Genomic DNA, 127,410 nt, shown 5'->3' on the forward strand with positions numbered 1-127,410 from the left:
AGGAGGCTTGAACACCCACCAACGTGGAAGCCCACCAGTCTAGCCAAGAGGAGACGTTAACTAAGTCTCACGACATTTCCTCCATCATGGAGGCCTCTGCTGGCGAGAAACAGACTGGGGCCGAAGAGGCTCTATCGTCTGAGACGCCTTGACTCAGAATATCCACGGCCGTCTCCACTTAAAAGGACCTGGGCGACGTCCTGCGGGCACATAGACCTTCCCTTGGGTTTTGAGGCCCTGGAGCAATTTCGAGGCACTCTGGGTCTTGGGAGCCTCGGCATTGCTGGCCACTACTTTGTCAATGTACTCTTGCCCTAGAACTAGATCTCGGGCCAGAGGGAGAGCTAGGGATGTCTTAGGTTGGGAGGGAGTTTGCATGAATCTCAGCAGGCTCGACCTCCAGGAATCTCCATATGTAGCTGCAGGTTCTGCTATTTCGTGGTGCCTTCTGATCAGGCTAACCACTCTCCTGTAGGCGGAGTCCTCCGTCGGGGAGCCCTCCCCTCCGTCAGCCGAGGTCTCGGCCTGGGGCGGGGGAGCCGGTTTACCGGGCACGCCGACTGGACGCCTAGCCCTTGGGGCCAGGAGCGCCGTCCTGCCGAGGTACTGGACCTCATCTGCGGGCAAGTCCGCACCAGGGGCCCGGGATAATGCAGGCACCGCTTGTTCAGCAGGGACTCTCGCACGCCCTAAGGCTCTAGGTGCTGAGGGCGCGGTTCCCGTGGGCTGACCCAACAGCGGGAACCGTTCCTTCCGACCCGAAGGCCGCACCAGCTGGGCTGGTTCGGCCAGGCTGCCTGACAAGAAGCGCGTTTCCCCCCGCTGGGCGGGGTGAACCGGAGGCCTCGAGGACTTATGCTTTCTCGAGAGGTCTTTCCTTCGAGCCAGGTCGCGAGGGTCAAGGCTGTGCTTGGAGGACGGCAGCCTTGGGGACCGCTCACTGGACCGGCGGTCTGGGGAACGAAGCACCTTCGATTCCCGCGAAGATACGTAGATCCAGGCGCCACCGGGACATACACTTCTCCTATAATTACGGCTCGGGGAGCGGGAGCGCTTTCTGCTATACCGAGAGCGCGACCTCGAGCGGGAACGCTCGCTCCTGGACCGCTCCCTCCGACGGCGGTGTTTCACCCTGACCTCTTCCTCTGACGAGGAATAGACGTCCATTGAGCCCGACGACACTGTGTTCACCGCGTGTCGGCTGGTAGAGGGGACTGCGGGGGATTTCTTCGGGCGTTGAATGCCAGAGGTCGAGGGCTGGAGGAAGTCATCGGGGACTTCCGTGGGGAGGGTTGGGAACGACTCAAAGCATTCCATGCCAGGGAGCCAGGGATCCAGGGTCACATCCATCCTCAGGGGTGACCTACCCGGCGTCTTCGGGAGCCTCCAACCGAAGGCATCGTTACCCGAAGGTCGAACTTTCCTCTGGTTGTCTCCCCCTAAGGACGAACCAGAAGCACAGGCCCACGAGGGCGGCGGTGACACCGAGACCGCGTTACTACCCCACAAGGGGTCATCGGAGGAAGCGAGCCCCCCGAGCACAAGGGCCGACTCTCCGGACGCACTACTGGGTCCTTCACTAGCCCTAGAGGGGCCCGCCATTGGCACTGCACTTACACTGGGCTCCTGGGAAAGGACGCCTTGTTCATCCACAACACTAGACTTACCTCGTCCCCTACTCTGTGTAGGGGATGGCGAAACCGAGGCCCCGTCGGACCGCTCACTGGGTGACGGTATCGGCGAGGAAACACTAATTTTCCTGGGGGAACGTTTCGCTGATTTCCTCTTATTGGTACCGTAGCGTACCCACTGTATATCGCTCCAGTCTACACACTCGGGGCACGTGTCTACTGACGAGCAAACCTTTCCCCTACAGGAGGAACAAAGGGAGTGAGGATCCACTTCGGGCTTGGAGAGGAACGCTCCACACGATTTCCTGGCTCTAGGCCCAGGACAACGGCGAATTTGCTCCATAATGCACACAACGCACGACACAAGCACTAAGGGAATCAATGAAAACACTGGGTAAGCACACGGTTGAAAGGTGAACGCACAGGAACACTTGGGAAAAGCACACTGGAAAACGCAGGAAAAGCACACTGGAAAACGCAAGTTGCCACGCTGGGAACACGTGGGACACTAGAACGCACACAAAGGATCGACAGAGATACGAGAGCGAGGGTGTAAACGCCTCGCGACCAGAGAATTTAAATGAGGAAGGTGACCCAGCCAAGCAGCGACCTACCTTGATCCTACCCTCGGGGCACATTCCTTGATGCCGGGGGTAAGGCTACTTAGAGCACGGAGTGGGGGGGTAACATACGCAAAACTCTGGTCGATGGAGAGGAGATCACCAGTGACTCCTATAGAAAGTAGTTCGAGGTAAGTATTCGTGTTGGAACAAATAAAGATTAAAAGAATATTCAATTTAAACCAGAGTAGTAAATATGTTAAAAAAGTTAAATATCATTAAGAAGAACTGCTTCTGATATCAATTTAAAAATGCCACTAGCATTGTACGACACATCATGTCCAAGGATCTTGGCTAGGATGTAACTACCGGGTATGTATGTTCAAAAATCAAAAATTTTAAGTAATTTTTATTTTTCCTAACATACTTACCGAGAACTACTTTCTTAGGAGTTACTAGTAACCTCCTCTCTACCGACCAGAGTTTTGTGTAGATTACCCCCCACCCCGCTTTCTAAGGAGGCCTACCCCCGGCATTAAGGAATGTGCCCCGAGGGTAGGCTTATCGTAGGTCGATGCCCGGCCGGGTAAGCTTCATCAGTAAGTTCTATTGGATTAGCACAATGCTAGCAAGGGAAGAGAGGCACTAGTGGAAGGAAGGGAGGGCCATTACCCGAAAGTAGTTCTCGGTAAGTATGTTAGGAAAAATAAAAATTACTTCAAATTTTTTATTTGTTCCAACACGAATACTTACCTCGAACTACTTTCTTAGGAGACTTACACTTTAGGAGGCGGGAGTGCTATTCTGACCCCCTGACCCGGGACGTGGAGGCCAAGAGGCCCAGGGATAACGGGACCTACTAGAAAACGGATGTGAGGGTAACTGCACAAGAGTTCACGTTAGTGTCTAAGTACTCACCCTTTGAAAAGCTTCTTCTGAAGTTCCTTCCAGTAGCGTAGTCGTGAAGAATGTGTTAACCAATGGTATCAGTCGGTACTCCCCGAAGAGGCAAGGAAGCAACTGGGTAGGAGGAAGGAAACCGCACTTGTGCCTACCGGTTGCTAGCCTTGATCGCGCCTGGGGCTTTTACCGTTACACCGCTTGGAGGGCGGAGATGACTGTTCCAATGGAGAACCCGTCTAAGGACTTCCTCGAGTAGTCCTTGAGGTAATGGGCAGTAAAGGTTGACTGGTTCGACCAAGTACCTGCTCGCAGGATCTGACCCACTGCCATGTTTTTCTCAAAGGCTAAGGAGGTGCTCAGGCCCCTGATGTCATGAGGTCGGGGGGTGCCTGGCACTGCTATGCCATCTTCCTTGTAGGCTCTGGCAATAACTTGTCTCAACCAGAAGGAAATGGTGTTCTTGGAAACTTGTTTCTTATTAATACCTGTGGATACGAAGAGGCTCTTGATGCCTGGGCGGAGATGAGCTGTTCTTTCCAGGTATTTTCTAATTGTTTGTACAGGGCATAATTTTAAATCTTCTGCATTACCCGTCTTAGGGATGGCAGGAATTGAGAAGCCTTCGAACTTCGGATCCCAGACTGCTGGGTTCTGAGTCTTAGCCACAAAAGAAGTCACGAACTTGAAGGATACTTCTTTCCACCCCTTCGAATGAGAAACGTCGTATGACAGACCATGGATCTCTCCCACTCTCTTAGCGGACGCCAAGGCCAGCAAGAAGACGGCCTTGAGGGTGAGATCTCTGTCCACGATATCCTTCAAAGTTTCAAAGGGGGGACGACACAGCATCTTCAGGACCTTGGCTAAGTCCCACTGGGGTACCCTACTCGCCTGTGGGGGGCAGGACTGCTCGAAACTCTTGAAAAGCATCGCTATGTGTCTCGAGGCCCCCAGGTCGATGCCCTTCAGGAGGAAGACTTGGCCTAAGGCGGCCCAAACTCCTTTTATGGCTGGGATTGACATTCCCACCTTGTCTCTAAGAAACACCAGAAAATCTGCTATGTCTGGGACAGAGGCCTTAAGAGGTTTAATGTGCCTCTCAGAGCACCACTTCGTGAAGGAGGTCCACTTAGCCTGGTAGATCGTGGCTGACGACTTTCTCAGGTATAGAGACATTCTCTTAGCCGTGGAAGAAGAATATCCTTCTTTCTTCAGGAGCCGCTCGATAGTCTCCAGGCGTGAAGACGTAGGGAGAGTGGGTTGTCGTGGAGCCTGAAAATGAGGTTGATGCAGAAGGTCTGACCTGTCGGGCAGAGGCCACGGCGGTTGACTCGTTAGGTCTTTTAGGTCCGCGAACCACTCTCTCTCCGGCCACCAGGGCGCTACCAAAGTCATCATTAGGTTTCGGGCTGCCCTTACTCTGTTTAGCACTTGCCTTATAAACGTGAAAGAGGGAAAAGCGTACACATCTAGATTGTCCCACTTGTGCTGAAAGGCGTCTTCTAAGGCTGCTTTCGGGTCTGGCACAGGAGAGCAATATACGGGGAGTTGGGCGTTGAGTTTTGTTGCAAAGAGGTCCATCACCGGGGAACCCCACCGTTGGATGATGAGCTTGGCTACTTCCGGAAGAAGGGACCATTCTGTCCCTACTATCTGGCCCATTCTGCTGAGGCCGTCGGCCAGAACGTTTTTCTTCCCGGGAATGAACCTTGCTAACAACACCACTTGGTTCTCTACTGCCCAATCTAGAATTTCTATGGTGAGATCGCACAACTCCTTCGATTTCAAGCCTCCTTGTTTCTTTATGTATGCCACTACTGTGGCGTTGTCGCACATCAACGCCACGGTGTTTCCCTTTAGTAGACTCGCGAAGTGTAGGCAAGCCTTCTGGACTGCCTTCAACTCCAGGACATTGATGTAGAGTTCTTTCTCCCCCTCCAACCAGGTCCCTCGTGCTGTTTCGTCGAGGAGATGGGCTCCCCATCCTTGGTTGGAGGCGTCTGTGAACAGTAGTAACTCGGGTGGATCGGTCCCGAAGGGCATCCCCTTGAGTGAGTTCGACCGGCAATGCCACCATTCCAGGGAGGGTTTCGTGTTTGGTAGGACTGGGATTAGAACTTGTTGCGAGTCCAGTTGGCACCAGAGGTTCTTCAGGTTCCATTGTATGGATCTGAGCCTTACCCTCCCTTGGGGAACTAGTTTCTCCAATGAGACCAGGTGACCTATCAGCTTCTGCCAGTCTTTCGCTCTCCTGGGGCGCTCTGACAGGAACGGCTGAATGATATGCATGAGGTTTCTTATCCTGTCCTCCGAAGGGAAGGCTTTTCCCAGAATGGTATCTAATGTCATTCCCAAGTAGTTCATTCTGGTGTATGGGGATAGATTTGACTTCTTCGGGTTGATTACGATGCCCAGATCCTTGCAAAACTGGAGGAGTTTTCTCCCTTGTTCCTCCAAGAGGACCTTTGAGGCGGAAAGAAGCAACCAGTCGTCCAGGTATCTGATGAGGCGAATGCCTCGTTCGTGAGCCCACACTGAGACAGTCGTGAAGACTCTCGTGAACACCTGGGGCGCTGTTGACAGACCGAAGCAAAGGGTCCTGAATTGCAGGATCTGGGGACCCCATTTCACCCGGAGGAACTTTCGACTCGAGGGGTGGACCGGAATTTGGAAGTATGCGTCCTTGAGGTGTATGGTCATCATGTAATCTTTCTCCCCCAAGGACAGCAGGACTGACTTCGGAGTGTCCATTTTGAAGTCCGTCTTCTTGATGAACTTGTTGAGAGCTGACAGATCTATAACCGGTCTCCACCCCCCCCCCCCGTCGCTTTTTCTACCAGGAACAGGCGACTGTAGAAACCTGGCCCTGGGAGAAGTACTTCTTCCATGGCGCCCTTTTCTAACATGGAGGAAACCTCCTCTTGAAGGGCGGTCCTCTTTAACGGGTCTTTGGGAGCTAGCCATTCTGCCCGGCTGGCCAGGATAAGAGGGGGTGGTTCTGTTAAGAACGGAAGTCTGTAGCCCTCCTTTAGTACGGACACTGTCCAAGGCTCTGCTCCCTGAGCCTTCCATGCTTGCCAATGAAGTCTGAGGCATCCCCCAACCCGAGGCTTGGGCGGGGATAGGGGGCCTCCCACTCTATCTTCTGGAGGAGCGGCCTGATCTGCCTCTCCTAGAGGCAGAGTAACCCGACCTGAAAGAGCTTGAAGGCGCTGGAGCTCCCCTGCGGGGAGGCTGAGGCGTTGCGGACCAGGAGGAAGAGGGAGCCTCTCTCCTCGTAGTGCTGGGGGAGGCTTGGGACGTCGCGGCCCTATCCGAGACGGACCTCTTGTAGGGCGGTCTCCTAGAAGGCGTAGGTCTGGGGATGTTAGACTCCTCCTTCTTCGAGACCTTCTCCATGATGGCCTCTAGTTCCTTCAGGGGAAACAAGGACTCTCCCCACAAGGGTAACCTCCGTATGGCTTGCGCTTCCCTGTCTGGTACCTTCCGGGACACCTTCGTCAGTACGGTGTCTCTCTTACGGAGTACCCAGTTAGCCGTCAGAGCGAGCGACTGATAAGTTAAAAACTTAAGGGTTTTACCCCCGGAGGTAATAAGGTCTCTCAGGAGGCCTTGCTGGTCAGGGTCCGCGGGGTCGAACGAGGCTTGTACCCCTACCAAAGTGGAAGCCCACCAGTCCAGCCAAGAGGAGATATTCATTAAATCTCTCGACATTTCCTCCATCATGGAGGCTTCTGCTGGCGAGAAACAGACCGGGGCCGAAGAGGCCCTATTGTCTGAGACGCCCTGACTCAGGATGTCGATGGACGACTCCACCTTACAGGGGCCTGGGCGACGTCCCGCTGGCACATAAACCTTGCCTTGGGTCCTGAGGCCCTGGAGCAATTTCGAGGAACTCTGGGTTTTTGGGGCTTCGGCATTGCTAGCCACCACCTTGTCCACATACTCCTGCCCTAGGACCAGATCTCGGGCTAGAGGAAGCGCTAGAGACGTCTTAGGTTGGGTAGGAGTCTGCATGATTCTCAATAGGCTTGCCCTCCAGTAATCCTCGTCTGTAGCTGTAGGTTCCTTGATTTTGTTGTGCCTTCTGATAAGGCCAACCACCCTCCTATAGGCGGAGTCCTCCGTTGGTGAACCCTCCCCTCCGTCAGCCGAGGTCTCGGCTTGGGGCCGGGGAACTGGGTTACCGGGCACGCCGACTGGACGTCTAGCTCTTGGTGCCAGGGGCGCCGTCCTACCGAGGTACTGTATCTCATCTGTGGGGACGTCGGCACCAGGGGCCTGGGTTAGCGCAGGCATCTCTGGTTCAGCGGGGACTCTCGTCCGCCCTAGGGCTCTGGGTGCCGAGGACGCGGCTCCCGTGGGCTGACCCGACAGCGGGAACCGTTCCTTCCAACTCGAAGGCCGCAGCAGCTGGGCTGGTTCAGCCAGGCCGCCCGACGAGAAGCGCGTTTCCCCCCGCTGGGCGGGGTGAACCGGAGGCTTCGAGGACTTATGCCTTCTTGTAAGGTCCTTCCTGCGAGCTAGGTCGCGAGGGTCAAGGTTGTGTTTAGAGGACGGCATCCTTGGCGAACACTCTCTGGACCGGCGGTCCGGGGAACAAAGCACCTTTGAGTCCCGGGGTACAAAGACCCAGGCGCCATCAGGAGACCTACTCCTCCTATACTTACGCCCTGGGGAGCGGGAGCGCTTGCTACTATACCGGGAGAGCGACCTCGAACGGGAACGCTCGCTCCTGGACCGCTCCCTCCGACGACGGTGTTTTACCCTGACTTCCTCCTCCGACGAGGAATAAACGTCCGACGAACCCAACGACACTGTGCTTATCGCATGTCGGCCGGTAGCGGGGACTGCGGGGGACTTCTTCGGGCGTTGAACGCCAGAGGTCGACGGCTGGAGGAAATCTTCGGGGACTTCCGTGAGGGGGGCCGGGAACGACTCAAAGCATTCCATGCCAGGGAGCCAGGGGTCCAGGGCCACTTCCATCCTTAAGGGTGACCTACCCGGCGTCTTCGGAAGCCTCCAACCGAAGGCATCATTACCCGAAGGTCGTAACTTCTTCTGGTTGTCTCCGCCTAACGAAGATCCAGAAGCACAGGCCCACGAGGGCGGCGAAGATACAGACACCGCGTTACTACCCCACAAGGGGTCATCGGAGGACGCGTGCCCCCCGAGCACAAGGGCCGACTCTCTGGACGCACTACTGGGTTCTTCACTAGCCCTAGAAGGGCCCGCAATCGGCACTGCACTTTCACTAGGCTCCTGGGGAAGGACGCCTTGTTCTTTTTCTATACCAGACTTAACCTCGTCCCCTACTCTGTGTAGGGGACGGCGAAACAGAGGCCCCGTCGGACCGCTCACTGGGTGATGGTAGCGGCGAAGTAACACTAGCTTTCCTGGGGGAACGTTTCGCCGATTTTCTCTTTTTCGTACCGTACCCACTGGATATCGCTCCAGTCTACACACTCTGGGCACGTATCTGCTGACGAACAAACCCTTCCCCTACAGGAGGAGCAGAGGGAGTGAGGATCCACTTCAGGCTTGGAGAGGAACACTCCACACGATTTACCGGCTCTAGGCCCCGGACAACAGCGGATTTGCTCCATAATGCACACAACGCAAGACACAAGCACGAAGGGAATCAATGAAAACACTGGGTAAGCACACGGGTGGAAGGTGAACACACAGGAACACCCGGGAAAAGTACACTGGAAAACACAAGTTACCACGCGGGGAACACGTGGGGCACTAGAACGCACACAAAGGATCGATAGAGAACGAGGGCGACGTGTTCACACGTCGCGACCAGAGAACTTACTGATGAAGCTGACCCGGCCGGGCATCGACCTACGATAAGCCTACCCTCGGGGCACATTCCTTAATGCCGGGGGTAGGCCTCCTTAGAAAGCGGGGTGGGGGGTAATCTACACAAAACTCTGGTCGGTAGAGAGGAGGTTACTAGTAACTCCTAAGAAAGTAGTTTGAGGTAAGTATTCGTGTTGGAACAAATTTATTTTATTAATGAAAATATCATTTATAATAAATGATACCGGCATCAATGACCTTCGATGTCAGGATGCCAGAAAACTTCAAATCAATCAATCAGTCTTCAAGGAAAGCTCAAAACTACCTGTGCATAAGAAAAGTGCAACAAAAAATTTACTATTACTTTTAACAGTAGATCAGAACTTGAGATCTTGACACAAAATTTCTTTAAGAACTATGCAGTGCAATTTCATGATGGGGTGCCCAATTTTTCATCAACCATCTTGGTAGGCCTTGGTCTTACCATACCAGGACAAACATCTGTTGTAATTTAAAATATCTTCCCTATGTCTACCACTTTATTCTCTAAATGGTCAGTGAATGCCTTTAGTATGTATTCTCCCTTGGTGGTGTCATATATAGATTTAAGACTATACGTGGCCAAAACAGCCAAGTGGGGAATACCATTGAAATCCATTCTTTCTTCCAGGGCTACACTGAACACAGGCGTACTTGTTAAAGCAAGCGTTTGCTGCTGAGTTATGTTAGATAGATCGATTGATAGATATAAAGATAAATAGATATGATAATTTAAATTATAATGTAAATTCATTTGCTCTCTCTCAGAAGCATTCTGCGTGCAGTAGGTTGCCGACCCCAGCTCTACAAGAAGGACACAGATAGTGCAGGTCGGTATCCAGCGAAGACAGGAAGGTACCGCAGACAATACCCTCGCGCCCAGGACAGGTTCGCATGAGGGCGATCAGAAGGAGTACAAGCACACCTGAAAAGAGAAAGAAAAGATTCCAAAGTCAATATCAGCCTTTGGAGGAGAGAAAGACGATGGTCGGTCTCTAAAAGGCAAAAGAAAAAAAGTGACATAGCTCACGACTGTGAATGTATATATAGAGGTGGCTGGGTACCCCACTCCAGCCTACCGGTCAAGCGGTTAGGCCAGGTTGCCCCCTCGCACTTAGTCAAATGGTTACCTTCCAGCTTCACTGTAAGGTAATCCACATAAATAACGTTAGGTTTGTTAGTATTGGAACAAGTGTGACTTAAGCCCATCTATGTCATTACTAAGATATGACTGCTCGCTCATTATTTCAGCACTCGGTCTCTATATCACTAACAGCATCCACTATCCTAAATTGAATTGAATATGGGATTTAGGCATTAAGCCAAGCACTGGGGCATCAAAGGCCATTCAGCGCTATATAACTAAAATCATTCAATCATATCTGTACACTCACAACATTTAGTATCATTTTAACCTTTAATACAAATCGTAACACTTTCATACAATAAAATCTAGATGTGAAATAAATAGGGATTAAAAGGGTAAAATAAATAAATAAATTAATAAAATCAATTATAGCTCGTAATATAACCCAATACTTTGTATAAATTTTCTCAAGTTCAGGGTATTACAGTTTTCCCCCAGTATATCTCTTAACGGTTTGTCCTGGAGTAAATGTGTCCTCCTCTGGAGATTAAAAACAGGACAATCGACTAAAATATGTTTAACATCCATTGTCACTTGACAGGTATTACAAAGAGGGGCCTGTCTCCCTTCCCCACTCTTCATTAAATAATTGTGCGTTGCATGTGTATGGCCAATACGCAGCCTAGTTAAAATAATGGTATCCCTTCTACTTGTAGAATTACAAGATGACCATTTATCCACCAATGGGTGGATTTGTTTCAATTTTGTATTGGTGGTCCGTTCAGACCATCGAGCTTGCCACTTATTTTTACAGTAAAGATGAATCTCACTTCTAAGATCTTTGTAAGGAATACTCAAGGGGGATGGATTACTTAGCCCTGAAGCTTCCTTTGCTGCCTTATCTACTTGTTCATTCCCATCCACCCCAACATGGGCAGGGACCCAACAGAAGTGAACACTGATACTCTTCCTAGACTGCAGAAGTACTGACCAGTCCTGCACCTCTTGTACTAGATGATGGCCTGGCATAATTTGTTTTAATGAGAGTAAAACACTATTGGAATCCGTAAAAATTGTATAAAAACTATTTTGGTTGCCATTTTTAAAAATATGTTGGACTGCGAGAATTATTGCGTACAGCTCAGCAGTAAAAATTGAACAAGAGGATGGGAGTTTCCTTCTAATAACAATATCCCCCCACCACAGCTGCACTTCCAACTCCTGCAGCCGATTTGGAGCCATCTGTAAAAACATGTTTCCCATGATGTTGAGCAGCATGATTTAAAAACTCACTTTTCATTACCCTACTAGGTAAGGTATTTTTCCCTCCTGCCGTAAAACATACTTTAACAGGTGGATTACACCAAGGAGGAGACTTGGGATATCCTACCTCTGCTATCTGTGCTGTTAACAAGCCTACTTCTCTAGCATCATTTTTCAGCTGTACTTCCAAAGGCTTAGGCACTCTAGATCTGTTAGGAGCCCGATCTAAAGGCGCCCTAACATATTTACAGTTAGGATTGTTTCTCACAGCAAGGGACCTAGCTAAAAACCTCAAACTCAACTCCTCTCTGCGAATGGAAAGGGGAGGTATGCCAGAATCAACATAGAGACTGTCAATGGGAGATGTTCTGTAAGCACCTGTGCAGATGCGAAGCCCAGCATTGTGAACAATATCAAGTTTTCCAAGTAAAGTCTTTGTAGCTGACCCATATATTTGGCATGCATAGTCTAACTTGCTCAGACACAAAGATGTATAAATTCTAAGCAAAGTTGTTCTATCAGCACCCCAATCAAAATGCGATATCACTTTCAGAATGTTCAGTGACTTCTTAACCCTGATAGATAGGTCATTTATATGGGGACCAAATGTCATTTTCTTGTCGAAAATGACTCCAAGAAACTTGACACTATCCTCATATGGCAAAATACAATCATTTAAGAAAAGGGTGGGGATCTCTTCCCTTTTACGAGTACGAGTAAAGCGAATGGCTTTGGTCTTCTGAGGAGAAAACATGAATCCGCGAGAATTTGCCCATGCGGAAGCAGCATTTATTGCAATTTGAAGATTTTGGCATGCTTGTAGTGCAGATGATCCACTACAATAAATTGCAAAGTCATCGACAAATAGTGATCCTTGTATGCCAGGAGGTATGTGACTAATGAGACTATTAATTGCAACAGCAAACAAGGTCACACTCAATACGCTGCCTTGGGGGACACCTTCTTCTTGCATGTAGGATGAAGATAGTTCTGACCCTACTCTCACTTTAATGGAGCGGTTTGATAAAAATTCTTCAATAAAAGAGAACATATGTCCTCCTATACCCCACGAGGCCAATTGCTTTAAAATACCACCCCTCCAGGTGGTGTCATATGCCTTTTCGAGGTCAAAAAAGACACCCACCACCTGGTTTTGGTTAGAAAAAGCATTTGAAATTTCCCTTGATAACATCAGCAAAGGGTCCAGAGTACTTCGGTTCTTCCTAAAACCAAACTGTCTGTTAGATAAAAGATTTTTTGATTCTAGATACCACACAAGTCTGTTGTTGATCATTCTCTCAAATAGTTTGCATATGCAACTGGTCAAGGATATGGGCCTATAACTAGATGGCAGTTCTGGGTCTTTACCAGACTTGTGGCCTGGAATTACAATTGAAGTATGCCAGGAATCAGGAGATGTATGGGAAGCCCATAGACCATTAAAGGTTTCTAATAAAAATTCCTTGGTATCCACTGGAAGATGTGATATCATTTCATACCGGATGCCATCCTCACCTGGGGCAGTTAAAGAAGAGCTGGAGATAGCATTTTGCATCTCCTCCATACTAAAAGGCAGGTTAAAAGCTTCAGTATTTGAAGAAGCAGGAGGAACAACAGATGTTGATGCTCTAATTTGTTGAAATGCTGGGGAATAGTTGTCAGCACTTGATACATGAGCAAAGTGCTTAGCAAGAACCTCTGCTACATCTTTGGGGTCAGATATATATCTATTATTTTCCCTTAATATTGGTAGAGGCTTAGGGACGAATTTACCTTGAAGTTTTCTAATCTTGTCCCATATTTCCTTTGAAGGAGTTTTGGTATTAATATTAGATATATATTTCTTCCAAGATGCTCTCTTTGCTTTTTTAAAAATTCTTTTTTGTTTGGCACAGGCTCTGAGATATGCTATTCTATCTGCTAAATAGTTTGTCCTCAAGTATCTTCTGAAGCAAGTTCGGGTCACTTTTCTTGCGTTGGCACATTCTTTACTCCACCAAGGAACTACAGAGCGATGAGGTAAACCGCATGTTTTAGGTATAAACTTGCTAGCATTATCATCAATAATATTTTCAAGATGTTGATAGGCATGCACTGGAGATGTAAATTCATCATATTCTTTATCAGTGTGTGAACAGTTTTCATAAGCTGCCCAGTCTGCCTCATCTATCTTCCATTTTGGTGGACACTGAGAAGGAAGATTATGGACATAATTTAACATTATTGGCCAATGGTCACTGCCATGTAGGTGTTCATTTACTGACCAAAGGTAGTCCAATCGAATGGATGAGGAACAGATTGACAAATCAATGGCTGATGTAGAGTTGTGGAATACATCATACCTAGTTGGAGAACCATCATTCATTAGTATTACATCATTGTTGTCGATTAATTCTTCAACAAGATTACCCCATCTATCGCACACATTTCCACCCCATAAAGTATGCTTTGCATTAAAATCACCCATTAAAATAAAAGGGGCAGGAAGCTGATTGATCAAGTCTTGGAGGTCAGAAAGTCTAAGCCTTCTTGGATTACCAGCATGATCTAAGAGGAAAAGTTCTAAGGATGGTTCAATATATAGCGAGCATAAAGTAATTTTTTTCCCGATATGAGTTCTAACTGCACATGCCTGTAGTGGTGTATTGAGTGGGATTGTTTCAAATTTTACAGATTTGTGAATAATAAAACCTGTACCACCTTGAGCTCTTGCAGCTTGCAAAGGAGGGGATCTACAAAAATGATAATTGAGTCCAGGATTAAATGGTTTGTCACTGATCTTGGTTTCCTGTAGGCAAATTACCTTCGTGTCTGAGTCCCTGGTTAAAGTTTTTATTTGCTCAATGCTAATACTTAGACCTCTGCAATTCCACTGGATGATAGACATTATCTTTTGTTATTATTTTTCTTTGTCTCATTTGTCTTTTGGGACTTTTCAGATGAAGCCATGTAAGGCCTGGAGATGGAAGGCTTTACTAGGCCACCACTCTTCTTTTCTTTCTTTCTAGGATCTTTATAAGAGTCAACCTTAGGATCATGAGCAGTAGGGCACTTACCTGACTTAGATGAAGGTGAGGATGATGGGGACCTTTTCCTCTTTGGAAGATCTTGTTTTCCAATCTCCATCAAATCAGGTAGAGATTCTGCCTGAGACAATACATTTAAGGTGGTGGAAGCCACATTGGCTTCCTTGGAGGATTGTGCTAGAACTTCAACAGTTCGAGCACTTAACCCAGAAGGCTGGGCTACTACCTCTAGGGGAGATGCTCCTATCGGTGACAATACTTTTGGTGTGTTGGACACCATATTGACCTCTTTGGAGGTTTGTGCTCTGGCTTTTATAGCCTGAGCACTTGACCCAGATGGCTGGGCTACTACCACTAAGGGAGATGCACCTGACGGGCCAGGTGCTGCCACTGGTCCCCCTGTGGTAGTAAGGGGTAGTGGATTATAATCTTTTGTTGGCATCTTAACCGCGCGAGCAAAATTAAGTTGCCGATTGAGTAAATGCTTTGCATAACCTACACTTATATGTTCAGCATTTGCTTTCAAGATTGCAGCTTCTTCATTCTTGTATTCTCTACATCTTTTATCATTTGGTTTATGATTATCTTTACAGTTTGCACAGGTTGTATCTCTGTTGCATTGGCCATGTTCTAACAAAGAACAGTTAATACAGATCTTCGTATTATTGCAGTACCGGGAAGGGTGACCGTACTTGAAACAATTAAAGCATTGTAAAGGCCTAGGTTTATATTCTCGAACACGTACTCTTTCATTCTCAATAATTATATGATCTGGTATAACAGGGGTTTCAAATGTTAAAACTACCATGCTTGTTTGAGGAATCTTACTTACTTTCCAAACATTAGCAGGGCACATGTCCAGAATTTCTGGTTCTGAGAATTCATATAGATCTTTATCAAAAACTACTCCTTTACCATAGCTGAAGCTCATATGTGGTTTAATATCCTTAATAGGATCAATTTCTGCAATCTTCATGCCACAAAGCATGTGAGCTTGAGTATCTGATTTTGCATTAATCAAAACAGATTGCTTACCGTATCTACTAATATCCTTACTTTTAATTAAACCAACTTTTTTTTGTATAAATTTACTCATCTTATAATAGTTATAATTATCTATCTTTCCAGATGCAATTATCCATGTTGGGGGCTTGGGGGTTCTTACTTCTGGAAGTCTATGCTCTATTTCTTTTTCCATCCATTCTTCTGGTTTATATACCTCTAGGTGTCTTGGTGCTTTATCACATAAAGCCCCAGAAATCAAACAATTGTCAATTTTTATGCTCTCTAAATTTTTATTTGCTTCTAAAGCAATCTCAAAACTTGAAAATGATACCCAAGCTTCCCAAAAGCCTTTACTACCATTAAGCTCCATTAAAATTTCTTTGATTGCTCCAAATCTACAGAAGGCTTCATGAATTATGTCATAGCTACAACCAATTGGTATGTTTTTTAAGTGGAGAATTTTCAGATTTTTTGTTGGATCTGGTAATGAGCCAGAACCAGAGAGTAAAGTATTACGGTTATTACAAGCATCATTTTCCACCAGTGCCGATAAATTGTCTTTAACAACACTGGTCAAAAAAGTATTGTTGGAGGAATCCTTTTTATTGCCGAGGTTGTCAACAGAGCTTTCCCTATTTAAACAAGCAGAAGTCGTCAACGGTGTCTGGGGTTCGCCATTTGATCCAGGGGTACGGGGAATATTAAGTTTACTCATTATTTTTCAGGGGGAGGGAAGGGGTCATAATAACAATGAAAAAAAAAAAACAATGGAAAAAAATATAGTTTAAGGGAGAGAAAAAATTAAGACTGTCTGAAATTCCAAAGAAGACACCGTTAGCCTTTCCTGGAATTAATTTCTCCACCAATGACACCTGTGAAAGCTGCTTACCAAATGTCCACTCCCTACCCTACCACAAAGGGATGGTACCACTATGATTAGAGTGGCTCAAGTGTATGCCAAACCCGCTTGATGGGACTGAGAGCATTTCATGAATACAATCATCCCCACTCTAATCATAGTGGCAGGCAAACCGGACAGAATGCCGAGAGTCCTATCTCTATAAAATCGCCAACCCCTGGAATCCGAAGGCCAAATTTCCTAAGAGATAGTTCCGCGTGCCAGTATGGGAATACTGACACTCTAGGTGTCCAAACATTTTCGGGCAGTTGGCAAGACCACCACAGCTCCCACAATTGATTTTGAAATAAAAACCGATCATGGATACAATGTCCCCTCTAAAAAACCTGGACAGTGAAATGGGTAAAAGAGTTTTGACAGCAAGGTTGGAGACAGCTGATAATTATGAAGGAGGAATAAGCAATAAGAGGTAATAGAAAAAGAATGAGAGAAATTTAGAGTCAAACTGAGGAAAAGAAATTCCCCAGTTCGAGAGCCCTCTTGCCCGTCACAAGCCTTCAGCACGGGAATGATATGCCGTGCTGAAGCCCAATGACTTCATCAAGGCATTCTCTCGTTAAGAGGGCACTATCCTAAACAAAAGAAGAAAACTAAAAAAATATTTTTACTTCTTTAGCATTTTATAGCTCATCATAAACCCTTATAGATACTAACAACCTATTCCACTTGAAGGTTTTCAAGGTAATTGGAATATCCTGAACACTTACGGCTTAAATCACATGGTTTACTCCTACACGACAAATTTTATTTGGGTTGTTACCCTCTTACAAAAGCCTATAAACAGAACATTTAAAATCCTAACAGCAAAATGCCCTAGTTGTTAGCAAATTTTCCATGTTGAAGTAGAGCTGGGTTGTTTGCAGGTAGGAGGATGACAATTATATGGCGATCTTTATTTACCAATGCCATCAGGTGCACGTTCTCGACTTACCAATGCTATCAGCTGCTAGTTTCCTCCTGATAGATGGCACTATGGGACGACAGACAACAATGAAGAGGGGTATATTTTTTGAATTTGGGAAATGGTAGTTTTGATAATGTATCCATTCAAATAATTTAGATTACTGCCCCTGGGAACTACCTAATTTTCAACTAGAGTAAACAGATATTTCATATTTGTAAGACATACTATTAATGAATCCTTCATACGCTTTGACTCAATGGCTAAAATAATTGTCAAGACTACTGTAAAAGATCTTCAGCATTTTTTGAAATTGCATATGGCAGATATTGCTCCTCAACAGTTAACGATAACCTTAGTTGTCATTTTGACCAATCAATCATCTCTGCATAAATATTCCTCAAATCATAGACAGTAGTAAAGGCACACAATAATCACTAAGGTAAATATCAAAATTCTCAAACATGAACACAGCGTTTTCCTTGGACACCACTTCATGAAATACTTAAATAAAGTAATCGCATTAAGAATTATTTTGGAATAAAAGGCAAATGAAAACATACTTCTCTCAGTACTTTAATGGAATATGTGTTCTTGCTCATACGAAAAAAATAGTCTTATGAATGTATATGCTAACTTAAAAATTAATAATAAATTAACTAAATAATGTGAACAATGACATGAAATTGTAAAAACAAAATGAATTTTAATTGTGAATGAAATTCCCCAACAAGCATATACAGTACTGTAGTAGATTATACAAATGTGCTCAACATCTCGCCTTTCTCTCTCTCTCTCGTTCTCAGATGCATCCTCTTCTTAAGGAAGATTTTAATCTAATGTAAATCATGAGATCTGTTGAGGTTCATCATATATAAAAAGGAATTGGTGACACTATAGAACCTCATCACAAATAAAAGTAAAAACCACCACTTACAGAATTTTAATTTTTTACCACACACTCCTATCAGACGTGTAAGAGAAATTAAAGAATTATCATTATGCAAATATACTGTACAATCATAACCATCACAAAAGAAAAACAAAAAAATAATAGAATCAGGTCACTGGTAGTGGAGAGCAAACACTTCTTAACACCACAGCACAACTGCTACTTGTGTATGCTAAGATTTGTTGAATCCTAAAATGAAAACTAGACTCTTATACATCTTCATCCACCGTAGCATAAAAGACACATCTATAATACAATGAAAATAGGGTCCTCATATCTCTGTAGTTTTCAAAACTGTAAAAGTATTTTATTTTTTCTTCTAAACTATACACTCCCCCTTCACCAGTTAAAACTCTCCAATTTGGGGGTTCTTGCTCTTTGCTGCACCAGCTCCCCCTACGACAACACAAAAAAAAAGGGGGGAACTATGAAGTGCTGAGGGGATTAACCTAGTGCTGCCTCTTTGGTTTGGGTTTGCCAGTTACAACATGGCTAGAAAAGGAGGGGTAAAATAAAAGAAAAAGAAAAAAAATAAGAACTGCGGCATCTATTGCACTACTGTGTCAGAAAATGCGAATTGTACTCTTGGCGCCGCACATCGTGCAGGAGAAAGAAGAGAAGGAAAATATTCCAATGAAGAAGAGGGTTTGCCTCTCCCAAAGTTCAAAACAACTCTGTGGTATGTACATTTCTTTGGAAAACTCTCAAAAAATGTTAAATTTTCACATTCCATTTGGTACATACTAGCAAAAAATCAATTTTACAAAATTCCTTTATGAATAATCACTAATATCTTTCTCTCTAACTCAACAAATCTTTATACATAACGTACTCCTTTTTTATGTACTGCAAATGAAATACACTCTTTGTTCACTTTCAAGACGTAAACTAGAAACCAAAAGCGTAAGCTTCCGATTCTTCTTCCTCTTGCTGCTTCATTTTTTCTACTTGGGCCTCTTCTTCGGGGGTAACGTCTAACTTCTCCATATACTTGACAACTTTCTCCGTTGGCTTCAAGCTACGCAGAAGACTCGTCTTTGTGATAAAAAAAAGTAATAATTAAGACATTTCATAATTACCTCAAAAACTTAAAATCAACATTTATTCACCTAAACCCTATAAAGAATCCCTGTTTCCAGTATGCCTTGGGCAGTGTACTGTGGGTATTACTGAAGGTGCTTTACAACATCCCTTTACAGAAAGTCTCCTACTAATGAATGTGTTCAAAAAGCAGGTTCATAACAAGTTCAACATGATTAACTTTGGCATCCAGTTCATTAACCCAATCCCTTACTTTCCATTTAAAATTAGAAAACCAAAATATCTTTCAAGAATTCCCACATATTAAAATTATTTTTAAAATATTTACATTCTTTAGTTCCAGGCAATTTATCCTGAAAAAATAATTCAAGGGAAATTACTTGAACAAAAACCACCTAGACATTTAGCAAACCCCTTCTAACAACCTCAGTGTGGCACTAATGCAATGAATGATAAATCATTCAAGAGTTTATTTTTTCTTTCTTTCAGTAAATCTACGCATTTCAAATTTTTTTTCTTTAAGTAATTCAAATACATACATACATATACCAAGGCACTTCCCCCAATTTTGGGGGGTAGCCAACATCAAACAAATGAAACAGAAAAGGGGACACTCCTGTCTACGTTCCTCCTAGCCTGATAAGGAACTCAACTGAGTTCCGCTGGTACTGCTAGGGGTACCACGCCCACCCTCCCCCGTTATCCACCACAGATGAAGCTTCATAACACTGAATCCCCTACTGCTGCTACCTTCGCGGTCATCCAAGGCACCGGAGGAAGAAGCAGGGCCTACCGGAACTGCGTCACAATCGCTCGCCATTCATTCCTATTTCTAGCAAGCTCTCTTGCCTCTCACATCTATCCTCCTATCACCCAGAGCTTCCTTCACTCCATCCATCTACCCAAACCTTGGCCTTCCTCTTGAAATTCTCCCATCAAATCTTGCATTCATCACCTTCTTTAGCAGACAGCCATTTTCAATTCTCTCAATATGGCCAAACCACCTCAACACATTTCTGTCTCTCCGTCACTTTCATTCCCCAGAACTCCGATCCATACATCACAGTTGGTACAATCACTTTCTCATATAGAACTCTCTTTTCATTCATGCCCAACCCTCTATTTTTTACTACTCCCTTAACTGCCCCCAACACTTTGCATCCTTCATTCACTCTCTGACGTACATCTGCTTCCACTCCACCATTTGCTGCAACAACAGACCCCCAAGTATTTAAACTGATCCACCTCCACAAGTAACTCTCCATTCAACATGACATTCAACCTCGCACCACCTCCCCTTCTCGTACATCTCATAACCTTACTCTTACACACATTAACTCTCAACTTCCTTCTCTCGCACACCCTTCCAAATTCTGTCACTAATCGGCCAAGCTTCTTTTCCGCGTCTGCAACCAGTACAGTATCATCTGCAAACAACAACTGATTTACCTCCCATTCATGGTCATTCTCGTCTACCAGTTTCAATCCTCGTCCAAGCACTCGAGCATTCACCTCTCTCACAGCTCCATCAACATACAAGTTAAACAACCACAGCGACATCACATATCCCTGTCTCAGCCCCACTCTCACCGGAAACCAATCGCTCACTTCATTTCTTATCCTAACACATGCTTTACTACCTTTGTAGAAACTTTTCACTGCTTGCAACAACCTTCCACCAACTCCATATAACCTCATCATATTCCGCATTGCTTCCCTATCAACTCTATCATACGCTTTCTCCAGATCCATAAACGCAACATACACCTCCTTACCTTTTTCTAAATATTTCTCGCATATCTGCCTAACTGTAAAAATCTGATTCATACAACCCCTACCACTTCTAAACCCACCCTGTACTTCTAAGATTGCATTCTCTGTTTTATCCTTAATCCTATTAATCAGTACTCTACCATACACTTTTCCCACCACACTCAAACTAATACCCCTGGAATTACAACACTCATGCACATCCCCCTTACCCTTATACAGTGGTACAATACATGCACAAACTAAATCTACTGTTACCACTGAAAACACAAAACACATATTAAACAATCTCACCAACCATTCAAGTACAGTCCCACCCCCTTCCTTCAACATCTCGGCTCTCACACCATCCATACCAGATGCTTTTCCTACTCTCGTTTCATCTTGTGCTCTCCTCACTTCCTCTCTTGTAATCTCTCTCTCATTCTCATCTCCCATCACCGGCACCTCAACACCTGCAACAGCAATTATATCTGCCTCCCTATTATCCTCAACATTTAGTAAACTTTCAAAATAATCCACCCCCCTTTTCCTTGCCTCCTCTCCTTTTAACAACCTTCCATTTCCATCTTTCACGGTCTCTTCAATTCTTGAACCAGCCTTCCCTACTCTCTTCACTTCTTTCCAAAACTTTCTTCTTATTCTCTTCATATGAATGACCCAATCCCTGACCCCACCTCAGGTCAGCTCCCCTCTTTGCCTCACTTACGTTGCGCTTTACTTCCACATTTTTCTCTCTATATCTTTCATACTTCTCTACACTATTACTCTGCAGCCATTCTTCAAAAGCCCTCTTTTTCTCTTCCACTTTTACCTTCACTCCTTCATTCCACCATTCACTGCCCTCCCTCATGCTGCCTCCAACAAACTTCTTGCCACACACATCACTTACAATCCTAACAAAAATTTTCTTTTAACTTCCACTCCTCCTCTAAATTACCAGTTTCTCTTACTTTCACTTCGTCATATGCCATTTTCAACCTTTCTTGATATTTACTTTTTCTTCAACCCTCACTAGCTCCCTTTTACATCCACCTACTCTATTCCCCCACTCTTTTGCTACAACTAATTTTCCTTCCACCAAAAAATGATCAGACATACCGTTAGTCATACCCCTAAACATGTGCATGTCTTTCAATCTTCCAAACATTCTTTTAGTTAACAACACATAATCCATTAACGCCCTTTCTACCACTCTTCCATTTGCCACTCTTACCCACGTATACTTGTTTTTATCTCTCTCTTTAAAAAAGCTAGAACTTATCACCATCTCTTGCTCAACACACATATCTACCAGTCTCTCACCACACTCATTTTCACCTGTTACACCATACTTCTCAATGACACCTTCTACCTCTCCAGCCCCCACTCATGCATTTAAGTCACCCATGACTACATAATTCCTTCTACCCAGTCCTTCTACACACCTAGTTGATTCATTCCAGAACTTATTCCACTACTTCACTTTTCTCACAACCTGGCCTATACGCACTGACAAAAGCCCAACATTCCCTACCCAACCTAACCCTTACCCACATTAACCTAGTTGATATCTCCTTCCATTCCACTACTTTATCTGTCATCCATTCACTCAGCAATAAAGCCACACCTTCTCTTGCTCTTCCCCTTTCAATCCCAGACACTCTACCAGACATTTTACCAAACATCATTTCACCTTTCCCTTTTATCTTTGTCTTACACAAAGCCTATATATCCATTCTTCTATTCCTAAACATACTTCCAATCTCACATCTTTTACTTTCTATTGTACTACATCCACACACATTCAAACACCCCAAAACTAGAGTGCAGGGAGCAGTCACTCTCCCCCCAGCTCCACCTCTTTGATGTCTCACAGGATTATAATACAGGAGAGGGGGTTCGCAGCCCCTCGTCCCATCCCTTTTAGTCGCCTCTTACTACTATGCAAGTAGAAAAATTAATTACAAATGTGGAAAATTCTAGGTTTTGGACAATTAGTTAGTCTATTTACAGTATTCTATTTACCAAGCCACTTCCCCCAATTTTGGGGTTAGCCAACATACATCAACCAAAGGAACAAAATGGGACCTTTCCTCTCTCCACTCCTCCTATCCTGACAAGAGATTCAGCCGAGTTTTGCTGGTACTGCTAGGGTGCCACAGCCCACCCTCCCCAGTTATCCACCACAGATGAAGTTTCATACGCTAGTAGAAAAATTAATTACAATTATGGAAAACTAGATTTCGGACAATTAAGCTAACCTACAGACAAGTTCTTAAGTTCTACCCTTTTGAAATATACGATACGCAATATTCCGGTTTACTTTAGAATATGCCGATTATCGAAATATAAATTTTTCCAGTGTCAGTTTATGGATTACTGTATTATGATTATTTACTTCTATGTATAATAATTATTACCATGTGTATACAGTAATTATTATTACTATTATATGTCCCTGTATTTTTATCCACATTTAGCACATATGTTGTGTTATGAATACGTAAATGCAAGTATTCATGTTCATAGGAGCATGGGGACTATTATGTAGCATTTATATCATGCTATGAGGCACGCTAGTAATATTGCTTTTATCTGGTGGTACTTCAATCGGTATCTTCCGCAGCCCACCACTGTTCACAGCTCCACCAGTGTATTATGTTTATTTCAATCTGTTCACCTATTATATGGCTTAGGAATTTATGACCGTACTTCAGTGTAAACCGTATTTACTTATTTTTAACTAGAACGAAGAACAGTACAGGTAATTTTGTGGGCTATAAAATCTAAACTATTGCAAATTTCTTAATGAAAGTTTATACATGTATTGGTGAGAGCGTTGCCACAACACAAATCAAGAACTTGGATGTTGTAAGGCATCATCAGTCACAGCACTGGATGTTGCAGTACAGTAGTCACAACATTAACAAAGTTAAAGGTCATCTTGGGTTTCCTGCAGTTGGTAGATCTATTTGTGACAACCTTGCATCACAAATTTACCTTATACTGTTTAGCACAGCTGGTTCAAGGAGCCTGATAGTTACATACAGTGTTACCACTCTTGGGATGACCTGAATGTTTACACCTTTCCCCCATTTGGCCTTGGCAAACATGCACTGGAAAACCTCAAAGCCTACAGAAACACACAAGGATGATTTATGTCCGTTTTGGCTGCATTAAGGTATCAACCAATTATGGTGCACATAGTTCCAGGTCCTATGACAAGGCAGAGACTTAGCAGCAGTGATAAAGATTCCAAAATAAACTGGACATTCGCCTTTGTACGTGGTTATCTAGCATAGTATTATAGTTAGAAATATTTCACAACAAGGCCTTTCAAAGTTGACATAACACAAGCCAATTCTGAAGTTGGTTTAGTGAGAGGGGTGTTAATCTAATGGACTGCATCTTTGTTGACAGAAGTTGCTTGTCTCCAACATCAAATGATACAAATCCAGCCCCTGCAGGTATTCAAAGTTCAGTGGCTTAACTTGGTTTCTCTATTGAAATTGAAGAGCATCATCTTGCACTTAGAGAAGGATCCTCTTGAATTGCTCAGATACCCAGACTGGAATCTCACCCTGTTCCTCTTGTGACTTATGAAGCCTCAATATGAGCCAATTCTAGAAGGTTACTTGTTGGATTCAACACTTATAAGTTCTTCTATAGTATCTGAACCTAGGAAACTTGTCTGAAAGATTTAGACACTGTTTGGAAAGGTCATGAAGACTACAGTTGATTGTCAGCGGGGCTGTTGTTCATAGACATGATATTTTGAGTACAAATACCAGTCTGTACATTTGTTACTTTATTTTCAATTCATCACAAATGGTTGGACTTGTAAGTCCTCTTCAACGCTGATTCATAGCACTTCTAAAAAAAACTTTTTAAATCATTGCCAACTAAATCTCACATTGTCTAATTTTCTTATCTGAAATACTTTTGCCAGTTCAAGTATCTTCCATAATATCCCATGCCTTTTACCTACTACTAGTAGAACCTCAAAAAAGTAAACTATGTGGTACTCAAACTTTACTTCTGGATTTAATTTGAGGACCTTTGAATTCTAAAGGCATAAACACACACTGGAGCCATCAACAATGCAGTCTATATCCTAAATAATTATTCAGGCATATATATAGCTAATTGGGTGTTATGATGAAACAACACTATCTTTTCATAACTAAATATACAAAAACCATCCTAGCCCAAAACAACTTTCCTACATATTTCAAAAAATTAGGAAGATAATTAGCAACTGTACCTATGAAACTTAATACTACAGATGTAAAGTGAAAATAACAATCTAATACATAATTACATAATGAAAGACAATTGCATGATTACTTGACTGATCTAACTCAAAAGGGTAACAAAATTATATACCCTAAACATTTCCCAACATAATTCTATCTTGGGAATATATATCCACTTGGAATTAATTTTATGACAACAGCTCCTGGCCGGGTGGAGGTTCGAACCCCCAACTGTTCGGCTGGAAACCATGCCTACAGTGACTCTACCGACTCCACCCGGCCAGAAGCTGTTACCATAAAATTAATTCCAAGTGGATATATATTCCCAAGATAGAATTCGGTATTAAATGCCATTCGTGGGTGATATTTACATCGATTGAAATCACGTGTGCTTGTGATATATGTTCATTTCCCAACATATAAGTTTTATTACTTTTTTCATCAAATGTTCATTGTAATTCAACACTACATGACGAAAAGAATAAACATGGGAAGACCTACCGTTGCTGTCAGATCCATAAACCTCAAGAATTTCCTAAGAACTGTTACCATCAAGGTAAACTTGGAATCTGGAAGCATTGCCCGGATCTCAGCTTCCCGGTCCTGTAAGAATTTTTAAATATTAGTTAAGGAGAGAGAGAGTGAGATACTGAAAATCAGGACATATAAAGAGGGCATTAACTCAAGGAAACTATTACAAAATTACAGCAACAACTAAGGCAATATATCTACTGTCACTAAATATAATTACCTCGTCATCCATGATACAATAACCGGTAAGCAAGGCAGTGTAAGCTGCTATTAGCGTATCCTCCATATGGTGACCAGCTTTCTGTAACACTGGAAGAAAAATTAAATCACTTACACAAAATTGATCCCACAATAGATAAGATATTCTTCAAGAAATTTTACTGAAGTAATTAATCTCTAGCTTTGTTTTATGGATTACTATATACACTTTACTGTGAACACCCTTAAACAAAACTACATGGAACACAATAGAATAGTAGAACAAATCAAACATTTTCAAAAGCAATCCTGTATTTACTTTTAAGAGCATTTCAATCACAATAAATTATTAATTACATCTAGCTACGGTCTCCTCGAGCTCATCATCCTTCTTCTCATCTTCTTGCTGTTTCTTAGCTAGATCATGATCAATAATTTCGTCCGTGTGCGCTTCCTGCTGGCGTGCGCTTTCCTCGCTGCGGTAAAACAATTCCACCAAAGCCTGCATAGCTCCCTTTCTTTCTCCCTCGGCTGTAAGATAATGGTTGACTTCTCAAAACCCTCTCACTATTCAGATTTAGTTAGCAAATTAAATTTTAACAACCTTACTGAAAGTAATGATAATTCAACACCAAATTGGAATGACAATAACAGAATTTTAGTAAAATTTATTTCTATACTTAACTGATGTTCATATTGCTTCAACTCTAAAAGCTCGGTTTAATTGACATTCACCCGTAATTTTTTTTAAATGTTCCCATTTTCTTTCCCTTCAATAAAAACATGTGCAAGTACATTGAATCTGCAACTGTTGTTCAAAGCTCAAGCTAAGTTAGTTAACAAGGGTATGGGAAATCCAAAAAAAGGACAAGCTGGAGATTGATGCAGTTCCTATTTCGATAAAAATGCTGATACCCGCAACAGACATAACCACAGCCCAAGTACAGTGAGAGAAATTTACCATAACACACAGAATAGTCTGGCGTATTCTTTATACATTTTCCTCTGTCTTCATACACCTGACAACACTGAGATTAACAAACAATTCTTTGCTCAAGGGGTGGACTATTGCATTATAACTCTTCAGTGGCTACTTTCCACTTGGTAAGGGTAGAAGAGACGATTAGATATGGTGAGCAGCTCTTCTAGGAGATGGACACTCCAAAATCAAACCATTGCTCTTCGTTAGTGCTATAACCTCTGTAACATCATGGTTTTCCAGTCTTGGGGTAGAGTTCTCTTGCTTCAGTACACTCGGGCACACTATCTTATTTCTCTTCCTCTTGTTTTTTTTTTTTACTACTATCATCATCATCATAATTATAATCATTTCACCTGAATACTGTATATACACATGCACATATGTCCCTTTGCTAATAATTCACAACTGTATCCATTAACATTTTCCTCAAGAGGGTATTTTAATCATCTAGACCGAGTTTGCTTATGGTACAATAACAGTACAGACTTACGGTAAGATATTTTTACCATACTGAGAGTACAGTAGTTTAGTCGGGTACAAAGTACGGAAAAGCGTCCTGTACTACCAGCCTGCTGGTAACCCTTCTTTTGACTCTGCGTGAGCTGACGAATAGATGCCTAATCTGCGGCCGAGCTCTTTTGAGTGTGTTTAAGATAGCGCTGTGATGCTTTCACAGAACACACTAGCAATTGCTCAGAATCATTAGTTACCTCCCAAAGACTCAAAATCTGGAAGGAACTGATCCTAGGATCTGAAACTGCTAGATTTTGAGTCTTTAGCAACAAACTTGGGGACAAAACTAAATATAACCTGTCCATCTCCTTGAAAGGGCTACAATGTCAGCGAGACCATGTAACTTACTTATCCTGTTTGGCAGAGGCTAAGGCAAGAAGAAAGACTGTTTTCATATGTTCAAAAAGTCTGTATGAGCATAGACAGCTCTACCCAGGAAGAAGAAAATACCCAACCCATTCAGTTTAATGGCAAGGCTCAAGGCCGAGTAATAGCTTTTCACTGCCGAGACAGAGCAGAGTTTTTCTTCCCGGAGGTAAAGTAAAATTTGGCAATTAGGGGTAGAGAGGTACTGAGTGGAGAGGCACCCATTCCACAACATCAATGACAAAAGATCATCCACTTCACCTGGTAGACTGAGGTCAAGGACTTCCTCAGGTATCCAGATACCAGTTTTGTCACTGGTCACACAGTCTCTCTCAACGAGGGGATGCTGGATAACCCCCAAGTGTGAAGATGTGGAGATCACAGAGTCCAATGGTAAATCTGGGCATGGGGTTGGTGTAGGAAATCATGAAAGAGGGGCAGCTCCCTTGGTACCTTTGTCAGTAGCAGTAGAAGTTCCTGGAACCATTCTGCCTGCTGACACAATGGAGCTATTAAGGTCACCAATAGATTGGTTGACAATCTTACTCTGTTGAGGCATAATAGGGGGAACATGCACACGTCTAGATGATTTCATAGGAGTTGGAAAGCGTCTTAGAACGCTGCCTGTAGAACTGGTATTGGCGAGCAGTACATCGGAAGCTTCTGGTCCAGAGACCCCACAAACCGGTCAAACGTTGGCAAACCCTACAAAACTATTATTTTGTTCGCTATCTGAGGATTCAAAGACCACAAGGAACAACCTGAGATATCCTGCTGAATTTGTCTGCCAAGATGTTCTTTTTGCCAGGTATGAACCAGGCTGACTGGGAGATCGCATTACCTTCTGTCCATCACATGACAGCTTGTTGGTAAAATTACCATGAAATAGAACTTCCTTGCTAGTCTAGATACACCCCTACAGTCACATTATCACTTCTCAACACTATCAAGTAACCTGAAAAGAGCTGTTGGAAACATTGAAGAGCAAAGTACAATGCTTTCCATTCCAGGAAGTTTGTGACATTTTCTTCATTGCAATATCAATTCTTCCAATAAAAAATTATCAAAGCATATGATAATTAAATAATATTCAAATCCAATACATAAATATGCTCGACTCGTTACGCATGATTAATTAGTTTCCAAAACCAGCCGAGTATACTAAATTTGCGCATACGAAAAGAATTTTTCCCATAAGAATACATGGTTAGTGAATCTAATGTGGAACTTCAGTTTCCCACTTTTTTCATGACTAAATGAACTGTTTTTTCCCTAAAATGAATAACTTAATTAACCACACATTATTATATCCAATAACCTTGAGTTTCAAAATGAAATTCATACCAACATATAGTGAATTGTGGTAATTCACAGTCACATTGGCACCGAGTCATATTGGTGCAAGCGTGATCTAGCCTACCGTAGATATGTCATTGTAAGTCGATGTAATGTTGACACTATTTACACTTTAACTAAATGCCCTCTGCATTGTTCTGTATAAATAAATAACTCTTGACTGCATCCAATAATAATGCATGTAATATTCACATATCGTATTAAGAAATAAAAAACAATTTTAATCTCTTCCAATGCTTATGTTTTTAAGTTGATCGACACTGTCTTCTTTGCTTTCCAAATCAGCTGATTGAGGCAAACTAACTAAGGATACTTATTTCTTAAATTAAACAATTAACAGGTAATAGCAGCCCATTGGGACACTACTGCTAAGATTTATTGGATCTTTTGATGGGCCAGACAGTACTACATTGGATCCCTCTCTCTGGTTACGCCTCATTTTTCCTTTGCCTACACATACATCATATATAGTATGGCCTAATCTTTCTGCATTCTCCTCTGTTCTCATACACCTGACAACACGAGATTACCAAACAATTCTTCTCTACCAGGGGGTTAACCACTGCACTGTAAATGTACCTAATTTCCTCTTGTTAAGGGTAGAACAGATTTTAGTTATGATCAGCAACTCTTCTAAGAGAAAGCTATTTCAAACTAAAACCATTGTTCTCTAGTCTTGGTTAGTGCCATAGCCTCTGTACCATGGTCTTTCACTGTTTTGTGTTGTTCTCTTGCCTGAGGGTACACTGAAGCACGCTATTCTCTCTTCATTGTTTATGTATGACAGATATATTTTAAAGTTGTTACTGATCATAAGAGATTTTATATTCTTATTCATTACTTTTTATAGCCTATATAGTTTATTTCCTTTCCTCACTGGGCTATTTTCCCTGTTAGAGCCCTGAGGCTTATAACATCCTGCTTTCTCAACTAGGATTGTAGCTTTGCAATTACATCAATAATAATAATTACTTTAACTGTAATTTTTAATTAAGCATACCAATTTAGTTTTATTTGAAATAATTCTCTCATATTTCATTTACTGTTGAGTTTAATTGCATATAAAAGTTAATCAAAGTCTCATCCATAATTTTTAGCCCGGCAGTGCTTGTTTATAAAGCATAGGAAATCATTCATTTTCCTTATTTCCCTAATTTCAGTCTTACATTATATCATGTTTTAACAGAACAATTTCCTAGGTTTTCAAACACAGCTGCATTATCCTCTAAATTAGGCCATTTATATTCAATTACTAAGTTGCATATTCATAAATGCCCATAAATTTTTCTTTTTGTTTCTTCCAGTTTGGACACAGCTTTTACAGATTCCAAACAGAATAGCGGCTATGAACATTGTTGGTTTTCTTACCTCCATCTACAGGTTTTTATATTTGGCGTTATGTTTCCTCGACTCTTTTCTCCATAACGAAAAAGGACAATTATTTACTATCGTACGATGGTTGAAATATAAGCAAAACAGCTGCTATTTGATCCGTGTGTTCATAACAGAACAAATGATTTTTGTTCCGTTGTTATTGTGGCTGTATGTATTTACACCTTGACTAAAATGTAACTACAGTAGGGTCCCGAATTAAGCGTGTTCGAATTACACGATTCCCCTTTTCCGCGATCGCTATTTTTCAAAAATAAATTTTCTGTATCTGCGAGGCTGTTCAAAGTTCGCGAGTCAAGCACTACAAAATGTATCAAATCTATTGTCTTTTTAAGTATATTGGTAGCCCTAAATACGGTGATTTATAATAAATGTTACAAAACAATATCAACATTACATTTCATTAACATAATTTCATAATGAATAGCCTATTTAAGGATAAAATTCCACATCAACAATGAAATCAACTGTTAACTGTGCGAGTCCAGCTGACAAAATGTAAACAGAAATGTGGTTACGTTCTCGGCAATCTTTATCTTTCTCCAACCTTACGATAATTGTAATGGTAGTGTTAATGATGGTATATTAAAGCATTATTTTTGTTTAGTACAATATATTTAAAAGCCTTATTTTTCCCTCTGGGCGTTCAAGGTTTTCACGAGTAGACTGGGTTCGTTTATCGGCAGTGAATAGCCTAAACTTCGGTAACGAGTCGTCAATATTTTGTCATATTTTAAACAGTATACATTTGATTTGCAAACATTGGTTTTGTAGAGTAGACGGTAAAATAAAATCTAGAGAGAGAGAGAGAGAGAGAGAGAGAGAGAGAGAGAGAGAGAGAGAGAGAGAGAGAGATTTGATGGCAGAAATCCCTCTCTCGAGAGAGAGATTTGATGGCAGAAATCCCTCTCTCTCTCTCTCTCTCTAGATTTTATTTTACCGTCTACTCTACAAAACCAATGTTTGCAAATCAAATGTATACTGTTTAAAATATGACAAAATATTGACGACTCGTTACCGAAGTTTAGGCTATTCACTGCCGATAAACGATAACAAACCCTTTAATGCAAACTAACTGTATCCTTTGATATTCCTCTATATTTATCACGAATTCCTTCTATACCTCCTCAGACACTCTTATTTCAAATATCTAAATTATTCTTATCACAACTAACACCATCTAGTCATTTTCATTTCATTATATCTATTATTCCTCTGGATCTTATTCCCTTTCCTTATTCTGTTTATTCGATGGGATTCGTTTTTCCCTTTACCGTCTTTCAGAATCTATTTTTAGCCACTGGCAACCAAATCCCCCCTTCCCCCGTCTCCTACCGTCTCCCCTGCGAGTCCACCCAGCCTATCTCATCACTCCCCCCACCTTCATCCTCCCCTGTTCTAGGTCTGTAACCTTCTGCGTCATAATCTCTCTCTCTCTCTCTCTCTCTCTCTCTCTCTCTCTCTCTCTCTCTCTCTCTCTCTCTCTCTCTCTCTCTCTCGTTATACAATACTTACAAATAGATGAAGAAACCAAAATCGGTTTTCTTGAAGTGTCAATTAAATACAAAACGAAAAAATTATACCGTGTATACATCCATTTCAATCATAGCTTAAAATACGGTAACCGATTTCGTCCGCAAACCACTATTTTTTAGGAAACACCATTCTATTCCAGAAAATTTTTACTCTTTAAATGTCAATTGCGCTATAATAAAACATGTACTTATGTTGTAAAATTTCGGGTGTGTTTTAAAAATCGAGTATTGCTAACTTATTTTTGTTTTACTTTTGGCTGTGATCACATCAGCTGATGTCTAGCTTCCGCGCGAATACAATAACAAAGAATTGTTTACACCATTTCTTAACTTATTCAAACCATCTATACAGTTAATATTACATAAACACCAATGTGTTATAACCTATCATATTTATTGTTTAGTACTTTAAAACCATCCCTCTCCCTCTCTCTCTCTCTCCCTCTCTCTCTCTCTCTCTCTCTCTCTCTCTCTCTCTCTCTCTCTCTCACACATCGAACGTTATAGCGGTAACCTAATTGTTCGGTGACTTTAAAAATAGGCCTAGTACTTTCTTCTTTTACCTTTTTTGCATATGGATCCATAATTGAGGTGGGTACAAGTTGACTTATAACTGAAGTTAGGAAAAGTATTTTGGATATGGAAAGGACAATTATCTTTCGTAACAGTTTAGAATTATCGTAAGTTATCACTCTGTCATTAGCGGCAGTTTGCTATTGTGGATTAAACGCATAAGGAAAAAAAATTTTCCAGCTTTGCTACGAATTTAGGAATTTATATGGATACGGTAAGTAAAATATTTGTAATAACATAATGTTTACTAAGTGTTTGTAATATCATTAGTTATGACTTAGATCGTGTGTGTTTAATGCATTCGTTTGTTTATTATGATCGAAGATGGAGCGTAAACAAATGGAAGGTTTCCGTTTCAGGCGGCATCATAAAGAAAAACATTTCATAAATGGCATTCATTTCATTTATTTGAAAGTTCTAATAAAAAATAATTAGAACATTGGTAATAACAAATTCAACATATAATCTATACTTGGTAAAATTGCTGTCAATTCAAAAACACAGATGTATAAATGCGTCTGTTTCTTCGTTGTGATCAGAGATAAACGTAAACAAAACATTGGTTGTCGTTTTCTATTGTGCTTTTTAGCGTGTTTAGGAAACGCATGATATAAAATCGCCTTTATTTTGATAATTCTGGATTTTCAATCATACATCAAGCTAGTCTATAGAGTGATGGTTTTGCTATTCACCAGTTGTATTATACAATAGATATGACAAACATTAAAATTTGTCTGTATTTTGGGTTGTGTTATAACGGGAAATATATGGTGTTTACACCTATCCTGGTTGTAATTTTAACCATTTTTCAAGTTATTAGAACTTTAAAGTATATTAAATGTTTTATTTATTTACAAGAACAATTTGATATTATAAACAAATACAGTATAGTACAAAGAAAGTATTGGAAATGGGTAGTAAACACATTTGAATAGGCAAATTGCTGGTTGCCATGGCCGCAATGGAATTATTTCTGTTAGTTGTGTGTTTCGAAATTCGCGATTTTCCATTTACACGAGGTCATTAATCGACCAAATTCTCGCATAATTCGGGACCCTACTGTAACTGATACTTTCATCATTCTCTTTTACTCTTTTAACTTATCACTGCGTCGCGCAGGGAGGGGAACGGCGCGAAGGCCAAGCGCAAAGAAGTGTGGGCGGTTTGAAAACATCAAGCTGTGATAGTACTAACCATGAGTAAGCGAAACTTTAAATCAAATATTATACAGATATCTGAACTGCAAATACATTAACTGAAACCAAGATAGAGGGCTGACTGTATATTTCTTAATTGTCATCCAAAGGTGAAAAACAAAGCATTTGAATCTCGGTTGCACGTTTTGATGTTACCTAGATGGCAATTTGGTATGATTTTGCTTGATTTTATGTTTCTGGAAACACACTTCAAATACTACAGACTATCAGCAGTAAAGGACACCCTTTCCCCTCCATTAGTATGTTACTGAGAAGATCAACTGGACATAACTGCGCATACTTTTATTTTATCTTCTCTCTCTCAGGGCTGAGATACACGTTCTTTTCGGTTATATTAAGAAATTGGGGGTCTGGGTGTGTCATTATAGTGGGGTAGCAATTTTTTGCAAGTTTTAACATTTGCTGGAGTCTCTTACCTAACCCCTGTGAATGTAATTACACTAGTGGTTTCCTAAAATAAATATATCATCTATGAAGTTAAAAGTAATGAAAAGGAACATGAAATGGAACATTCAAGTAGGATCACAAAACACTTACATTTAAATATATCATTGTCGTCTGTATCAAGGAAGTCCGGCGCTTTGGTTTTCATTAAGATTACTCTGTTGGTTTTACTGTGCTCCACCAAATTCAAAAGAAGACTACATGCCTGAAATGGAAAAATTTCAACTGTATACAACTGACCAATCTAAATTGTTCAGAATTTCAGTAAAGAAACTCAAATAGCCCTTAACCATTATCAAAAATTGAAAAGAATTCCTGCTAGCAATGACTGTGAAAGATCTGTTCCTTGTAGTAGCACACACATGCAAACTGAACATTTTCTTAAACCAAAGAATTTATTTTTCGTCGTTTAGAAAATTATGAGCTTGAAGCAAAACCTGACAAAAGGCAGAAGGAGGCAAATTCAAATGTGGAACATCCAAGTTGACGGGAGTACTATAACTTATAATAAGAAGGTCCACTTGGGATTAGGTGCGTCTTTTTTTGACATCATTATTGAATTAAGTAATAGATTTAATAGTTGTTGCTGATGGATACCATAGTGAGTTTAGGAATGTGATATCTTGTGTTCCTCAAGGTAGAATACTTGGCCCATTACTTTTCGTACTATATACATACGTGATTTGGCCAAGAAAACAAGCTTGTTGAGTAAGCAGATGCTGCTGCTCTCTTTTGCCTCAATTCCATAGTAGATCTAGGGATGATGAATCCCTTAATATAAAGATCGTTAAAATTAGTGCATGGTGCAAATTATGGGGCATGAGGTTGAACCTTAACCTAACAAAAGTATGATTTCAAGTAGGTCAAGGTCAGTACTGTAGCTCCTCAACCTCCAGATCTCTTCATTGAAAAGTTTCTTTAACTCTAAAAATAAACTCCTTTGAAACTTTAGGTGTGTGATTCTTGATTGCAAATCAACCTAAGGGAACCACATTGTCCGTCTTTTCTTCAACTGCACAAAAAATTGGCTGTCTGTTTTTTCTTCAGATGCACAAAAAAAAGAAGCTTATTGGAAAGGTCTTTCAAGATTTTTGGTGATCAATCTATTTTGATGTAGTATTTTAATTCATTCCTTCTGCTTTGTTTTGAGTATTGATCTGTCTGGTCGTCACCAGCTAAATTTTGTCATGCGGTGTAAAAAATTTCTTATTTCTGTTCTAAATATTAACCTCTGACACCATCATTCAGTTAGTTTTTTATGCCTGTTGTACAAAATTTTTCATAATTCTGACTATCCTTTGCATTTAGATTTTCATAGATTTACTATCCTGTATGTAGTATTATTGCAGGTGCGTTGTTAAAGACTAAAAAATACACAGTATTCTAGAAATTTTATTCCAGTACTTGCAGTGATTACTTTTATGTTGAATAGGCAGACATAAGTTCCTCTTCATTGTTTATGAAGTACTGTATAGACAGATTTATTTCATTGTTGTTACTGATCTAAAGATTTTATATTCATAACTTCTCAAGTAGTTTATTTATTTCCTTTCCTCACTGGGCTGTTTCCCTGTTGGAGCCCTTGGGTTTATAGCATCCTGCTTTTCCAACTAAGGTTGTAGCTTAGCTAGTAATAACAACATGTGCATGTGTTACAGTAATGTTCAGTTTGCTAGTGCGTAAACAACTTACAAAACTTGTAGAATATTGATAAATTTAAAAAATTGGCACCACTCGGTATTATCATCACTATCATAAACTAAGAAAAAAATAGGTACAAAATACCCTCTATAACTACATGATAACTCAACTTTGAGTAAAAGATTTCTCAAGACTGCATCTTAAGAGAATAATTGAGACCAAGAAAAGTACATACTTACCAAGATTATTAGCTCAAATCTGGTATCATGAGCCAGATATCTTGGCATGATGAGCAAACAATACAAGGTGATATTGTAGATCTCCTGATGATGGCCCAAAATCTGGCTACCAAGAGCTGCCAAAGGAGTGAATTCTCAAGGTTATTTGTATTCTAAAAAAAAAAAAAAAAGAAAAGGGAAGAAAAAAAGAGCGAGAGAGAAATATGGTTATAAAGACCTTAGCTGGGCCTCAAGAGGCATCCAGCACTTCCATGTAACATAGGGAAACCCCATGATTTCACTAGGTAGAAGAAAAAAAGCAGGAATGGACGTAAAGAAAAATATTGAACAGTTGTAGACAAAATGGACCACCAACGATCACAAAATAATAACTAACAACACAACCCCCTACAAGGAAGAGAGGTATTCTTTCAAAATATTTGTAAGAGACTTATACTACTGTGCAATTCCATGCTATGAAACTGCCAGCCCTGAAGTCTCTTTTTTCTTCTTCCATGTATAGTAAATCTAACAAAATTATGACTTTTATTTGTTCGATGCCATGAGAAAACCTCAGGCCAGACATGGGTGTAAATTCCTAACTTGCCTAACTTTGCTATGCTGTATCTACATGTTCAACAATTATTTTCAACTTTGTTGACTTAAACCGCACAAGAGAAGGATAATTAAAGAACATAAATTATGGAGATCTGAACTTTTTTTCCTGATAAATCTAAGATGCTTGTGATAAGAAAATTTATCTCATTTATTTTATTAGTCCAATTCTCTTTTAAAGTTTTGTTTTCATTTTGCCAATGCACTAATTTCTATTTTCAGGTCTTTAGTGCTTGAATAATCATTAACTACAGTACAAAAAATCAAGATATGAACTTACCACATGTTCTCACAATATGCGATTAATCAATCAAAGTGAAAAAAGGGAAGTGAAACTTGAATAAACTGAATAACATCGAATCAGAAAGTCAATGAAGTTTCTTAAAATCAAAATTCTCCAAAAAGAAATAATGAGTTTAACAAAAGTAAGTTCATAAGCCAGTCCAATTATATCAATCATTTTTACACAAGCTATAATTGCATTCAAAGCCAAGAGAAGTAAACTTATAAAATTACCAGTACTCCAACCTCATCTCAATTTCTTTGATAAAAAAATCAGCTAATGACCCATTACAGTCATACCAAAAACACCATTCGTGCTGTGCCACTAAATGTTTTCTCAATTTCTGAATGAAAGATTCCACCTAATTTACTTCACTTGATACATCCCTGTAATACAGGCTACACATTCGAGTATTTTTATTGCAAAATATACTTGTCTTCTCATATACAACACAAACGTATCATGCAAAAATGTTTTAATGCTCCTAATTTTCTTTGAAAAAAAATTTAACTAATCATTGCCATTGAGGAAACTAGTCTTTGTTAGTTTTGTTAAAAGCAGCTCATTACAAAATAAACTAATTTTAAAAAATAGATATTTTACCTTCCTTTCCTGCATTGTGTGTGAGATTGATGAGAACTTTAACTGTGGTAAGGAGAGCCTGTACCAGCAATTGTCCGGTAGATACTCCACCAATGGTTGTATTGTGATGGTGTGCTTCTGACATAGGATATAGTGGGACTTCCACATGACAAAGCCGATACAAACTCATCAACTTCTCTGGGAATATCCCATTTTGAAATGTTAGCAGGTACTCTTGATTGGCAACATTTTGGTGGGTAACCTAGATAGATTAACAAAAATAATTTTCATATAAAATAGCAAATTAAATGAAAAAGTTCAAATTGCTATAAGAGCTCAGTTATGAAAGTGATAGATATGGGCACATACAAGGAAACTAAAATATTTTCAGAATGTAAACAGTGGATACTCCAAATAATTCATAGGTTTAAAAAAGGAAGTAAATGACAGCGTGTTTGTGAATGCATTTTTGTTTTGTCTACTAATGATATAAATTACTTTTTCTTAGTACAATAGTTGTCGTCTTCTTTATATTTTCATTTCTTACCGCCCATTTTAGGTATTAGAAATGTTTAACTTCCTCCTTAGTATGTCTTTCCATTACAATAATAAAAGGCTATCTTCCTCTTCGCTTCAGACAGTTCTTGAACGTTTAAAATTCTTTCCTCATTCTTTCAAATACTCACTGAATTATGAAAACAAGAATTGTGGAAAATAAATTGTGATAAAAAAAAATTAAAATGTGCATTCATTCTCATAAATTACCCCACGACTTACATTTTCCAGAACTTTAAGGCAACGGTCCACCTTGGTAAGCTTTTCTAGCAAAGGATGCGTCCAAGTCTCAATTTCTGGTGAAAAGACCTGGGTGCATAACGTTATTGTTCGTATTAGGTGCTCTACTCCTCCGAGCTCTCTCAACTCCTCTTTGAACCATTCTCCTGCACGTTTCGAGGTCAAACTAAGCAGCGTCTCCATTGCTAAATGACCCGCCTGCCAAATATGACAATAAAAAATTAAATGAAAAATAACCAAAAGCATAAAATAAAAAATGGTTTCTCAAGTAATATTCAACATTCAATTCATCAATAATAAAACATCAAAAATAAATTTTATGACTGTGAAGTACAAGGAAAAAAGGCAAATATAAGCTATTAAAACTTACTTTTTTCCTATGATCAGAAAAAGGTAAAAAAAAAATAGAAAACCCAACACACCAAGAATATTCTTTAGTGTGACTATCAAAAATAAATGTTTCCGATTAATGTGGCAAGTAGATTTAAAGTAATCATCGAATATAAACAAAAGTCACAAATTTTTAAGGTAAGTGGTATTTTTCCTAACTATACAAATCTGAGTCCTTTACTTAGGAGAAGCGAAGCTCAAATATGCCAGTTAAAATTATAAGGTGTAAACAAGCAGGAAGGAAACCGCCCGCCGGCCGGCTCACTTAGATGACGCCTGGGACTTTCTCGGGGGTTGGTGGGAAAGTTTGAATAAAGGACTTAGGTTTGTATAGTTAGCAAAAGTACAAACTACTGTACTCAATAAAATTTGTGATTATTCCTACACAAATACAAACCAGTATCCTTTACTTAGGAGAGACTTATCATTAGGCGGGAAGAAGTAACCAACTACCTGGAAACCCGGGGGAACCTGAAACTCGAGCATCTTGGTTGTTTCAGAGAGTAAGGGTTCCTTGCACTTCGTGAATCCCCAAAGGAAAACCAGAGTGTTTCACGGCCCTGACAATTAAAAGGTTTGTACTTGGGTCGGAACCCTCTGTGAAGTAGACCCACAGGTAGTCATCGACTCACGACAGAGAAACATGTTGTAACTCATATGTCGGACTTTAAAAAGAAGTTTCCACATCAACTTAAGTCATATTTTATCCATATTTTCCTACTGTATATCATTATTTATTTTCTTGGTTCATAGGATATCTTCTATCTATCTATTTACCAAGACACTTCCACCAATTTTTTTTGGAGGGGCTAGCCAACATTAAATAAAGGAACAAAAAGGGACCTTTCCTCTCTCCTCTCCTTCCACTCTGACGAGGGATTCGACTGAGTTTGACTGTTATTACTAGGGTGCAACAGCCCACCCTCCCCCGTTATCCACCACAATTGAAATTTCACACGCTGAATCCCCTACTTCTTCTAACTCCGAGGTCACCAAGGCGACTTGAGGAAGCAGCCAGGCCTACCGGAACTGTGTCAGAGTCACTCGCCATTCATTCCTATTTCTAGCATGCTATCTTGCCTCTCTCACATCTATCCTCCTATTACCCAGAGCTTTCTTCACTCCATCCATCCACCCAAACCTTGGCCTTCCTCTTGTACTTCTCCCATCAACTCTTGCGATCAACATCTTTAGCAGACAGCCATTTTCCATTCTCTCAACATGGCCTAACCACCTCAACACATTCATATCCACTCTAGCTCCTAAATAATTTCTTACATCCATTCTCACCCTCACTACTTCATTCCTAAACCTATCTAATCGAGATACACCAGCCATACTCCTCAGACACTTCATCTCAAACACATTCAATTTCCGTCTCTCCGTCACTTTTATTCCCCACAACTCAGATCCATACATCACAGTTGGTACAATCACTTTCTCTTACAGAACTCTCTTTACATTCATGCCTAACCCTCTATTCTTTACCAATCCCATCACTGACCCCAACACTTTGCATACTTCATTCACTCTCTGACGTACATCTGCTTCCACTCCACCATTTTCTGTAACAACAGACCCTAAGTACTTGAACTGATCTACTTCAAGTAACTCTCCATTCAACATGACATTCAACCTCATACCACCCTCCCTTCTCGTGCATCTCATAACCTTACTCTTAGCCACATTAACTCTCAACTTCCTTCTCTCACACACCCTTCCAAACTCTGTCACTAATAGACCAAGCTCCTCTTCTGAGTATGCAATCAATACAGTATCATCCGCAAACAAGTGATTTACCTCCTATTTTCATGATCACTCTCATCTATCAGTTTCAATCCTCGACCAAAGACTCGAGCATTCACCTCTCTCACCACTCCATCAACAAACAAATTGAACAACCATGGCAACATCACACATCCCTGTCTCAGCCCACTCTCACTGGAAACCCGTCGCGCACTTCATTTCCTATCCTGACACACGCTTTACTACCTATGTAGAAACTCTTCACTGCTTGCAACAACTTTCCACCAATTCTATATAACCTCATCACATTCTCTAGATCCATATGCGCAATATTCATATGCTTTCTCTAGATCCATATGCGCAATATACACCTTCTTGCCTTTTGCTAAATATTTCTTGCATATCAGTCTAAATGTACAAATCTGATTCATACATCCCCTACCACTTCTAAAATCACCCAGTACTTTAAGATTGCATTCTCAGTTGTATCCTTAATCCTATTAATCAGTACCCTACCATACACTTTTCCAACCACACTCAACAAACTAATAACACTTGAATTACAACATGCATGCATATCTCCCTTACCTTTATACAGTGGTACAATACATGCACATACCCAGTCTATTGGTACCATTGACAACATAAAACGCATATTAAACAATCTCACCAACCATTCAAGTACAGTCACACCCCCTTCCTTTATCTCAGTCATACATCTTATACTTTATCAAAACATTTTTGTATTCTATTCTGAAATTTTGGAAGCCATTTTAACAATCCACAATCACAGAATTTTTTTTGGTTAACCTTTGGTTGGGATTAGCGGATCTCAAGGCCCAGCTACTGTATCTAGAGAATGCACACATACGAATAACAAGAGTATTGTTTATATACAGGTAGTCATCAACTTATGACCTGTGTGACTTACGACTGTTCGACTTTACGGCCACTTTTTTCACTGTGATGAAGTCACAAGACTATTGGATATAGTACACTAAGAGGACAAATATTTCACTGGAAATATATTTGCTTGTATAGAAATGAACTAATTCATCTTGGTAAGTATTTAGTACTGTATCTGTCAAGTTATATCATATGTCTGGTGACGTTATATTTCCGGTGGAAAGCGACTGGACAATATAGTTACAACCCCAGATTTGGGAGGGTTAGGGACCAGATCCCCCTCGTACATACATACATATACCAAGGAACCTCCCCCAATTATGGGGGGTAGCCGACATCAAACAAATGAAACAAAAAAGGGGACGTCTCCTCTCTACGTTCCTCCCAGCCTGACAAGGGACTCAACTGAGTTTGACTGGTACTGCTGGGGCAGTACCAGCGCAAATTCTTGAATATTTAAAGAGCCATTCTAAAATACTTATAACTGCCTATTTTGATATATAAAACATGTAATAACATCAAAATATATCATCATAAACAATTTATAATCATTTAAAAAGTTTTAAGACATTTTGCAGAAAATATATACAGAATGTGGTTCATTAACACCAATTAACAAACGACCATAACACAATACTTACAGTACAATGCTGTACATATACGAAATATACAGTATTGTACTTTATTACCATTACCCTTACTGTAGAGCTACGTTTAAACAAACCATTTTCTTCATCTTGCTCATATTTTTAACAGTTGCTAATTACTAGTACAGTACAGTAATACAATAGATAACCTAGCTGGTTTTTTTTACACCTTCATATTTCTAAGCTATTTCATTGTAATACAAGTAAGATTCATTGATGAGGCCTCAATAAATAACCTACCTGGTTTTTATACACTTGTATTTTAAAGCTATTTTATTGTAATAAAAGAAAGATTCATTGATGATGCCTCAATAAATAACCAACCTGGTTTTTTTACACCATACTTTTAAGCTATTTTATTGTAATCCAAGAAAGATTTATTAACGATGCCTCAATAAATAACCAACCTGTTTTTTTTACACCTTCATACTTTTAAGCTACTGTATTTTATTGTAATCCAAGAAAGATTTATTAATGATGCCTCAATAAATAACCAACCTGGTTTTTTTACACCTTCATACTTTTAAGCTACTGTATTTTATTGTGATCCAAGAAAGATTTATTAATGATGCCTCAATAAACAACCAACCTGGTTTTTATACACTTGTATTTTTAAGCTATTTTATTGTAATACAAGAGATTCACTGATGATGCCTCAATAAATAACCTACCTGTACAGTACAGATAGTGCTCGACACGACCTATGCGACTTACGACGATTTTTTTCAGGGTGATGACGTCACAAGTCTATGGGAAATAGGACGAATAATTCCTTGAAAATAATCTATTTTCTTGTATAAAATTAAACTGATTTATCTAGATAAATTTCATTTTCTTTTATTGTTAATATACAGTATCTATTTTCAGTAAAAATACATTAAGAAAAGTTTTAATATCTGTCGAGTTCATATTATATGTCTGGTGACGTCATATCACCGGCGGAAAGCGACCGGGCAATACAGCTATTTCCTTCCAATAGGCTAACTATTAGTATTAGTATTCCCATTATCGAAATATTAAGTAAAGATACAAAATATTTTCTGGGTCTGCATCGGTCATGAGTACTACGTAGCGTAAATTTGACTGTACTCTAGTTTTACTTAATCTCTGATAATATATCGATATTTATCTAAAGAAAGAATACTAATAAGACAAATATTTCCTTGAAAATAATATATTTCCTTTTACATTATAAAAATGAAATACTTTTGAATTGGTAAGTTAGTATTTTCTTTTCATTTCTTGGAAAAAAAAAAATTAATTTACATATTATTCAAGTCATTCTTTATTGTGACATCATCTATCTGGCAGAAGCACGCTGACAAACCGATTTCCTTTCATTGTTACCGAGTAATCTTATTACAACATTCCCATCATCAAAACACAGAGTAACAAAATCAAGTGTTTTAGTGGTCTGTATCATTAGTTTTGAGATTAGTACAAATTAACGTAAATTTAAGGAAAAAAAGTCTGATGACGTCATGTTTCTGGCAGAAGGCGAGAGGCAAATCAAGTGATTTCCTTCCGATGCGTTACTATTCCCATAATCAAAACATCGGATAATGATATATAGAATTTTTTAATAATGTTCAAAGAAATATGAAGATTTAACTGAATTAAAAATCAACGAAAAAAAGAGAGAGAGAGAGAGAGAGAGAGGAGAGAGAGAGAGAGAGAGAGAGAGAGAGAGAGAGAGGTGTATTCCTTTTACAGTGAACCCTAGTTTATCGCGGTAGATAGGTTCCAGTCGCGGCCGCGATAGGTGAAAATCCGCGAAGTAGTGACACCATATTTACCTATTTATTCAACATGTATATTCAGACTTTTAAAACCTTCCCTTGTACATAGTACTGGTAACAAACTACCCTTTAATGTACAGAACACTTAATGCATGTACTACAGTACCCTAAACTAAAACAGGCACAAATATTAAAGGTGATTTTATATCATGCATTTCCTAAACATGCTAAAAAGCACGATAAAAAATGGCAACCAATGTTTTGTTTACATTTATCTCTGATCATAATGTAGAAACAAACTGGAGGTAGAGCTTTGCTTATTACCCAGACATATTTCCCATACTTTTCCTTAGAACTACATCACATCTTCCTACTTTAGATATATAGATATAGATATATAGATATAGATATATAGATATAGATATATATATATATATATATATATATTTATATGTATACACATATACATACCTACATATATACATAAATACATGCATACATATATATATATATATATATTACTGTATATATATGGGTTATGGAAAAAATCCGCGAAGTGGTGAATCCGCGATGGTCGAACCGCGAAGTAGCGAGGGTTCACTGTACAGTATACTAAAAATAAGGTCTATAAACGAATTGTATGGAAAATGTGATACCCTATAACATATTGGCACTGTTGTGATATTCATTATAAAGAAATTTCGTATGTCAAGAAAAATGATATTTTCATTATAAAATAAATTTTTGAATATACTTACCCGGTGAATATATAAATAGCTGACGTCTCCAACGGCCCGACAGATTCCAAAAAACTCGCGAGCGATCGCCATGAAGGTAGCGGGTGTGCCCACCAGCGCCGACTATCGGCCAGATACCACATACTGTATACTTCTCAACCACTCCAGTTCTTCTCAGTCCGCAAGGTCTCTATCGGGGAGGAAGGGAGGGCCTTTAATATTATATATTCACCGGGTAAGTATATTCAAAAATTTATTTTATAATGAAAATATCATTTTTAAATATTAAACTTAGCCGGTGAATATATAAATAGCTGATTCACACCCATGGTGGTGGGTAGAGACCAGTATTATAACAATAAAGGCGTATATGCTCAAGAGTTTTTGACAAATATTTCATAAAAACAAACTTAAGTATAGGTACCTGGTAAGGAAGCTGACTCTGATGATTACTTTGCCTCATTAGTCCGCTTTCCTCACGAAGCCCAACCATCCTCTCAGGATGCTGAAAGACTCCCAGGAGCTGTTATATCCAGGGCGAACACCCCTATAACAGGACCTCATCAATACCCTTAATCTGGGCGCTCTCAAGAAACAACATTTTGACCACCCGCCAAATCAAAAAGATTGCGAAAGACTTCTTAGTCTCCCGTACAACCCAAAATAAGATTAAAAATTTCAAGAGTAGATTAAAAGGATATTGGGATTAAGGGAATGTAGTGGTAGAGCCTTCACCCACTACTGCACTCGCTGCTACGAATGGTCCCAGTGTGTAGCAGTCCTCATAAAGAGTCTGGACATCTTTCAAGTAATATGAAGCGAATACCGACTTGCCTCTCCAAAAGGTCGCGTCCATAATACTTTTAATGGATCTATTTTGCTTAAACGCTACCGAAGTTGCTATCGCTCTGACTTCATGAGCCTTGACTTCAAGTAAATTACGATCCTTCTCACTTAAATGAGAGTGTGCCTCCCGAATCAAAAGTCTAATAAAATAAAACCACGCATTCTTAGACATGGGCAAAGAGGGCTTTTTAACGGAGCACCATAAAGCCTCTGAACAACCTCGTAGCGGTTTAGCTCTGGATAAATAAAATTTAAGAGCTCTAATGGGGCACAGCACTCTTTCAACTTCATTCCCCACAATCTCAGAAAGACTGGAGATTTCAAATGATTCAGGCCAAGGACGAGACGGAAGTTCATTCTTGGCCAAAAAACCAAGTTGAAGAGCGCATACTGCTTTATTAGTGGAGAAGCCGATGTTCTTGCTAAAAGCATGTATCTCACTAACCCTTTTAGCCAAAGCCAAGCTCACCAAAAAAAAGTGTCTTGAGGGTAAGATCCTTCAGGGAGGCTGAATTTAATGGTTCAAACCTGTCTGACATAAGGAACTGTAGGACCATGTCCAAGTTCCAAGCAGGAGTCGAAATATGACGCTCCTTGGAAGTCTCGAAAGACTTAAGCAGGTCTTGGAGATCTTTGTTATTAGAAAGATCCAAACCCCTATGCCTGAAAACAGAAGCTAACATGCTTCTGTAGCCTTTAATGGTGGATGCAGAGAGGGAGCGACCGTTTCTCAGATAAAGCAGAAAATCCGCAATCTGCGCTACAGAGGCACTTGGAAGAGGAAATAGAGGAGGACTTGCACCAGTCTCTAAATACCTCCCATTTCGACTGATAGATCCTGATGGTAGAGGATCTTCTAGCCCTCGCGATCGCTCTAGCTGCCTCCTTCGAAAACCCTTGAGCTCAAGAGAGTCTTTCGATAGTCTGAAGGCAGTTAGACGAAGCGTGGGGAAGCTTTGATGAAATCTCTTTACGTGAGGCTGTCGCAAGAGATCCATCCGCAACGGCAAACTTCTTGGAACGTCTACCAGCCATAAAAGTACCTCTGTGAACCACTCTCTCGCGGGCCAGAGTGGAGCAACCAACGTCAACCTGGTCCCTTCGTGAGAGGTGAACTTCTGCAGCACCTTGTTTAGGATCTTGAAAGGTGGAAAGGCATAAACGTCCAGGTGAGACCAGTCCAGCAGGAAAGCGTCTATGTGGGCTGCCTCTGGATCTGGAACTGGAAAGCAGTAAGTCGAGAGCCTCTTTGTCAGTGAAGTCGCAAAAAGATCTATGGTGGGTTGACCCCATGTCATCCATAGCTTCTCGCACACAGTCTTGTGCAACGTCCACTCCATGGAGATGACTTGTCCTCTTCTGCTGAGGCAGTCCACCAAGACATTCATTTTTCCTTGCACAAATCTCGCCAAAGGAGAGATGTTACTTGCCTTAAATGGAGTTCCTTCTGATCCGTGGACCAAAGACCTGAGCATTCCAGACTGTCCAGTGGAGCTCCCTAACCCAAATCCGATGCATCTGAATACAACACATGGTTTGGGTTCTTGATCGCAAGAGAAAGACCTTCTCGAAGTCTGATGTTGCTGTCCCACCAAGTCAGACATGTCTAGACTGAGTTGGAGATTGGGAAAGAGATACTCTCTAAGCCCTTCTCCTTGTTCCAATGGTTTAGGTGAAATTGGAGAGGGCAAAGGTTGAGTCTCCCCAGAGAGATAAACTACTCCAGCGATGAAAGAGTTCCCACGAGGCTCGTTCAAACTCTTACAGAGCAACTGTTTTTCTCTTGCAAGTGAAGGACTTTTAACAGAGCTTGTTCCATTCTTGTGGGAGACAAAAAAGCCCGAAAAATCCGACACTGTATCTCCATTCCCAAATAAAGAATAGTCTGGGATGGAGTACTGTAAGTTACGACTTCTCTACGTTCACTATGAGACCTAGCTCCTTGGTTAGGTCTAATGTCCATTAGAGGCTTTCCAGACAGCGATATAATGACGACGCCCTGATTAGCCAGTCGTCAAAATAAAGGGAGGCTCTGAATCCTCAAAAAATGTAGAAAACTTTCTACATTTTGCAAGGGCCTTGTAAAAACAAGAGGAGCAGGAATGAGGCCGAAGCACAGTGCTCGAAATTGGTACATTACTTTCCCGTCCACAAACCTCAGATGTTGTTGAAAGTTTGGATGAATCGGGATGTGGAAGTATGTATCCTGAAGGTCGAGAGAGACCATCCAGTCGCCTTCCCTTACTGCTGGCAAGACAGATTTGGTAGTCTTCATCGTGACTTTGTCTTGACAATGAACACATTGAGCGCACTTACATCTCAAGTACTCCTGCAGTGAACGTGGCTGCCATATCATTGGAGCCATCCCTGATAGCCTTGTTCCTGCAGTGAACGTGGCTGCCAGATCATTGGAGCCATCCCTGATAGCCTTGTTCATGCATGACATAATTGTACAGCAATACATTGACAGCTGGAGAGACCTTCTTACTTAAGGCTCCCAGGGACCAATCCAACAAATAAACACTTCAAACGCTCGAAAAAACTCCTAACAGGAGATGGTCTAGCTCTGAAGCAGACCATAAAATCTTGGAGCGTCTCATGGCTAGACGACGAGGAGAGTCCACTAGGCTCAAGAAGTCTCCCTGGGCAAAGGCAGGTACTCCCAAGCCGAGAACTTCTCCTCGAGCTTCTCCTGTGTCACACCAGACGCCCGAGCGAGAAGCTAATTAAGAAGGAGGAAAAGCAAAAGCAGACTTTCCTAAACTTCTCCTGTATTCCAACCAGTCTCACAGTAAGAGCATGGCCCTCTTGGAAGAACAAGAGAGAACTGACTTCGTAAATGTAGGAGTCGAAGAAAGTCATGCCAAGAGTAAACTCAGACGGCGGTGCAGCCGTTACAAAACGAGTAGGACAAAATTTCACTAAAGAAATTCATAATCAAAAAACAAGGGATTGTTGGACCACCCTAGGTTACTCCTCTTCTGAATGACTCCCCAAAGGTACATTGGTTGAAAGGGGGTCATCAACTTCTTCAGAAGGCACATCATCTGATAAATCTTAAGTCTTGCGAGAAGGAGATTTATATTCAGAATGACGTGAAGGAAAAGCCTGACAGGCTACATCAACTTGTATATGAACAGAAGTTAAAGTTGGAGGGTCGATGCCACGTTGTGACTGCAGAGAATGTTATTCTACTACACGTCATGACAGAAGTAACTGACGTTCAAACGTCCCGTAGTAACAGCGGTGACTGCTGTTCGATGCTATATCGTGACTACGATGACTGACCCTCGACGTCACGTCATGTCTACGGTGTCTACCCCTCAACGTCACGTCGTGTCTGCGGTGTCTGCAGCTCAACGTCACGCTGTGACTGCGGTGGCTGACGTTCAAAGCGATCAAAGTTACATCGAGATTTATGCTCCGCATCTCGTTTAACAGCAAAGCTGTCACTAGGGATAACGTCAGCGTGGCCTAACAAAGCTCGTCTAGAAGGTTGAAGACCCGAATCACGTATACCAGAACCGTGACGTACAAAAAGCAAAGGATCCTTTCGCACAGGAACAGGATCGAAAGCTTCTATTAAAGAAGAAAGCTTTAACAGCATATCTTGCAAAACACTTAACTTCGGATCAACCTGTGACTGCGGTGGCCGACGTTCAAACGTCACGTAGTAACAGCGGTGACTGCTGATCGATGCTATATCGTGACTACGGTGACTGACACTCGACGTCACGTTGTGTCTACGGTGTCTACCGCTCAACGTCACGTCGAGTCTGTGGCAGAAACGTCTGTACATGAACGTCATCGCTATGAACGGGACTCTTATGATGACTACAGCTAGGACGTTGAACTTGTTCTGAAGGAACTAATAAACGTTTCAACCGTCTCGAAACTTTACGCCCAGGCTTTTAAAGAGACGAATCATCGGAAGACGAGGAGAAACTTCGTCTCTCCTGTCTTATGGCAAGGACGTGCTTGACGAGCAACATCTGATACCTTTGAGGGATCGTCTGTTCGTTGGTTTACACTCCTCACTCCCTTAGGTCCTACGACATTCCTTCTCCCTGGTGCAGGGGAGCCTGAAAGAGGTCTCGGACTAGGCAAGTGACAAGCATGAACAAACGAACCCTCCGCAACACAGAACATGTTTTTTGCACTTCACTGATATCGCATTTTTTAATAATTTCACATTAGACATGAATAAAACTGATTTCTACCTGAAGCACGCAATTCTCCCTTAAATCAAAAGGTTATAATTGCGAAATGAGTCGTATAATGTAAGCACATTAGTACAAAATGAAACACACATGCAAAAATCAATAAACATATACATATATATCGAATAAAACGGAAATATATAAAGTTAAAAAGATCAGTGACTGGGGATGAGACTAAAAACTAGTTCACTAAGGACTACGTTTTCAATCTCTCACCGTACAGTGCCTTGGGATGAGAATAAAAACTAAAACGTTTTATCCTCTCTCCCCGTACAGAGACTTGGGACGAGAGTAAAAAACTGAATCGAGAACAACGTTACTCGCTCCCAAACTCCTTGTACAGAGACTTGGGACAAGAATAAAGATCGGACACTCACACACTCTCTCTCTCTCTCTCTCTCTCTCTCTCTCTCTCTCTCTCTCTCTCTCTCTCTCTCTCTCGTCACTCACAAGAGAATAGCCCACTCACCCTTCGTCAATAACAGGTTATTTGACTAAAGGAAAAAACTGAAAGGACTAAGAAATTGAAAATTAACATGTTCCTTTAAATTAGTATCTAAAAAACTTCAGTTTGAAAGAAGGATGAACAAAACGTCAAAATCGATTTACTCTTTCTGCAAAGTGAAACCGTGATTCTCTCTTTCTCTATCGTAACGATAGAGCGCAAACTGCGTAGCATAAACCAAACGTTAGTTCATCTTTGAAAAACAGCACGAAGACTATTCAAAGAATAAATTTCTGAAAATATTTTCTGAAAATATTCATCTCATCACTCTTACAGAGCAACTGTTTTAATCTAAACACAAATAAAAGTTGAATGGGCTCAACGTTGTTTAACTTCGTTTTCCAAGTTAGGACCTCCTACAAAGAATAGGTAAAGGCCGCATATAAAGAAAAACATAAAATTTATCTCGATGTTTAGTATAAATGGAAAGCTAATCGAAGAGGCCTAATAAAGGCGGGTGAGATATAAAATATATAGAGGTAAATCTATAAATATCAACAATAATTTATAAAGTGATAAAATAATTACTAAAAGCCTTTAACACACTTCCGTACACTGAGGGAAGGGTCGGCCATCTTTTCTCTATGGAAAAACCAGAGAGAGATTAAAAAAGCAAGGGCAAAAAACTTTTCCTCTCCTTTCCAAAGCATTTCTTTTGAAGATAGTATTGAATAATGCAACACAGCGAAAGCAATAAAACCAAAACCAAGTACTTCACCAATTCGGTAGAAAACTCGAGGTCTAGAGCGAGCGGACCCAATGTTGTCGGTGACACCGACAGAGAAGAACTGGAGTGGTTGAGAAGTATATGTGGTATCTGGCCGATAGTCGGCGCTGGTGGGCACACCCGCTACCTTCATGGCGATCGCTCGCGAGTTTTTTGGAATCTGTCAGGCCGTCGGAGACGTCAGCTATTTATATATTCACCGGATAAGTTTAATATTTAAAATTATATAAATCAGTGTTATTTGTACTATATGTGCGCGTAATCGTAATACGGCAGCGTGATCTTGAGATCAGCTGATGCCAACAGACAGTAAATCAAAGTATTTGTTGATTATTGATATGATCAAGAAATTGAAAAATAAATATAAACGTGCTTTAATAAATCACAAACACAATAATGTCTAATGAAATATGAAGGCTTAATATTGAACTAAAAATTTAATACTGTATGAAGCTTTGAAAATTAACTACCCGTATGCAATTTCGAGAGCGAGCACACAAACACGCACAGAGAAAGCGCTACAAACGATTTCGCATTATACCTAATGATAAGATCATAGGATGAACTGTATGGAAACTGATTTCCTGTAACATATTGGCGCTGATATAATATTCATCATGAAGATATTTCTAATAAGTTAAGAAATTATAAAAGAAAAAAAACATGCCATACGTATGTACGGCCTATTTTGATATGGTAGCTAGCGGCCCTTTCAGATCAGCTGATCATAACCAAAGGTAAACAAAATTTTAAGTACTTCTCGACTGGTAAAATGCTTCCAAAATTGAAAAATAGAATACAAAAATGCATTAATAGAGCATATGATGTCCTATGAAACAAGAAAATGGAATAATGATAGACAGTAAGAAAATATTGATAAAATATGACCGCGATTATTGTCGAATCATAACATATCATAATAAATCTGCGGAAACTTCACTTTTTTAGTTTGACATGACAAAATCGACTTACGACGCATCTCTCGGTCCCTATTTCTGTCGTAAGTCGACGACTACCTGTATTATTGTGGTTATACTTTAGCTTTATAAAATTTAATGTGGTGTTTTTGTATTGTTTGGAATGAATTAGGCAATTTACATGTAAAATGTGACTCGTGACACAAAATTTTCACGAAATGAAAGCCACTCCAGAAAAAATTAATTTTGTGTTGCGAGGCATTACTGTATGTCCAGTTTGAATTACAACACATCTCTCAGTCCCTATCTCTGTAGTAAATCGACAACTACCTATTTTTCAACTTATTCAAAATATCTTCATTTCCTTCTGCTTGGCATAAATGGGAGAATTGCGAAAACCTTGCTCTACACCAAACGCTTATGATGATCAGATGTTAACCTTTATGTGATAAGGTGAACCCCTAAAACAGCTCTTCTTTACCGAGGAAAAATGAGGAAAAGCACATTTGGAAGATGAGTAGCATTGAGAGTCCTGGCAAGGAGCTTCCAGGAGAACATCCAACACACGAAACTTGGCAAGACAAAACCTGATGATCAGAGGGCTGGCGAGAGCATCTTAAAGTGTGTCCAGATGACGGGCATAAGGAAGAGAGGTAGAGTCGCCTAAAAGTCATTCATGAAGGCAAAGCTCAACATCTGCAAAAAGCAGGATTAGGCGAGGCACTGGAATGAGCATGACTCATTGAAGAAGTTCATCGTCTAGAAGAGCAAAATGGCAAAGGTCAGGTAGTTGTGGTCCAAGAGAAGGTTGTGTCGATATCGAATCATCCTTTAGAGACCCCCTCTGAAGGGCAGGTCTAGGATCCTCCTCCAGAGAGAAAGAATCGCGACGAGGTGAACATGCTCCGAAGATAAATGCTCAGCAGGAGGAGAACTCCTGAAAGCGCAAGGGTAATCCACTCGTTAAGATGACAAATCCTCAGAAGGATGGGCAGAGGATTCATGGAGGCAAGATCAAGATCATCCTCTGCAAGTGACAGGTGACCACCAGAAACTTCTGGGCAGACGCCGGCAGGGTGATGACCTCTGGAAGGCATCTGAAGGCGAGGGATCACTGCAGCTTCTCGTCCAAATTGTAATCTTGGATGACCAAGGAGGGCCACCAGCATACGAAGGAGAAGGTGGTCCTAGCGTTTCACTAGGGGAAACGGACGGACCCCCTTACTTGAGGGCTGGACCTGAAGTTGAAGAGCCACCATTCTTCTCAATTGGCTCCCGGAGGAAGCCAATGAAGAACAAAGAAGGAAGAAGCGTCCCGGGCCTTCTTCAGTTTCAATAATGACACAAAGTGAAGAATTCATCATGAGGTGCTTCTTCCTCCTCCTGCCATACTTCTCCCACTGGTAAGTGGGTGACACTTTGAAGTAATGCCTCAGCATTTTGGACACTCATGAAAGTACCGCAGATCTTGGGCATCATTCTCGGACATTTAAGCATAACAGGTGGCATCCAAAATAAAGCTAACACGCTGGAAAAGAAAAAAAATTACAGAATTAGAAAAATTTTGCCGAAAATAGTTCCAGACAGTGAGAGGTGTGCAATCACCGACGGCTGAAATCTTAGTGGGTTGCCAGTGAACCGGCAGGGGGTGGTCGCCTCCCCGCTACCTGTCAGTTTACACCTCATCAAAATAGCCGTGTTCCAGCTTTGCTGTCATCTATTTTTCTAGGTAAACAATAATGGTTTGTATATGTGCAGGAACAATTCAAATTTAAAAGCTCCATGAAAATACAAGATAAATAAATAGTTAAAACCTGAACCAGCTTTTAATATGAGTTAAAACTTCAAAAGTAAGTATACCAAACTTATAAACATAAACATCATGCTATAACATTTCTATACAAATTAGTAACTTACGGTAATGTTGTCCAAATTTAAATGCTTTGCATGACCCTTCTTCTGCATATCACGGCAGAGCTCACGAATCTTCTTTTTATTTTGTTCCACCATAGTTTTGTCTCCAGGAGAGAGATTTGAGGAGCTTTCAGCATCAGATTCCAGTAAATTGAGCATCAGTTCCAAAGAGTCCCTGTCTAAATCCATATTTAGGCGATCTTGTGATAACGTAAACATCACAGTTGCTGCACATATGGCCAATTTCTGTTGGTCAGAAATTCCAAAAATGATAAGATTATTATAAAATCTTGTAACTAAAGTCATTCAACATAAAATCTATTCTATTCACTTTATGACAGAACCCTGCAGGCACATATATATACACTAGTGAATCCGAGCTGTCAAAAATAATGTCTAAATATTTAGATAGATATGCGCACACATTCAACCTTTCCCAACTACAACACAGCAGTTTCGGAAATTTGTGGGGGATTGTGGTTTCCAAGTATCTCAAGGGACCCACGTCTCAAGTTATTACTACTCCCTCTTCCCCTACCCGAGGGACAGGGAGAGACCGAGTAGCTATACATTTGGCAATACAGCTCAGCCAGACAAATATATTTATATATATAGTCAGACACATTGCTCGTTATTATATAGGGGAAGTATATGCTATATGCAATCTCTATAGAAATCGATCCTTTCTAAATGTTCTCTAAAAATATGTCAAGAGCTTAACATGAAAATTCTGTCGAATAAGTTCCAGATATCAAACTCTCTTGACCTGTGTAAATATCTAAACCTTGTCACAAGGAAAACAACACTGAAATATGATAAAGATGTAGGCAACTTGAATCAATTTTCATTGGTTGTGAAGAACCTTGTCCTTTCTGCTTGCCTACCTTTCTTTGTGTTTGTGTGTGTGTGTGTGGGGGGGGGGTGTTCAAGTCCTCACACCTTCCCAACTAAAGACTCCAACCAAAAACCTACTCGGTAAGTTAGTCATTCCAGTAAGAATGAAAATTTTAAGGAAATTGTGAATGCAAAATGTGTATCTAATTGCACAGGGATCATGTATTTCAAGCCATCAAATATATATTTCATAATCTTCTTAACTGTGGAGCAAAAATTATAAAGTCTCTGAATAAGCCCTTTTCACAAAAGTTAAAAGTCCCATCATAGGTTTATAATTCAAAAGTATTATAGTTGGTTAAATATATGAATGAAGTTTTTATAGTTTATATAGGAAATATTTATTTTCATGTTACAATTCTTAAAATATTTTATTTTTCCTTATTTCCTTTGCTCACAGGGCTATTTTCCCCGTTGGGGCCCCCAGCCTTATAGCATTCTGCTTTTCCAACTAGGGTTGTAGCTTAGCATTTATTATTAATAATAATAATAATAATAATAATAATAATAATAATAAAAAATAAAAGTTTTATGTACTATACGCTGCATAAATACAGAACAATGAAGAAAAGTACTATGAAGACAAGGTACATTGGCAAATAGTCATAAGGTTACATTGTAAAGCCTTATTCTACCCTTGGAAGTTGACAGCAGGGGATAATCCACTCTATTTATTGGGTGTGTAATGAAAAGATTGGGTAGTTGTATGGGTATAGGAGTGTCCGATGTGTAGGCAATTTAGTTTTTACCAAAGAAAAAAAAAAATTAGTCTATTGTAGGACTTTAATTCGTAGTTACGGCACCTTTATTTTTTTCATTTTTGAAATAAATAATTTGAATTAATCTTTTTCAATACACTTTCTCCCAGAGGGTGTTTTACGTCCCAGACTGTAAATTATTTTTTGTTCCTAATGCTCAAGTAAAAGAAAGAAATCTTACCTAAAACAGATAGAGCTATGCCTTTGTTCTAAAGAACTGCGTACTCTTGAAAAAGATAAGGGGTGGTGCCCAGTGCCCATTTCTTCTTGACTGTTTACCTTTAACCCGGATCTGTGTATTGCACCTTATTTCTTGTTTAGTGAAAAGAGGGGGTATGGTCAGCATTCGGACACTAGGCTGTCTGCATGCTACGTCTGGCCGCAGTCCACAAACCACTACAACGTGTCACATCGCGCGAAGGATGAGGACCGTCCCTGGATCAGACCCTAACCTAAGGTCTTTTATTATCCCCTAGTTCTGTGGCATCCTTCCTCAATAAAACGGGCAAGAGATGAGACCTGCCATTGACTTCTCGCACTGAACCGTGATCCAGCATGCTCTAGATCGTACTGCGACTCGAGGAAAAAGATGAACAGGTTGTAAACTAGTCTTCCCTTCTGATTCCATCAGAAGACTCTGAGCTACCTGGTCAACTAACTACCCAGTAGGCCAGCCAGCACTGACCATGGATTGTGTCTGTTGAGACCCACCCAAAGGTTCGGATGCTTCAATTAAGAAAAACCAGGATCATGACTCTCATCTGAGTGCCTGAACTCACCAAGGGGTTGCTTAACAATTAAACAACGTTTCAAGTCAATTGCTTTTGAATCCTGCGATCAGCTGCAAGCAATTGTCTCTGCAAAGGGATGATGAATCTTGTCCACCAACTACCTTTGCTAGAATAGGAGTTGGTCGTGTATGTCAACAATCGGTCGCAAACAACTACTTCCGAAAGACAGATTGGAGACATATATTCAGTCACACTTGTCAACCAGGTACAGTAGTTGTATGCATAAGTCTAGTTACGGACAAGTAACACAGACAGGAATATTTACCTCCATATATAGTATATTTCCACCAATCTTATGGCAGGAATCCCGTGACGGGTACCCCGGGACTGAACAAAGATCCAGGTGTGGCAGAATGGTTCGCTGCGACCGATACTTAATTGTAAAATGAGACCACCTGGCAGGTATCCCTTATACCAGGATGGAGGAGGAGCCCATTTGAGGGAACACTACCTATGTCAAGGTAGGAGGTTCATGGATAACGATTTTCCCTAAGGAATACAGCCATCGACTAAGAAAGACTACCTAATAATGTATTAGAACCAGGTTCCAATTTGTTTGATTCCGGGTGCCAAATGGCATGAAAACGAGTACATCTTTCAAGAACAAAGAATATCAGTAGGTTCTGTATGATAGGGAGATGAGCTCGGCCAAGCACCTTGCTACCACTTAGTGTTTGGGTGGGGGGCTCTCATGAAAAGGAAGAGGTGTTGCTAGTGCTTTCATTTCAGCAGACCCTTGTCTGAGAGAGGAACTCGCCCGTGAGGGTTTGTTCGTTCATGTATGCGACGAACACTCGTCAGCGCTCCCGGAGGAGGTTGTCAAGTAGTATATGCTCTTTGTTAGGAGGCATTAATAACATGAGACGAACACTCGTCTACGAGAGGAACTCACCCAGAAGGTTTTGTTCTTCCATGCATGTGACAAACACTAGTCTGAGGGAGGAACTCGCCCAGAAGGTTTTCTTCGTTCATGAAAGAGACAAACTCTCGTCAGTGCTCCAGGAGTTTGTCAAGTAGTCTAATTTGTTCCTGCATTAGGAGGCATGAATAACAATGAATAAGGTTTTTCTGTGTGTTAACACACAGCTGGAAAAGCAGAGGTGGTGGTCCCGAAGGGCCTGGCCTCTCAAAACTCCATTAGCTCTGTTGTGCCCCACTGACACGATGGACTATTGCTTACAAGGCTCGTTGTGACCCTGGTGACACGATGGGAGAGGCGGAGACAGCAAGCAGTCGGCCGGCATTACCCTTTGAGGCATTTACCCCAAAGTGTTATACAGTGAACCCTCGCTACTTCGCGGTTCGACAATCGCGGATTCACCACTTCGCGGGGTTTTCCCATAACCCATATATATATACATATCGCGGATTTTCCGGAAAATTCGAAAATACCGCGAAATCTGAAGACAACCAAATACGATATTTTGTTACCTGTAATTCCATTAATACTGTAATTAGTAATATCTGCTCTTACTGATTGTTCATTGCATTACATATGATATATAATTCAGCACAGAAAGAAATAAAACACGAAAAGAGAATGTGATCATATGATAATTCAGTACGTAGTAAAATTAAATCGAACATGAAACGCAAATCAGATGCAGTCATACCATATTAGAATGGTGTGTACTGTAATGGATGTGCTTCTTTTCCATGAATCTTTTGTATGTATACGTACGTAGTACAGTACTGCATCCAATAATATTCTTTGTTGCAAAAATCACATTTCGAATACTGTAAGCGTACGAGAGAGAGAGAGAGAGAGAGAGAGAGAGAGAGAGAGAGAGAGAGAGAGAGAGAGAGAGAGAGAGGCGTAAAATAGCGTACGTAAATTTTTATTATTATTGTTATTATTATTATTATTGTTGTTGTTGTTAATAAAATTATTATTGTTATTATTATTAATCATTATTATTATTATTATTACTGTACAGTATTATTATCATTATTTATTATTATTACGGTATTGTACTTAATCTACGTACGTTCAGTATGCGCGGGGGCATCTTCTATGAGTAACCAACGCGCCATAGTACTGTAAGACGGGTTGTGATTGGTTCAAGCGCTGATAGATGACGAATCAAAACTCAAGTTTTGTTATCTAGCCTGTGATTGGTGTTTTGCCCGCATCTTCTACCCGCAGCATCAAAGTTCTCGCGGGGCTGCATCGTTCACTTTCTCTTTCCGCGTATTGCTGAGTAGACGTTCTTAAGTTTGTGAAGTTTAATCTGTGCTGTGTGCGACTGTTTTAAGTTGAACTTTTTGTTGAACTTTCTGTTACAATGCCTCCCAAGCGTTCTGCTTCTAGTAAGGCTGGTAGTGAGCCTAAACGCCACCGAAGGATGATGACGATAGCTGAGAAGGTTACGCTTCTCGACATGTTAAAAGATGGTAGAAGTTACGCGGCCGCCGGCCGCCATTTTGGCATCAACGAATCCACCGTTCGCTACATCAAGAAGGACGAGGCGAACATTAGAAAGACTGCTGCAATCACCTTTAGCAGATCAGCGAAGCGAGTCGTTACAACGCGTAATAAAACGATCGTACGCATGGAAGGTGCTTTAGCTGTGTGGATTGCCGACTGCCGGAAGAAGAACATAGCGTTGGATACGAACACCATCCAAACAAAGGCTTTGAGCTTATATGAGAATTTTGCTGCAAAGGAACCTAAAGACGACGACGGCAACCATGCTGAAGATGATGATGATGCAGATGATCCTCAACCAGGGACATCCACTGATTCCCAGCCTCAGAAACGTTTTTCCGCAAGCAAAGGGATGGTTCGCGAAGTTTCAGAAACGCTTCGCCCTGAAAAGCGTTTCCCTGCATGGGGAGTCTGCTTCCGCTGACACTGCCGCTGCTGAAACTTACGTGAACCAGACTTTCAAGAACATTATCGCTGAAGGTGGATACAAGCCGGAACAAGTCTTTAATATGGATGAAACCGGCTTGTTTTGGAAGAGAATGCCGTCGCGAACTTTCCTGTTCAAAGAGGAAGCCAAAGCCTCTGGCTTTAAGGCATTCAAGGATCGCGTTACCCTCGTGATGTGTGGCAATGCTGCTGGATTTTTGTTAAAGCCGGGGCTTATTTATAAGTCGAAAAATCCTCGCGCTTTGAAAAATAAAAATAAGAATCTCCTTCCCGTGTACTGGATGCATAATCAAAAAGCATGGATTACGAAGATGCTGACCTCCAACTGGTTCCACCAGTGTTTCATCCCGCAAGTCCATGAATATCTCTTAGAGAAGGGCTTGCCATTCAAGATCCTTCTCCTTATGGATAACGCTGGTGGATACGCAACTGACCTGTCGCGTGAGGGCGTTCAGGTTGAGTTCCTGCCACCCAACACCACGTCATTAATTCAACCAATGGACCAGGGGGTTATCAGGGCGTTCAAGGCCCTCTACACGAAGAATACCTTGGCGGACCTCGTTGGCGTGTGTGGATGCTGCCCAAGATGACGAGGATGAAGCCTTCAACTTGAAGGCGTACTGGCGGCAGTACACCATAGCCACGTGCCTGCAGAATATTCAAAAGGCACTTCAAGAGATGAAACCTGCAACCGTAAATGCGAGCTGGAAGAAGCTGTCGGCCCGATATTGTTTACGACGACAAGGGATTTACTCCGTCGGAAATCCAACACTCTGCAATACGGAAATCTGTGCAGTTGGCTGCCATAATTGGAGAGGTGACGGGTTTGGGCGACATGACGACTGAAGACGTCGACGAGTTGTTAGACTGCCATTCCCAGCCCCTAACTGACGCAGACCTCGAAGACCTGACGAAATCGGCAAGTGAGGAAGAGAGTGAGGGTACCCAGGAAGAGACCCCAAGAAAATGTCGAAGAAACGGGCTTAACATGTAGAACGGCTTGCCAAGGTCTGCAACCATATGAAGGAGGCGAAAGAAATGTTACAAGAGTGGGACGAGGATATGGTGTTCGCTCGATGCAATTCTCAAATAAGGTCGATGACATCACGACTCCCTACAGGATGCTCTTGGATCGAAAAAAGAAGCAGCGGGCAACAACTTCCGATCACAATGTTCTTCCAGCCTCGCAAAAAAGAGCCAGTTCCCTCCTGCTAGTACGCCTTCGGAAGAAATTGAAGAAGTTGAAGAGGTGTCCCAGGAAAAGACACCTCCGTCTGAAGAGACGTAAAATACTATCATTGACTGCACAGTTAGAACACATCATCAGCTTCATCATCATCATTTCTACTGTGGCAGCAAATTCATCGCCATCGTCATTCAAGTTTTTTCTTGAACTTCTTTCGTGGTGAGTACAGTAACAATCTTTATTTTTTACTTTAACCTGTTTTATAGTTTAGTAATGTACGTACAGTATGCATTAAGTTAAAGGGAAGGTTTTAAAAGTCTACATGTTTGGTAACCTATCATATTTTTTTTGTTTAAAATTTACATTTACGTACATAAAACAATATCTCTCTCTCTTCTCTCTCTCTCTCTCTCTCTCTCCTCTCTCTCTCTCTCTCTCTCTCTCTCTCTCTCTCTCTCTCTCTCTCTCTCTCTCTCTCTCTCCTCTCTCTCTCTCTCTCCTTCTCTCTCTCTCTCTCTCTCTCTCTCTCTCTCTCTCTCTCTCTCTCTCTCTCTCTCTCTCTCTCTCTCTCTCTCTCTCTCTCTCTCTCTCTCTCTCTCTCTCTCTCTCTCTCTCTCTCTCTCTCTCTCTCTCTCTCTCTCTCTCTCTCTCTCTCTCTCTCTCTCCTCTCTCTCTCTCTCTCTCTCTCTCTCTCTCTCTCTCTCTCTCTCTCTCTCTCTCTCTCTCTCTTCTCTCTCTCTCTCTCTCTCTCTCTCTCTCTCTCTCTCTCTCTCTCTCTCTCTCTCTCTCTCCTCTCTCTCTCTCTCTCTCTCTCTCTCTCTCTCTCTCTCTCTCTCTCTCTCTCTCTCTCTCTCTCTCTCTCTCTCTCTCTCAAATTGTTTTCCTGTTTTGCTACGTTACATGTACTGTATACTTTATATTTGTAAGGTAACATATTTTGTAAATGCTTTTACTGTAAATACTGTATGTACTGTATCATTATTTATCACTATCATCATGCGCGTTAAATGCCTTGTTTGTTCTGAGCGTGGTTGTTTACTGAGCGTACACGCCGTCGTTTCAGGCGGCGTCATAAAGAAAAAGATTTCATTTGGAAGTCCTAAGAAAAATACGTAAACTAAAACATTGGTAATAAAAAAATCAACATACAGTACTGTACTGTATAATCAATATAATCGATGCAAAAAACTAAACCTATACATATATGTGTACACTAAATGAGTTTGTTTCTTCATTATGATCAGAGATGAACGTAAACAAAACATTGGTTGCCATTTTTTATCGTGCTTTTTAGGTGTTTAGGAAACACATGATATAAAATCGCCTTTAATATTTGTGCCTGTTTTAGTTTAGGGTGCTGTAGTACATGCATTAAGTGTTCTGTACATTAAAGGGTGGTTTGTTAACAGTACTACGTACAAGGGAAGGTTTTAAAAGTCCGAATATACATGTTAAATAAATAGGTAAATATGCTGTCACTACTTCGCGGATTTTCACCTATCGCGCCCGCGTCTGGAACCTATCTACCGCGATAAACGAGGGTTCACTGTAGCTCACAAGATTCATTATCTAGGTGCTTCCAAGAGCTGGAACAATGCCTAACAAATCGAGCACTTGTTCCTAACCCTGGGAGAACTCCACAGGTGAGGACGAACCTCGCTTGTAGACATGAGAGGCACTTTACACCAGCCCGTTCGAGCAATCAGCAAGCTTAAAAGACTAACCTAATTCAGCTACTGGGTTACCCTCGTACTCCAGCATTAGGAAACAAAAGAGAGAAAACATCCCCTGGTAACTGAGGAGCTTCGAGGAATACCAGAAGCAACTGCTCTCAATCATACGCCGAAGGTGTAGGAACAAAGGGAACAGATGTACACAGATCAGTAGCTAAAGCCACAAGAAACACTGTTGGTGGATTACCTCTAGAATCTCGGAAAGGACAACTGTGGTCACCTCTGCTCTTAGCTGCAGTACTCTTGAAAAACCATTCCTTAGCTGGGAGACCCAAAAGCCAGGCAGGAGTTGCTATAAGCGGAAATAGGAAAGGCTCCCCCGGTAGTGGACACAATCGGTTCGCTAAAGGAAGCAATGTAGTCCGCATCTAAGGATTGTCTGGGGTTCAAGCAGCCATAATTCTTACTCAACCATTCAGCGGAGGAGAACAAGCGAGTAGAGTCGGAGTGGAGGGAGAGAGCCAATGGAGCAAAGTCAGAACTTTTTTCACCTTCAAGGAAAACAAAACCTCGGAGAACAATCCCTTTAGAACTCTCCCTCTGTTGTCTACCAAACCTTACCCACTGGGAAGATGGCTACTTCGGACACTCAGTTACAAGGAAAGTCCTGCAAGCAAGAGTGACCTTTACGAGAGGGGACAAAGGTAATGGAAATAGGTCTCAATAGGTGATATGAAAGTACCACATTGACGTCCTTCATGGCCGGGACAAGCCCCCAAGACGAGATCCCTAAAAACCCAAGAGCTCTTTGAAAGAGCAAAAAGTCAAAACTAGTTGTTAACAAGAGATCTATCACAGGGTGAGTATGTAAGCAAGGTCTGGTCTACCAACCCTAGCCCCTGACTAACTAGCAGTGGTGGTTATACCTCGCTATAAGTCTTTATGTCTAGTTTCCAGCTTTACCGAAAGTATATTCCCTATAATGAACAAAAGGGTTTGTATACATGTAGGAACAAACTCTACTTACATGGTCAGTTATGAGCATCGGACAACGAATTGAAAAAACTTGATAACTGTTCCATGTGCCCGCAAGTGCATCCGAAACGCTGGTACCATACACTTCTGAGCCAAATTTAATGCAGCCAAACATCTTGTTGATACTGGCATGGCAGCCCTAAAAAGAGAAAGTACCAAACCTTAATTAATTATGTGATTAATGTGGGAAAACATGCATTTGGAAAAGCAAGTAGTATAATAAACATTTATACACCATGTTACTGTAATCAAACAAACAAACATATCTAGCAATTAAGTATACCCTCAAGACTCTAATTTACCATGAAAAGGCTTATGATAGTATGAAAGACAATCTTCTAGCCTTATATAACATTTGTTTGCTACTACCAAAATGCATGTAGCTATGAAATTAAAATATGGTAAAAAAGTAAAACCTCATTAAATATGCTTTATAAATTTCTTATTCTATTATTGGCATTTTTTTTTTACTTTTAACTAAAAAAAGCCAATTAATACTAAGGCTAGCCTAACAAATCAACTAGCACAATTACTTGATGAGAATTTTTTTATTATCATAAAAATACTGACCTATATTGCAGTATCTGTTCAATACATTGTCCCTCAATAATTTAAAAAAAAAATTATAGATGTCATCTCTACAATATAATGAAAGAATTAAGCACTACACAGTGCATACCTTTACCCAGCTAAAAATAAACTTAACAGTTTAAATTTGTTAAAAAAAAATTAACAAATGAAACTTAGAACTGATAAGAAACATTACGACAAACCGAGCTATATTACCGTCGCTTAATAATTTCACTGCAAATGTATTCAGGGAAGAGTATACAGTATATGCACACTGCACAAGAATGAGCATACAGGTACACTGCACACCAAAGTACTTTTGAAAACACCAGAAAAATGGCTGAAAAACTGTGATATATGGAGTACAGTACAGAAGGTTTTACAATCCAAGATTCTTCCAACTAACCTTAAAGCATCTAAGAAATATTCAACGTCATCATTGAACTCCTGGAACTCGCCTGACTCTTGCAGCTGATGCGTCTTTTTGACATTCTTCACAACTGTATAGAACTGTAGGGAGTAACAACAAATTTCTTGAAAACAATGATTATAATGGCATAAGAGCTAAAAATATAGTTCAAATCATCCATGAACAAAATCCCAAGGAATCCATACCACCATTCATTCATTAAAGCTTCTAATAAAATATACTCTTCAAAATAACAGGATTTTGAAGCTAAAATCTATATTTCCAAAGTTACCTTTATATAGCAAAATGTGATTAATTTAAACTGACAGAAATAAAGTAAACTTAAATATTTCAAGTAAGAGTAGACAATCTTTCTGGAAATAGCCAATTTAAGATTTGTAGTTATTTTAGAAGTTTTCTACATTTTACCATGATATTTTCTTAATTTTACCGGCAATAATTGCAGAAAATATCATTACAGGTACTAGAATAACTTCTCATTGAACATTAAATGCTATTTTCTCTTAACTAATACAGTATTAATAAAGCTGCTGACACACGAAACATTCAACTTGCCTGTAAACAAAACACACTTGTCAGGTCAAAATAAAAAATATGAAAACTTAACTACACTACCTAACATAAGGAGGGGGGACAATCTTTATATGCAGCATTAACCATCATTAGTAATATAAAAAGTCATGTTAGTAAGTTATTAAGTCATACTTTAATGTTACATTTTCTTTTCTCCTCACCTACATGTCAGTAATATCCACTTCCACCAGTTCTCACCCTCATTCAACCTATACAGAACTATAGAATTGCAGTAGAAGCAGATATGAGACACTATGGTCTCATTAAACTATTCCACAACAAAAATACATAAACTAGAGGAACAATATTCTTCATTAAACTGAAGAACAGTCCTAACTAAAGGGAAAATGTAAAAATATTAATGTCATCTTTCTGATGAAGTAGTACCAAATGAAGAGAAAATTAATCAAACTTAACATTCAATTCCATTCAAACCTTTGAGTGTGTACACCTCAACAAATAATTTGCCACTAAAGCTTCGGGTCCCCTTTTTTGGATATTTTACTTAGCTCAGCTTACTACACAAGCCAGAGCTTCGCATTTTTTATCATATAGCAGAATATATTTCCTCTCCATTGATATAAAGTACAGATTTATCTTTTAAAACATTTTTATAACAAAGTAATAAGAAAAAAACTTGTAAACACAGGATATAAAATATGTCCAATGGTAGTCAAAACATATCAAGATCACATTAATTATTTAAAAAAAATTTAACTGTATTAGATTGGAGTAATGCTACAATACTTTTTAAAATTTATTAATAACAAACTCCTGATGAATCAGTGGATTAATTACTAATACAGATTGAAAACTACAACAGTCACTGACAAAATCTTGACTAACAAGCACTTATGAATAAACATTATTTTTAAGATTTCCTGGCACCAAATAAGCTGAAAATTCAGACGAAAGCTAATAAAGTACTGGCCAAAGGCAAGAAGTATTTTCTTTTTAGAATTTCTCAATAAAATATCAAGATTTCCTCAACTTCTAACCCAAAATGCAGAAACTTTCATTGACCAAAGCTGATAAAGTACTCCCCCAAGGAAAACCATATTTTCAATACATGTATTTGCTCAACTAACTTTTTACCCACATGCTGAAACTTTCACAGACCAAAGCTAATGAAGAACTCCCCCCAAAAATTTTCAACATTTCCTAAGCTAACTTCTCACCCCATAGCAAAAACTATAACTGACAAAAGCCAATAAAGTACTAACCAAATAAAAATAAATCATTTGAATAAAACTATTAACAAATTTTTTATTCCATCTTTTTTCTCATTATTTTTCCCCTTGGTAATTACAAAATTATAAGGGAAAAGTGTAAATGGTGATACAAAAATGTTATTTTCCTTAGTAAAATAAATTTTTGAATATACTTACCCGATGATCATATAGCTGTCAGCTCTGCTGCCCGACAGAAAAAACCTACGGGCGGAATACGCCAGCGATCGCTATACAGGTGGGGGTGTACATCAACAGCGCCATCTGTCAAGTAGGTACTCAAGTACTCGATGTCAACAAGAACCAATTTTCTCCTCTGTCCACTGGGTCTCTATTGGGGAGGAAGGGTGGGTCCTTTAATTTATGATCATCGGGTAAGTATATTCAAAAATTTATTTTACTAAGGAAAATAACATTTTTCAATATTAAACTTACCCGATGATCATATAGCTGATTCACACCCAGGGGGGTGGGTAGAGACCAGCATTACATGTTGACATATTATGAGCTAAGTATTCCGTATCTCATTTTAGCAGTTATTCAAAATAACAAGCATAAAATAAATAAGTACCTGGTAAGGAAGACGACTTGAACAATTACTCTGCCTTTTTAAGTACGTCTTCCTTACTGAGCCTCGCGATCCTCATAGGATGCTGAGCGACTCCTAGGAGCTGAAGTATGAAGGGTTGCAACCCATACTAAAGGTCCTCATCAAAACCTCTAATCTAGGCGCTTCTCAAGAAATGATTTTGACCACCCGCCAAATCAAGTAGGATGCGAAAGGCTTCTTAGCCTTCCGGACAACCCAAAAATATTTCAAGAGAAAGATTAAAAAGGTTCTGGAATTAGGGAATTGTAGTGGTGGAGCCCCCACCACTACTGCACTCGTTGCTACGAATGGTCCCAGAGTGTAGCAGTTCTCGTAAAGAGACTGGACATTCTTAAGATAAAAGACGCGAACACTGATTTGCTTTTCCAATAGGTTGCGTCGAATATACTTTGCAGAGATCTATTTTGTTTAAAGGCCACGGAAGTTGTGACAGCTCTAACTTCGTGTGTCCTTACCTTCAGCCAAGCTTGGTCTTCCTCATTCAGAAGGGAATGAGCTTCTCGTATTAACAGTCTGATAAAATAGGATAAAGAATTCTCTGACATAGGCAAAGATGGATTCTTAACTGAACACCATAAAGCTTCAGACGGGCCTCGTAAAGGTTTTTAAAAAAGAACTTAAGAGCTCTTACATGACATCATAATCTTTCTAGTTCATTTCCAACCATACGATAAGCTTGGAATATCGAACGATATTGGTCAAGGCCGAGAAGGCAGCTCGTGTTTGGCTAGAAAACCAAGTTGTAGAACATGTAGCCGTTTCGGATGAGAATCCGATGTTCTTGCTGAAGGCATGAATCTCACTGACTCTTTTAGCTGTGGTTAAGCATATCAGGAAAAGAGTCTTAAAGGTGAGATCTTTCAGGGAGGCTGATTGAAGTGGTTCGAACCTGTCTGACTTAAGGAATCTTAGAACCACGTCTAAATTCCAACCAGGTGTAACCAAACGACGCTCCTTCGTGGTCTCAAAAGACTTAAGGAGGTCCTGTAGATCTTTATTGTTGGAAAGATCTAAGCCTCTGTGATGGAAGACTGATGCCAACATGCTTCTGTAACCCTTGATAGTGGGAGCTGAAAGAGATCGTTCTTTCCTCAGATATAAGAGGAAGTCAGCTATTTGAGTTACAGAGGTACTGGTCGAGGATACGGATACTGACTTGCAGCAGTTTCGGAAGATTTCGCACTTCGATTGGTAGACTCTAAGGGTGGATGTTCTCCTTGCTCTAGCAATCGCTCTGGTTGCCTCCTTCGAAAAACCTCTAGTTCTCGAGAGTCTTTCGATATTCTGAAGGCAGTCAGACGAAGAGCGTGGAGGCCTTGGAGTACCTTCTTTACGCGTGGCAGACGTAGCAGGTCCACCCTTAGGGGAAGTGTTCTGGGAACGTCTACTAGCCATCGAAGTACCTCGGTAAGTTATTCTCTCGCGGGCCAGAGGGAAGCAACTAGCGTCAACCTTGTCCCTTCGTGAGAGGCGAACTTCTGCAGTACCTTGTTGACAATCTAGAACGGAGGGAATGCATATAGATCTAGATGAGACCAATCTAGTAGAAAGGCATCTATATGAACTACTGCTGGGTCCGGGATAGGTGAGCAAAGTATTGGGAGCCTCTTGGTCATCGAGGTTGCGAAGAGATCTATGGTTGGCAGGCCCCAGGTGGCCCAAAGTCTCTTGCATACATCCTTGTGGAGGGTCCAATATGTTGGAATTATTTGTCCCTTCCTACTGAGACAATCTGCTATGACATTCAAGTTGCCTTGGATGAACCTCGTTACTAGTGAAAAGTCTAGACCTGTTGAACAGGAGAGGAGGTCACTTGCGAACTCGTACCATGTCAGAGAGTAGGTCCCTCCTTGCTTGGAGATGTACGTCAAAGCAGGGAGTTGACCGTGTTCACCTCCACCACTGCCTTGAAGGAGAGACCTGAAGCTCTTCCAGGTCAGACGTACTGCCAGAAGCTTCTTGCAGTTGAAATGCATTGTCCTTTGACTCGAGTTCCATAATCCCGAGCATTCCCTACCGCCTAATGTCGCACCCCAGCCTACGTCCGATGCGTCTGAGAAGAGAACGTGGTTGGGAGTCTGAACCGTCAGGGGAAGACCCTTACAAAGGTTGATAAAGTCCTTTCACCAAGTCAGACCAGACTTTATCTTTCCGGAAACCGGGATCGAGACCGCTTCTAGCGTCTTGTCCTTTTCCAGTGAAAAGCAAGATGATACAGAAGAGGACGGAGGTGTAGTCTTCCAAGTGACACAAATTGAACCACGGATGACAGTGTCCTAACCAGACTCATCCACAGCTTGACAGGGCAGTGTTCCTTCTTCAGCATCTTCTGGATGGATAGCAGGGCTGGGGGTTGATCGTCTTGTTCAGCAATGTCCTCATCAGAGGGTTCCTCATCCGAAACTGATGAGGAAACGGCAACGGAGTGGGCAACGTCTGACTCGCTGAATCCGGTCGCACTGGTGGATGCGTGACGGAGCCGGACACAAGATCATGGTACTGCTGCACAGTCTGTGAACTGTCAACCATGGGGACGCGAGGAAGTACAGCGTCAACCCGAAACTGTCTAGACTGTCTGGGTTGTGCAGTCAACCCCCTACCGGGTTGCTGAGGTTGCCGCACTGCGTCACAACAAGTCACCTCTGCTGGTTGTTGAACGTCTTCCTAGTGACACACTGAACGTCCACAACCACCTCCGAGAGTCGCTTAACGTCAACGTGCGACTGGCAACCCACACTGGGTCGCACCGGTGGAGGAACCATCTCAACTGGCGGACGTGAGTAGGATACCTCAGCGTCAACAGGGCGCACAACCAACCGGTAGGAAGGTTGTTGGCTAGAAGGTTCTTCTCCGTAAAAAATCCTCTATCAAGGACACAAGCTTGGACTGCATGTCTTGCAACAAAGCTCATTAGGGTCTATGGGAGCAGGTGTGGCAACAGACGGGGTTAGCGACTGAAGCGGAACCATTTACCATCCCTGGAAGCATTGTTATGCTTTAATTAAAGTCCATAGGAGGCTAAGCAGCTTAAGGCTCCTCTCCAAATGACAGAGTCCTCAAAGGAATATCAGAAGGAGGGAGAACAGCACTTTCTCATCTACAGGAACCATGTCCGAGAAAAGCTAGGTTATCTCAGTGAGGGTCTCACTGGTGCATAAGCAGCAGACCAGAAGGCAACGTTATGTAACTGATTGACAGTCTGTGAACTGTCAAAAACTGAACTGTCAACCACAACAGGTGCGTGAGGACATACAGCACTGGTGCATTAGTAGCAGACCAGAAGGCAACGTCATGTAACTGTTTGACAGTCTGTGAGTTGGCAACAACCAAAGCTGTGTGGGGAAGCCTCAACTCCTGACTGACTAGTCTGCTGCGGGCGAGTGGCGGTAACCACAGTGGGTTGCGGAGGCTGACACACCGTGTCAAAACACGGCAGCTTGTGGTAGCTCACGCACGGCAACGGAGTGCTCCGTGTGTCTGTGGGAGTCAGCATGCGTCTGGCAGGGTCGACTGTGCATGGGTGGAGGAGCTCTCACAACAAGAGTGAGGGAGCAGGCAGCCATGCTGGGCGCACAACCGTGGCAGGCTGTAGGCAAACGGGTGCATCGTCAACCTTCTCCGCAGTCGGAGTGTGGGAGCAGGCAACAACCAAAGCGGAGTGGTGGTGCGTGGTGGGGACTGCCGTGGGTTGCGGAAACTAACGCATCGCGTCAAAACACGGCAGCTTGACTCCACCTTCCCACTGCTGATGCGGTAGCTCACGCATGTTAACGGAGGGAGCCGCACGTCGGCTAACGTTAACATGCGTCTGGCAGGGTCGATTGCGCATCGGAGGTGGAGCTCTCCGCAGCCGGAGTGTGGGAGCAGGCAGCCTCAGCGTGAGCTGGGCGCACAACCGTGGCAGGTTGTAGGCTAACGAGAGCAGTGTAAACCTTCTCCGCACGAAACTCCTGCATAACCGCAGCTAACTGAGTCTGCATAGACTGCAGTAAAGACCACTTAGGGTCTACAAAAAACGGCAACAAACGGAGCTACTATCCGTTGTGACTGAGGGTCTAAAACAGCTGGTGCGGCACCAGACGGAGTTACTGCCTGTTGCGGTACCACCTTGCCTCTCTTGGGAGGTGTGCAGTCGTCGGATGACTGCAGCGAGTCCGAACTGACCCAGTGGCTACACCTAGGCCGTTGGACTTGCGCGGAAGGGACCGACTTGCACTTAAAAAAGCTGCAAGATTTGGTCCATGGTTTCTACGAGAAACCTCTTCCGCAGACGAGGAATAAATGGGCTCTCTCGTCTTTGTGTGGGTGGGGCGATCTCACGTCGGCAACGTGTGTAGATACGCCCGAAACCACGGAGGGAAAAACGTCTGTTCGTCGATCAAGGCCTGTGGAACCCATAAGTCGTTCGACATTACTTCTCCCCTGGGCTTGGGAGCTTGTAAGAGGTCCCGGACTAGGTGAACAACTGGCACGAACAGACGAACCCTCGGACGCAACACTGTAACACTTTGCGCATATCACTTTATCACTTTTGATTTTCTGTTTGCACTTATTTCACTGAAATCGAAACTTTAACTGATTTCTACCTGAAACACGCAATCCTATCCTTCATTAAAAGGTAGTAATTGCGAAAACAGTTTTACAATGCAACAGAAAAACAAATAAGGATAAAGAATTCAGTGGCTGGAAAAGAGACTAAACACTAGATCAAATAAACTACGTTTACAATCTCTCACCGCATAAAGTCTGGGAACAAGAATAAAACTCTAGAAACGTTTTACCTTCTTCCCCTACAGCGACTAGGGAGAAGAGTAAAAAAACGAATTCAGTGGCTGGAAAAGAGACTAAACACTAGATCAAATAAACTACGTTTACAATCTCTCACCGCAAAAAGCCTGGGAACAAGAATAAAACTCTAGAAACGTTTTACCTTCTTCCCCTACAGCGACTAGGGAGAAGAGTAAAAAACGAGAACAACGTTACCCGCTTGAACGAAACGTTTATTCTCCTCTCTCTCCCTCCGTCTCTATCTCTCTCTCTCTTCTCTCTTGACTTAGCACCTGAGAGAAGAGCCCAATTATATATCGTTAAAACATGTTATTTGCTAAAGGAAAAAACTGAAAGGTTTCCCAAATAAAAAGTTCCTTTATTTAGAATTTAAACCATTTAAGCTAAGAAAGAATGAACGAAACGCTAGAATCGGTTTACTCTTACTGCAACGTGAAACCGTGAAACACTCTCTCTCTATCGTAACGATAGAGCGCATGTTGAACGTTCTGAACGTCAACAACTGCGGAGACTAAAAAACTAAACGTTAGTTCATCTTTGAAAACAGTACGAAGACTATCAAAGAAATTCTTTCATAAAACATTAAAATTAAAAAAGTATTAAATTCTTAAAAGGTTAAATACGATATGACGGGCTCAATGTTAATTAACTTCGGTTCCAAGTAAGGACCGCCTACTATTAGGAAAGGTCGCATATAAACAAACATAAAAATTAATTTTTTATAAGTTTATAATAAATGGAAAGTTAATCGAAGAGGCCTATAAAGGCGGAGAGATATAAAATAAATAGATCTATAACTTGTTAAGCAAAATTACCAAAAACCTAAACACACTTCCGTCTAAGGGAAGGGTCGGCCATTTAAAAGTGAAAGAGAGTCCATACTCTCTTCGTCACCATAATTAAATCTATCCAAAACGAGTTCAAGTTTTGAAATGAAGATAAAACTCCTGCATAGCGAAAGCTCAAAACTGGAATAGTGTACTTCACCAAATCGTTGTGAAAACAAATCCAGTTAGGGACGGCGTATTTAGTAGGTCTTGCCATTGGCACGACAGAGAGAAAATTGATTCTTGTTGACATCGAGTACTTGAGTACCTACTTGACAGATGGCGCTGTTGATGTACACCCCCACCTGTATAGCGATCGCTGGCGTATTCCGCCCGTAGGTTTTTTCTGTCGGGCAGCAGAGCTGACAGCTATATGATCATCGGGTAAGTTTAATATTGAAAAATGAAATTTGGCACATCAATTCTTCTCGACCTTCCGTCTACCTATCAATCTCCAGCCACACATAATTTTGTCATTTTTCAAGATGGCCTGCAGGTTTGCAAAATGGCTTCTTGTGGACATCTGAATATTGACATTTAATTAGTTAATCACATTCGAATCCTTCCCCGCTCAAGTTAAAATATTCAAAGCAAGCCTTTACATACTCAAGATACATCATTTGCTACATAGAAATATACAAGATGGCAGTCACTATATGAAAAATGTTCACTAAAAAGCCAAGAAAGGTCAGGTAATGTACAGATTTTGGGGACTACTGCTTGTCATTTTATTTTTAGTAGGATATAAAACAATTAAGACCACTTAATTCATTTTCATCTTCAATTTAATGAAATGGATACTTTCCTCATTCTGTTCGTACGCTATACTGTAGTGTCAATGCGCTGCTTGTCACTATAGCTGTGAGATTCTGCATGGGGTTCAGTGGTAGCTAATGATAAACATTTGTCCTTACTTTCCCAAATGCTATACCAGCTAGTCCCAAATTTAAGATTAAACAGCCACACATTAATTGAAAGGATGTGTTAGTGCGGGAGACGAACGTATATAAGACTTCCGCCATGGCTCTGATTGTTGAACATATGGAGTCCTATCTATGGCTAATATATTAGTGAGTTCAAGGAGTATTACTACCAAGCTTGCTCTCCTGTAGACATAGAATTATAGGGGAGTGCTCATGAATGAGGAGCGTTCTTCATATTTGGTCCTTAGTCCAATAATTCCATTGCAAAATTGAAGAAAAAACTATGGTTTATTTACAGGAAGATACCTTGGAGGTGGTCTTCCCACTACCAATATTTTATCTAAAATTATTTTTCGTAGGTGGACCTCAACTTGAATTTACGATTTATTCAAGTTGTCTTCCAGTTGATCTAAAACATTGACAAAACTTCATATTTATTTCATGTCCTAACTTTACTGTTCCCTATAGAAGGGGGTGAGATGGAGGTCTCTCTTCTCTGATTAAGCAGTGGTGAGCTACCAAGGTCTTGCACCTCCTCAACTAGAGGTGCACTCAGTAACTTGGTATTAAATGGAACTTCCATCAAACCAGGTAAGGACATGGCCTGAGAAAGGTTTGTACTATTGTCTGTATCATGCTTTTGCTAAACACACCAGTACGCCACATAAAACCGAAACTATAGCTTTGTTTACATTTCATCACCTAACATAACGAACAAACGAAGGCATTTACACATCTGTGTATAAGTTAGCTTTGCCAGAAACAGATATCTCACCAAGTATTGGTTATGTAATAACAATGTTGTTAATATTTTTATTTACTTTATGCTTAGACTTTCTAAATAAATGAAATAGCAATTTTACATAAAAGTTTTCCCTAATAAACGCTTCCTAAAACAGAAAGGTTTGTTTACATTTCATCGCCAATCATAACGAACAAATGAAAGCATATACACATGCAAGTGATAACTAATGAGAAGAGCTTTAAGTAATACATACATATACCAAGGCACTTCCCCAATTTTGGGGGGTAACCGACATCAAACAAACGAAACAAAAAAGGGGACCTCTCCTCTCTACGTTCCTCCCAGCCTGACAAGGGACTCAACCGAGTTTGGCTGGTACTGCTAGGGTGCCATAGCCCACACTTCCCCGTTATCCATCACAGATGAAGCTTCATAACACTGAATCCCCTACTGATGCTACCACCCCGGTCATCTAAGGAACTGGAGGAAGCAGCAGGGCCTACCGGAACTGCGTCACAATCGCTCGCCATTCATTCCTATTTCTAGCACGCTCTCTTGCCTCTCTCACATCTATCCTCCTATCACCCAGAGCTTTCTTCACTCCATCCATCTACCTAAACCTTGGCCTTCCTCTTGTACTTCTCCTATCAACTCTTGCATTCATCACCTTCTTTAGCAGACAGCCATTTTCCATTCTCTCAACATGGCCAAACCATCTCAACACATTCATATCCACTCTAGCTGCTAACTCATTTCTTACACCAGTTTTCACCCTCACTACTTCGTTCCTAACCCTATCAACTCGAGATACACCAGCCATACTTCTTAGACACTTCATCTCGAACATTCAATTCCTGTCTCTCCGTCACTTTCATTCCCCACAACTCCGATCCACACATCACAGTTAGTACAATCACTTTCTTATACAGAACTCTCTTTACATTCATGACCAACCCTCTATTATTTACTACTCTCTTAACTGCTCCTAACACTTTGCACCCTTCATTCACTCTCTCACGTACATCTGCTTCCACTCCACCATTTGCTGCCACAACAGACCCCAAGTACTTAAACTGATCCACCTCAAGTAATTCTCCATTCAACATGATATTCAACCTCGCACCACCTTCACTAACCGACCAAGCTTCTCTTCTGAGTCTGCAATCAGTACAGTATCATACGCAAACCTTTTTTGGTTCGACATATGACGAACTCGACTTACGACGCGTCTCTCGGTCCCTATCGCTGTCGTAAGTCGGCGAATACCTGTATGTTAAAGACCATACATACAGACTGTGAAAGTGAAAGCCAGGAACATCAAAATTAGTGCGAGGAAAACTGATGCTCATACATGACTATAAGACAAGTGTGTTCGAGAGGCAGTAAGGTAAAGACAATATGTACAGCTTGTGAGTGTGGATCTTGCGTTTACACAGATGGCAGTATATCTCAATACTGTACGTGTGGACTTATGATGCGTAGAATCCCAATGAATGTGGATTCTCAGGAGGGCTATTTTCAGACATTTCCGGGAAGAAAAAATTGGGCAGAGGCCCTACATCCCTAAGGGCAGTGTAATCTTGGAACAGCACCGTCTCTCCTACATGGAAAGAAATGCTATAAGTCAGACAAAGGCATCTCATATCAATCAGTCTCCTTTCTTCAAAGACATCCTCTAGGATGCTCTCCTAGGGTAGAAGGGACTCTTTAGCTATGGTAAGCAGCTCTTCTAGGAGGACACTCCAAAACCAAACCATTATTCTCTAGTCTTGGGTAGTGCCATAGCTTCTGTACCATGGTCTTCCACTGTCTTGGGTTAGAGATCTCTTGCTTGAGGGTAAACTCGGGCACACTATTCTATCTTATTTCTCTTCCAATTGTTTTGTTAAAGCTTTTATACTTTATATAGGAGATATTTATTTTAATGTTACTGTTCTTAGAATATTTTATTTTACCTAGCTTCCTTTACGAACTGGGCTATTTTCCCAGTTGGAGCCCCTGGGCTTATAGCACCCTGCTTTTCCAGCTAGGATTGTAGCTTAGCAATTAATAATAACAATAAAGAACAACAGATAAGGATAAAATTCAATTTTCCCTTCTAAGGTGTCATCCAGACTGGTGACGATGCTCCAACAGGGAAAGAGATTACAGGAACTCGACTGAAAGGCTGGTCAACCAGATGATGCATTCTTAGAGACTTTCCGGGGATGGGAAGATACTGACAGAAAGAAGGGTGGTGCCCCTCTCCCTGGCATTTGGTTACACAGACAACTATCACCAGTTACAGTTAATGGGAAAATCCTGCAAAAACCTAACTAATTCCTTAATACCCCTTGCACTTGATTTGCCAGTTGATTTATCTTAAATAAAGAGCAAAAGATTAAAATAGTCACAGACAATGGAAGTACTTGTGTACTATCCGGCAGCTGAAAAGTGGTTACTTAAGTGCTGGGGGGGGGGGGGGGGGGGGGGTTGTTCCCCCACCACCAACTACAGACAACTCGTAAAATCTTGAACAGCCAATTCCAGTTACATTGAAAACAATCCTATAAAGGACAAATATTTGTATATATATAGGATCAACTCTTAGTTACACCCACTTTCCTTACAATATGGGAAATCTGAATTTAACCTTATTGGTAATCTGATGCAACTAACATGAGCATAACGTTAACATTTTAAATTGGTATGTTATTATCATGTTATCCTTAATTAGGTCCCGATGGCTATCGTTATTTCTATTAGGATACTTGCCAGTCCATTGATATCCCGATTAGCAGTATATACAACAAAAGAATGTGACACCCTAGTCTACAGTCCTAGCAATGCATTTTGTGATACAAGTCTGTGATTTTTTAACTACTTTTAATATATGCTATTTTAAACAGCATTGCAAACATCTGGTCCTATCTCCCTCATAAAGCAAAGCTTTGAAATCTCATCAGCAGTACTTATGCAATGATTGATGCCATCGTTCCCTAGCTTACTCAAATTACAAAAATGCTTTAATTTATAGACATCCGACATGTAATTTAATTTGGTAACCCTTTGAGTGCCATTTGATGTATTCTACTGGCTTCAACACAATTTGTGGTATACTATGTACAGTAGAGTCCTGTTTCATCAATCTTTTTTTGTTTAAACATGTAAAAATAGTTCTACAAAATATGTACAATTATATACCAACCATGGAAAAGAAATTCATCAAACTTTATGATGAAAAATTATATATTTATAGATCAATTGTTTTGTACTTAGATGAAATGATTAAAATATTTACAAAAGGTCTTGGCACTTGAGTGGCAAATTTTTTGGCGAGAGGATGGGATCGAAATGGTTAATATTCATTCTTCATTTGAAAAAAAAACATAAATTTTAGGTAATTTGTATTTTCCCTAACAGTACTTACCTCGAACTACTTTCTTAGGAGTATCTGGGATCTCCTCCCATCCGACCAGAATTTTGTGTAGTTTACCCTACTCCCGTTTTCTATGCGGGGCATCTCTGGCAGTGATACGCGCCCAGAGACGACCCGGGGGCAGAGAGCATGCTTGCTCAGGTCTTGATCTCCAGTAAGTTTTGTCAGATAGGTTTCTATTAAGTCCTGTAAGGCACTCGGGGTAGGATGGGCGGGCCATAACCCGAAAGTAGTTCGAGGTAAGTACTGTTAGGAAAAATACAAATTACTTAAAATTTGTGATTTGTTCCAACACGAAGTACTTACCTCGAACTACTTTCTTAGGAGACTTATACCTTAGGAGATGGGAGTGTACCACAGGACCTAGACACTGTGATGAGAAGAGAAAAGGGGGGGGAACCTAGATAGGAGGCTAGTTTCTGCTGACCCTCCAAGAGAAAACACAAAAAATAGGGAAAACCACCCAAAAAACTATCTTAGTGTCTAAGTAACTCGCCTCTGTAAAAATCCTCGGAGACGAATCCATTCACTTGCGATATATGCCCTGGTAGTTAAAGGATTTTGTATCATTTCAGGGAGGGTAATAAGGGAACAGGGGGGGTAAGGAAGGAACCTGTTTCTCTTGGACTTACTGCCTATGGTTACCCTGGGGCTACACATTTAAATCTTTTGAAGCGCTGAAATGACGGGACCGAGAGAGAATCCGTCCAAGGACCTCCTCGAGCATTCCTTCAAGTAGTCAGCTGTGAAGGTTGACTGATTGGCCCAAGTACCCGCCAGCAGGATTTGGCCGACTGCCATGTTCTTCTCAAAGGCCAACGAAGTACTCAGCCCTCTGATGTTGTGGGGTCTAGGCTTACCCGGAATAGGAATCCCTGCACTATTGTAGGCTCTCATGAACACTTGCCGTAGCCAGAAGGAGATCGTGTTTTTGGAGACTGGTTTCTTCACTAATCCTGAAGAAACGAAGAGACTCTTGATTTTGGGTCTAAGCCTGGCTGTCCTCTCCAAGTACTTCCGTACTGCTCTGACAGGGCACACCCGCAAGTCCTTCGGGTTGTCTGAACGTGGGATTGCCGGCACCGAGAAGCCTTCAAACTTGGGGTCCCAGACTGCTGGATTCTGGGTCTTGGTCACGAAGGATGTTATGAACTTGAAGGTAGCTTCACGCCAGCCCTTCGAGTGTGACACCTCGTATGAAAGTCCATGAAACTCCCCTACCCGTTTTGCTGATGCCAGTGCTAACAGAAACACTGTCTTGAGGGTGAGTTCCTTGTCTAAGATGTCCTTTAGGGTTTCGAAGGGAGGTTCTGACAGCATCTTCAGGACCCTAGCCACGTCCCACTGGAGCACTCTAACCGTTTGAGGGGGGCATGCTCGAAGCTCTTGATGAGCATCGAGATGTGTCTGGAGGAACCTAGGTCAATGCCCTTCAGGAGGAAGACTTGTCCTAGGGTGGCTCGGACTCCTTTAATGGCTGGGATGGACATATTTACCTCGTCCCTGAGATAGACCAAGAAGTCAGCTATCTCCGGGATGGAGGCTTTCAACGGCTTGATGTTCTTTGCGACTCACCACTTCGTGAAGGTCGCCCATTTAGCCTGGTACACAGCGGCTGACGATCGTCTCAGGTAACCCGACATCATCGTTGCAGTCTTCGCCGAATACCCTTCCTTCCTCAAGAGACGCTCGATAACCTCCACGCGTGAAGGCAGAGGGACCGAGGGTTTTCGTGGAACCTTTGAAAGTGTGGCTGCCGGAGAAGGTCTGACCTGTCCAGAAGGGGCCAAGGTGGAAGGCGCGCCAGTTCCTTTAGAATAGATCCGCGAACCACTCTCTCTCCAGCCACCAGAGCGCTACCAAAGTAATCCACAGGTTGTCCGCTCTCCTCACCCTGTTGAGGACTTGTCTGAGCATTCCGAAGGGAGGAAAGGCGTAAATGTCGAGGTTGTCCCAAGGATGCTGGAAAGCGTCCTTGAACGCTGCTCCTGGATCTGGCACAGGAGAACTAAACACGGGAGCTGTGCGTTCAATCTCGTGGCGAAGAGGTCTATTACTGGCGAGCCCCACTTCTGAATCAGAGTCTTGGCCACTTCTGGGTGCAAGGACCACTCGGACCCCACCACTTGACCCATTCTGCTGAGGCTGTCGGCCAGGACGTTCCTCTTCCCTGGAATGAACCTGACCGAGATCTTGATCTGCTCCCTTTCGGCCCATTCCAGGAACTCCAACGTGAGGCCGCACAACTCTCTCGATTTTAGTCCTCCTTGCTTCTTTATGTAGGCCACCATCGTGGCGTTATCGCACATCAGTGGCACGGTGTTTCCCCGGAGCTTCTGAACGAACTCTAGGCCTGCCCTTGCACTGCCATCATTTCCAGTACGTTGATGTGCAGGTTCTTCTCTTCGGCTCCCCATCTTCCTCTCGCTGTGCTGTCGAGGAGATGAGCAACCCAACCCTCCTTTGATGCGTCCGTGAACAGGAGCATCTCCGGAGGGTCGGCCGTGAAGGGCATCCCCTTGAGGGTGTTCGATGCATCGTGCCACCACTCGAGGACCTCCTTCGTTTCCGGGGACATCGGGACCACCTTGTGCGGGGAGTCTCTCTGGTTCCAGCCCTCCTTCAGTTTCCACTGTACTCCCCTGAGTTTGAGTCTCCCCTGTGGGACTAGCTTCTCCAATGACACGAGGTGACCTATCAGTCTCTGCCAGTCCTTGGCTCTCCTGGGCTGACCCGACAGGAAGGGCCGTAGGATCTGGCTCAGGTTGTCCAGTCTCTCCGCGGAAGGGAATGCTCTCGCCAACCGGGAGTCCAGGGCCATCCCGAGGTAGGTCATCCTGGTGGAGGGTATCAATTGGGACTTCTCTAGGTTGATGGTGATACCCAGGACGTTGCAGAACTGCAGGAGCTTCGCGCCTTGTCCCCTCAGTACTTCCCTTGAGGCTGAAAGCAACAACCAGTCGTCCAGGTACCGAATCAGGCGGATGCCCTGTTCATGCGCCCAGGCTGAGACTGTCGCGAAGATCCTCGTGAAGACCTGAGGGACTGTGAACAGATCGAAGCACAGGGTCTTGAACTGTAATGTTTGGGTACCCCATTTTACCCTTAGGTACTTCCTGCTGGAAGGGTGGACAGGGACCTGGAAGTATGCGTCCTTGAGGTCTATGGACATCATGAAGTCTCCTTCCCTCAAGGCCGCTAGGACCAACTTCGGAGTGTCCATCTTGAAGTCGGTCTTGCACACGAACCTGTTGAGGGCTAAGAGGTCTATGACCGGTCTCCAGCCCCCTGTTGCTTTCTCCACCAGGAAGAGTCTGCTGTAGAACCCTGGACCTGGGTTCTTGACTGGTTCCATTGCCCCTTTCGCCAGCATAGCAGAGACCTCGTCTTGCAGGGCCGTCCTTCTCAAGGGGTCCTTCGGTGCCAACCATTCCGCCTGTAGATCTGGTATCAGAGGTGGGGGGGTCCACCAATTAGGGCAACCTGTACCCTTCTTTCAGGACTGTCACGGTCCACGGGTCCGATCCGTGGTCCCGCCATGTGTCCCAAGAATGTTTGAGACATCCCCCCACCTGAGGCTTCGGCAGGAGAAAGGGGCCTCTCTCCCTATCTCCATAGAGAGGCGCGGCCCGAACGACCTCTTCTGGCGGCAAAATAGGAGGGCCTGAATGCTGACTGCACAGCCGACGTTCCCCTACGGGAGGGTTGCGAAGGTTGCTGCCAGGATGTAGTAGGGGCGTCTCTCCTGGGCTGGTTAGGTGAGGCGCGAGGAGGGAGAGGGACGTCAGAAGGTGCTCTTCTATGGGTGGGTCTTCTTGCTGGAGGGGAACTCGGTTCCCCCACATCCTTTAGTTTACTCACCCTCTCCACCGTCTCTTCCACTTCCTTGAGGGGGAAAACTGACTCGTCCCACAGTGGAAGGCTCCTCAGGGACCTCGCTTCCCTGTCAGGGAGCCTCCTTACAAGCCTGCTGAGCACTGTGTCCCTTTTCCTCAGTATCCAGTTGGCGGTTTGTGTTATAGACTGATGGGAAAGGAACTACAGGGCCTTACCTCCCGAGCTAATCACCTCCTTCAGCAAGGCCTGATTTTCCGGGATTATGAGGTCGTGCGAGGACTGGAACCCTACCAGCGTGGAGGCCCACCAATCCAGCTACGATGACACGTGAATCAAGTCCCTGGAAAGATCTTCCAACATGGCAGCCTCCGCGGGGGAGAAACAAAACGGGGCTGTGGTAGCCCTCTCCTCTGCTGCACCCTGTTCCAAGATAGTGACTGCTGGTTCCACTGCGCAGGCCCCCGGGCGGTGTCCTTCCGGAAGGTAGAACCGGGACTGCGTCTTCAGGCCCTGGAGAAGTCTAGATGCGCTCTGGTTCTTGGGGGCTTCCGCATGGTTGGCCACGACCTTGCTAACGTGCGCCAATCTCAGCTTCACACCTCTAGCTAAAGGGAGGGCTAGCGAGGGCCTCTGTTGTACAGGCGCATGCACCAACCTGTTGAGGCTCGAGAGCCAGACCTCGTCAGTAGAGGGCTCCGGTTCGTCCAGCCTATGGTGCCGTCGGATGAGGCCTATCACCATCCTGTATGCAGAAACCTCCGCTGGCGAACCTTCTTCCCCGTTCTCTACCTTCTCCGTTGGGAGTCCCAGTTCTCGTGACGAAGGACCTCCAACGGGGGGAGCCACACGAGGAGGAGGCATCCTCCTAGAGTGGTCCAGTCCCCTCGCTTCAGGTAGTAGGACAGGCATCGCCGCTGGAACAGAGGCCTCCGTCCTGGATCTATCTCTTCTTCCGGCGGACCATGGATCTGCGGGCGGGCTTGCCCGTCGAGGAAAGGTGTTTCTCCCGTTCTGGACAACTCATCAAAGATATTGAGGCCGGGACGCGGCTGCCAGACCGAAGGGGCGACTCTCCCCGCTGGGCGGGTGGAGTCGGAACCTTCGCGGACTTATGCCTGTCCCTTGGTGCCTAATGAGACAAGTCCCTCCGTCGGTCATACTTACTTTCGTCGACAAAACCTACCGGTGAGCAGGGCCTGGGGTGCCATCTCGAGGTGCCCCCAACTGCTGCAGCTCCCAGGAGTTGGCTACGGGGGATGGAGACTCGTACCCATTCTTCCTCCGGCGAAAGGCTTCTCCTGAACTTCCTCCTGGGGGATCTGGAACATCTACTCACATGGCGGGATCTTGAATGGGAGCGCGAGCGAGATTGCCTTCTGCGGGACCTATCTCGCCGTCTCCTATGGTCTCTTGGGGCTCCGTCTTCCGACGAGTAGGAGTAGGCCTCGACCGAGGAGCCCGAATACCTGTAGGACCTCGTTGGAGGGCCTGAATCTTGCCGCGTTGCTGGTGGTTCTGCATGGGGTTCGGCTGGCGACGAAGGCTCAATGAAGTCTGCTGGGAACGTAGCTGAGGGCGTTGGAGGGGAGCAGGGGAGCTCCTCGCTGGGGAACCAGACCTCAAACTCCTCTTCCATCCTCAGGGGCGATCTGAAGGGCGTCTTCGGAGGCACCCACACGAGGGTATCTGATGGCAGCGAGTTGTCCTTCTCGGCGGCACCCTCGGCTGCTGACGCACCTGAAAAACCTGCCCAAGAGGCGGGAGAAGAGACTGCTGCCATTTTACCCCACATCGGATCGTCCGGCAAAACGGGACCTGCTTTCACCAGGGCTCCGTCCCCCGGATACACACCCGCTCCCCCCTCAGGCCCCCAACTTGCCTGGACCGAAGACACAATCCCACTGTCAGGTAAATCAGACTCCTGGGGAAGGCCCACAGGCTGCTTCCCCGCAACAGACTTACCGCGACCCCTACACTGGGTAGGAGAAGATGGCAGAGAGACTGTCCAACGGGACGCCGGGCGAAGCGAGGGGTGAAGAGACGCTGGACTTCCTAGGGGACCGTCGAGAGGCCTTCTTCTTAGTACCGTATCGCACCCACTGCACTTCATTCCAGGATTCGCACTCCGGACACGTGGCTGTAGGGGAACACACACTGCCCCTACACGACGAACACAAGGAGTGCGGGTCAACTTCGGGCTTAGAAAGGAAAGCGCCTCACGATTTGACGGCCACAGGCCCAGGGCAACGACGGGGATGCTCCATAATGCACTAGTAATACACCGCGAGACACAGGAACACAGAGGGAAAGGATAGGGAAGCACACAAAGGGACCACGTGAGGACCGCGTGAGACACAAAGGGTCGCACTGGGTTAAGAGAGAGCGTCGGGGTGTTAACGCCGATGCGACCAAAAACTTACTGGAGATCGAGACCTGAGCAAGCATGCTCTCTGACCCCGGGTCGTCTCTGGGCGCGTATCACTCCACCAGAGAATGCCCCGCATACAAAATGGGAGTAGGGTAAACTACACAAAATTCTGGTCAAATGGGAGGAGATAACATATACTCCTAAGAAAGTAGTTCAAGGTAAGTACTTCGTGTCGGAACAATCAGGTTTTATCTTACTGTATTATTCTTTTTTCTTATTTTAACTTGGTGTCCAGACCATTTTTACACTTATTAAACTGTAGTTTTCACAGAAAAACAGGATGCGGCTTGACCTTAAAGTAAGTCTGCCACAACTTAAGTATACTCGGAAAAAGAACAAGGAGTCGCACACACACGAATTAAAATGTCAGAATAAAAAATATTTTCCACAAATACATACACATGAGCATAGACTCCCTTTATTGTTACATGCAGATTTGACTAAATTATGTAAAAATTGTATCACATGGTACACTCTAGGTAGGACTAAAGGTTTAGTTGTCTTGTTATGCAAAATCAAAATAGACACCTACTCTTCATCCAGCCTAACTATTACTGTCTTGACTTTCCTTACTCAAATTAACAATTACATCAAAAACGAAAAGAGAGAGTGAGAGAGAGAGAGAGAGAGAATCATATCAAACCCCCGAAAAAAAGTGTCAATACACACCTGCTTTGCAGCCTTGGCACATTTGACGCTTGTTACCGACTGCTTATCAATAGAATCATCCAGTGATCCGGAGGAAGTTGCTGGCCACGTATGCACCCTCTTCAACGCTGAAGGAGGATCAAAGTCAAACTCCTCAAATGGAGATGTGGAGGAAGTCATGCTTTGGCTGCTGGGTAAGGATGCAGGTACTTCTTTGGTTGTTTCCTCTTTGTCCTCTTGGTCGTGCCACTTATGCTTGTAAGTAGCCCTCTTTTTGGCATCACTATCTGCATTTCTACTCTTAAAAATGCTCCTCTTTTTTATAATAGATGGAGCCGGCTGATCAGTCTTACCTATTTCACTCTCCGACTTGGTGGAATGCGCGCGCCTAAAGGACTCAAAAGAACCCTGAGATGAGAACATATCTTCCTCCTCTGCTGTGTCTGTTAGAGTGTTTGCATCCTTTGGCTCTATGTGATCAAGGTTTGAAGGGTCAATGCTTGTCCTATCCTCTATCTCATTCTCATCAAAGTCTGTACTGAACAAATCAATATTATCACCACTTTCCCCCCCACCAGCTGATGACACTCCTGGACTGATGACTCTTTCTAGCGAAGGCAATTTCTCAGGTAACCCAAAGTCATTTGATCCCACAGCAAAAACTGGAAGGTCAAAATCATCATTCAATGAACCATCACACATAGATTCACTGATAGGGTTATGCTGCGCATCAATTTCAGAAACAGAAGATACCATATTTTTTGTTAGGTACTTATTCAACTCGCAAGATTTGGAGACTTTGGAACCATACGTCTTTTTAGCATTACTACTTACATTATTATCGTTATTAACAGACTGAGGGGTTTGACACTTAGGTTGGGTCCCAGAAAAACTATAGTCACTATCATCCTGACACACATCTATAGGCAACCCAGTTCTTTGGTCCACCAACCCTGGAAACTCAAAACTGGAATCATAGCTCGAGTTAAGCGTCCGGTTGGGGCTTTCTAGCCGTTCAGGAGAACAGACAATCGTTGCTCTTGCTGACGCAGCTGCAATGTTGATTTCTGTAGCTTTGTACTCTGGCTGAGGGGAGGCACCTGCGCCATATTCCTCAGAGGAGTCAGGATTTCCCTCACTAAAGTCTTTCGTGGATGGAGAACTAGCATTACTAGTCGATGCACTATTTGCACGAGAATCGTCACTAGGCAGTTCCACTGTGCTGGAATAAGTTTCCTGAGAACAAGAAGCATCATCACGGCTTTTAAATATTTTCAATTTAATACCACTACCTGATCTCGAACTGGTAACAACAGTTTCGGAATTATTCGGTTTGGAAACGGACACCTTCGGCACAGTCACCGGTGATAACTCACATGTATCTTTCAGCGAATTCTGACTAGAGTCAGGCGTCTCAAGAGATGGTAGAGGTGGGAGTTTAATACTACTAAGCCCATCACTAACTTTACCCCGACTTTTGTCAGGTACACTGGGTCTGACAGGCTCAGATACACTATCAGAAGTCCTACTTTTAAAGAACTTTCGAGGTTTACTGAACGTTGACACAGGTGGTTTAACTTGTAGTGAGGCTCCATTGGCTGCTCCACCATCATACCTGAACACATCATCTCCAATAGCAGAAGGTGGAGAATCATCTGGATAAGGTCTCTTGTTGCTTTCTTCTTTCCCTGGTGAGAGAAAATTATTATAATATAATTAATTGCAAAGAATAACTACAAAAATATGATAGGTTTCTATGCACACTAGACAGATATTTTTCCTATATTCAAACAATTATCACATACTGTATTAAGCTCAGCTAACATGTTGTTATCAAGTGACATAACAAACATTACAAGGAAGAAATAAAGTAGGATCTTAAAGAATTGGGCCAAGTCACTGAAATGCTTTGACTGAATTTTATTTACATTAAATTTGGCCAAAAGTTTTCAATAGAAACCTTTTAACCCTCTAAGCCCAAAACCCCTCGCCAAATGATTTGGCACTCAAGCCCAGGTGCTTTTTTTTGGATATATTATCCAACTAAGCACAAAAAGTATTTAACATAAGACTTTACAACAATGATTATCATATAGTTGAAAAAAAAAAATGCCTTTTCACTGATATATAAAGTTACACTTAAAAAAACTTATATACACATAACAGAAAAATACTGGCAATTACTGGATGTAAATTTTGTACACTGGGGATCAAAAGTGTTAAAGGGTAATTTTAGAAATTGATACTTTAAAGCAAAGTGCAAATAAAGGAGAAATTACTACAATATTTTTAAAGTAATTTGTATTTTCCTTAACTATACAAACCTGAGATCTTTACATAGGAGTATAACTTTGCCGAAGTTGGAACACTGCCATTAAACTTTCAAAGAGGAGAAAACAATCATATAGGTTATTACCAGTCGATAGCGGTGAAGCATATCACATTGATTGCAGACGGGACTTCCGGGGGTATGTGATGGCAGGTAACATTTGTGTAAAGAACTCAGGTTTCTATAGTTAGGAAAGTTACAAGTTACTTTTAATTTTGTCATTTGTTCTGACACAAATACAAACACTCATTCTTTACATATAAGGCTCACCTTATGGTGGGCAGAATTCCCCTTTCCATCTGGCATGAACCATTTACCTGGGATTTCTACAGTCAAGCACGATAAAGTGCAGGGAATGAAAACCCTGAAACCTCGTTACCCAGAGGTTTGACAATGCCAGCGGGTCAACGGCCCTTGCACTAGCAGTAGGCGAATGTAAGGAGTGCAGGACGTAACGTTTAAAATACGATGTATATAACAGCTACGAGTTGCATGGAGCTACCTGCTGTCAACGTAACAAGCTAACAGGGTGCTGTGACTTTGAAAAAGGAGATGAAGAAAAGAAAAATTCATTCTTTTACATCCATCCCAGACTAAAACAGTTACCTCTGTCCTCAATTGACTGATAAAAAACCCTTATGATAAATTCACTGCTGGTCTAGTAACAGCATCTACTTTTACTATATCAATTCCAACATGGGCTGGAATCCTGCATATTTTAATATCTACTCCTTGAAAATAGAGTAGCTTCTGTGACACTTCTTGAATAAGAATAAATGAAAAATTTAAGATTCCCCCTACCTTGAACTGTTTCAATGTAATTGCTAAAACAACAGCTGCTAATTAAAATGTACAGTACAGTAAATACAATAGGTAATGAGAGCCGACTTATTTAGAGCCATCAGTATATATAGCAGTTTTGGTTTTAGGTAGAGGATTTACCTGCCAAATGAGTCAAACTTGACTCCTACAGAGCAAGCCTAATAGAATCTAATATATAGAAAATCTAATGGATTAAAAAAAAAAAGATAAAAATTTATGATAAATAGGTATTTAAATTTTATCTATTAATTTTTTGATGACCGATGGACGTGATATAATGTCCGGAAAGATTTTTTTTTCATATCTTTTTTTTCAAATATTCCTTAAACATTGAATATTGCGCATAAGCAAAAAAACAGCACTATGTTAGTGGTAGAGCCTTAGCTGAAGTTCAGTGGTCAGATCACAATCTTTTTCTTTCATAATTTATGAAAGATTTTCTTATTTACATTGAAAAACTATAAAGCCTTCTTATACAAAATTTATTCAGTAACAAAATGCAACAATACTTGAAGATTCTAACCTATAATATTTTTCTTTTTCACAAGTATTTTTTTACTTTTTCTGCGGTCTCCATCTTGAACGGAGTCTGATGGACAAACTTGTTCAGAGTGGATGACTGGTCTCCAGCCTCCAGATGCCTTTTCTACGAGAAAGTCAACTGTAGAAGCCTAGGGACCCATCAGGACCTCTTGAAGAGTGCCCTTCCCCAACATGTTTTGGACTTTCAAATGAAGGGCAAGATCCTTCGCTGATCTTTTAGTGAAGGAAGACATCACTGGATGTTGTGTCAAAGGAGGGTGAGAAAGAGTGAACAGGACGTGGTATCCCACTCGGAGTGAGACCGTCCAAGTTTCAGTCCCAAGAATCTCCCACCAGCACTTCAAGCATTCTCCCACCAGTGGTCGGGCAAGAGGAATGGCACCCCTAGCGAGAGCAGCCAAATCTTCTACCTCTACCTCAAGAGTCTGCTTAGGGACCTGCTTCTTGGCGTTAGACTGCCTCAAAGCTACTGACACATTGCGTGCTTGTCTGTGGGTGGGGGACAACCTCGGTGCAGACGGCACCGATGAATGGGGGCGAGATGTACCCGCCCTTTGGAGGAGGGAGCCTTGACTCGCCTTCCTCTAGCGCTCTGCAACCATGTCTACGTCTCCCAAGCTGAATAAAGAAGGAACCTCCATTGAAAAGTTGCGTAACATGAGCACTTCTCTCATCAGCACCTACCTTTGGTGCCTTTAGAATTTTGAAATGATGGAGTCACGCAATTCCAGGATCCAATACGTCCAATGATTGGCTACGTTGTGAGGAAGAAACTCAACTGCCATCGCTCCAGAAAACAAAGAGGTATCCATTGATATCTTTTTATCTGGATCAGTCAAACCCCCATTGGCAATTAGATAATCTACCGAACCAGACCATTGATTGATCCACGGAAGGGCCAGCAAAAAAGCCTTTGCAACCCGCTCCATGTTTGTGGCTTTTGAAGATGAGAATGTACCTGTTCTGCTGCCAACTTGTCCAAGGGCATGCTGTGTACCAATGCCAAGACTGCTGGGTCTAGCAGCAGTGGTGAGGGATCAACAGATATCTTAGTGCTTCCTCTGCCCAACAAATGGCACAGGAAATACGTGACGAGTTGCTAGCCCTGAGAGTTACTCGTCCCAGCAACTTGGAAAATGACTTTCTTCCCGGCTCCCTTCACCATCCTAGATGATGTTCGTCAACAATACCCTGACAGAGGATCCAGGCCTGAATGGAAGATTCTGCACTAAGGGCAACGAAGAGACAGGTACCGCACAGAGAGCACCCTTCTGTCACTCTAAGACCTTGAGAAATTTCAAAGTCCAGTTCTTCAGAAGCATTTTCGTATCCATCTCCTCTGAGGGCTTAGCTGCAAAGGAGGCAAGAAGACTACGAGTCTCCATCCGAGGAGCCCCCGCTGGCTGCAAAGCCTTGGGAGGTACCACGGGGCAGAGCAGCTGGTAAGGTACGAACAAACTCGTGTCTGTAAACAAGACCTCCCTAGGAGACTTTGAACACCTGGTAGTTCTCGGCTGAAAGGTATCCCCTGGAGGAGGCATCTCCTGCTTTGGTCTCCTTTGTTTCTTGGTCACTTTAACCAAGAAAATACCCAGATCTTCCTACAGGGGGGCCAGGCTTGTCATGGGGCAGCCTTAGAGCCTAAATACCGACGAGTGACCTAGAAAGAGACTCAGATGGTGGAGAAGCGTGCTTGGAAGCAGTGCTCCTGCGCTTAAGGTCTACTGGTGGGTATGAACTTATGAGAGATCCTGACACCGATAGGTTGATTTGTATGGGTTAGTGGTAGTCTCCTGATAATCAAGCTGGAGCACGGTCGGTGGTAGCGCACTTTACAGCATCAACTATCAACTAAGCAGCAATGTCTGTCCAACCTGATAAGCCCCCAGGGTCAGGCATTCTCCTACTACATTCCTGTCCCCAGAAATGGAGTAACACACCAAACAACAGAGTCACCCGACTCTGAAATTGTCGCCATCCTGTAGAAGGGACCTTTGAAGAGGGCAGGAGATTTTCTGATTCCTGCCATCCATCAACAAGGAGAGAGACCAGTCGACAGCAGAAGAAAATATAGTAGCAGCATTCCACCCCTTACCGAGAAAGAAAGTCTATGGACTTCCAATTCCATATATCAGGTTCTACTATTTTGTGTATCCTTGCCTATGGCTCCATGAAAATTTGTTGAATTTTCGTGCTCAATATTTATTCCAAGTAAAGTAATAAAAATATAGGTTACTATTCATTCCCCACTAATTTTGGAGTGACTAATGAATGAAAAGTTTTCTACCATAAACAAATAACATTTATCAATATGTTATTTTCCTTAGTAAAATAAATTTTTGAATATACTTACCCGATGATCATATAGCTGCATCCCTGCTGCCCGACAGAAAAAATCTACGGGAGGAATACGCCAGCGATCGCTATACAGGTGGGGGTGTACATCAACAGCGCCATCTGTCAAGTAGGTACTCAAGTACTCGATGTCAACAACGAACCAATTTTCTCCTCTGTCCCACTGGTTCTCTATTGGGGAGGAAGGGTGGGTCCTTTAATTTATGATCATCGGGTAAGTATATTCAAAAATTTATTTTACTAAGGAAAATAACATTTTTCAATATCAAACTTACCCGATGATCATATAGCTGATTCACACCCAGGGGGGTGGGTAGAGACCAGCATAACAAGTTGACATTATGAGCTAAGTATTCCGTATTTCATTTTAGCAGTTATTCAAAATAACAAGCATAAAATAAATAAGTACCTGGTAAGGAAGACGACTTGAACAATTACTCTGCCTTTTTAAGTACGTCTTCCTTACTGAGCCTCGCGATCCTCATAGGATGCTGAGCGACTCCTAGGAGCTGAAGTATGAAGGGTTGCAACCCATACTAAAGGTCCTCATCAAAACCTCTAATCTAGGCGCTTCTCAAGAAATGATTTTGACCACCCGCCAAATCAAGTAGGATGCGAAAGGCTTCTTAGCCTTCCGGGCAACCCAAAAATATTTCAAGAGAAAGATTAAAAAGGTTCTGGAATTAGGGAATTGTAGTGGTGGAGCCCCCACCACTACTGCACTCGTTGCTACGAATGGTCCCAGAGTGTAGCAGTTCTCGTAAAGAGACTGGACATTCTTAAGATAAAAGACGCGAACACTGATTTGCTTTTCCAATAGGTTGCGTCGAATCTATTTTGCAGAGATCTATTTTGTTTAAAGGTCACGGAAGTTGTGACAGCTCTAACTTCGTGTGTCCTTACCTTCAGCCAAGCTTGGTCTTCCTCATTCAGAAGGGAATGAGCTTCTCGTATTAACAGTCTGATAAAAATAGGATAAAGAATTCTCTGACATAGGCAAAGATGAATTCTTAACTGAACACCATAAAGCTTCAGACGGGCCTCGTAAAGGTTTTAAATAGAACTTAAGAGCTCTTACAGGACATAATACTCTTTCTAGTTCATTTCCAACCATACGATAAGTTTGGAATATCGAACGATATTGGTCAAGGCCGAGAAGGCAGCTCGTGTTTGGCTAGAAAACCAAGATGTAGAACATGTAGCCGTTTCGGATGAGAATCCGATGTTCTTGCTGAAGGCATGAATCTCACTGACTCTTTTAGCTGTGGATAAGCATATCACGAAAAGAGTCTTAAAGGTGAGATCTTTCAGGGAGGCTGATTGAAGTGGTTCGAACCTGTCTAACATAAGGAATCTTAGAACCACGTCTAAATTCCAACCAGGTGTAACCAAACGACGCTCCTTCGTGGTCTCAAAAGACTTAAGGAGGTCCTGTAGATCTTTATTGTTGGAAAGATCTAAGCCTCTGTGACGGAAGACTGATGCCAACATGCTTCTGTAACCCTTGATAGTGGGAGCTGAAAGAGATCGCTCTTTCCTCAGATATAAGAGGAAGTCAGCTATTTGAGTTACAGAGGTACTGGTCGAGGATACGGATACTGACTTGCACCAGTTTCGGAAGATTTCCCACTTCGATTGGTAGACTCTAAGGGTGGATGTTCTCCTTGCTCTAGCAATCGCTCTGGTTGCCTCCTTCGAAAAATCTCTAGTTCTCGAGAGTCTTTCGAAACTCTGAAGGCAGTGAGACGAAGAGCGTGGAGGCCTTGGAGTACCTTCTTTACGCGTGGCAGACGTAGCAGGTCCACCCTTAGGGGGAGAGTTCTGGGAACGTCTACTAGCCATCGAAGTACCTCGGTAAGTTATTCTCTCGCGGGCCAGAGGGAAGCAACTAGTGTCAACTTTGTCCCTTTGTGAGAGGCGAACTTCTGCAGTACCTTGTTGACAATCTAGAACGGAGGGAATGCATATAGATCTAGATGAGACCAATCTAGTCGAAAGGCATCTAAAAGAACTACTGCTGGGTCCGGGATAGGTGAGCAAAGTATTGAGAGCCTCTTGGACATCGAGGTTGCGAAGAGATCTATGGTTGGCTGGCCCCAGGTGACCCAAAGTCTCTTGCATACATCCTTGTGGAGGGTCCAATATGTTGGAATTATTGTCCCTTCCTACTGCGACAATCTGCTAAGACATTCAAGTTGCCTTGGAAGAAACTTGTTACTAGTGAAAAGGCTAGACCTGTTGAACAGGAGAGGAGGTCACTTGCAAACTCGTACCATGTCAGAGAGTAGGTCCCTCCTTGCTAGGAGATGTACATCAAAGCAGGGAGTTGTCCGTGTTCACCTCCACTACTTTGCCTTGAAGGAGAGACCTGAAGCTTTTACAGGTCAGACGTACTGCCAGAAGCTTCTTGCAGTTGAAATGCATTGTCCTTTGACTCGAGTTCCATAATCCCGAGCATTCCCTACCGCCTAAGGTCGCACCCCAGCCTACGTCCGATGCATCTGAGAAGAGAACGTGGTTGGGAGTCTGAACAGTCAGGGGAAGACCCTATCAAAGGTTGATAAAGTCCTTTCATCAAGTCAGACAAGACTTATCTTCCGGAAACCGGGATCGAGACCGCTTCTAGCGTCTTGTCCTTTTCCAGTGAAGAGCTAGATGAAACCGAAGAGGACTGAGGTGTAGTCTTCCAAGTGACACCAATTGAACCACGGATGACAGTGTCCTAACCAGACTCATCCACAGCCTGACAGGGCCGTGTTCCTTCTTCAACATCTTCTGGATGGATAGCAGGGCTGGGGGTTGATCGTCTTGTTCAGCCATGTCCTCATCAGAGGGTTCCTCATCCGAAACTGATGAGGAAACGGCAACGGAGTGGGCAACGTCTGACTCGCTGAATCCGGTCGCACTGGTGGATGCGTGACGGAGCCGGACACAAGATCATGGTACTGCTGCACAGTCTGTGAACTGTCAACCATGGGGAAGCGAGGAAGTACAGCGACAACCCGAAACTGTCTAGACTGTCTGGGTTGTGCAGACAACCCCTTATCGGGTTGCTGAGGTTGCCGCACTGCGTCACAACAAGTCACCTCTGCTGGTTGTTGAACGTCTTCCCAGTGACACACTGAACGTCCACAACCACCTCCGAGAGTCGCTTAACGTCAACGTGCGACTGGCAACCCACACTGGGTCGCACCGGTGGAGGAACCATCTCAACTGGCGGACGTGAGTAGGATACCTCAGCGTCAACAGGGCGTACAATCAACCGGTAGGAAGGTTGTTGGCAAGAAGGTTCTTCTCCGTAAAAAATTCTCTATCAAGGACTAAGCTTGGACTGCATGTCTTGCAACAAAGCCCAAGGTCTATGGGAGCAGGTGTGGCAACAGACGGGGTTAGCGACTGAAGCGGAACCATTTACCCTCCCTGGAAGCATGTTATGCTTTAATTAAAGTCCATAGGAGGCTAAGCAGCTTAAGGCTCCTCTCCAAATGACAGAGTCCTCAAGGGAATATCAGAAGGAGGGAGAACAGCACTTTCTCATCTACAGGAACCATGTCCGAGAAAAGCTAGGTTATCTCAGTGAGGGTTTCACTGGTGCATAAGCAGCAGACCAGAAGGCAACGTTATGAAACTGCTTGACAGTCTGTGAACTGTCAAAAACTGAACTGTCAACCCCAACAGGTGCGTGAGGACATACAGCACTGGTGTACTAGTAGCACACCAGAAGGCAACGTCATGTAACCGTTTGACAGTCTGTGAGTTGGCAACAACCAAAGCTGTGTGGGGAAGCCTCAACTCCTGACTGACTAGTTTGCTGCGGGCGAGTGGCGGTAACCACAGTGTGTTGCGGAGGCTGACACACCGTGTCAAAACACGGCAGCTTGTGGTAGCTCACGCACGGCAACGGAGTGCTCCGTGTGTCTGTGGGAGTCAGCATGCATCTGGCAGGGTCGACTGCGCATGGGTGGAGGAGCTCTCACAACAAGAGTGTGGGAGCAGGCAGCCATGCCGGGCGCACAACCGTGGCAGGCTGTAGGCCAACGGGTGCATCGTCAACCTTCTCCGCAGTCTGATTGTGGGAGCTGGCAACAACAAAAGCGGAGTGCTGGTGCGTGGGAGGGACTGCCGTGGGTTGCGGAGCATGCCGCATTGCGGCAAAACACGGCAGCTTGACAGCACCTTCTCACTGCTGATGCGGTAGCTCACGCATGTCAACGGAGGGTCCAGCATGAACATGCGTCTGGCAGGATCGACTGCGCATCGGAGGAGCTCTCACAGGTGGAGTGTGGGAGCAGGCAGCCGCAGTATCTGCTGAGCGCACAACCGTGGCAGGTTGTAGGTTAACAGGTGCAGTGTCAACCTTCTCAGCACGATACTCCTGCATGAAGGAAGCAAGCTGAGACTGCATATCTGCAGCATGGACCACTAGGGTCTATAAAAGACGGCAACAAACGGAGCTACTGTCCGTTGTGACTGAGGGTCTAAAACAGTTGGTGCGGCAACAGACGGAGTTACTGCCTGTTGCGGTACCACCTTGCCTCTCTCGGAAGGTGTGCAGTCGTCGGATGACTGCAGCGAGTCCGGACTGACCCAGTGGCTACACCTAGGCCGTTGGACTTGCGCGGAAGGGACCGACTTGCACTTAAAAAAGCTGCAAGATTTGGTCCATGGTTTCTGCGAGAAACCTCTTCCGCAGACGAGGAATAAATGGGCTCTCTCGTCTTTGTGTGGGTGGGGTGATCACGTCGGCAACGTGTGTAGATACACCCGAAACCACGGAGGGAAACGTCTGTTCGTCGATCAAGGCCTGTGGAACCCATAAGTCCTTCGACATTACTTCTCCCCTGGGCTTGGGAGCTTGTAAGAGGTATCGGACTAGGTGAACAACTGGCACGAACAGACGAACCCTCGAACGTAACACTGTAACACTTTGCGCATATCACTTTATCACTTTTGATTTTCTGTTAGCACTTATTTCACTGAAATCGAAACTTTAACTGATTTCTATCTGAAACACGCAATCCTATCCTTCATTAAAAGGTAGTAATTGCGAAAACAGTATTACAATGCAACAGAAAAACATAATTAAAGATAAAGAATTCAGTGGCTGGAAAAGAGACTAAACACTAGATCAAATAAACTACGTTTAAAATCTCTCACCGCATAAAGCCTGGAAACAAGAATAAAACTCTAGAAACGTTTTACCTTCTTCCCCTACAGCGACTAGGGAGAAGAGTAAAAAACGAGAACAACGTTACCCGCTTGAACGAAACGTTTATTCTCCTCTCTCTCCCTCCGTCTCTATTTCTCTCTCTCTTCTCTCTTGACTTAAAACCTGAGAGAAGAGCCCAATTATATATCGTTAAAACATATTATTTGATAAAGGAAAAAACTGAAAGGTTTCCCAAATAAAAAGTTCCTTTATTTAGAATTTAAACCATTTAAGCTAAGAAAGAATGAACGAAACGCTAAAATCGGTTTACTCTTACTGCAACGTGAAACCGTGAAATACTCTCTCTCTATCGTAACGATAGAGCGCATGTTGAACGTTCTGAACGTCAACAACTGCGGAGACTAAACTAAACGTTAGTTCATCTTTGAAAACAGTACGAGACTATCAAAGAAATTCTTTCATAAAACATTAAAATTAAAAAGTATTAAATTCTTAAAAGGTAATACGATATGACGGGCTCAATGTTAATTAACTTCGGTTCCAAGTAAGGACCGCCTACTATTAGGAAAGGTCGCATATAAACAAACATAAAAATTAATTTTTATAAGTTTATAATAAATGGAAAGTTAATCGAAGAGGCCTATAAAGGCGGAGAGATATAAAATAAATAGATCTATAACTTGTTAAGCAAAATTACCAAAAACCTAAACACACTTCCGTCTAAGGGAAGGGTCGGCCATTTAAAAGTGAGAGAGAGTCCATACTCTCTTCGTCACCAACACTTCCGTCTAAGGGAAGGGTCGGCCATTTAAAAGTGAAAGAGAGTCCATACTCTCTTCGTCACCATAATTAAATCTATCCAAAACGAGTTCAAGTTTTGAAATGAAGATAAAACCCTGCATAGCGAAAGCTCAAAACTGGAATAGTGTACTTCACCAAATCGTTGTGAAAACAAATCCAGTTAGGGACGGCGTATTTAGTAGGTCTTGCCTGTGGCACGACAGAGGGAAAATTGGTTCGTTGTTGACATCGAGTACTTGAGTACCTACTTGACAGATGGCGCTGTTGATGTACACCCCCACCTGTATAGCGATCGCTGGCGTATTCCTCCCGTAGATTTTTTCTGTCGGGCAGCAGGGATGCAGCTATATGATCATCGGGTAAGTTTGATATTGAAAATTCTTGAATAAATAGAAAAATAAACAATCTTTAGAGTTGACATCACATAAAAAAGGGGGAGGGCCCATTCTGGAACATAATGGCTGTTGTACTAAAAGAAACCATCAAGAAGGCAATATACCATATTCAACTATCACCACCAGACCAGAATAGAATAGGTGCAATAGAAGAAAAATAGGTCAAGTGAAACATCCATGGTAAAACACATTGAGGCAGACAGAGCCATAAAAAGTAAAAAGGGAGAAATGTGGACATTACAATATTCAATAACCAATAGAAGGGTAATGCAGTCATGCGAGGATCTAAAAGTCCAATAAGGACCTTTTCTTCCCTGATACTAGAGGCTGGAGAGCTGGAATTCCTACAATGGAACTAAGGCAACATATGATTAATAGGACTTAGTTGAATAAAATGTTACATTCACAAATCTGTATGTATTATCATTACAAGCTAAGCTACCAGGAAAAAAAAAAGAGAGAGAGAGAGAGAGAGAGAGAGAGAGAGAGAGAGAGAGAGAGAGAGAGAGAGAGAGAGAGAGAGAGAGAGAGAGAGAGAGAGAGAGAGAGAGAGAGAGAGATATTGCATAGTGTGCCAGTGTGTCCCCAATCAAGAGAACTCTACCCCAAGACAGTGGAAGACCATGGTACAGAGGCCATGACACTATCCAAGAATAGGGAACAATGGTTTGATTTTGGATTGTCCCCCAAGCAGAGCTGCTTATCATAGCTAAAGTCTCTTCTACCCTTTCCAAGAGAAAAGAAGCCACTGAACAATTACAGGGCTGTAGTTAACCCCTCGAGTGAAGAAGAATTGATTGGTAATCGCAGTGTTGTAAGGTGCATAATGACAGAGGAGAATGTGGAAAGAATAGGCCTGACTATTCAGTGTATGCTTGGGCAAAGGAAAAAGTAGCCGTAGCCAGAGAGGGATCCAATGTAGCATTACCTGGCCAATCACAGGACCCAATAACTCTATAGCAGTAGTATCTCAAAGGTTAGCAGGTACCCTGGCCAACCTACGACTGCATCTGATTCACCAATCTTAAAAATCCTTCTAATCATATTAAAAGCCCCTGTCAATAAATCATAAACAACAATCTGGTTTTGAAATCTACCGAAGAATTCAATAGCGGAGATTAAAAAAGTTCCTCTACCGTACAGGAAGTCACAGGATATGAGCAAGATGCCTTCTGAGTGGTAAAAAGTTTGCATATCCAATATGGTTTATCTTAGCATCCTGCTCATGGCAACCCTCCAGCTACCTTAACTCCATTGTTTTCAGTTACCTTGTCTCTCTACCGCTCATGATCTACCCTACATATTATTATGTCTATAGTTGTTTGTAATTAAAAAATGCTTTTGAAAGTTAACTGACTTGCCTTGTACTTGATTGACCAACTAATGGTTCTTAATTTTTCTTCACTGTTTCCAGTCAGATGACCTCACTACTGATAGCGTGCAATCCTACTCATGTACTGTATCTAAAATTTCCAGTTACTTGTACATGACAAAATGCTTTCAAAGATACAGTGCATGGATTTGTTTTTTAATTCATATAATTCTCTTGTAACGACAGATCTCGCTACTGCTGGCTTACGTGTACTGTACCAAGAATTTCCAATTATTTGGACAATATAAAAAAATCTAAAGTTATATGAAATTGTATTCTATTTCTTTTTTACCTGTATTTTAACAACCAATACATTTTCTTCTACCTGTATTTTAACAACCAATTTATTTTCTTCTTGTTCCTCATAATCTGCAATTGGTGGATTTATTCAAGTTATATAAACTCTTAAATGTCAACAATCTTTTTACCTCGCTCCACATTATCATTTTCATTTTTGTGTTCTTACTTTAACTAGCCAGTTCTTGAAACTATCAATGAGATCATGACTGCATACATACACGATATCCAACGTGCAGAATTAAAAAAAAAGTCCAATAATGCCACAAAAATGACAAACTTATACCAGAGTTTGTATTTTTCCTAACATACAAACCCAAATTCTTTACTATAGGAGATATTCTAGCGCAAGCTGGAAAATACGGCAGAAAAATCTTAACAAGGTCGTTAACGACCGGACAGGTAATTATCCACCTGACAGTGGTGGGGGACCGCCGGTCGGTAGCTGCTATTTACCTTCAGTCGGATTCTAGTTAGGACTATCCTAGGGGGGCGGTGCTTTTTTGGAGAAGCAGGAGGCCTATCAACTTTGGAAGGGTAACAGATCAGATTTGACCTGGAACAACTATACTCAGCTTCGAGCTTTTGCTCAGAGAGTTTATGCCTCAACTGAAAAGGAGTACAATTTAACCATAAAAGAAACACTTTCTGGTACAACTCAGGAACATAAATGGTGGTCTACCCTTAAATCTGCACTCTTTGGTGTAGATGCAACAGTTCCTCCTTTACTTAAACCAGATGGCTCAGTCACTCACTGTCCAAAGGAAAAGGCAACCCTTTTGGCTGATGTTTTTGACAGTAAACAGAGTAATGAAAAACTTGAACTTCCTCATTCCTGTTTTCCTGAGGCTAAACTAACTAGTTTAGCTTTTTGATCTCGTGAGATTAAAGCTCTGTTGATGGACCTTGATGCTTATGGAGGTGTAGACCCAAATGGTATTTTTCCTTTGTTTTTTATAAAGACAGCAGATTTCTTAGCTCCAAAGTTATCTGTTATTTTGCGCAAATTAGCAAGAAGAGGAGCTTTTAGCATTAGTTGGAGAATTGGTAATGTTACTCCTCTATGTAAATGTGTTTGTGGTAGCTCAAGTCCCACTCATTACCGCCCAATTTCCATAACTCCCATATTATCTAAAGTTTTTGAACGTCTTCTGGCAAAACGTCTTAATAGGTTTGCTGAAGGTAATCATCTACTCCCTAGTTTGCAATTTGGTTTTCGTAAAGGCCTTGGAGCATGTGATGCCCTTCTTACAATCTCCAATGCTGTACAGAAATCCCTTGATTGTGGTCGGGAAGTTCGTATGATTGGCCTTGATTTTAGTGCTGCCTTTGACCGTGTTAATCATGAGGCCCTTGTTTTCAAACTGAAACAGTTGGGAGTGGGTGGGTCGTTTCTTAGCATTATTATTGATTTTTTAAGTAATAGATCTCAAAGAGTTGTTGTTGATGGACACCATAGTGATTATAGGAATGTGATATCCGATGTTCCACAGGGTAGTGTTCTTGGCCCATTACTTTTCATACTATATACACATGACATGTGGTTTGGCCTAGAAAACAAGCTTGTTGCATATGCAGATGATGCTACTCTCTTTGCATCAATTCCATCCCCTGAATGTAGATCTAGGGTTGGTGAATCCCTTAATAGAGATTTAGCTAGAATTAGTGCATGGTGCAAATTATGGGGTATGAAGTTGAATCCTAACAAAACTCAAAGTATGATTGTAAGTAGGTCAAGGACGGTGGCTCCTCAACATCCGGATCTCAGTATTGATAATGTTTCTTTAAATATGTATGACTCTTTCAAAATTTTAGGTGTGATTCTCGACAGTAAATTTACTTTTGAAAAACATATAAGGTCTGTGTTTTCTTCAATTTCACAAAAAATAGGCTTATTGAGAAAGTCTTTCAAGATTTTCGGTGATCAATCTATTCTGAAGAAGTGTTTTAATTCTTTCATTCTCCTGTCTGGTCTTCAGCTGCTGATTCTCATCTTAATTTGTTGGACAGAAACTTACAGTCTATTAAATTTCTTATTCCTGATCTAGATATTAATCTCTGGCACCGTCGTTCAATTAGTTCATTATGTATGTTGCATAAGATTTTTCACAACTCTGACCATCCTTTACATTCAGATCTCCCTGGACAATTTTATCCTGTTCGTAATACTAGGCAGGCAGTTAATTCTAATAGCCAGGCCTTCTCCATCACGAGGCTCAATACTACGCAGTACTCTAGAAGTTTTATTCCAGCTGTGACCAAGTTGTGGAATGATCTTCCTAATCGGGTGGTTGAATCAGTAGAACTTCAAAAGTTCAAAGTTGGAGCAAATGCTTTTTTGTTGACCAGGCGGACATAGTCTTTTTATAGTTTATTTATGACATATTTGTTTTTGATGTTGTTGATAGTTTATTATATGACATGTCTGTTTTGACGTTGTTTCTTATTTTAGAATGATTTATTGTTAATTTGTTCTCTTCATTTATTTATTTCCTTATTTCCTTTCCTCACTGGGCTATTTTTCCCTGTTGGAGCCCCTGGGCTTATAGCATCTTGCTTTTCCAACTAGGGTTGTAGCTTGGATAGTAATAATAATAATAATAATAATAAAGAATTCGGGTTTGTATGTTAGGAAAAATAAAAACTCTGTTATAAGTTTGTCATTTGTTCCTACACTAAATACAAACCCTCATTCTTTACTATAGGAGACTTAGTCTTGAGGCCAGGGTGGCCAAGGAGTTCCCTATCTTTAGGGAAGATAGTCCTCAGACTAGACTTTTGAAGCAACAATCTTCCATTATCTTCTTTCTTTGTAGATCCCCAGAATCTCAATATGACTGAAGGTTTGCAACTTCATGGAAACAAATGTTTCATGATGAAGTGGGTCAGGAACATTCGACTCGGACCCCTTCAAACTTAGGATTCTCCCGACCTTACCAAGGGGAAACCTCGTGACCACGAGTATAACTTATACTCTGTGAGAGGAATCAGAGGAGTATCATACCTCATTTCCATTGGCGAGTCCAGCTGAAACTGGATACAGGCTAGGATCCCCAGATGTGGGGGAGAAGGAGACGAAGAAGATCGATGGATGTCCTAAAAACCTAGTGTAACCCAGAATCCACAACCAATGGTTACTGTCCCTTGAAAGGGCATAAGGTAGTTGACCTGTCACGATAGGCCCTATAAAAAGGGTGTCTAGAGACCTATGTGTCACGTCGCTCAAATAGTGAGCAGTGAATGTAGATTGGCATTTCCAGACCCCAACACTTAAGACTTGGAAGACTGAGAAAAATCTCTTAAATACCAGAGAGGCAGCCACTCCCCTAACTTGATGGGCTCTGGGTTGTGCTGCCTCTGGGTCTCCGTGAAAAGACCTCGCAATAACTTTCTTAAGTCCGAAAGAGATGGGGTTGCGAGAGATCTCTTCTTTACCCTGTTGGTACAAGGAAGAGATGACGGAGACATTGTCTGAAAGGTCTGGTGCGCCTCAGATATATCTTTGACGCCCTGACTGGGCATAGTAACGACTGGACTGTATCCTGTGTTACCTATTGAGAGAAGAAATTCTTGAAATCTCCCATCGGTAGATGAAGGGTTATGAGTCTAGCCACCAAGCTCGGTACGAAGTTGCGAGACCCCCCCCCCCCCATCTCTTAGAATGGGTGACTTAAGACAGACCATGTAGCTCACCGACCCTTTTAGCGGAGGACAGAGGTACGAGGAAGACGGTCTTAAGGTTCAAAGAGTAGTCTGAGGCCCTTAAGGGCACATAGGGCAGACCCTTCAGCGAACGTAAGACACGTCTCAAGGAGACGGTCCTATCTCAAGTGGGGGGCAAGATCACTCCAACACCGAAACAACCAAGGTGATGTCTACTGAGGCGGAGAGGTCAACCCCTTCTCCGTCTACAGATGAGGCTCAAGGCTGCGCGATAGCCCTATATAGCCAAGACTGAGAGAAGCTTTCCTCACTGAGGTACAAAAGGAAGTCTGGGAACTACTGATCCTTCTTTTTGAGGATCCAATTGCTTCACATTGTCGCTGTTGTAGCGGTTAAGAAGTCCATTGTCTTAGCCCCAGCAGTTAGGACTTCTTGTAGGGTCTGCCTAGAGTTTGGTTTGACAAGTCCTCGTGGCTCGCAAGGTAGCCGACTGTATCAGACCATGTGTCAAGCCAGAAGGGACCTTGAAGTCGCTTCCCTTGCCGAGGCTTCTGTGACTGAGAAGAGCCTGGAAGAGTTGAGTGTCTCTTCGAGGATTAGTCTGGTGTGAGCCTCGCCGTGAGGGGATCTAAGATCAGAGGAGAAGATTGATGTGTCTGAGCTCGGAGAACAGACCAGGTTTAAAGGTTGCTTAAGAAAGGCAGAGGCGAGGGACAGTGACATTGAACTAGCCGTTAGGACAATGTCCTACAGACTGACCATATATGGTCAACGACCAAGCCTCCTCTTCATCCCAGCTAGGACCAGGGAAGGCCAGGCAGAGGCTGCTGAAGACTCAGCAGATAGATCTATAGGCTCCCCCCAACCTTAGCTAACAAGGATGGTAAGGTTGTAGGCACTGAAGGCTCTAACGAGTCTGGGCGGGATTCGAACCCCAGATTGTCAATACATAGTCTGTCTAAGGCTGAAGAGTCAAAGGGTCGAGGAGACAGATGCAAATCGCCGAGGCATGAGATATAACACACAGTTCTAAGAGTCCTTAAATAGGAGGATTCTAAGTCCCTCGACGGCAGTACTCACGAGGAATCCTCAGGCTGCGATAATTCCTCGCGTGTTATTACAGGAAAAAGTGGAGACGCGAGTAGCAGACAAACCTTATATCTTACCCCTCGTATCTTTTTTATCGAAAGGGGAAGAATGGTAGAAGTCAGAGTGTCTGGAGGAAATGGCGAAGACCGCTGACGAGAGTCGGAAGGCTCTGTCATAAGAGTAAACTCTTAATGACGATGATCGCGTGCACAGCGGTAATTGCGCGCGTGCACAGACACACTGTGCTAATTGTTACGAGAGCCCGACTACTCCGCATAACTGAAACTCGAAGGTTCCAAGTTGTGTGAACTCGAAAGTCCAACGCGACAGAGGCCCGAAGGACTCCTAAGGTTATGAGAACCCGTAGGATAAACATGATGAAAGTTTAAAGGCTCCCGATCACGCCTGGCGAAAGGGTGATCATCACGAGACCCCGAGGGGTCAACGTGAGGGGAACCAGTAGGATCAAAAAGAGTCTCCTACCAGCACGAGGGGGAGAACGTCAGGGATGAAAATAACTCCTCCGCAGGGTAGATTTTCCGTAACAGGGCATCGGGAAAGGGGATCCACATCTAGCAGTGACATAAAAGCGTCATGAACACTTCCTCAAAAAAAGAGGACATCATCTACAAAGAAAAAGAAAAAGGATTAATCAAAACTCAAAAAAAAAAAAAAAAGAAAGGCTAGTCTGCCAGCAAATAAAGCAGGAGCAGTGGTGTTACCACTGCGACGGCTAGAATTCAATTGAAGGTAAACAGCAGCTACCGACCGGCGGTCCCCCACCACTGACAGGTGGGTAATTACCTGTCCGGTTGTTAACAACCTTGTTAAGGTTTTACTGCCGTATTTTCCAGCTCGCGCAAGAATACCTCCTATAGTAAAGAATGAGGGTTTGTATTTAGTGTAGGAACAAATGAGGACAGTACAGTACTGTACTGTACCATTCAATCAATAACACAACCACTTATCAATAAAGCCTGCATGTAATTGAGAATAAACCATATGTAGAAAATTCCTGCATGACATCAGGTGTCACAGCTAGGACCCAAACTACCTACTGCAGTGCAGCAAACCTTGAAAAAAAATATTTTGCACTTATCTTAATTATTTCATGTGTTACACACAAATGTTCACATCTTTGAAGCTTTGCATCTAAGGGACTTACTGTATAAAGAAAAGCCCAAGCTTTGAACCATAGCAAACCTTGGACAAACATTTCCAGACCAAAATACAAACCTAGTATACCATTGATGTTGCGCAATGAAGTAAATGATGTTACGCCCCATTTGCCAACGTGTCCTGCAGTCTTTTTAACAGATGGTCTAGTACTGCTTCCAGAATCAGTCGTGACTAACTTGTCAAACTGACTTATTGGAGGCGGAGCAGCCTTTTTACGGCTATACGTTCGGCTATACCTTCCACTCATCTCGCTGGCTGCTCTGTCAAATGCAAAATGATAAAATGTTAGAACATTCAAACACAGACAATAATTAATAACACCCTACCATAGCATGTTTCATATACTAGTCTTCACAAGAATGACACTGAAGCAGTGAGCATAAACCTTGAAAATACAGTTATCCTTTCCTAGCTATGAAGCTTAGGAGCACTAATCCTTTTCAATTCTTAATCATAACAAAGAATTTCCATTTACTTGTGTATAACATAACAAACCAGACACAGCAAATAGATGAAAGATCAGAAGCTAAATACATTTCATTGGAGACAACCAAGGGATGGAACACCATGCCCAATTTAGAATTATTTTTTTTACTGTACTGTGTTTCATGACAACAACCAAGGTCAATGATTAAGGAATAAACTGTATGTATAAAGAATTCAGGAATATTCAAAGACATTACAATACATTACAGTAACATTACAATAAATATATCCTATATAAACTGAAAAAATTTAACAAAACAAGTGGAAGGGAAATAAGATAGAAGTGTGCCCGAGTGTACCCTCAAGCAAGAGAACTAACCCAAGACAGTGGAAGGCCATGGTACAGAGGTTATGGCACTATCCAAGACTATAAAACAATGGTTTGATTTTGGAGTGTCCTTCTCCTAGAAGAGCTGCTTACCATAAATAAAATCAATTCTACCCTTACCAAGAGGAAAGTGGCTACTGAAAAATGACATTGCAGTACAGTAGTTAACCCCTTGAGAGAAGTAGAATTGTTTGGTAATATGACAAATTTGTAGATAATTTGTATTTTTCCTAACTATACAAACCTTAGCTATTTAATAGGGGCGTTATTAATTTCGGCGTAGCTGAAATGACGAGCCATTAGAATTTTAACGATAGGGAGGGTAGCTTGCAACCCCCCCCCCCCCACACACACACACCTGTGCTTAAGCTCACTTTGCTTGGAGGTAGGACTTCAAGGGGGATAGGGCTGGCGGGCAAGTTTGATTAAATAGCTAAGGTTTGTATAGTTAGGAAAAATACAAATTATCTACGAATTTGTCATTTGTTCCGTAACTGACATACAAACCACGCTATTTAATAGGGGTGACTCACCCATTAGGAAGGGTGGAAAGTCCTAGCCAGTACTGGCTTTTGGCTTTGCCCGGGGACTCACTATTTGAGTGTGTCAGCACTCAACAATAAGGAGTCCCTGCACCTCGTTAGAACCTTGCTACGCAAGGACTACGGCCTGCGCAAGCTGTGTGTGAAGGTATAATAAAGTGACTCGTCCTAGGAAGTTGACCTGTAGTCCTTTAGATGGAAACTTAAGGCTAGGACTCTCCCAATACCACCTCGTCAGGGTATGGGGACGTGACAGTATTAGCTTAATACTAGGAACACAAGGAAACATGGTTTACCTGCAGTGGTTTGAGGTCAACTGTGCAGAGAACCCAGGATGCTGCTTTCCCCCAAGAGAGGGGAAGATGAAGAAAAGAATAAGGGCCAGACAAACCTTTTCATTCATACAGACTAAGACTGGGTAACAATGCCCTCAACCTTCTGCTACTTGTCCACTAAGGAGCCTGAGGTTTTAAACCAGCTGTTGTGCAGCCACCACAGGGCCTATAGAGAACGTATAGAGCCTCCTGTGGGTCACGTCTTGCAGGTAGTTCGCTGTGAAGGTCGTCTGACGCTTCCACACCCCAGCCTGAAGAACCTGCGTCACTGAGAAATTCTTCTTGAAGGCCAGGGACGTAGCTACGGCCCTGACATCATGTGCTCTAGGGCGACGTGACGGAGGAGGGTCTGGATTCAGGGACAGATGGATCACCCTGCGAATCCATGCCGTGATGGTGTTCTTGGTGACCCCCCTCTTAGTCCTCCCAGTGCTAACAAACAATGCTTGCACCTGAAGACGGACTGCAGCCGTTCTTTTGAGATATAGCCTCAGACTCCTTACTGGGCACAGTAGGAGATGGTCATCTGTTACAGAACGAAGACTCAAAATCTGGAAGGAGTCGAACCGAGGGTCCGGCACTCCAGGGATTCTGAGTCTTAGCAATAAACTCAGGGACGAATTTGAACGTTACCTCCCGCCATCCCCTTGATTGGGCGATGTCATATGAGAGACCATGAAGTTCACTGACTCGCTTGGCCGATGCCAAACCTAGTAGGAACACAGTCTTCCAAGTTAGGTGGCGATCTGAAGCCTGGCGTAATGGTTCATAGGGAGGTCTCTTAAGAGACCTGAAAACTCGAACCACGTTCCATGGAGGAGGTCTCACTTCCAACTGAGAGCAGGTAAGTTCAAAACTTCGTAAGAGTAGGGAAAGTTCCAGTGAGGAAGAAATGTCCATTCCTTTGAGCCTGAAGGCTAGACTTAAGGCTAAGCGATAGCCTTTCACCGCCGAGACTGAAAGGCGCCTTTCTTCCCGCAAATACACGAGGAACTCCGCTATTGTTGGAATAGTGGCATCGAGTGGAGAGATACCCCTTCCACGACACCAACCACAGAAGACTTTCCACTTTGCCTGGTAGACAGACGCGGATGATTTTCGCAGATGTCCAGACATCCTAATCGCAACTTGTTGCGAAAATCCTCTCTCAGCGAGGAGATGCTGGATAGTCTCCAGGCGTGAAGTCGTAGCGAAGCTACGGCTTTGTGGAAGATGTTGGCATGTGGTTGTCTAAGTAGATCGTGTTGTGGAGGGAGTTCTCTCGGAAGTTCCGTTAGGAGTTGCAAAAAGTCCGGAAACCATTCCGCGTGATGCCATAGAGGAGCTATGAGGGTCACTGAAACATTGACCGATATTCTGGTCTTGTTGAGCACCCTCCTCATCAGACAGAACGGGGAAAAGGCGTACACGTTGATGTTGTCCCACCGTTGTTGGAAGGCATCTTGCCAGAGTGCCTTGGGATCCTGGACTGGGGAGCAGTATAGTGGAAGCTTGAAGTTCAACGCTGTCGCGAACAGATCCACAGTTGGGGAACCCCACAAAGTAAGGACTTTGTTGGCTACTAGATGATCCAAAGACCACTCGGTACTCACTATCTGAGACGCTCTGCTCAGATTGTCGGAGAGCACATTCCTCTTGCCTGGAATGAAACGTGCTGATAGTGGAATCGAGTGGACTTCGGTCCATTTCAATATCTCTACTGCAAGATGGGATAGCTGCTTCGAAAAGGTACCTCCTTGCTTGTTGATGTAAGCCACTACTGTGGTGTTGTCGCTCATCACCACCACAGAGTGACCCGCCAGGTATTGTTGAAACTGCTGAAAGGCCAAGAAAACGGCCTTCATCTGTAAAAGATTTATATGGAGGCACTTTTCTGATTCTGACCACAGGCCTGAGGTCCTGTGGTGTAGAACGTGGGCTCCCCACCAATTTTTTGAGGCGTCCGAAAACAGCATCAAATCCGGGGGGAGGACGAGAAGATCCACTCCTCTTCGTAGGTTCTCGTCTGCCACCCACCACTGGAGGCCCGTCCGTTCCGCAGGTCCCATAGGGATCATGACATCCGGGGAATCGTAACCTTGATTCCACCGGGACTTAAGTCGCCACTGGAGGGATCTCATTCTGAAGCGACAGTTGGGAACTAGAGGAGCCAAAGATGAGAGGTGATCGAGAAGACGTAACCACGATTGGGCTGGAAGCTCTTCTCGTCTGAGAAAAGGGCTTGCGACCTTCCTCAGCCTTGCTATCCTGTCATCTGATGGGAAGGCTTTGTGGAGATTGGTGTCTATAATCATTCCTAGGTATACCAGTCTTTGAGTGGGAAGCAGAAAGGACTTCTCGAGATTTACCATGATCCCCAGATCCTGGCAAAGTCCCAGAAGTTTGTCTCGGTGTTGAAGAAGGGATGACTCCGAGTCTGCTAGGATCAGCCAGTCATCCAGATAACGGAGGAGACGGATGCCGATCCTGTGTGCCCACGACGACATTAGGGTGAACACTCTGGTGAAAACCTGAGGTGCTGTGGAGAGACCGAAACACAGCACCTTGAACTGGTATTCCTTGTTGTCTAGGCTGAATCTTAAGTACTTCCTTGAAGACGGATGGATTAGGACCTGGAAGTACGCGTCCTTCAGATCCAGTGTACACATGAAGTCTTGAGGTCTCACTGCAAGTCTGACCGTGTCTGCGGTCTCCATGCTGAACGGAGTTTGCTTGACAAACTTGTTCAGAGCCGAGAGGTCGATGACTGGTCTCCAGCCTCCAGACGCTTTCTTTACAAGAATGAGTCGACTGAACAAGTCTGGGGACCTGTCGAGGACCTCCTGGAGAGCGCCCTTCTTCAAAATGGTCTGGACTTCTGCCCGAAGGGCCTGCCCCCTTGCTGATCCCATGGCAAGGGGGCTCAATGACACTGGATTCGTCGTCAGGGGAGGTAGAGGAGGTAGAGATGTTGTGAACGGGACGCGATATCCCTGACTGATTACGGAAATTGTCCAGGAATCGGCCCCGAGTTGCTGCCACCCGTCTGCGCAAGTTTGAAGGCATCCCCCCACTGGTGGACATGCAGGGAGACTGCCAATCCTAGCGTTTGCGGCCTCGGATGCTCCCTCTAGGATTCCTCCCTCCCCTGGAGGGCTTTTTGCCTTTCCTGTCCTTAACAGGAAAAGGCTTAAACACCACTGTCTTCGCTGCCGTTGTCGGTTTCGTGGTCTTGGTAGGACGGGGCTGCTGGGGTGCTGGAGGCTTATAGGGCTTGGATGTCAAAGCCCTATGTAGGAGGGAGTCTTGGTGGGACTTCCTTCACCTCTCAGCAGCATGCTCTACGTCCTTGGGCTCAAACAGGTTCGTTCCCATCACGGAAGAATGTCTGAGCCTGCTTATCTCTGTGCTAGGGACCTTCTGATGGAACCTCTCAGACACCGCATCCCGACGTTTCAGGATGGTCTTTGCTCACAAGTTCGAGACTTGGTGGGCCAGAAACTCGATCGTGCGAGTGCCTGAGAGTAGAAAGGTCTCCATATCTTTCCTGGTACGTTCTTTGAATAAATCCTCCGAATGTATCAGGATACCTAAGGTCCCTAACCAGATATCCAGCCATGAAGTGGCCTGCATGGCACACTTCGCAACCTTCTCCTGATTACGGATCTCAGTCGCCGAGAATGAGACCTGCCGGTTGGAGTCTCTCTCAAGAGGGACTCCCCTGGTAAGCTCTTCCAAAGAATGGTGAAGGGGAAGAGCTAAACAAGGCTCCTCTACAATCTCTAAGTACCTGCTCTGCTGCACACGAGGTGGGAGAAGCTTGTTGCTGGCACTGGATCGGCTGGAGGAGGCTAGCTCAGAGAGCTGGACTGCTATCTTGTCCCTGGTACTCTTAACCCCCTGAGCCAGGGCAAAGCTGCACTGGCCTCAGAGGGTTTTTGAGTCCCAAATACCCAGTCCAAGACCGTGTCTTTGCCCTCTCAAGGAGGAATCTCTGGGTCAGCAAACCCATGGAGAGTCCTCATAAGGGTCAGAACATACCAAAAGTCATATTCTGACTCCTGCAGCTCTCCTCCGGATGGACTAGCAGCGAAGTCTCCTGTCCCCAAAGGCTCTTCTTGGGGAGACTCGCGGACGTTCTCCGTGTGACTGGCTGGCTCCATTCTAAGTCTTGACGAGGACTTCGGTACTGTCTTGGAGTCCTTCGACTCCCTCCTGAGAGGGATGCAGGACTCCAACAACGACGGAGGTAGGCTCTTCTCCGCCCCTACCCGAGAAGACTTTTCAGCGCGAGGTGGGTTTTCCCTCATTGGTGGGATGGGGGAACGTCTCACTACACGTGACTCCCCTGAGGACGGGTAATCCTCGTCCGAAGGGGAGGGAGAAAAAGTCTGGGGGGGAGGGGTTCTGCCTCGAAGGCTTACGAGGAGACAGCTTAGTCCTTGGAGAAGTCACCGCATCCGAAACTCCTCTTTTTCTCTTCATGGGAGTAGACGCAGCCAAGGATTTGTGGCCCAATTCAGAGAGAACAGGCTTGACAGCCTGCGTGACGGCTCTGATCAGCGCCCCAAACCAGGCTGCTAGCTGATGGCTGCGCTGTCAGACACTCCCTCTGGAGGGACAGGGATCGACCGATCCCTGGGAGGAGCTTCCATAGGGGGGTTCGCCTGAAAAGAAAAAGAAGACAGAAGAAATGTCCCTGGACCTTTCTGGAACCTTCCCCCCTTCCGGCGAGCACGCTGTTCTGCGCTTGCAAGGGGGGGGGGAGGGAAATGCTGCGCTGGCGACCTTGCCGCGCGTTGTCCTGCAGCCTCGCGCGTGGGAGAATATTGACGATCGCTCTGGGGAATACCTGGGGTCGCGCACGGGAGACTGCTGGCGCACGCATGTGCAGGAGACCGCTGGCGCACGCATGTGCGGGAGACCGCTGGCGCACGCATGTGCGGGAGACTGATGGCGCGCGCGAGGGCGATTGCGAGGGGGCGCGTGGGCGAGCGATGGCGCGTAGGAGCGTGCGGAGGAGACACCGCAGAGTGCGCAGGAGGCTGTTTGCGCGCGAGGGTGAATGTTCGCGCTTGCTGTGGGAGATGGGCGTGGGCGCGTGTAGGTGAATGCACTCGATTGCGCACTGGCGAGGGATGGCGCGCAGGCAATAGCAGACGGCGTGTTGGCAAGCGCTGGCGAGTAGGGGAAGTCCTAAAGTTCCCAACCGCACCCAGATCCGAAGATCGTGGGCGAGCAGGAGATCGTTGGCGCGCAGGAAAGCACTGGCGCGTTGGTGAGTGCTGGCGAGCAGGAGCGCTGGCCCGCATGGCGTACAGTAGGTTGAAGGCGCGCAGTGGCGCACTGGCAAGCAGGTGAGCGCTGGCACGCAGGTAAGCACTGGCGCGCTATCGAGAACGTTGGCGCGCATGCTTGGCATGGCGCGTAAGGGACGTATGCCCTAATTGGGGCGTACGGCCTTGTTGCCCCGAAGGGACCAGTGCCTGTTTTTTAAAAACAGGTTTGCTTGGCGCATAAAGCGCATCAGCTGCCAGGAACGGCAACGGCAGGTCAGCAGGTCTGTCGGGTGGAAGGTCGCCGTGCCCTTTCTAAAGACGACCTTCCACCGAAGAGGATCGCGAACAATCCACAGAGAGGTCCAGGGTCGTAGCAGGAACAGTTAGAGGTCAATGACGAGGCTCCTCTGCGGCGGACTGCAACGACGACGATGAACCGAAGAGGCGCCTCCTCACCGACTTATAAGGTGAAGGAAGGCCTCTCCGGCAAAGAGGAAGGCGAGCCTTACGACGTATACGCCCTCTGGGGGCCGTTGGGTCAGCAAGCTGACCTTCAGCAGTCCTCCGAAGAGGAGTCTCTGTGAGTGAACTCCCCGAGGGAGAGAATCACCGGCAGCAGAGACTGTTGGACTTAGTTTCTCCCTCGTAGGTTGAACAGGAACGGGAGAAACTAAGCCCCTAGCTACTGCGGGTTGAGAAGTTGCAGAGGTATTAGGAGATACCGCATTGGATACCTCTGACACCACAACGTCGACAATAGACAGAGGATCAACCTCTGCAAAAGTCGGCGATTGCTTGACAGCGGCACTCAATCGGATGATGTCAATCAAGGCTTCCTTGGAGGGCGAACCCTCGAGCCCCAAGGAAGACCAAAGCTGGAATAAATCAGTTACATTAACATTTAAATCCTCCCCCGGGGGAAGAGGTGGAGCTGCCTCGCTAGGGGAGGCAACGCCATCTCTCGAACCCCGAGATCAGGAAACAGAACCGCGGTCTACGCTACCACTCGACCGTCTCTCGAAAGAAACTGATCGAGTGGGAGCTTCGGAGGAGGGGCAACGGAAGAAGAGTCCTTGGGATTTTCTCCTTTCAAAGAAATCTTCGAAGGAGAAATATCCCGCCTGGACTTCTTCTTCCGTCGCCGAGAAAACCTCTCCCACTGGGATGTAGACCACTCCCTGCACTCACCACACTTATTACTCCTATCACACTGTTGGCCCCTACAGTAAGGACAAAGGGTGTGAGGGTCTGTCTCGACCGTCAACATAAATGTACCACAAGGGTGGTTGGGTAATCCAGGATATTTGCACATGTTCGCAGAGGCCAACTTCACACTCAAACCTGTAGGAGAGAAAGCAAAAAGACATTAATAGCTGTCAGAGAGGCGAGGGTGAGAGCGGACACGTCCGACTACCACCCGAGCCAAGAGCAAAGTGGGCTCAAGCACAGGTGTATGTGAGGGGGGGGGGAGCAAGCTACCCTCCCTAGCAGTGGGGTAGTAAACCCTCGTTAAAATTCTAATGGCTCGTCCTTACAGCTACGCCGTAAGTAATAACGCCCCTATCAAATAGCATGGTTTGTATGTCAGTTACGGAACAACTCAGTGTTGTCAGGTGCATTTGGACAGAGGAGAATATGTAAAGAATAGGGCAGACTATTCAGTGTATGTGTAAGCAAAGGGAAAAATGAACCATAACCAGAGAGAAGGATCCAATGTATTACTATCTGGCCAGTAAAGGGACCCCAAAACTCTCTAGCGGTAGTATCTCAACGGGTGGCTAGTGCCCTGGCCAACCTACTACCTGGAATGTGTTTTTTCTGGTTTAATCAATACCTTTGCTACTCAGTACAAAACTTTAGATATTTAGATTATATTCACACTCATGTGTGTACTAATATGTTTGAAATATCATTAACCTTACATTTTAAGTTTGTTAACTGGAGTCACTTCATGTGCGAGTGTTGAGAGAATCTTATCTATGTTTGGCTTGGTACAATCTAAACTCGGAAACAAACTGGGTATAGAGAAGGCTGGGAATTTTTTTTTTTAACAGAGTTTTGAACAGAGTACAATTTTGATGAGGCAGACTAGATTTTTTGTTTGATATCAATCACCAGATAGTATTTATTTTTGTAAATTTTTTGTTTGATTCATATTCTAATTTTGTTTATACATACACTACCTCTTTTTCATTAAGAACAATAAAATGTTTACCTAAATATCAGAAGTTTATCACTAGTATCATGTTCCATAACTTATACCCTGTGTGGTTTTTTTAATACAAATATGTTATAAGATATGACTTTCATTATATATACTAGTAGGTTAAACATTATGTTGAGTACCAAAGAATTAATATCACAAAAAAGGTGTGTAGGAAGGATGAAAACCTAAAGAAAATAAAAAAACAATAAAAAATAAAAACTTTTAACAAACCATGATTTTAAGACCTGGTTTAAACCTTGACTTAAAACATTTGGTTAAAATGGCCAACCCTGGATTATTGTACAAATGGTGTTACAAAACCTTCCAAAACAAACACTGTAACAAAATTGAATATTGTATGGATACCATAGCTAAAATACTATTCCTGATGAATTAGAAATGTTTCAACTTCACAATATAATTTCAACACCAAATAAGCATAAACATACTGTACAGTACATTAATTCAGCATATACTAAACTGCAGTTACAGTGTGGATGAACATCACTACAACAGCTACTATACAAATCTAATAAGGCTTTGAGTAAAGCATGTGTATTCTAGTGTCAGCTACTTGAGTACGGTATACAATATCTGTACTTAGTATCGTTATCTTTAATAATCTTATCACTTGCATCATAATGTTCTCCTCATAGTAATGAATTTCCCTCCTACTTGTTTCAAATGGAGTTCAGGTAAGCAATTTTAGATAACAAAAGTCATAAATTGTTTGTGATTTTGTTCAGCTAGTTGTGTGCACAACACACAAACACAAAAAGAAAAAAAAAAGAGAGAGAGAGAGAGAGAGAGAGAGAGAGAGAGAGAGAGAGAGAGAGAGAGAGAGAGAGAGAGAGAGAGAGAGAGAGAGAGAGTGTGTGTGTGTGTGTGTGTGTGTGTGTGTGTGTGTGTGTGTGTGTGTGTGTTAATCAAGGGCCACATTTATCAGAGGACATGAAAGGAATAATGAAAATAAGAGTGGTTCTCCAATTAATAAAATTCTTGCAGGTAACACAGAAGAATTTTGTGGTACAGTACTAGTGATAGAATTGCAGGATTAATTATCATTCTAAACAAGTAAAACGGAAGAACATTCCATCCTTTTCATCAACAACATACCATACAACAGAAGAAATAGAAACTTTTGTGAGGTGGAGATATCCATGAAAAACATAAGAATCAATTTACAGTTGTTTTGGGTGATTTCAATGCTGAAGTAGGACAAAAGAGAAGAAAAGCGAATAAGCAGTATGTAAATTTGGAGTAGCCACAAGGAATAACAGAGGAGACATTCTTGTCAAATTTTCTGAAAGAAACAATCTCCAAATTATCAAGACCTCTTTTAGCGAAAAGTAACATAGAAAATGGACATGGAGAAGACCAAATGGAGAAATAAACTATGAAATAATTTAATTTTCAATTATAAAGTTTAGTTTAAGAAATGAAGAGTAATTCAACAAAATTTTTATTGGAATCACAAGAGATTGGTGATAAAGTTCCTTAACAAGATCAAGGAATACTATCAGAAAAAAGGCTAATAAAAAAATAATTGCAAATGAGGATAAAATCCAAGAGATAAAATACAATTAGCAGAACTACCCAAACAATAAAAAAAAAAAAATAGAAACCCAAGACATTTGTAAACAATCAGATCGAAGTTGAGGAAACGCTAAAGAACGGAAGAAACATTGAATTGATGAAAAGCAGACTTGGAACAGGATGCCAACAGATATTTGCAATTAAGGATGAAAATATTACCACAGCATTATCAACAAATGAGATTACGTTATAAAAATGTTATACAATAGTGATATAAGAAATAACTTTGCCAACAGAAATAACAAAACACCTGAGCCGGTACCAAACGTAATGGTAGAAGTAAATAAAGCATTAAAAAGGCATAAAAAGAGGTGAAACAGCAGGAGAAAATGGCCTAAAAGTTGATTCAACAATAGATGGAGGAGATTTCATAGTAGTAAAACACGCTGAACTTTACAAAAAAAAAAAGTCTGCAAGAATTTTATCCTTATACTAATACAAAAGGGAAATACAAAAGACCTTAAAAATTACTACCACACAAATTTAATATTAGAAGTATATAAAATATTTACTAAGATCATGTTAGCCAAAACAGATAGACAGCTAGTCTCTAATCAAACAAAAGAGAGCAGGCAGGCTTTAGAAGTGGGTATTCAAAAACTGACCATATCCATGCAATTAACCAGCTAGTGTAAAAAAACAACAGAGTATGCCAAACCACAAAGTGTGGCATTTTTAGACTATGAAAAAGTTTTTCATTCTGTCAAAACTTCAGCAGTAATGAAAACCCTTCCAAAACAAGGAATAGAGGAATCTTATGTTAAAACATTGAAAGATATCTACTGTTTACAGGAACTGCAGCAATGCTAACGCCACATAAAGATAGTGGGAAAATTCCCATCGAGTTAGAAAGGAAGACCCATCTCTCCTAAATTATTCACAGCTTGCCAAGAAGTTGTTAAAAAACTTAGATTGGGAACATTTAGGAAATAACATTAATGGGGAATACCTTAACAACTCAAGACTTGCAGATGACACAGTTCTATTTAGTGAATCGGGGGGGGGGGGGGGGGAATAGCAAAGATGATAGAATATTTGAATAGCGAAGGCAGAAATGTAGGACTAAAAATTAATGAGTAAAACTAAGGTAATGTTCAACAAACATGCAGAGCCCACAAATAGGGGTTATGGACAAACCTCTAAGGACAGACGGTAAGTGTTTCCCAAGGACACGAGACCGAAATTAAAAGGAAAAGCATGGGATGGAGAGACCTTTTGATAAACAAAATGAGATTCTGAAAATTGAAATGTCACTTTCTCTAACGAGAAAAGTATTCATTGAGATGGTCATACCAGTATTAACTTATGCATCAGTGAATTGGAGCCTTACTAAAGCCTTAGAACATTAGCTAGTTACAAATTGAAGAGCAAGGTTATGAATAATCATGGAAATAGCACGAAAGATATAGAAAAGGCTCGCCACACAATTTATACACGTAGCGCAGAACACCGAACCACAGCAGAGCAAAATCCAATAAATGCATAAAATACTGTAGTGTTAATTGGACATATTTACCCATAAATACTCTCAATTAGGTAAGGGGGTTTGCAGTATGATGGCTACATACTACAGATACTTAGAAAATGGGAAGGAAAATTCCCATTTTCTATGGGAACTGAAGGAATGGTCGTATGATATTCAAACACTCCCCAGAGAGTTCCATGTCCCCATTTATTGGTGGTAGTTTTGGCCAGCAACAAACGTATCGTATAATAAATACACGATACTGTACATTAATTTATAACGAAACTAATTCCCACTACGAGAAACGGAAGAGTGCTAGCTGGTATAGCATTTTTCCTTGTATGACTAATGGGGGTTAGGGCATAACAACTTATGTATCAATCAATTAAAATGTGAACATTTCATTGTCTGGGGGATAATAATACACATTAATCTATCAAAATTTAAACAATTTCACTGTCATGGTCATTGTTTACTTTTGGGAGACTTTGTGGGTTTCTGTGCACTCATTCCTTGTATTCACATTTGCCAGTTGTTTATGTATGACAATCATTACCTGGCTTTTTTAACCAATTAAGAGCTTCAAAATATTTATGCACAAATTCCATCCATTTCAGTTCCAGTATAACTAGTCAGTAGTAGTATCCAAAAGAGTAGTACTTAGTAGTAGGTTGGCCAGAGCACAAGCCACCCATTGAGATACTACCTCTAGTGTTATTGGGTCCTTTGACTGGCCAGATAGTACTAGACTGAATTCCTCTCTCTGGTTACAGCTCATTTGGTCTCTGCCTACGCATACCCAGAACAATCTGACCTATACTTTCCCCATTCTCCTCAGTCCTCACACCTGACAACACTAAGAATACTAAACTATTCCTCTTTACCCAAGGGGTTAACAACAGCAATGAAATTGTTCAGTGGCTACTTTCCTCTTGGTAAGGGTAGAAGAAACTCTTCAGCTATGGTAAGCAGCTCTTCTAGGAGAAGGTCACTTCAAAATTAAACCATTAACCAAATTATAACAAATGACGTACCAGTAAGTGGGATTCTACCATAAATTAACTAAAATATTTTGTTAATTTCCTTGTTATTTTCTTGGGCTGCTATTGTTGCCACTTTTAAATCACTAGTTTCAATTCTATACCACCTAAAAATCCAATTCCCACCAGGGGAACCCCCCTTTCAGTCCTGGTATTTAAACAGGTGGTAATCATAAAATAATATTTTTGAAAAATATAGCATTATAACACAATAAAAGAAGTAAAATAGCAGAAAAAAATTGGGCCCACTTACCCAAGAGTCTACCACAATTTTATCTCATTGACAATATTCACTTGTGAGTGAAGCAAGCCACGGAGGAGCAAATCTCGTCAGAAAGACGTGATATGAATCCTATATAATTACATGGTCCATATATTTTGTCAACTAGTTATCTTGTGTTTAATAGGCATTTCTGACTATTACTATTGCTGCAAATCACTAGTTTTTGGCATTTCCCCAACACAAAAATCCCAGATTCCCACCTAGATCATGTAAAATTGTTATTATATAGGGGGTAGGAAAACTCTTGAGCGGGTGGTTTGCCCCTCTACTCATGGTCAAAAATGGATAAAACAAAATAATTAGTTCATGTAGCCTATTTGATTTGAAATTAAAGGGTAAATAAATGATACTTTAATTTTTAGCAAAATACATTAACCATATACTTCTTCCACTCGCTTTTGAGTGCTTTATGCATTTCCTACCATGATTATTTAGGAAAACCACTGTTCAGTTTTTGGACCCCCTTATTTAAAGACAATTATGGGGGACTCCAGTGAGAAACTGCGATTTTTGGGGTAAGGAAATGCTAAAAACAAGTGATTTGCAGCAAAAATAATGGTCAAAAATGCAAATTACACACAAAAACAGTAGGAAAATTATAGTTCATGTAAGTGGATGAAAAAATCAAAATTTAACAACTCTCTATTTCACTTCCCGTCCTTCTGATGGTTTTTGCTCTGCCATGGCTTGCTTCACTCGCAAATAAACAATCTCACTGCTCCTATGTTCTGGCAAGCGATACATGGATGTGCTGTGCACACCAACCCCATGGGTCACTACTTTTGGGGATATTTTTTACTTTCACATGAGCAACAATAGCTATAAACTGGAGAGTTTTAATAATAACCCATTGCTGTCATAGATGAAATTACATCAAATTTCAAAATAGATTGATTTTTTGATGCTCGTAAATGGTTAAAAAAGCCATGTAATGAATACATCATACAAATAAACAGAATAGCTCGCAAAAGCAAGTGCAAACAAAGCATGCACAATAACTCCCCACCAGTCTCCCAAATGTAAACGATGCACTTAGAGTGAGAGATAAACTTCACGTTTTCATAGACCAATACGTAAGTTATTATATCCCAGCCCCTATAAATCATTGAGAAAAAATATCAACATAGCCAGTGCTCGTCCATTTCTTATAGCAAATTTCAGTTTCACTAGTAATTAAAGTATCATATTTCAACCAATTTTGAAATAGACTGTACTTCCCTCTTGGAGACATCTTTATGTAATAATAGTGATAACAATAATGTTTATAGAACAAAAAAATATTTACAGGCAAAAGATTTACATAAAAGTGTCAGTCCAAGCCCATGTGGAGCAGAGCTCTTCAGGCAATAATACAACTAAAATAATATCATCAACTAAGAACAAAAAATAAGTAAAAATTGATATACATATAAAAAATGTTGTATACATTTTGTATAAGTATATATATATGCACATAGATACATATAAATGAGATTCTAAGCCTAAAAACAAATGGAAATGTATATTTATATAAAGAAGAATGGTATATGAAACTAATGGTATATACACTGAAAATTGTAGACATTACGCAAAGATTCAGTGAAAGAATTAGGTTTACAAACAGAATATCCTAAACAATGAAACTAATGCTTAAATTAGGGTTAGGTAGGAAAGTATAAATATTTATTAACGCAGCTTTAGTACCCAGATAACAAGAGATTTGCATATGATTTCTTAAAAGATTGAACGCTAAACAATGCCTTTAGATAATCGGGCAGAGTATTCCAAAGTTTAATACCTTGATATAGATATAATTGCTCGCACCTATTAATACATACAAAAGGAAGAGTTAAGTTTGAATTTCTTGTTCCATATGGATGAACCGATTGTTCCTGAATTATTTTTTGTCTTAAATCTGGAAATTTTTTTAATATGAGTGTTTGGAACATCATATTCATTAAGGAGAACTTATAAGTGTCGTCCAGTTTCAATATCGAGAGCGACCGGAAGAGTGGTGATGTATGAGCTAAGTAATCACTGGAGCTTATGATTCTTACCAGTAAATTTTTAATTACAGTTAACGGTTGCAAGACGTTTCTACTACTACTAACCCACGCCATAATGCAGTAACTTAGGTGAGGAGATACTAATGAGTGATACAATTGATTGATCATATATGAAGGGAAATACTCTTTTAATATATATAGGCTATGATACCTAGTAGTCTTGTGGAACACCATCTAGGAACTTGTGCATAATTATTTGGAAGCTCATAACTGGTTAAAAAAGCCAGGAAATAGTGATCATGAAAAAGAAAAAAAATAACAGCTGGCAAATGCAAACATCATACACAGTGACTCGTAACTCGTCTCCGAAAAGTAATTAACAGAAATTAAGAAATAGACTTCACATTTTAATCGACCAATACTTATGTTACTACGGCCCAGCCAACATTAAACGTACAGAGAAAAAAGCCAAACTAGACAGCTCTCGTCCACTTCTTGTAGCAAATTCCAGTTTTACTAGTAATTAAAGTATCATATGTTAATCAACTAAAGGATGATATATTTACCAATAAGAGTACTATATCCTATTCCCAATCAAAACATATTGGACCTCAAAATTCAGTGAGATTAACCTACTGTACTATTATTATTATTGTTATTATTATTACTAGCCAAGCTACAACCCTAGTTGGAAAAGCAAGATGCTATAAGCCCAAGGGCTCCAATAGGGAAAATAGCCCAGCGAGGAAAGGAAATAAATAAATGAGAACAAATTAACAACAAATCATTCTACAAACAGTAACATCGTCAAAACAGATATGTCATATATAAACTATAAAGACTCATGTCAGCCTGGTCAAAATAAAAACATTTGCTGCAAGTTTGAACTTTTGAGGTTCTACTGATTCAACTCCCTGATTAGGAAGATCATTCCACAACTTGGTCACAGCTGGAATAAAACTTCTAGAATACTGTTAAATATTGAGCCTCATGATGGAGAAGGCCTGGCTATTAGAATTAACTGCCTGCCTAGTATTATTGTGGTCAATACTAAAGGACTAAAGGCATTTACCAGTATTTTACAATTAAATACCTAGAGTTCCGAATATCTCATGTTAAGCTTTTTAAATTAGACACGTGAAAGTAGACCAAAATATGCTGCTTTCACTCAATGGGAGAAAGTAAACCCTTGCAATTGATGCCGTGCATTGCTGTGCCCAAAATTGGATCTGGTCAAAGTTAGGCCTAACCGAAACCATATTTGCTTCTATTTCCCCTCGAAATGTGTGAAACAAGGCCCTAAAGAAAATGACATAATTAAACTTACTATACATCGAAGATAAATACCGGTGGCGATGGACCAATGCTAATTTGTTTCATCCTTTTTCGTTCGCTGAAGTTATGGGGTAGGCTGTAGACCCAGATACATAGTGTAAGGTATTCCCGCCATTACTATTTTTAAATGGTTTATACAACCTCACAGACTGTACTCAGTGTTTTCAGTGTCGATTCTAGGCATACGAAACCTCGCATAGGATCACCAACGCGTAACACTTCGGTTAACATCACAACGTACTCCACTTAGACGAAAAATTGTTTTCACGCAACGCCATTATTATCAACCAATGACCCTACGGCCTCAAAACTCGGAGCACTACTTTCGTATATTTTCATGAGAGCTTTCGTAATTTAGTCATTATTTCTATTTTATATATTAATTATATAATATATTTTCTCTCTCGTAAGGTATAAGCTAAATAGAAATTAATTTTATTTCATACGAAAGTTCGAATAGTATTCATATTTTGCCATTACGAGTCTTATGTCATGATTACTTAAGGTTTATTATTATCGCTACTGAAGTTTCTCGTGCGGAGGGATACATATACTATGGAACCCCAGATGTTAGCTTCTTTCATAGATCACTTACAAGTGCAGTTTTATTGCATTTGAAAGTGGCAACGCAGTTAGGAATATAGAAATACTAGGTGACATTTAGTTGTGATATAAAATATCTCCTAGGCTAGATGTAAAATTTCGGTATTATTTTCTGTATATATGGAAAATTCAGTATCATATCGCTCACTACAGCCAGAGAAAGCCTAAACATTGTACTAGATTTTGAAATGCAGACGTCTTTTTTATCAATTGCCTTTAGATAAAATATATGGCTTAGATCTTGATATTTCAGAATGCTTGCAAATTATCATTGCAGACATTTGCAAAGGAAATTAGCAGTGAGAGAAAATATGCGCACACAAGATATAGATATCGAAGTTCCGGATATATCGTCTTGAGAACGGACGGACCGTCGGACGTTATATAATACAGACTAGGCTGCATGGAAAGGAAGTATCAGTCTATCAGATCGAATGACGATTCGTTGTATATAAATTAGGCAGAGAAAATTTTAATGCGGACGTCCTTCGACCCTTTGTTTTATAATGATTCGTTCAACCATGGAACAACACTGAAAAAAAAATAATTGGATTAATGTTGATCCTCTTAAAAAAATATCGTTACCATTGCATGTCCTACCTGTAATTAGCAAAAGAAAAAAAAATGATACAAAGATTATATGCAATCAAGACGGCGGAATGCTTTGACTCGCTTGCAATGTAAAAATTGCTAAAGTTGAAGGCTTTTTTTTTCTTAGTAAGGTATTTAATTTCAATATCTCTAATACAGGGTCTTTAGAATTGGAGTTTAATGAAAGATTGAAAAAGGCAAATCAGATAATGGTTAGATTAAGTAAATTTGGAAATCAAATCGCCTGGTGTTATAGCATCCTGCTTTTCCATCTAGGGTTGTAGTTTAGCAAGTAATAATAATAATAATAATAATAATAATAATAATAATAATAATAATAATAATAATAATAATAATAATAATAGCCTACTGTATGGACATGAGTAATGATATGACAATTAAACAATCTCCAACAGATTCAGTAGATTTGAGAACAAAGCCCTCAGAAGAATGTTAGGAGTTAAATGGCAGGACATGATTAGAAATGAAACTATGATAGAGATTACTTCAGGTACCATATGTGAATGAGATCATGGTAAGGGGTAGATGGAGATGGTTTTGGCATACTCGTTGCACTCCTCAAGAGAGCTTAGTTCACCAAACATTTAACTGGGCTCCACCGGGTACGAGAAGAATTGGAAGCCCCAGGCCCACATGGCTGAAGACTATGAAGCGTGACGTAGGAGATCATGAATGGAGAAGTGATGAATTGGAAGCTCAAGATAGAGACGACTGGTGAAATCTAAGCGAGGCCCATTGCCTCATTTGGCGTAGGAGGAGATGATGATGATGATGATTTCACTTTAATACTCACGTCAGCAATCTTATCTTTTAGATCATAATTAATAATCTAATAAGACTTGAACTGAAAAGCATCAGTTCATAAGTTTTATTCTGCAGAATCTCGTCTATATATATATATATATATATATATATATATATATATATATATATATATATATATATATATATATATATATATATTATTCCTGTCATGCTCAGCAACATTGCCAGGTGTATGAATTTTCGGTCACCTCCATCCCACGGGCAGGGGGAGAGGTAGTAGTCATATCCTGGTGAGAGGGGTTGTAGTTAGGAGAAGGGTTGAATCTATGTGAGTGTTTGTTTTTGACGGTTGGTGTATAATTGCTGGTACACAATGGACTGCATTATCTGAAGAGATTATTCTTGAAATTGTTCAAGTAGCTGTACTTAAAATATATCATGTTTCATTGCCGAAAGACTACAGACACAAAACATCTATGGCTTGAACCAATCAGGCCTGATGCCGGATAATGAATCTGATTGGTTGCTGATATGGAAGTCGGAATATCCTACAGAGCAATCTGACAGCAATAACAAAAACCCAAGTAACTCAAGGTCACTATGCTAATCTGAAGGTGCTTTGCTTATGAACTCCGAGTATACTCTTCTTTCATATAGTTTGGCCTTGCACACACCAATCGTTAGTGCCTAATGCATTAGCCTTATGGCAATTTTTGTAAATCGTTCTGAGTGTTATCCTACGTTCACTACAGTGAAGAATGAACAACTGGGTTGCAAAACGCAACCCCAGTATAGAGTGAATGGTCATGATTGTAACTATCCTCTATACCCCCTTTGTACATTGTTTTTCACTGTTTATGCAATCTTACAAATAGAAGTTGTTCTTATTTATGTACAAATGAGCAGAGAAGCCTAGAAACGACATGTGTAACAATATTGCCTACTTACCGGTCTTGTGAATAACCTATAGAACTTATAACTCATAATGGACGCACACAAGATACAGTTCCCGGATGGGACTATGAGACTGTGGAGTGGAGTGAGGCTATTATCACGTCGGCACACAAAATCACGTATGCCATTGGTGCAACAGGCCCCAATCTAACGCCGAACGTCAAGTTGGGGAAACGAGGAGTGGGAGTATTTCTTGAATTGATGGGGGTGAATATCTCAAGGGGATAAAGCTTAAAGATGATGACTTCGTGGCGCAACTGCTAGAGTGCTGCAACAAGAGACTCCGCAAGGACCTCACCAGTGTGTTAGGGAGGAGCATGGCTGAAGAAACTGAAGGCCCATGCTGTTCAGGGGAAAACACCATGCTGGCAAGAGCCGCACTACCAAATATGCGCCAAGACCACCATGAATCTATCAGATCATTCCACACTTGCATCAAGGCATCAAGGCACAGGCTAACACATGAAAGTACTCCAGGAAATGCGCGTGTAGCGTCAGCATTAACTTCGCAGAGGAAATACTCCATGATGTCCTGGCATGGGGTATTGCTGACCTGGGCATCCAGCTCAACTCCTCAAGGACCATAGACAGGCCATCTTACTGAAGGAGATGATTAAATTCATCGATAAAAGAGAGTTTGGGAAACGATGCGCCTCTCGGCTGCTGGACACCTACAATGTGAAGGTAGTCACCAACCCATACCACCGTGACAGGCATCGAGAAGTCTAGGCTAAGAGTGAGGCCCAGTGTGCAGATGCCAAGAAGCAGGCTGCCACCTGCAGGTACTCTGGGAAGAAGGGCCATGGAAAAAAAATTTGCATTGGTGAGTTCAAAACATTGAGTACTTGGCCTATGGCAAGAACTATCGCGACAACCACATCGACCAAGTGTGTCAGGGTCATAAACCTTGGGTTGACCTGACCAAAACGGACACATGCGATGAGCAGACGGTAGCATTTATGGAACTTTGCAGATATTTAGGATTGGGCCAGGTGACAGTGAACGCACACTTACCTTAGATAACCACCTATACAACATCCTCTGTGACAGTTGGCTCAGGCAAAGTTCCCAACCCCAGCTGTACCTCATTCTCAAACTTAATGTCACTAAGGAGGACTACTGTGCTCTCGGGTGATTGGACTGACGGGCCAAGAACATGACACTGTCAACTATGTCAGGCACTGGTTGCTAGAAGTGCTTGGTCGGCTTCAATATTATTGAGCGGATGGGTATGAACACCACAGATCTTCTGCCAGTCTCGATAAAGATGAAGGCGGCAAGTCACTAGGATCCTGGGGGCGACCATCATCCAATTCTCCGGGGCGAACAACATCCCGTACCAATTGGAATCTCGGCAGATTGTATATGTGACTGACTCCACCAATAGCCTACTCCTCTCGTTGACCTGAGCCTAATATCCAGAGACTTTACAATGCTTGCCGAGATGTCTGTGGTAGATACTGATGTGCACTGCATTGACACATACAATGGCATAATCACTTAATGTGACTGCCCTTGCCACAAAGCACTCCCACCTATAGCGACAACCCTAGCCATATAGGCCACTAAGGAGAACGAGAGGCCCTGCAGCGCCACCTGGTGAAACTGTACTCATCCAACACCTTTAACATTTGTATTCATCAACCCCTCCCAATGATGGTGGATCAACATATGCACTTCAGGTCAACCCATATGCCAAGCCAGTTGCCAGTCTTGATAAGGATGAAGGCATCAAGACATTAGGTTCCTGGGGGTGGCCATCATCCAGTTGTCCTGGCCGAAAAACATCCCTCACTAATTGGAATCTTGGCAGATTGTGTACATGACCAACTCCACCAATAACCTATTCCTCTTGTCGACCTGGGTCTGATATCCAGGGACTTTGCCATGCTTGTCGAGATGTCTTTGGTAGATACTGACGTGCACTGCATTGACACAGACAATGGCATAACCTGCCCTCTCCAAAAAGCACTCCCACCTATGGCGCCAACCTTATGAGGCACCTCTCGGCCACTAAGGAAAACAGGGAGGCCTTGCAGCGCCACCTAGTGAAACTGTACTCATCCAACACCTTCAACACTTGTATTCATCAACCCCTCCCAGTGATGGTGGGTCCACCTATGTGCTTCAAGTCAACTCAGATGCCAATCCTTTTGCTAACCACATTACCATACCAGAAGCACTTCAATGGTAGGAAGATGTGAAAGCAGGTCTCGATCAAGATGTCAAAATGGGCATCATCAAGCCTGTGGCAGTTGGCGAGCCGGTGACTTCATGTCACAGAATGGTAGTCAGCACTAAGAAGACTAGTAAACCTAGATGGACACTTATCTTTTAAGCCCTGAATGCCCACAAGACCTGTGAAACCCACTGCCCCAAATTCCCATTCCATCAAGCTCGATGCATCCGATATGAGAAATGAAAGACTATTCGATGCCTGGAATGGCTACAACAGTGTACCCATACACAAAGACAAATGCCACCTGACCACATTCATAACTCAACAGAGGAGATTTTGGTACCGTGTAGCCCCATAAGGTTGCAGTGCATCAGGCGATGGCAAATCTAGGTGATACGATAAGCCAACACCATTGATTACAATACCCTACTGGATATTTGTAGGAAGAATGGCATTACACTTAACTTAGAATATTTTTTTCAGCATCCATGACTTGGAATTTGCCAGTTTCTCAATTACGTAGGACAACATCCGTCTATGCGCAAAATACCTGTTGGGACACTTGACTTCCCCATCAAAAAAACCACCAATGCTTGCTCATGGTTTGGCTTGGTCAACCAGGTTTGTAAGCCTTCAGCATGGCTGAACACATGTTACCATTCCTCTGGCTGATCAATCCTGGCAGGAGCTTTGAATAAAATGCTGAACTCGATGATGTCTTCAAGGCATTCAAGAAAGTCATTGCTGGCAAGATCATTAATGGTGTGCAAATTTTCAACAAAATAAAGCTAACATCCCTTGCAATGAACTGGTCCAAAAATTACATTGGGTTATGGCTCTTCCAGGAGCACTGCCAATGCCTAAAAACTGACCCATTCAGCTGCCACGATGGATGGAAGATTACTGTTGTTGGAAGCCGTTTCACCCACCCAGGTGAGTCCAGGTATGTCGCAATGGAGGGTGAGACCCTGATAGTTGCTGATGCTCTAAATAAGGCACGCTGCTTTGTACTCAGCTGCTCGGACCTCGTCACTGCCATGGACCACAAACCACTACTGAAGCTGTAGGGGAACCCTCCATTACAAATTCGGCATCATTCACATCCCCATATGCAGAACAAGGTGGCAAATGTCGTGTCACACCACCCAAGCAGCAACACAAAACCGAAGAAAATGAACCTCCATTATGACAATGTGTCCATCGACAAACACACAGATCTTCCCAGAGATGTGCATCTTTGGCCATCCCATCCACGACTTTATTCCAGTCCAGCTGGGGACGTACTGCTCCCATGTGACATGTCGCGGAACCCTGACTATGAAGGAGGATGCTCTGCCTCATAAGCAACATGTTCACCCGATGACAACTGGTCTAAGCACACCCACCGACTAGCCCCACTGAGTGTTGGTGACCATGCCTGCATCCAAAATTAAACTGGCCCTAAGAACCCCACCCAATGAGACAGAACTGGAACCATCATCAAGGTTTACCAGTACATGGTTAAAGTTGA

The 127,410-nt window shown here is 42.2% G+C and overlaps 1 protein-coding gene and 1 non-coding gene across 2 annotated transcripts; both read right to left on the reverse strand.

Moving 5' to 3' along the window:
- Positions 1–17,702: 17,702 nt before the first annotated feature.
- On the reverse strand, positions 17,703–121,107 carry wapl (wings apart-like). Its single transcript, XM_068355025.1, is given in 16 exon segments — positions 17,703–19,126; positions 25,642–25,743; positions 25,892–25,980; positions 26,227–26,400; positions 34,341–34,452; positions 36,128–36,243; positions 37,608–37,848; positions 38,364–38,579; positions 53,679–53,921; positions 62,880–62,888; positions 62,890–62,916; positions 62,918–63,026; positions 63,864–63,967; positions 83,935–85,601; positions 103,986–104,188; positions 120,780–121,107. Coding segments are annotated over 15 exon segments (3,546 nt in total). The 5' UTR covers positions 104,176–104,188; positions 120,780–121,107; the 3' UTR covers positions 17,703–18,979.
- Positions 36,545–36,674, reverse strand: LOC137625116 (small nucleolar RNA U109). Its single transcript, XR_011040822.1, has one exon. It is a non-coding gene; the product is annotated as a small nucleolar RNA U109 (small nucleolar RNA).
- Positions 121,108–127,410: the final 6,303 nt, after the last annotated feature.

This window comes from Palaemon carinicauda, chromosome 31 (genome assembly GCF_036898095.1).
Source record: "Palaemon carinicauda isolate YSFRI2023 chromosome 31, ASM3689809v2, whole genome shotgun sequence".
Taxonomy (NCBI): domain Eukaryota; kingdom Metazoa; phylum Arthropoda; class Malacostraca; order Decapoda; family Palaemonidae; genus Palaemon; species Palaemon carinicauda.